The sequence below is a fragment of the Chiloscyllium plagiosum genome, unplaced genomic scaffold, assembly GCF_037043375.1.
Source record: "Chiloscyllium plagiosum isolate Xiang-an unplaced genomic scaffold, Cpla_swu_hap1 HiC_scaffold_2, whole genome shotgun sequence".
Lineage (NCBI taxonomy): Eukaryota > Metazoa > Chordata > Chondrichthyes > Orectolobiformes > Hemiscylliidae > Chiloscyllium > Chiloscyllium plagiosum.
In genome coordinates, this window is record NW_028270140.1 from 47,157,692 (window position 1) to 47,290,962 (window position 133,271).

The window sequence follows — 133,271 nt, forward strand, 5'->3', positions numbered from 1 at the left end:
TTCGCTTCAGAGTGGGTTCTCTGTATTTTTTCAGAGTATCATGCTGAATCCTCTTTGGACCAAACTTCTGTTTCAACTGCATCTTCTTCCTTTTGTCGCAGCTTTTCTCCATCACTGAGAATCATTATTATCTTGCATTAACTTTTGGTAATCATTTACCGGTTGTAGGGCCTCTTTCTGTGCTACTGTATCTCCATCAAGCACTTATCCACTTGACTCCCATCTCCCTGCACTTTGCGCACAGTCTTAGCCCCGTATGCCATGATGCTTCAAGTACTTACTGAAACACTTCTTCAAGATTGTGATGTTTCCTGCCTGTACTGTATTTGCACCCAATGAGTTCCACTGTCTCTTTTTCTAGTGGCTTTAGAAACTTCTCCAATATCTCAATTCCATAATATCGGAACTATACATAACTATAACCTTCTCTTGATGAATGTTATGCTTAACCCATTGCTGCTTGGATTTGATTGTTAACAGCTGTAACACCAGTAGGAGATGAACTCGCTCTTAAGAGGCATTGTTAGGGATTTCATAAATATTACTGCGTTATTGCTAGTTCAGATTTTCTTCATCATTAGAGTAAAATGTCAGCCTAACATTATGGGCTACAATTTACCAGAAATCGGCTAAGTGTCAGTTTTGGGAAGTTAAAACAATGCCTTCAGGCTGAACTGCTGTGCTCTTCCTGCAGCACTAATCCAGAATCTGGTTTCCAGCATCTGCAGTCATTGTTTTTACCTCGTTGATTTTAACCCTACTGCGAATCCTCTTGCAAGGATGCCTGCCTTGAAGAAGTTTTCCTCCTCTCTCTACAAGAATCTCAGGGAGTCCCTCTCCCACTGCAGCTCCCAGGTCCAAACTTCCAGCTCAGCACTGTCCCGATGACTTGTTCAACCTGTCTATCTTCTTTTCCACCTATCCACTCCACCCTCCCCGCCCCCCCTTGACCTATTGTACTCTATGCTACTTTCTCCCCACCCCACCCTCCTCTCACTTATCTCTCCATCCTTCGGGCTCTCTGCCTGTATTCCTGATGAAGGGCTGGAAATGTGTTGCTGGAAAAGCGCAGCAGGTCAGGCAGCATCCAGGGAACAGGAGAATCGACGTTTCGGGCATAAGCCCTTCTGCAGACCTCACTTTCTCCTCAAAGATTTCAACCTACTGCGAATCCTCTTACAAGGATGCCTTCCTTGAAGAAGCTCTCTTCCTCCCTCTACATATGCAGACCTCACTTCCTTCCTGATGAAGGGCTTTTGCCCGAAACTTCGATTTTACTGCTCCTCTGATGCTGCCTGAACTGCTGTGCTCTTCCAGCACAACTAATCCAGATAAGTATCAGTTTTGTCAAGTTTCCCACAGGGTGTCTCTCTGTGACCACTTGCAAGCTTTTTCATGCTGTTCTCTGAAATTTGCCTCTTTAGTTATGCACCATGTCTCTATTGGTGGAGCACTCATCCTATGTTCGCTTTTGGCAGAAGGGCAAGTACTCACCACTGAGAGGATCTGCGGGGATTCCTGGCATTAGCACTGTATTTACTTGGTCAAGTATTTACTTGGTCAAGCTTTTTCAATCTTGTGTAGCCCTTTCACTTTACACATAGTTGGGGTGTAACTGAAAAAAAAAACACTTCTGAGAGCACATAGATGACAGGGCCTACACTTCATTGTAAATATAAGTGCACATAATCTAAGAATCAAGTCACACAATTTGTTCGACCTTGGCCATCTTGGAAGTCTGTATAAGGGGGTGCTCCTCTCTCCCTAAAGCCCAGTTCATCCTAACATCTTCTCATTGCTCAGTATGGGACCATCAAATACTGGAAAGCCCTTAAACACTTTTATTCAGTAACAGCGGATGCTACTCTGTTTTCAATTGCTTCTTCTTTCTTTTGAAATTATATTCCCCAACCAGAGGAAACATCTTACTGGCATGTATCTTGCGATTGCTTTAAGTATTTTGTAGGTTTCATCGAGGTAACTTCTCAATATCTGGAACATCAGAGAATACACAGCCTATTTGCTCAATCTCTCCTCATTGGACTCTTCCACCATCCTCAGCAGGGATGTGGTGAATATTCGTCACTCTCACCCAGTGACAATAACATTGAGCTCAGGTAAAGGGATCAAAACTGCACAAAGTTCAACCATGGTTTTGTACAATTGAGCATGACTTTGCCGCTCTTCTACTCAATTCCTCTTGGAACAAAATTAAATACCATGAGCTTTCCTAATATCACTAGCCTTCCACACCTTCACATTAGCCTTCAGTGATTTATTGACAAGTTGATTCAGGCCCTTTTGTACATCTACATTTTCTAATCTCTGGCTATTTTTGAAATACTCTACACATCTTTACCTTTTGCCAAATTTGAAAAACTCAATTTGTGCTTATTATTTCTCATCTTCAATGTTCCCACTCCTAAGTCTGTGCAAATCTATTGAAGCTGCTTTGAATTTTCCTCACACCCAACATCTCACCAAGTTGTTTGTCTTCCTCAAACTTGGAAAAATTACATTTGGTGTCCATCGTGGAATCATTGATACATGTTGTCAACAACTGGGGCACATTGCTGACCCTTATGGTATCCCATTAATCACAGCTTGCCAATGTGACTCATTTATTCCAACACTTTATTTTCAGCCTGTTAGTCATTAATCTATGCCAGCATTTTAATTCTGCCCCATGTGCTTGGTTACTAACCGTAGACTTTTCCAAAGGTCTGATGGATATCCCAATCATACAGCATTCACTGATGTCCCTTTATCAGAAAAGAGTACTTTCCTTTCATCCTGGAACTCTCTATTGAGCACATCAATACTAAACTGCCACATGTTCCCACATATGTCCTTGAATTCTAACTTCATCTTCTGACATCAACCCCTGAGGCTCAACCTTCATCTCAGTCATAGAATGTCTTACTGGACTGTCCCTCCAATAAGGTCAGGGTGGCTGTGACCGTAGATGAACCTGTCCCACAATATCCCATGAACTCCATTGCGCTTCCATCTCACCCCTGTAAAATGTTGAGTTTCCACCCCTTCACAATTGTTATGCCTTATACATTCGAGCATCCTGCTCCCTATTCCGTGACTTTCCAGCACAGATGTGGCCCTGATAATCCCCTTGGCATTCAATGATCTAACCCCTGGGAGTAACCATGGTCACACTATCACCCTTTCCCTCTACGCCTTCCCAAAGTGCTGGATGGAGAAGTCTGACTGATGTGTGTCAGGGTCCCTTGCTTGATTTCTGTGCAGGTCCATGATCAATCCTCTGCAAATCCCCGGACTTGTTAGTCTACAACTGAAGGCCTATTCACTGGAATGGGCAAATTATACAGACCACGTGACTGCCCTAAGCACTAAATGATTGACCATGTTTTAGAAACATAGAAAACTAAAAACTGAGAGCCTGCTCTACCATTCAACATGATCATGGCTGATCCTTTATCTCAATGCCAGCCTCAAGTCCCTTCGCTGTGCTGCCACTGTCGCCATTCTTCGGAGTCATCTTGTCTCGACCGCCACTGACATGAAACTGTGCTGGGCCGGTCTTAGCAACGCAAGCTCCACTGTAGTTGCTAGGTCCTGCTGTGGGCAATGGGCCCAAACTTACCTCCCTCCACCACCGTCGAAAACACAACTTTGCCTCCTTCTGCTGCCAGGTACAAACCTTATCTCCATCGTGCTGGATGCCTTGATGCCATCTAAGCTGGGTGTTGATATACCGCTGCCGCAGTGCTGCATTTCGAGGGTGGAATCCTGAAAAGTGGGGGCTCGCCAGCAAAACCAAAACCACTTGAAAGCTGGCAGTGCATCAAGTGACTCAGAATGCTGAGAATGACCACAGATTCTTCAGTTTCTCCCAAGTACTGAAGAGATTGTTCCTCACATCAGTCTAAAATCCCAATGCTGTACTCTATCCATGCCCTTGACACAACTGCGAAAGTATAGCGTGGAAAACTCAGCACAATGTTTCAGTTCAGGACTAACCAATGATCTATAAAGTTTTCACAGTCCTTCCACATATTCCCACCCGCCCCAACCAGCGCCCCCTCCACACACTATTTGGATGACTAACATCTTCTTTGCTCATTTTTTGCACCTTTTATCATCAGCAAACTCTATAATACTGCCCTGTGAATTCAAGCTCAGTTTTCATGTAAGCCAAAAAGAGCAGAGTGGAATAAGGCAGGTTTTAATGGTAAGTGACAAGAAATTTCAAAAGTTGACTGTTCGCAGGCAAAAGGATGTCTGACAAGTGGGAGGCTTTCCAAAGTATGATGACAAGAGATCAGAGTGATTGTGTTCCTGCTGGAGTGAAGGGTGATACTGTCAAGATGATGGTACAATGGATGAACAGAAATATTGAACTTCTACTCAAGAAGAAAAAGAGAATCTTACGTTAGAGACAGACAACTTGGTTTAAATGAATATCTTAATTAATATAAAGAATGTAGAGTCATTTTTAAGAGAAAAATCAGGAAGGCAAAGAAGGGCTGTAAGATAGCATTGTCAGATAAGTTTGTTGAGAATCCAAAGAGATTCTACAAGTACATTAAGAGTAAGAGGATGTCGTGAGAGAGGGTAGGGCCCCTGAAAGATCAAGGTGGTTGTTTTTGTCTTGAACTTCAGGCAATGGGAGTGTTCCAAAATGCATATTTTGCATCAGTTTTTAGTGTGGAGAAAGAAATGGATACACATGAATGCAGAGAAATAGATTTTGATGTTTTAAAAACAGATCATTTTACGTTGGATGCGTTTCTGGAGGTCATGGAGCATATAAAAGTAGATAAATCTCTGCAACCTGATCTGATGTATTCCAGAATATTGTGGGAAGTAAGGGAGGAAATTGCAGAAATATCTGCACCATCTATAACTATGGGTGAGGTGCCTGATGACTGGAGGCTGGCTAATGTTGTACCTTTGTTTAAGAAAGGTTGTAAGGAGAAACTGGGTAACAAGAGACCTGCATGTCTCACTTCAGTTATGGGAAAATTTCTGGAGGTGATTTTTGATGGTCGGATTTGTGGACATTTAGGGATGCAAAAATTGGTTAAGTATAGTCAGCATGGTCTTGTGTGAGGAAAATTATATAATTGGCTGGACAGCAGCAGACAGAGAGTGGTGGTAGAAGGTTGTTTTTCAGACTGGAGGACTGTCACCAACGATGTTCCACAGGGATCGGTTCTGGGTTCTCTTTTGTTTGACATTTATGTTAATGATTTGGATGAGAGTATAGAAGGCATGGTTAGTAAGTTTGCAGGTGACCCCAAAATTGGTGGCCTAGTTGATAGTGAAGAAGCTTTTCTAAGTGAACAGAGGGATCTTGATCAAATAGGTCAATGGGCTGAATAATGGCAGATGGCGTTCAATCTGGATAAAAGCAAGGCATTGCATTTTGGTCGAACAAATAGGGGTCAGACTTATACAAGAAAGAAAGAGCCTTGGTTAGTGCTGTAGAACAGAGGGACCTAGGGATTCAGGTACATAATTCTCTGAAGTTTGCATTGCATTTGGACAGGGTGGTTAATAAGGCATTTGACATGCTTGCTTTCAGCGCTCAGTGCTTTGACTATCGGAGTTGGGAAATCATGTTGAAGTTGTAGAAGGCATTGCTGAGGCCTCTTCTGGAATACTGTGTCCACTTCTTGTCACCCAGTTATAGAAAGGGCATTATTAAACTGGAGAGGGTTCAGAAGAGATTTACCAGCATGTTGATGGGTATTGAAGGTTTGAGTTATAAAGAAAGACTGGATAGATTGGGAAGTTTTTAACTGGAGGATAGGACATTGAGAGGTGACCCTACAGAAGTTTATAAAATCATGAGGGGTATTGTTAGCCAGGCTGCTGCACAGAGAGAAACAGGAGGATCAGTTGGCGAATACTCCTGAAAATAAGATGTTAGCCAGGAGGCTGCAGGGACACAGAAGTACCATCCACTGACAGGGACTTGGAATGCTCAGTATACCAAAAACTGTTCACACACAAGGGAGAACACCTTGTGAACTGAGAATGTTCAGAGTCCAGATACTGCTTGGTACCAACCATATTCTTCAGAAAATAACTAAGAACGATGAGGTAATGCAGAAGCCTTATTTGGATGAGGGGCAATCACGTCATGCTACCTAGCTCCTTGTTCTGGAGCCAATAAGGTAATGACATGCAACTAACAGATGAATGTGAGCCAACAGGAAACTGACACCACAACTCGAGAAAGATAAGGAAAGAGAATAAAAGAAGACCCTTGTGGTATACAGGCAGTGATAACTCTGGAGACTCACCAATACAAATCAGACCCTATGTCAGGCACGTGGAGATATGGAGAGAGAGAGAGAGAGAGAGAGAGACAGCAGCATATGGCCAACATCAGCCCTCCTTGGCAAAGCAGAACAGTTATCCAGATCCTTCTGTGACTGCTCAGGGAGTGTCAGGGGACTCGAGTGGGTGAAAATAGGTTTGTAATTCAGTTTGTGGGAAAATATATAAGCTCTTGTTTGTAAGAGAATGTATAAGAGATAAGTATCTCATTTAATATATTAATAAAGTAACTTGTGAAGTTATAAGAACTGACTGTTCTCCTCTCTGCACACACCAGCAGCTGCAGTCGGCACCTCTCCACTTCAGCATGACATTTCTTTGGAAACAGGCTAAAATGACTCTTTGTCCCTGAGTCAAATTTGTATTAATGTCTCTTTTGTCTCTAACGTTTGTTAAAAGCAAGCTTATATATCATGACTGTTTTGGAAGGAGCCAGCCACATTGAAATTGCAGGTGCTGTCAGTTTTACAGCCACTGGGAGAGGGTAACCTCCCTCTCAAGCAGACCTCAGGTCCCATTCCTGCATCCAGCAGAGTTCCTTCTCAACATCACAAGACACTCAGAGCCTGTGACAGCACTGTATTTCACACATCCCCAAAAAAATGAAGCCAGGGCCAGTAAACACTGGGCTTTCTGTGCAACCTACTGCATCTGCCTGAGATGGGAACTTCTGGTCCTTTATATCGGCCTGCTGCTGCTCCTGGGCTTGCCAGCATCCCTGATCCTCTTGTATTCATTTTCACTTTTTTAGGAAGGCAATCACAGTGTCCAGTTTCCCACCAGCAGCTGGGCACAAAACTCCTGCTGGAAATGATCTCCGTTAGGAACATGAAGAGCAGAAAAGTTCCTTGGTCTCAGAAGAGTCAGTGATGGAATACACTGTGAGTGAGGGCTGCATACTCTCCTCCACAAAGTGATTCCCCTGACTGCTGGTTGTGGAGCTACAGCACTGAATGTTATCCATTCTCCGATTTTAGTTGGATATATCTCTTAACTATAGGAGATCCAAGTGGATAAGTAAGTATGGCCGAACCCCTCAACGGTGTGTTGCCATTTCTCCATAACTGCCAGTATTGGAACCCCCTAACAGATAAATGTTGAGGTCACAGTGTGCAATTCATTAAGAGACCTTGGAGTGCAGATTCATAGTTCCTTGAAAATGGAGTCACAGGTAGACAGGACAGTGAAAAAGTCATTTGATATGCTTGCCTTTATTGGTCAGTGCATTGAGTACAGGAGTTGAAAAGTCAAGTTGTAGCTGTACAGGACATTGGTTAGGCCACTTTTGCAATACTGCGTTCAATTCTGGTCTCCCTTCTATAGGAAAGATGATGTGAAACGTGAAAAGGTTCAGAAAAGATTTACAAGGATGTTGCCAGAGTTGGTGGTTTCAGCTGTAGCAAGAGTTTGAACAGGCTCGGGTCACTTTCCCAGGAGCATCAAAGGCTGTGATGTGATCTGCTTGATGTTTATAAAATCATGAGTAGGAATGGATAAGGTGAACAGCCAGGGTTCTTTCCCCAGGGTAGTGGTGTCCAAAACTAGAGGGTATAGGTTTAGGTTGAGAGGGGAAAGATTTAAATGGGACCTGAGGGACAACGTTTTCACACAGTGGGTGGAGTCCACGTATGGAACAAGTTGCCCGAGAATGTGTTGGAGGCTGATACAATTGCAGCATTTAAAAGGTGTCTGGATGGTTACATGAATAGGAAGTGTTTGGAAGAATTTGGGTAAATACTGGCAAATGGAACCGGATTAATTTAACATATCTCGTCAGCACTGATGTGTTAAACTGAAGGGTCTGTTTCCATGCTTTACAACACTATGACTCCATGACTTTATGTCACCTGCTCACCACCGCAACTCCTGGACAGATCTTTAATAATGAGATATCTCCAAAACATATCATATAGCAGTACTGATGGCTTCAGACCCTGACGGGAGTGCCAACATGCAAACAGACATGGCACAGCAAGGATGCTGTGAATATTGGGTAGATGCTCAGTGACCATGAAGAGAGCAAGTGAGTGGCACTGAGATGCAGCCTTGTCCAACCTGTGAGCTGGGTGCCTGTCTGTGAGCACAAAGTTTCCGCAATGCAAGTCTGGATTCCAGAGCACCCTGCCAGTGTATCAGAGAAGTGCCATGATGGTCATGTTTGATCATGTTGGGTTGGCAAATGTCAGATGCCAATATCTGCAGATGTGAGGTGTGTGCAGCTGGTGGCCATGGATTGTGCCAACATGGAAACTCCGCACAGTTTGCGAAGGTCACCAGGAATCCAATCTAATTTCCATGTTGAGATTTCTTGATGTCTTGCTTGTTTGGCACATTTGGTAATGTAGGAAGCTGAATGTTAACAAGGTGATTTGTACTGTTAGTAAGCTAGAATCCTGCTTCATTGACAACTCACCACTGCCTCGTAAGAAACTTTGCCACTGCCAAAAAGATTCTGTAAGTTGTTCCTGATTTCAAGATAGTCCTCACCAGACTTCTTGCCAGATTGTTACTGTGAATCCAAAACATAGCCCATTTTGCCTCGGCAAAATTGCTATTCCAGATGTTGTTTTTATTCATCTCACTGAAATTCTAACAGGTATTGTGGTAGAATTTGAACTTGCCCTCAGGACATTAGTCTGGAGCCTCTAAATTTCTCATCCATTGGCTTTAGCATGATACCACCAGAGAACAAAGAAAGGTACAGCACTGGAACAGGTCCTTCACCAAGATTGTGCAGACACATGATGCATTTCTGATCTAAAAGACCTTTCCTCTTTATGGTCCATATCCCTCAATTCCCACCCAGTGCATATGTATGATAAGATGTTGTGTCCAGCTCCTCCACCACCTCTGGCAGCACATCTGTGGCACTTGCCACTCCCTGTGCTAAAATCATTCCTATCACATCTCCTTTAAATTTGTTCCCTTTTAACTTTAACCTATGTACCCTAGTTATAGATATTTCTACTCTCGGAAAAAAGGCTCTTACCATCCATTCTATTCCTCGCCTCACCTCAGGGAAAAGGTCACTTACCCTATCCATGCTCCTCATGATTTTATAACCCTCTATAAAGTCATCCCTCAGTCTCCAATACTCCAGGTAAAGCCACCCCAACCTATTCAGCCTCTCCCTATAGCTCAGACCTTCTACCATTGCAACATCCTGGTAAAGCTTTTCTGAATCCTTTCATGTTTCACAACATCCTTCCCTGAGGGAAGGGAAGAGCTCATGGCCATTTTAGCAGAGGACATGCGCAGATGGGGAGACCAGGATCTGATTAGAGCAACGACAGCAAACCAATATGCTGCATGGAGGGAATGGGAGTGCGAGACATGGTACAAACTGAAGAGCCGATGGCAGGCATCTCATATTACAAAGGGGACAAGATCTCCAGTATTTGAATCAAGTCTACTAACCAGATCAAATCGTCACGAATAATTAGTAACCTGCTACTGAGATGCAGCATGTACCCGACCTGCTCAATCCTGACCCGGGGCAAGACAAACAGAATAACTCTTATGGCATCAGGTCAAACATAGGCAAAGAAAATTCCTGCTGATGACCACTACACAACATTGCCTTACCTTGCCCTACTAAGGTGATGAATCAGTACTCCTCCATGTTGAACATTGCTGGAGGTTGCATTGATGCTGAAAGGTTACACAAAGTAATAGAGTCATAGAGTCAGACAGCATGGAAACAGGCCCTGTGGTCCGACTTACCCATGCCGATAAAGTTGCCCTAACTCAACTAGGCCCACTTGCTTGCATTATCTTGAAGGGGAACTTCAATTCCCAATCACCACACATGATCTTGTGTCACCACTACTGTTTGAGCTGGCTGAGTCCTAAATGGCTTAGATACTGCATTGGGATTACAGCAGCTGGTGAAGGGACAAAGAAGGATAAACTTATTTGACTTTATCCTCACCAGTTGTTGAAATGTGTGGTCTCACTTTCTCCTAGTTTATCCTTACCAGACTACTTGCTGCTGATCCATCTGTCCATGGCAGTCTCAGTATGTGTGACCATCGGCCAGTAGTGTAGAGAAATTCCATCTTCACCCTGAGGATTCTTCCACCGTGTTGTGTGACACAAACATCATTCTGAATATTTTGGACAAATCTAGCAACTGAACAGAATTGGCTCAACCACAATCTGTAACATGAAAATAAAACAAATAACTATAGATGCTGGAAATCTGAAACCAAGGCAGAGATTGCTGGAGAAACTCAGCAGGTCTGGCAGCATCCATGGAAAGAAAGCAGAATTAATGTTCTGTTTCCAATGAGAGAATATCAGTTAGACAGAGAAAGGGAGGGATTCTGGTAAGCCAGGGAAAAAGAAAAGGTGATAATGGCATCCATGTGTAGGTAAAAATAGATGGGCTGCATGAAGAACTTTCCACACGTATCTCTCCTAAACCTTTCCCCGCTCACTTTGAACTCATGGCCCCGAGTAAATGAATCTCCCACTATGGGAAAAAGCTTCTTGTATTCTCTCTGTCTATGCCTCTCATGATTTTGTCGGCATCAATCAGGTCCCCTCTTATTCTCCATCGTTCTGATGAAAATAATCTTCATCTACTCAACCTCTCTTTGTAGCTTGTGGCCTCCAGACCACGCATCATCCTGGTGAACCTCCTCTGCACCCTCTCCAAAGTCTTATGCATCTGTAAAACGACCTGCTAACTCTTGTACTCAATACCCCGATGAAAGAAAGCAGACTCTATTCCTGACCACTCTGTTGACCTGCATTGTCACCTTCAGGGAACATTGCACCTGAACACCCAGATCTCTCTCCATCAATTTTCCACAGGACTTTTCCTTTTACTGTATAGTTCACTCTTGAATTGAATCTTCCAAAATGCATTGCCCCATATTTGCCCGGATTGAACTCCATCCACTATTTCTCTGCCCTATGTGCCATTCTATCTATATTCTTCTGTATTTTCTGACAGTCCCTTTCACTATGTGCTACTCCACCAATCTTAGTCTCATCTGCAAACTTGCTAATCAGACCAGTTATACCTTCCTCCTCATCATTTATGCATTTCACAAACAACAGTGGTCCCAGCATGGATCCCTGTGGGACACCACTGGTCACAGTTCTCCAATTTGAGAAACTCCCTTCCACTCCTACTCTCCGTCTCCTGCCCATCCGTTGCCCATCCAGTTCTTTATTCATCCAGCTAGTACACCCTGCACCCCATGCGATTTCACATTCTCCATCAGCCGACCATGGGGAACCTTATCGAATGCCTTACTCAAGTCCATGTATCTGACATCTACAGACCTTCCCTCATCAATCAGCTTTGTCACTTCATCAAAGAATTTTATTAATTTGATAAGGCATGTCCTTCCTGCACAAAACCATATTGCCGATCACAGATAAGCCCATTTTCTTCTAAATGGGAATAATCCTATCCCTCAGTAGCTATTTTCTCCAGCAGCTTCCCTATCACTGATGTCAGGCTCACCAGGCTCAATAATGATCTGGATTATCCCTGCTACCCTTATTTAAACAAGGGCACATTAGCCATTCTCCAATCCCCTCGTGTTCAAGGATGCTGCAAATATATCTCTTACGGTCTCAGGTACTTCTCCTCTCACTTCCCACACTAACCTGGGATAGATCCCATCCGGATCTGGGGATTTTTCCACCTTCATGCCTTTTAGAATACCCAACACTTCCTTGTTCGTTGTGCCGACTTGACAGAGAGTAAAATGGCATCTTGATTAACTGGGCCAAAGGGCTGAAGGATGGCAGATGGAGTATAATTCAGACGATACAAGTTGCTACATTTTGGTAAGACAAACCAGGGCAGGTTTTTGAAAATATTTGTAGCTTGGTGAATCTATATTTGAATCTATGTGATCTCACCTTGCTTGGTGTTTAAACGTCTGCAGAAAACCACTCGGCAAACAAATCTGTGACCTCAGTTAATGGTTGGACGCTGGGTAGTGCTCTTGAACAGAGACACCAATGGGTTTGACATGCTTTCCTTCATTTGTAAGAACATTTCATACAGGAGTTGGGCATCATGTTTCAGCTGGAAGGCCACATTTGCAGTATTACATACAATTCTGGTTGCCATGCTATATGAGGAATGTTATTAAACTGGCAAAGGGTGCAAAAAAGATTTACAAAGATACAACTCATCTCTGCATATCCTGCCCAACCGAACTCATCTCTGCATATCCTGTCCCACCGAACTCATCACTGCATACCTCGACACGGTCTTGTCCCCCTTCGTCCAAGAACTCCCCACCTACGTTCGGGACACCACCCACACCCTCCACCTCCTCCATGATTTTCGCTTCCCCGGTCCCCAACGCCTTATCTTCATCATGGACATCCAGTCCCTGTACACCTCCATCCCCCATCACGAAGGACGTAAAGCCCTCCGCTTCTTCCTTTCCCGCCGTACAAACCAGTTCCCTTCTACTGACACCCTCCTTCGACTGACTGAACTGGTCCTCACCCTGAACAACTTCTCTTTCCAATCCTCCCACTACCTCCAAACCAAAGAAGTAGCCATGGGCACCCGCATGGGCCCCAGCTATGCCTGCCTCTTCGTAGGATATGTGGAACAGTCCATCTTCCGCAGCTACACTGGCACCACCCCCCACCTTTTCCTCCGCTACATCGATGACTGTATCGGCACTGCCTCGTGCTCCCACGAGGAGGTTGAACAGTTCATCCACTTTACCAACACCTTCCACCCCAACCTCAAATTCACCTGGACCGTCTCAGACTCCTCCCTCCCCTTCCTAGACCTTTCCATTTCTATCTCGGGTGACCGAATCAACATGGACATTTACTATAAACCGACCGACTCCCACAGCTACCTAGACTACACCTCCTCCCACCCTGCCCCCTGTAAAAACGCCATCCCATATTCCCAATTCCTTCGTCTCCGCTGCATCTGCTCCCAGGAGGACCAGTTCCAATACCGTACAACCCAGATGGCCTCCTTCTTCAAGGACCGCAATTTCCCGCCAGACGTAGTCGACGATGCCCTCCACCGCATCTCTTCCATTTCCCGCTCCTCCGCCCTTGAGCCCCGCCCCTCCACCAGGACAGAACCCCACTGGTCCTCACGTACCACCCCACCAACCTCCATGTACAACGTACCATCCGCCGTCATTTCCGCCACCTCCAAACAGACCCCACCACCAGGGATATATTTCCCTCCCCTCCCCTATCAGCGTTCCGAAAAGACCACTCCCTCCGTGACTCCCTCGTCAGGTCCACACCCACCACCAACCCAACCTCGACTCCCGGCACCTTCCCCTGCAACCGCAAGAAATGCAAAACTTGCGCCCACACCTCCCCCCTTACTTCCCTCCAAGGCCCCAAGGGACACTTCCATATCCGCCACAAATTCAAGTGCACCTCCACACACATCATCTATTGCATCCGCTGTACCCGATGTGGCCTCTTCTATATTGGGGAGACAGACCGCCTACTTGCGGAACGTTTCAGAGAACACCTCAGGGACACCTGGACCAACCAGCCCAACCACCCCATAGCCCAACACTTTAACTCCCGCTCCCACACCACCAAGGACATGCAGGTCCTTGGACTCCTCCATCGCCAGACCATGGCAACACGACGGTTGGAGGAAGAGCGCCTCCACCTTCCTAACCTGCAATCTTCTTCCTGACCTCTCCGCCCCCACCCCACTCCGGCCTATCACCCTCAGCTTGACCTCCCTCCCCCTATTGCATTTCTAACGCCCCTCCCCCAAGTCCCTCCTCCCTACCTTTTATCTTAGCCTGCTGGACACACTTTCCTCATTCCTGAAGAAGGGCTTATGCCCGAAACGTCGATTCTCCTGTTCCTTGGATGCTGCCTGACCTGCTGCACTTTTCCAGCAACACATTTTCAGTTACAAAGATATTACCAAGACTAGAAGTTTTGAATTATCAGGAGAGGTTGGATAGACTAGGACTATTTTCCATGGAGGATAGGAGTCTGATGGATAACCCTCTTGAAGTTTATAACACCATGAGGGGCATGGATAAGGCATATTACCAAGGTGTTTTCTCCCAAGATAGGGAATCAAAAACTAAAGGGCATTGGTGAGATTAGAAAGATTTAGAAAGGACCTGCAGGCCAACGTTTTTACACAGTGGGTTGTGCACATATGGAATGAGCTACTAGAGGAAGTGGAAGAGTCGGATACAACTAAAACATTTAAATGCCATTTACACAAGTATATGGACAGGAAATATTTAGAGGGATATGGGCCAAATGCAGGGAAATAGTCCACTTCTGTTCAGGAAACTTGGTTGGCATAGACAAGTTTGTTTCCACGCTATAAAGCTCTAGAACTCTTCGACTCTCTGACTTTACTATATTGTCCTCACACATGTGATTAAAGTTCAAGCAATAGTGAAGGAAAACAGATTTGGCTGAAGGCCATTTACGTCTTAGTGGTCAGGTTTACAGCTGAAAAGGAAGATTGCAAATTCAAGTCCAACTCCAGAGAAGTTAAACAATAACGTTGGGTTGATAATGTACTGTAATACTGATGGGAGTCTGCAGCAGCAACAGTAATGTGTTTCCTCTGAAGACCCAGTCATGTAACATACCAGCAGGCTAACTGACTATCCATCTACATCAGACCATAGATCAACTGGGGAGATCAAACAGTCATCAATAGAGTTGTTCATCTGTTTGTTTTGGACATGATGGAATTAAGGAGTGGAATGAAAGTTTCAAAAATCATGAGAAATAGTGACAAGGAAGACAAAGATGAGTAAATGAGTAAATCTGAAAACAAACAAGAAAAGCAGGCCAGAGAAAATGCTAAAGATTGCATATGTCCAACAAGGTATGCTGAAGAGATATGAAAAACAGTTCAGTGGGAGTTTGAGACAGAAACAAAGATATTTACAACAGTTGATAAAGATAACTCCAATTTATATACTTGAATCATTAGAGTGTGAGTGGAGCAATTGACTCTAGGATCCTGTATAGAATCAGACAGGTTGAAGCTGATCACTTGTGAGCTGCAATGAAGTGTCTGGTGGTCTTCCTGGGAAATGCACTGATGGAACCTGAAAGCTACAAATGTGTTCACAGATGTCTGTGGCCACAAATTTATAATAGGTAGCATTTATTATCCTTCCTAATTGCCCAGACAGTACTTAAGATTAACCACAGCGGACAGCCTATTAGAAGCTCTTGATTATCAACTTTGTGGACTTCAAGAAGGCAAAATGGCAGAATCCCTCAGCAGCCACTCTGGTGCATCACAATACACTATGTTGTTCCTTAGCAGAATGTTAACATCTTCAAAGCTTTATACTGTGACTCCAGCTGCTCTGTCAAGACCAGCATAGGCGCCACAGACACTTTCAGCACCATTACAGGAGTACAACGTCGGGGGGGAAATCTCCCAGGAGGACCAGTTCCAAAAACGCACAACCCAGATGGCCTCCTTCTTCAAGGACCGCAATTTCCCCCCCGACGTGGTCGACGATGCCCTCCACCGCATCTCTTCCACTTCCCGCTCCTCCGCCCTTGAACCCCGCCCCTCCAACCGCCACCAGGACAGAACCCCACTGGTCCTCACCTACCACCCCACCAATCTCCATGTACAGCGCATCATCCGCCGTCATTTCCGCTACCTCCAAACGGACCCCACCACCAAGGATATATTTCCCTCCCCTCCCCTATCAGCATTCCGTAAAGACCACTCCCTCCGTGACTCCCTCGTCAGATCCACACCCCCCACCAACCCAACCTCCACTCCCGGCACCTTCCCCTGCAACCGCAGGAGGTGCAAGACTTGCGCCCACACCTCCCCCCTCACCTCCCTCCAAGGCCCCAAAGGAAACTTCCATATCCGCCACAGATTCACCTGCACCTCCACACATATCATCTATTGCATCCTCTGCACCCGATGTGGCCTCCTCTATATTGGGGAGACAAGCCGGCTACTTGCGGAGCGTTTCAGAGAACACCTCTGGGACACCCGGACCAACCAACCCAACCACCCTATAGCTCAACATTTCAATTCCCCCTCCCACTCCACCAAGGATATGCAGGTCTTTGGACTCCTCCATCGTCAGACCACAACAAAACGACGGTTGGAGGAAGAACGCCTCATCTTCCGGCTAGGAACCCTCCAACCACAAGGGATGAACTCGGATTTCACCAGTTTCCTCATTTCCCCTCCCCCCACCCTGTCTCAGTCAAATCCATCAAATTCAGTATCCATGGCCCAATTTGTTCCATGAAAAAAGTGCAACATATGCATGAGTTCCTTGTGTTTACAGTTATATCCTGTGTGTCACTGAATGTATTATCTACCAAGTGCAAATACATCCATGCAAGCTTGACTATCTTAAATTTGTGTAGATTAGAGTGGTGCTGAAAAAGCACAGCAGGTCAGGGAGCATCCGAGGAGCAGGAAAATCGACATTTTGGACCAAAGCCATTCATCAGGAACATAGGCAGGGAGCCTGCAGAGTGGAGGGATAAATGAGAGGGGGCTGGGGGTGTGGAGAAAGTAGCATCGAGTACAATAAGTAAATGGGGATGGGGATGTCGGTGATTGGTCAGAGAGGCAGGTGGGGTAAGGTAGGAAATAATACAATGGGTGAATGGGTTTAGGGATGATGGTGATAGGTCAGAGAGGAGGGTGGAGTGGATTGGTGGAAAGGAAGATAGGCAGGTCGGACAGCTCATGAGAGCGGTGCTGAGCTGGAAGGCTGGAGCTGGGGTGAGGTGGGGGAAGGGGAAATGAGGAAACTGGTGAAATCCACATTGATGCCATGAGGTTGAAGTGTTTCCAGGTAGAAGATGAGGCATTCTTCCTCCAGGCGTCGGGTGTTGAGGGAGCGGCGGTGGAGGAGGCCTAGGACCTGCATGTCCTCGGCAGAGTGGGAGGGGGAGTTGAAATGTTGGGCCACAGGTCGGTGGGGTTGATTGGTCTCATCTACATTGGGAAGACTGGACACCTCCTAGCAGAGCGCTTTAGGGAACATCTCCAGGACACCCGCACCAATCAACCCCATTACGTCAGGCATGTGGAAACGTGGAGAGAGATAGAGATAGAGAGACAGCAGCATGTGGCCAGCATCAGCCCTCCTTAGCAGAGCAGAACAGTTATCCAGATCCTTCTGTGACTGCTCAGGGAGTGTTAGGGGACTTGAGTGGGTGAAAATAGGTTTTTAATTCAGTTTGTGGGAAAATATAGAAGCTCTTGTTTGTAAGAGGACATATAAGAGATAAGTGCATCTTTTAATATATTAATAAAGTAACTTGTGAAGTTATAAGAACTGACTCTTCTCCTCTCTGCACACACCAGCAGCTGCAGCCAGCACCTGCTGGATTCAGACAGCAGTTGGCTGTGGCCAGACTCAAACAGGCATTAACCGTATCAATAGGGTTAATGGTGGGTGTCTTTTCTCTACGACGGGGGATTTCAAGATTAGGGAGGTACAATTTTAAGGTGAGAGGAGAGACCTTTAAAAATGAATTAAGGGACACATTTTCTACCATGATTGTAGTTCGTGTGTGGAATGAACATCCTGAGGAAGTGGTGGACATGGCGACAATTACAACATCTGAAAGACATTTGCATCGATCCATGAATAGGAAATGCTTGGAGGGATATGGGCCGGGGCAAGCAGTTGGGATGAGTTTAGCTTGGGGTTATGTTTGGCATGAACTGATTGGACTGAAGGGTCTGTTTCCTTGCTGTATGATTCTATGATTCTTTGAACTCCTTGTTGAATACAATAAAGTTTCATGATATTAAAAGCAAAATACTGCAGATGCTGGAAATCTGAAGCAAACACAGAAAATGTTGGAGATACTCTGCAGGTCATCTGTGGAGAGAGAAATAGAGTTAATGTTTGACTCCAGCATGACATTTCTTTGGAAACAGGCTAAAATGACTCTTTATCCCCGAGTCAAATATGTTCTCATGTCACTTTTTCTTCTAAATTTTGTTAAAAAGTAGCTTATGTATCATGATGGTTTTAGATTGCTCAAAGATTAATAGCGTCTGAAATAAAAGAAGGGGAGGGACACATGATCTCTTTTTATCTACTATTCTGCTCTGATTAGGTTCAGGAGGAAGTCTAGCAAGATGGCAGAATCTATACTTCCAATGTCACTGACTAAAGTATTCTATATACACGCCGTACTTTGTCCTGATGTTATTGTGGGGTGTTTGGGTAAATGTGGCACCCATCACAGGAAAACACACTTCGGGACCGTACCAGATTGACTTTCATACTTTCCTCGATTTGAAAAGTAACTGCTTTCCTTTTGTATATTTCAGTTAGTTCCACCTACACTAGCCTTGCCCTTCACTGTGGGTGGAAGTACACCGATTCGTTGCAGATGCCTATTGTAAATACCTGTGGCCACGTGGTAAAACAATATCGCCCAATACTCACGGATGCAACATCTGTTGGCTCTTTTGTTGCCACTTTGCTGCCATTATATAATTTGTGGGGCACTAAATCTGCATCTTGCTTCTTCTCTGACATATATCAGAAAATAGACATATGACTTCGATCTGATCTCCCTCCAAGGTGCTGCAAGCTAGAGTACCCTCTATCCCCACAGTGTACACTGTATATGATGATATTTTATATAATGATTTTCTCTAACTACTGCCATATTTTCTACTGATACGACAGGTACCAACAAGTCAATCCCTACTGTCATATAATTATCTACAACACATTCAGCAAGAATTTTATACACACTTGATACATCCCTAAGCTGGGAACCAGTTAAATCAGGGTTTTGTCATTAAAGTTTAAAGAGATGTGCATTTGTTATCCATAGAGGAACCATACCCTTATAAATTTGTCTCAAATTTTCCTGTATTTGTTTGAGTATCCATGATCCATAGGTATAGCAAACACTATCCCTCTTTGCTCTTCTGCAATGTGCTTACCCAACTTAGTCAATTTATTGATTGTACCCTTTGGAAAATAAAGAGCATGAAAGCAAGGGAAGGGTTAGAGCATGGAGACCACTGTCGATCTGTTGCAAGGGGACTGTGGTATGAAGATGGGATAAGAACAGTGGAATGCTCTTACACCAATTAGCAGAGTAAGATTGAGGCTGAAAGGTCACTATGACAAGATGAGCTAACACAGTTAGTAAAGTTAGCCTCACCTGCTAAGTATCATTATGGCAGGATTGGGACTATAAATACTTGGGGCATGACATTAAATATCTAATTAATAGTTGGTAGAGTCAGCCTGCTTGAGACTATTGACAACAAATATCTAATCATGACATTAGGAAAATATTAAGTAGGGTCTGGAATGAAAGACCATTGTTGCAAAAGCTGACACTAAATATCTAATCGTGACATTAGAATAACGTTAAGTAGAATGTCGGAAAAACTATAGTGGGATAACTAGAGAGATAATGAGAACTAACATCAGTGGTCTATTGTGCAGCTGGAGTGAGGTACTTTGATTAATATAGTTGGACATGATGATAAGCTAACAGAAACATGATAAAAAAAAAATTAAAAAATGGACCCTGAGGTTCAGGGGCATTCAAGAATCTGCTTTCTGAGTGTCAAGGTTTTTTGTTTGCAAATAAAAGACCTACTTCTTGAAGAACTCTCTGCGTCTCCTGTTGATTATCTACATTTTCTCCATGACAAATTTGGTGCTGCAAGCAGGATCGTGCAGAGACCTACCTGGAAAGAGGGCAGCAGTAACAGGGCGCTTCTTAGTCCACCGGGGGCATTCCCGAGACTGACAGAATAAAGGTACCCAACAAAAAGAAAGTTACATTTTTGCTGTGAATTTGGACTATATTCTATTGGCATGGGGTGGTATTTGGGGACTCGGAGCTGCGGGAACCTGTGGGAGGGTCTCTCTGATCCAAGATTCAAAGGCGTGGGCTAAATAGCGGCTGACGGAGACGTGGAGAATTGGTCAAGAAAACTGCACAGTGGGAAAGGGGTGAGTAAGAATAGAACGTAGCAATTGTCTGAGTAAAATGTCCGCATGGTAGTAGTGAAAATTCCATACGGTGTTAATAAAAGTCCACGTGGTTGTCGTGAAAATTCCATGTGGTACTAATAAAATTCAACGTGGTGAATATAAGACCCTATTAAATACTGCCTCGCAGGAACTGAGGGCTTGAATAGGTAGTGCAAAATAAATAAGGTGAAATTGTTTTATTGGAAGCGCTGATAGACTTGTTTAGAAAGTCAGCAGATTGGTAGGGGATGATTAAAAGTAAAATAGCAGAGAATAGTCAGAGTGTTATAGTGTTACTAGACTGTTGAATATTTTAGACAAGGCCTGTATGATAATTAGACTGCACTTTTGAAAATGAACAAAGGGTCTGTTTAAGTAAGGCTCTGGCTGAGAGAGAGAGAGAGAGAGCAAGAGAGATTGATTTACTGCTGCGATCTTGGCTGTTCGCAACAAGGCTCTGAATGAGAGAGAAAGACCAGCTATAGTTTGCAGTTCATTTCTGTGTGTGTGTGTGAGAAAGAGATTTTTCAAGAAAATGTTAGTCAATGGTGCATTTGCAGGTGCAGTGTTAGATTGGTTCAGGTTGAATGAATGAGAATAAGTTGTTTGTATTAAGTAGCTGCAATTAAGGACGTTTAGGAATTGATAGATTGGTAAGGGACAATTGCAAGTTATAAAGTTAGGGATTGCTGATACTGTTGACAAAGCCATACCAGATTTGAATGGTGTGAGGAAGTGATTTGTGAGAGCAGAGATAATACATCCGCTGGACTGAAATATATGCTAGGATGGATAAAGGGACTGCAGTTGTGATACTGAATAAGAAATTTCCAGTGGGAAGAAATGATATTGTAAAAAATTCTGAGAAATGGGAAAAAAGAACTCAGGATTTATTGACTAAATGACCAAAAGAAGGTACCTTTGATATACATATATGCAATGAGATTGAAGGACGAATTACGAACTATAAACCGAAAGATAAATCTAAAAATAGGAACCAAAAGAGGGAAGAGGGTGAGGAACTGAAGGTAGCTTGTCAGGCACCCTTGGTGACAAGAAAAGCTGCAAAAGAACAAGCTGAGCAGATACAGGAAACAGAAAAGCAGGAATCAGCACACCCCACTTTTATACCCAGATGTGGAGGAGTTGAATAGACCTCCTCCCAACTCGAACGAAGAGGCATTGAAGCAGTGTCCAGGAAGAAAGGGAACAGTAGAAATAGAGGGACAGTTGGAATGGGATAGAAGTACGGAAGACAAAAATGAACTGAGGGAAAGAAGAGAAAGAGAGTAAAGGGACAGGCAGGAGCAACTAGAAACTATACAACGAGAGCAAGAAAAGCTGAAACATGAGATTAGTGTGCTGCGTGGGCTAAGGGAATCCTCCAACCACAAGGGATGAACTCGGATTTCACCAGTTTCCTCATTTCCCCTCCCCCCACCTTGTCTCAGTCTAATCCATCGAATTCAGCACCGCCTTCCTAACCTGCAATCTTCTTCCCGACCTCTCCGCCCCCACCCCAGTCTGACCTATCACCCTCACCTTGACCTCTTTCCACCTATCACATTTCCGACGCCCCTCCCCAAGTCCCTCCTCCCTACCTTTTACCTTAGCCTGCTGGACAAACTATCCTCATTCCTGAAGAAGGGCTTATGCCCGAAACGTCGATTCTCCTGTTCCCTGGATGCTGCCTGACCTGCTGCGCTTTTCCAGCAACACATTTTCAGCTAAGGGAATAAAAAGCAATTGAGGAATATGCATTGTGATATGAAAGGGGGACTGAAGAGAAAAGAAGTGAAGGTGACATAGAGGAAGTGGAAAGGGATGATGAGAGACAAGGAAAGAAAAAGGCCCCTGTACCTAAAAAATGGGAGGAATTAGAAATAGCATCGGAAAGGGAACAATTGAGAAGTAGTGTCGGTAAAGGGAAAAAGGGCCAACAAGGAAGGATGCTACTGCTCCTTATAAAAGTGGGCGGCACGGTGGCACAGTGGTTAGCACTGCTGCCTCACAGCGCCTGAGACCCGGGTTCAATTCCCGCCTCAGGCGACTGACTGTGTGGAGTTTGCACGTTCTCCCCGTGTCTGCGTGGGTTTCCTCTGGGTGCTCCGGTTTCCTCCCACAGTCCAAAAGATGTGCAGGGTCAGGTGAATTGGCCATGCTAAATTGCCCGTAGTGTTAGGTAAGGGGTAAATGTAGGGGTATGGGTGGGTTTCGCTTCGGCGGGTCAGTGTGGACTTGTTGGGCCGAAGGGCCTGTTTCCACACTGTAATATAATCTAATCTAATGTAATGTAATCTAATCTAAAAGAGGGGAGAAACCCACAATACATTCCTTGAGGAATTCAGGATCTGGAAGGGTTGAAGAATGCACTGCCCAGTTTACATGAGGGAGCAGGAAAGTGGATCAGGGCTTTTGAAGATGAAAACACAGGGTGATTGCTGGCTATAGGAGACTTGAAGGCACTGCTGGTGAGGTTGGTAGGACTCCCGAAGTTAAAGGAAATTATGGTCTGAGTCTGTGTGAAAAATGCAGCAGACAATCCAATGATTGATGGGGTCAAGTTTGATCGAGTGAGACAGAGTGTATGGCAGGCCTTAAGAGACGGTTATCCACCCAAAATGGACACCCAGGCTTTGAGAGGGGATCCACTGGGAGAAAGTGAAAACCCAGCTGCCCACTTGGAAAAACAGTTAAAAAAAATGGAGGCTGGAAACAGAGCAAGACATAGAGACTAATCAGTTGCTGACCACAATGTTCCAAAATTCCATCATTGAGGCAATGCCCTCCCAAGTCATGTCAAGACTGGAGGATTTGGTGGGTCTGACATCATCAATAAGCCACCAGGAATTTAGAAATCATGTAGCTTATGCAATTGAAAAGTTTTGAAAAGACAAAGAGAAACTGTCTGATTAGCAGGAGAAGGTGCAAAGGAAGCTGGCACAAATCCAGCACGAAGAGCTTAAAAAGAAAGAAAAAGAGAAGGTTAAAAAGGTGTTGCCAGTAAGAACTGACACAGTAATCAACACTGTCGTGAACTAAGTGCCGGCACAAGGGATGTCCTATCAGGTAGCCAGACAGGGGCCAGGAAGTCCCACTCCAGCAATAGCGGTTTTCAGAGAAGCTTTCCTACAGATGACGTATCCAGGAGAGGGCAGATTTAAACAACAGGCTAAACAGAACTGGGATCCCCAAGGACAGGGATGTAGGAATGGGGGGGCTTAAGATCTCTAGGAAAAAGCTGCAGTTTTGCAAACAGCAGGTCGAGTATTTAGGTAAGCTGGTTGCTAAGGGCACGAAGGCAATTGCATAAAGTCAGATTGAAGCAATTGTTAAAATTCCAAAGCAAGAGACAGTAGGGCAAATGATGACATTCTTGGGCATGACAGGATTTAGCGCAGATTGGATTGAGGAGTATGCTGAGATTATGGCACCCTTAAGGAAGATGATGAAGGATCTCGGACATACATGTTTAAGGGGTGCTTTGCAGTGGAATGAAGAGGCTATGACAGCTTTCAATACCCTTAAACAAGCCTTGCTGTCAGCCTCAACATTGGCCTTTCCTGATTACGAGAAACCTTTTCACCTTTATGTGTCAAACAGGCAGACAGGATATGCAGCTGCAGTACTAAAGCAGGAGGCGAGTGTCGGGAGAACGATGCAGTCAATTGCTTACTATAGCACCTGACGAGATGAAGTAGCTCAGGGCTATCCACCGTGCTATCAGGGATTGGCGGCTGCCTAGTTTACATATGAAAAGTCATCCTCAGTAACAATAGGTTATCCCGTCATACTATTTACTCATTATAAGCTGGCAGAGTTATTGGAGAATGGGAAATTTGTATTGACGCCAGCTAGAATACTAGCATATCGGATGCTGCTGACATTTCCTGACATAACAATACAGAGGTGCACAACAAGGACATAGCGGACTATGTCCCACTTGAGGATGAGGGAGAACCCCATGATTGTATAAAGGAAATTACTGAATTTGCCAAACTGAGGGCTGATTTACAGTCCGAGCCATTGCCTGGTACAGATAAGGAGGTTCTATTTGTGGACGGTTTTTGCTATCGGGATTATATTGGGAATCATGCAGGGTACTCAGTTGTAAGGCAGGACCAGTCGCAGTATAGGACAATTAAATTGGAAATTTGCTCACAGCCATATTCAGCTCAGTTGGCTGAACTTAAGGCATAGACAGCAGCCTGTGAAATGATGAGGGTAAAAAAACTGACATTTATACTGATTTGGCTTATGCACATGTGGTATGCCACCTGTTTGGGGCTGTGTGGAAGCAAAGAGGCTTTAAGAGGGGTATTGGGGATCCCATGCAAAACTGCCAGCAGATTGTAGAGTTGACAATTGCAATGATGAAGCCAAAGGTAGTAGCTATCAGTAAGTGGCAAGCACACAGAAAATGCAGTGATATGGTGATAAGGGGTAATCCGGCAGCAGATGAAGTGGCTAAGATAGCTTTGGGTTGTTCTTTATCTGTTATTGTGCCTCCGGTGCAGATAGATCCAGAACCAACTATAGAGGACCTTGTTGAAATACAGGGGAGGGCTACCCTGGCTGAGCAAACACTATGGAAGCAGAGAGGTGCTAGGCAGAATCAAGAAGGTTTGTAGACTACAGAGGAAGGTCAATGGATAGCACCCACTCCATTGTTGACAATTCTTACTTCAAAAGTGCATGGATTGGATCACTGTGCACGAGGGGAAGTGCTGAAGAAGATAAAGCGGGGTGGTTTCTGGTCACCATACCTGCAGGCTTCAGTGGACTATTTATTGTCACAATGTGAGGTGTGTGCACAGTACAATATTAGGAAGGAGATAACTACCCCTATAGGATACATACCAGTGCCTGAAGGGTCATTTAAGCATTTACTAATTGACTATGTGGACAATATAAAAAAGGTGAGAGGGAAAAGGTACATGTTAGTGGTGATTGATAGGTTTAGCCGATGGGTAGAAGCTGTCCCTTCTAAAGATGCAGGAACTGGGACAGTAGTGGAATCTCTGACAAAAAAAGTTATCCCAAGGTTTGGTATACCATCGGAAATCAGTTCAGACAATGGGTCTGCCTTCATTCAGAAAGTAGTTGAGTTGGTGCTGCAGTCTTTGAGAATCAACCAGAGGTTTGGGTGCGTGTATCATCCCCAATCACAGGGTGTACTGGAACAAGTCAATGGGTCATTGAAAGCCAAATTAAACAAGATCTCCACAGGCACCAACCTTAATTGGGTTGATGCGCTGCCACTGGCACGTTTTGAGTTATTGCATGCAGACTAATTGCATGACCAATCTAACACCATTTGAGGTGCTTACAGGCAGACCTATGCCAGTACCCAAGTGGAGATGCCCATATGAAGGGCCTAGCTTGGAGCAGTTAAGCTTAGAGCTTAAGCAATATATGCAGCAGCTAACTATGATACATGTGACTATCCACCTGCAGGAAACACAAAGGGAACCGACATCTGTCAACGAGGAAGGACCTATTAAGCCCAGGGATTAGGTGTACCCCCATGCGGGTATTTTGAAGACGCTGGAATGAGCTAAGGAGAGAATGACTTTTCATGGTGACTAAGGTATTATCCACCACCATCCAAGTGGAGGGAACGACACATATTACCACCTTAATCATTATACTAAAGATCCCCCACCAGCACAAACTAACTCTTAACACTGAGGTAAATGGAGCTGAGGCTAATATACTTGGACACAGGCAGGGCACACAAGAGGCTAGTACCCCTCAGCAGGGCTCCGAACAAGGTACAGGTGAAGTTCTTGAAGATACTGATCATTCCAGAAATGATAGTGATGGAGATATGGAGCATAGTTCTTCTCCTGGCAGTGGGGATGGGGAAAACATGGGAGCCACCACTAACATCCCCCTCTCTGATGCCAGGCCTGCATACTCAGACTTGGAGACTCTTAATTTGGCAGATCTGGACTGGTAATGCCAGGGTCACTCAGACTGGGATGCAAAGACGTATTTGAAGTGCAGACCTCACTGCTGTAACATGGATACATGCCCATGACAAACACTGGTATCAATGGGCAAAATGCATGGCTGTAATGATGGCTAGACAGGACTGTTTCGTGTATACTGAGGAGACCCCCTCATACTATGTTGTCTCTATGCCTTAAAACTCGACCACCTGTACTCAATGGCAATTGCAGCACTCTAGCCGACCTCTTAACCTGGATGATTCATCAACTTATAGGCAATCCCATTACCCGTTTTGGTGCCTCTTACTTGACGTGGGCAGGCAGGCAGCAACTCCAATGGTGGTGTGGATAAAGTACCCCGTGGTCTACCAGTGAGACTAATTATACATTCCCCGTGGCTGCCTTCAGGATACAGGAAAGGTTGAGGTTTGAATGCTTTCAGCGAAATGGTTCCACACCAGTGGACTGTTTTAAGGGTCTTTGTGAGAATAAGATTGAAATCAAGGTGAACCCACATTCGGGGCTATCTTAAATTCTCAATGCGTCCCACTGGCACATACTTGGTGGCTGTGTGGTAAGAAATGAGGGTTGTGCCTGATGCTGCCCATTGACTGGAGTGGCAGCTGTGCCCGTGTAATGTTCCTACACGAGGTAGTTATATCACCACACACACAGCTTGAAGTGAAATCATAGTCAGCTTTGCACCGAACTAAGCGATGGAATGTCCCTGATCCAACGATTCGGATTGACAGCATAGGACAGCCAAGAGGTATTCCTATTGAGTTTAAGGCCTGCAATGAGATTGCCGCAGACTGGGAGGCTCTCATCCCAGTGATAGGGGTTAGCAAGAATGCTGAATGGATTACTAACATTTATTACAACCAGCAGAGATTGATCAATGATACTGACGATGCCCTTGTGGCCTTGAGAGAATAATTGGATGTTACTACCAAAATGAGATGGCAAAACAGACAGGCCTTAGATTGGATACTGGCAGAAAAATGTGGGGTTTGGTCATCAGGCTTTTGATTGGTTGAATAATATATTATGGCCTTGAGGAGCATGGTTTGTCATAATTAGTCTTATTATAGGTGTGGTTTTATTTCTTGTCGCCTTCATCTTTTGTTGTGCTTTATCTTTTATTAAGTCTTTTTTAGTTTGTGTCACAACACGGCAACATGTGGTCATTTCAGCTATTCCCAGAAGTGCTTCCTCCTCTGACAGAGCCCCACCGCTGTACTATTATGATCTGACAACTGCCACGGTGCAAGGAATATGGCCACATGAGGACACCGATGATACTTCTGAAGAACGTGCGGGTCCTAGATTGTGAAGGATCTTGAGTATTTTTTCCTGTTCCGGTTATTAGAAAACAAGTTTTTGGCTCAAGGGACACCAGGAATGGAGGAAGAACCCTTTAAGTCTCAGACTCTGAAAATTATTTAGTCTGTGTTGGGACCTACATTGTTTGTATTGGGCACAACAGGGGCGGAGCTTATTGTCTTCTTTCTCGAGTTGAGACCAGCAGGTCTCAAAGGGGGAAATATGGAAAATAAAGAGCATGAAAGCAAGGGAAGGGTTAAAGCACGGAGACCACTGCCGATCTGTTGCAAGGGGACTGTGGAATGAAGATGGGATAAGAACAGTGGAATGCTCTTACACCAATTAGCAGAGTAAGGTTGAGGCTGAAAGGTCACGATGTCAGCATGAGATAACACAGTAAAGTTAGCCTCACCTGCTAAGTATCATTATGGCAGGATTGGGACTATAAATATTTGGGGCATGACATTAAATATCTAATTAATAGTTAGTAGAGTCAGCCTGCTTGAGACTATTGACAATAAATATCTAATCATGACATTAGGAAAATATTAAGTAGGGTCTGGAATGAAAGACCATTGTTGCAAAGGCTGACACTAAATATCTAATCGTGACATTAGAATAACATTAAGTAGCATGTAGGAAAAACTATAGGGCCACAACTAAAGAAATAATGAGAACTAACATCAGTGTTTTATTGTGTAGCTGGAGTGAGGTACTTTGATTAATGTAATTGGACATGATGATAAGCTAACAGAAACAGGATAACAAAAGATATAAATAACCACGGACACTAAGGTTCAAGGGCATTTAAGAATCAGCTTTCTGAGTGTCAAAGTTTTTTATTTGCAAATAAAAGACCTACTTCTTGAAGAACTCTGCATCTCCTGGTGATTCTCTACATTTTCTCCATGACAACCCACATGACTCTATGATGCAATAGTCAGGCTCCAAATTATTCACGACAGTCCTCGATCTGTGATTAATTTGGGACCTTGAATCCCTTGCCCCTTTCTTAATATTTAGCTGTGAACCTCGGGTTCAGACCTTTGGGTACATATTAGCTAAATGGATGGAATTAACTATTGATATGTCCATATTGAAAAATTCTCATTACATCATTGTATCAGGCCATGCTTTGGACTGTCTCCTCTCTGAGTCAATGGCTGTGTTCTGTTATTCTGCTGAGCTGTTTCCACCACTAACTGACCCACTAAAGTTGTTCAGAGTGCAAGTGGGAGTCATACACCTTCAGCACAAGGGTAAATCAGGCAGGTTTATGACACAGGTATAAGCTCACAGTATACATTTTCACACAAATTCTTACCATCATTGATTAACCCAAGTCAATTTTCCAGTAATTTAAAATGGACACAATCTAGTTAAGTTTGGGAGCTAAACAGATCACTCAATTTCAGCAAAGGATCCTGATAAATCATCCGTATTTGTCAAATGTATGATTACTTGCTTTCATCCTGTTTTCTTCAGATTCAATGTTGAGTGTTGAACTCCACATTGCTGTTGGTTTTGTATAGTCCAAGACATGGTGTGGGTGTGTATTGGGTGGTCCTCCATGTCCCTCCTTCTGCGTACACCAATCCTATATGTATTGGCGTGAAAAATAATATTCTGTGAATTACACAAGTAACTATTCTGATTGTCACCAGTCAATTAGATTGGTTCAAAATGATAAATTAATTTGTAAAATGCTTCAACAGTGACCAGTGTTTCCAGTGCCCCTTTCCTTTATATCTATGTAAGCACATATATCACTGGTCATAATTACCACATACAATCCCAACCAACCAGCTGCAAACCTCTTCTCCCACACTGGGTATCTCAACCAGATCTGCTTCCACCTCTGCCTCAATATCACAGAGAGATGTCTGATCTCTAACTTCCTGTTACAGCTCTTCACACACATATCATTTCCTTCTTTCTCTCCCCCCTCTCTCTCTCTCTCTCACACACACACACACACACAAACACACACAGACACATACACAAAAACACACAAACACACGCACGCGCATTTGAGAGGTCCATTCAGAAGTCTAATAACAGTGGGAAATAAGGTGTTTTTGAACCTGTTCGTATATGTGTTTATGCTTTTGTATCTTGTGCCTGACTAAAGAGGTGGAAGAGATTATAAATGGGGTGGAGGGGTCTTTGATGTTGGCTGCCTTTCTGAGGAGGCAAGATGTGTTGATGAAGTCAATTAATGGAAGGTTGGCTTGAGTGATGGACTGGGCTGTGTTCACAACTTTCTGTAGTTTCTCATTGTCCTGAATACAGCATTTGCCACACCAAGCCATGATGTATCTATACAAATTACTGAGAGTCCTTATGAATATGCTGAATTTTCTCAACCTGCTGAGGAAGAAGAAGCATTGTTGTACACTCTTGACCGTTGGTGACAATTACTCCAAGGAACTTGATGCCCTTAACCCATCTCCACTTCAGCTGCAATGATACAGATCGGGGCATACCCGCTTCCTTGCTTCCTGAAGTCGATGATCAGCTCTTTAGTTTTGCTGACAAGGGAAAGATAGTTATCTTTACATCACACCATCAAGCACTTACCTGTGTGATGAATCTTCTCCTTTAACAAAGTTGTACTGTCCTTGGCTTTTTATTCAAAGAGGTCATAAACGATACAGACCCCAAAGAGTCTGGGGTTGAAGGGTTCTCAAGCCAATTTCATAATAGCTAACAGATGCTGCCTCAAGCAGAAGGCTTTCAAGTTTAAAAATAAAACACTAATACAATGAAAGGAGTGTGGCCAGTTCCCCCAGCTCAGTCAATCTCTGACTTGGTTTGGTTTTTAGCAGTAGTTTGGATAAAGCTGCTGGACCCAAAGAAGCAGGTCCAGGCTGCTACTCTCTCTCTGACTTGTATCCTGTAAGAAGCTGTGCTTAATTTTACTTTTTGTGCCAATGAGGATTGTGGCAAGTATTTCAAACAACATAATTAAGTGGGGATAGTCTGTTGTGTTTTAGAATAGGTTAGATTATTCTATATTCTATTCTCTTTTGCTTGTGCTTTATTCGGTAAATAAATTCAGCTTTGTTTAAAGCTAAGTGGTTTGACGTGTAGCATTTCTCCTGGAATATCTACTTTATATCTGCTGAAAACAAATAGCAAATTTAGGGTCTGGACTACCCTCTTGAAATGTTTTGAGGGGTCTGGTCTGGTCCATAACACCTATATGAATGACTTGGAGGAATGAAGTGAATGTACTTGAGTCAATCTGCAGACAATACAAAACTATGTGGAAGACAAGTTGCGAAGGGTTATAACTAGATTGCATTGAAATATTGATAGGTTACGTAAGTGAGCAAAACGTTGGCACAGTAAAATATGGGCAAGTGTGAAGTTGTTCACTTCCGAAGATAGACCAAAAGAATATGATTTAAATTGAGAAAAATTGCAGAAAGCTGCAACACAAAGGAAATTGGGAGTACTTGTGCATAAAATACAGAAAGCTAGCACACAGGTGCGGCTGGTAGTCAGGAAGCTAATGGAATAATGGCCATTAATTCAAGCAAGTTGAAGTATAAGAGTAGGGAAGTCTTATTGCAATTGTACAAGTTGTTGTTGAAACCATATGTGGAGTATTGTGAGCAGTTTTAATTCCATTATTAAAAGAAAGATATCATTTTGTTGGAGGTAATCCATAGAAGGTTCACTAGGATGAACCCCAGGTACAGAGGGATTGTCTTATGAACAAAGCCTAAGCAGGTTGGGACTCCACTTATTGAAGTTTAGAAGAATGAGAGGTGATCTCATTGAAACATAAAGAAGACTCTTAAAGAGCTTCCCAGGATAAATGCTGAGAGGATGTTTCCCCTCATAGGAGAGTCTGGGACGAGACGGCATAGTCTCAGAATAAAGGGGCGTCAAGTAAAGGTTGAGATAAGGAGGAATTTAGAGTCTGAGGGTTTAAAGTCTTTGGAACTCCTTGGCACATAAAGCTGTAAGGGCAGCGCCTTTAATATAGATTCTTGATCAGTAAGGGAATCAAGAGTTACAAGGAAAAGACAGGACAGTGGACATGAGGAATGCTGGATGAACCATGATCCTGTTGAATGGTGGGGCGGCTTGAAGGACTGAATGGCCTGCTCCTGTTCAGATTTCTTACAGGCTTAAATAAAATCCTGAATCAAAAATCTACATCAACGTAACCAATGACAATTGTGACCAATACACATTGGGTTCACTGATGTCCTTTAGAGAAGGAAATCTCTGGACCCATAGTAATGTGATTTATTCTCAAGTGCCCTCTGAAACTGCCGAACAAATCATCCAGTTCCAGATCAATTGAGATTGGGTTAGTGACACCAATGCTATATTAAACATGGTATTTAGTTTTTGAATGGCTCAGCCAATTCTAATAGGCATGAGGGTCTTGCTCCCAATAGGGATAAACATGTAAACTACAGGGAGGATGATTGACAAGGATTTACAAGAATGGCTGCATGTTTTAAAAATGAAGCAACCTGACACTCATGGCATGTATAATTTTAAAGCTGTTTGAGCAAGTAATAGTTGAAGCTGTTGCAGATGAACAGGAGCGAAGGAAATTCTAGAACATAGAACATTACAGCGCAGTACAGGCCCTTCAGACACTGATGTTGAACCAACCTGTGAAACCAATCTGAAGTGCATCTACCCCACACCATTCTCATCCATATGCCATATCCATGTGACTAGAACTGTACGCAACACTCCAAGTGTGGCTGCAGCATGACCTCATGTTTCCGAAACTCAATCCCTCTACCAATAAAGGCTAACACACCGTATGCCTTCTTAACAACCCCATCAGCCTGTGTGGCAACTTTCAAGGATCTATGTATCTGTACACCAAGATCTCTCTGCTCATCTACACTACCAAGAATCTTACCATTAGCCCAGTACTCTGCATTCCTGTTACTCCTTCCAAAGTGAATCACCTCAAACTTTCCCACATTAAACTCCATTTGCCACATCTCAGCCCAGCTCTGCAGTTTATCTATGTCCCTCCATAACCTGCAACATCCTTCGGCACTATCGACAATTCTACCAACCTTAGCGTCATCCGCAAATTTACTAACCCATCCTTCTATGCCCTAATCCTTTTCATTTATAAAAATGACAAACGGCAGTGGAACGAAAACAGATTCTTGTGGTACACCACTAGTCACTGAACTCCAGAATGAACATTTCCCATCAAGCATCTCCCTCTGTCCTCTTTCAGCTAGCCAATTTCTGACCCAAACGCTAAATCACCTTCAATCACATGCCTCCATATTTTGTGTAATACCCTACCCTGGGGAACATTATCAAACATCTTACTGAAATCCATATACACCACATCAACCATTTTACTCTCATCCACCTGTTTGGTCATATCCTCAAAGAACTCAGTAAAGAATGTGAGGCACGACCAACCCTTCACAAAACCGTGTTGACAAATGCTAATTAATCTATTCCTTCTAGATAATGATAAATCCTATCTCTTATAACCCTTTCCAATACTTTACCTACAACTGAAGTAAGGCTCACAGGTCTATAATTTCAAGGGTTGTCTCTACTCCCCTTCTGGAACAAGGGAACAACATTTGTATCCTCCAGTCTTCTGGCACTATTCCTGTAGACAATGATGACATAAAGATCAAAGCCAAAGGCTCGGCAAATCTCCTCCCAGGTTTCCTAGAGAATCCTAGGATAAATCCCATCTGCCCCAGGGGACTTATTAATTTTTACACTTTCCACAATTGCTAACAGTTCCTCCTTGTGAACCTCAATCCTATCGAGTCTAGTAGCCTGTATTTCAGTATTCTCCTCAACCGCATTCTTTTTTAATGTGAATATAGACAAAATGTATTCATCTAGTGCTTCCCTTATTTCCTCTGACTCCATGCACTTCCCACTACTATCCTTGATTGGTCCTAATCTTACTCTAGTTATTCTTTTATTCCTGATATATCTATTGGAAGCTTAAGGGTTTTCCTTGATCCTATCTGCCAACAACTTGTTATGTCCCCTCCTGGCTCTTCTTAGCTTTCTCTTTAGGTCTTTCCTAACTAATTTGTAACTCGCAAGCACCTTAAATGAGCCATCACATCTCATCCTAACACAAGCCTTCTTCTTCTTCTTCTTGACAAGATATTCAACTTCCTTAATAAACTCGGGCTCCCGCACTCAGCAACTTCCTCCCTGCCTGACAGGTACATACTTATCAAGAACCCTCAATAGCTGGTCCTTGAATAGACTCCACATTTCAATTGTGCCCATCCCCTGCAGTTTCCTTCCCCATCCTAGGCATAGTCAATCTTGCCTAATTGCATCATTCCCCCAGCTAAAACCTTTGCCCTTTGATATACAGGGGAAACTCGATTATCTGAACGTAATGGGCGGGCACTATTTCATTCGGATAATCAATTATTCGGTTAATCGATTAAATGCCTTTCCACTGAGGCTCGGAGTTTTTAAAGTCTGCTGCCCGTTCAAGAGACTGGAGCAGCACACAGCGTATGTGACTCCAACCCAATATGGCCCACCACCCGCCCACAGAACCCTGTCCAACACTGCCCTCTGCCTCCGACACTGCCCTTCCGACCCCAACTCTGCCCCTGGCCCCGACACTGGCCTCACCCCCAACCGCATCCAACACCGCCCCACCGCCCAAAACCTGTCCAATATCGCACCCCCACCCCCTACCCCGTCTCATACCGCCCCATGCCCCCAACCCCACCAACATCGCCCCCCGCCCCTAACACCGTCATCCCCCCAACCCAGTCTAGCATCGCTCCCTCCTCAACACCTCCTCTGCCCCAACACTACCCCACCCCCAAATCCGCCCAACACCACCGCACCCCCAACACCAACCCGCCCCCCACCCCTACCCAACATCGCCCCCCGCCCCTAACTCTGTCCCCCCGCCCCAACCCTGCCCAACATCACCCTTGTCCCCAACACCGTCCCCCGCCCCAACCCAGTCTAGCATCGCTCCCTCCCTAACACCTCCCCTGCCCCCAACACTGCCCCACCCCCAAATCCGCCCAACACCACCCCACCCCCAACACCAATCCGCCTCCCCAACCCCACCCAACATCCTCCCTGCCCCTAACTCCGGCCCCCACCCCAACCCTGCCCAACATCACCCTTGTCCCCAACACTGTCCCCGCCCCAACCCAGTCTAACTTCGCCCCCCTTCTCAACTCCTCCCCCCAACACCACCCCAGCCCCAAAGCCACTCAACACCGCCCTGCCCCAACACCGCCCCCCCACCCAACATTGCCACCCGCCCCTAACTCCATCCCCCGCCCCAACCCAGTCCAACATCGCACCCCCCAACCAGCACGTCCCCGCCACAACACAGCCCCCACCCCAACCAAGCCCAACACCGCCCAACCCCAACACTGCCCCACCCCAACACCGCCCAACTCTGCCCCGCTGCCCCGACACTGACACCATCCCCGCCCCAACACGTGATCTGATTAAAACCCACACACAACTTAAAAAGGTAGATGCAGGTATGATGTTTTCTCTGATTGGGGAGTCTAGAACCAGGGTACAGAATTCAAAATAAGGAAGAAGCAATTTTAGACTGAAGTTAGGTGAAATTATGTGGAGTTTAGGGATAGTATGAGTGAAAGGCATTAAATTAGCTATGATTGTACTGGATAGTAAAGCATATCCAATGGATTGGATGGCTAATTCCTGCACCAATTTTGCAGTGTTCCTTAATGTCATGATCTGTACATTTCTGGTGGATATTTCCTGTTTAATAACAGCCTCACCAAACAGCCTCACCCAGATCTTGAGCTGGGCATATCAGCCACACATGTCTTTTGGGAGGCAACGCAGCACATAAATCCCCAAAATATTTAAACAGTATATATCCAAATTCCTAAGGTGGTTTAATGAACAGTGATTACATATATGCATTTCAAAAAACTGAATGTGATGTGTCATAATGTTTGGGATGGATTGTTGCTAGAACAGTTTTCTTCAGAAAATAAAGCAACACAAAACTTGTTGAGCTACTTTTTTTTTAAATTACTTTTACCAAGCTCAAAGGTAAAGTCAATGTCGATTTATGATTGACATATTGCAAGCATTTCCACTGCAGTGCAGCTGCTGGAACAACATTTTTCAGCAAGTGCAGAACCTCTTCGAATCCTGTGGTGTAAACCTCTTTGAAGCGAGGACAGCATTGCGTCATCCTTCTTCGTCTTGAAGATGAAATCATTAAAGGCATCAGCTAACTGCAGGTTGTAGTCATTGTCAGTGGGTTCTTGTTTAGTATCCAACACAAACTCTTCAATCCTAGATCTATCCAACAACCTTTGAGACTTCTTCATCTCCATTTTGTCGAGGTAGCCATATACGTTGTCAGATCTCATAAACTCTGAAAGAGATAGAATTCCATCTGTGAACACTGAGAATTGTTCAGATTGACCATGTACTTTTCGGGATGGGACCATTCGCCACAGCAGATTTGCTGCCGCCGATGAGCCACTGCGCTTTAACCACCGAGGACGCTTAGTGACTGCCCATTGCCCACTGAAGATGATTCACCACCAAAAATAAGTCGTATATTTTGAAGCACTCGCAGATGTTTTTGCTTCAAAAAAAATTGTTCTTGAATACGGTGAAAGAGATTGTTTGGAATATCTTAAAGGAATAGCGCATAACTATGAAAAGAACTGAAATTTCATTGTTTAATATTAATGTGATATTTTACTGCCATTATAAAGATTTTTAAAATATATTTCCTTTTTTCTGGTTAAAGTTTGTAACTCGTTTTTATATGTAAACCAATAAAATGATACTTATTTTACCATTTTTTAAATCAATATGTTGTGTGTAGTTGTATAAATAAAGGGGACTGAGAAGTACGAAAGAACAGGCGGGAGGGAAAACAATCTGTACATTTATGTATTAATATAAGTAACAGATAAACTGTCACTTTGTGAGAGATCAATGATTATTATTTAACCCCAGAGGCAATGGAATGAAGTTCAGTACTCACCAAAGTCAGAGAATGAATGACTCGTAACGATATTGCAGACACTAAGGAATGTTCGGAGAAGATCCCGTCCACAGAGTTTTGTGAATGTTTCAGTAAGAGTCTGGTCAGCAGCCTTAACACAGGTCTGTATCAGACCGATTGTCAGGAAGATCACCAGATTCTTCATTACAGCTCACAAGTATGTCAGTTACAACCTCTGACTCTGTGAAGGATCCTGCAGACAATTGCTCCTCTCGCTCGTGAATAATTTCACTGTACAAATTATATGATCAGTTTTCATCTGATCTAAACTCCTTTTTTTCGTTTCAGAGTTCTCTGTATTTTTTCAGAGTATCATGCTGAATCCTCTTTGGCCCTAACTTCTGTTTCAACTGCATCTTCTTCCTTTTGTCGCAGCTTTTCTCCATCACTGAGAATCATTATTATCTTGCATTAACTTTTGGTAATCATTTACCGGTTGTAGGGCCTCTTTCTGTGCTACCGTATCTGCATCAAGCACTTATCCATTTTACTCCCATCTCCCTGCACTTTGCGCACAGTCTTAGCCCCGTATGCCATGATGCTTCAAGTACTTACTGAAACACTTCTTCAAGATTGTGATGTTTCCTGCCTGTACTGTATTTGCACCCAATGAGTTCCACTGTCTCTTTTTCTAGTGGCTTTAGAAACTTCTCCAATATCTCAATTCCATAATATCCGAACTATACATAACTATAACCTTCTCTTGATGAATGTTATGCTTAACCCATTGGTGCTTGGATTTGATTGTTAACAGCTCTAACACCAGTAGGAGATGAACTCGCTCTTAAGAGGCATTGTTAGGGATTTCATAAATATTACTGCGTTATTGCTAGTTCAGATTTTCTTCATCATTAGAGTAAAATGTCAGCCTAACATTATGGGCTATAATTTACCAGAAATCGGCTCAGTGTTAGTTTTGTCAAGTTTCCCACAGGGTGTCTCTCTGTGACCCCTTGCAAGCTTTTTCATGCTGTTCTCTGAAATTTGCCTCTTTAGTTATGCACCATGTCTCTATTGGTGGAGCACTCATCCTATGTTCGCTTTTGGCAGAAGGGCAAGTACTCACCACTGAGAGGATCTGTGGGGATTCCTGGCATTAGCAATGTTTGTAAAGCCCAACTATTTACTTGGTCTAGCTTTTTCAATCTTGTGTAGCCCTTTCACTTTACACATTGTTGGGTTGTAACTGAAAAAAAAAACACTTCTGAGAGCACATAGATGGCAGGGCCTACACTTCATTGCAAATATAAGTGCACATAATCTAAGAATCAAGTCACACAATTTGTTCGACCTTGGCATCATTCCATCTTGGAAGTCTGTATAAGGGGGTGCTACTCTCTCCCTAAAGCCCAGTTCATCCTAACATCTTCTCATTGCTCAGTACGGGACCATCAAATACTGGAAAGCCTGTAAACAGGTGGACATATTCTTTTTATTCAGATACAGAAGGTATTACTCTTTCCCTAATGCCCAGCTCATCCTAACATTTTTTCATTACTTAGTATGGTACCATCACATACCGAAAAGCCTTTAAGATTAGATTCCCTACAGTATGGAAACAGGCCCTTTGGCCCAATAAGTCCACACTGACCCTCCGAAGAGTAACCCACCCAGACCTATTTCCCTACTCTATATTTACCCCTGACTAATGCACCTAACACTATGGGCAAATTGCCATAGCCAATTCACCTAACCTGCACATCTTTGGATTGTGGGAGGAAACCAGAACACCCAGAGGAAATCCATACAGACATGGGGAGAATGTGCAAACTCCACACAGACAGTTACCTGAGGTGGGACTGAAACCCAGGTCCTTGGCGCTGTGAAGCAGCAGTGCTAACCACTGAACCACTGTGCCACATTTACTTTTATTCTGAACCATTGACATTGAATTAAAAAAAAACATAAATTTTAAAATAAGTCTCACCTGCTTTTGGATATAGACAGGGACTAGTTGCCATTCAAATAGCACCATGTTTATAGTCAGTGAGTGATCACTGCATCCAGCTCATATAGAGTCATAGAGATGTACAGCATGAAAACAGACCCTTCTGTCCAACTCGTCCATGTCGACCAGATATCCCAACCCAAACTAGTCCCACTTGCCAGCACCCAGCCCATATACCTCCAAACCCTTCCTATTCATATACCCATCCAAATGCCTCTTAAATGTTGCAATTGTACCAGCCTCCACCACATCCTCTGGCAGCTCATTCCATACACGTACCACCCTCTGTGTGAAAAAGTTGCCCCTTAGGTCTCTTTTATATCTTTCCCCTCTCACCCTAAACCTATGCCCTCTACTTTTGGACTCCCCGACCACAGGGAAAAGACTTTGTCTATTTATCTTATCTATGCCCCTCATAATTTTGTAAACCTCTATAAGGTCACCTCTCAGCCTCCGACGCTCCAGGGAAAACAGCCCCAGCCTATTCAGCCATGTTGACTATCCCGATTCAGTGCATTTTCAGCTCTGATCTCCAGCGTCCGCAGTCCTCACTTTCTCCTATCCTGATTCAGTCCTTGCCTTTCTAAATACATGTACATCCTGTCCCTCAGGATTCCCTCCAACAACTTGCCCACCACCAACATCAGGCTCACTGGTCTATAGTTTCCTGGCTTGCCTTTACCGCCCTTCTTAAACAGTGGCACCACGTTTGCCTACCTCCAGTCTTCTGGTACCTCACCTGTGACTATCGATGATACAAATATCTCAGCAAGAGGCCCAGCAATCACTTCTCTAGCTTCCCACAGAGTTCTCGGGTACACATGATCAGGTCCTAGGGATTTATCTAACTTTAACCGTTTCAAATCATCCAGCACTTCCTCCTCTGTAATGTGGACATTTTGCAAGATGTCACCATTTATTTCCCTACAGTCCATGTCTTCCATATCCTTTTCCACAGTAAATACTGATGCAAAATATTCATTTAGTATCTCCCCCATTTTCTGTGACTCCACACAAAGGCCGTCTTGCCGATCTTTGAGGGGGCCTATTCTCTCCCTAGATGCCCTTTTGTCCTTAATATATTTGTAAAAACCCTTTGGATTCTCCTTAATTCTATTTGCCAAAGCTATCTCATGTCCCCGTTTTGCCCTCCTGATTTCCCTCTTAAGTATACTCCTACTTCCTTTATACTCTTCCAAGGATTCACTCGATCTATCCTGTCTATACCTGACATATGCATCCTTCTTTTTCTTAACCAAACCCTCAATTTCTTTAGTCATCCAGCATTCCCTATACCTACCAGCCTTCCCTTTCAATCTGACAAGAATATACTTTCTCTGGATTCTTGTTATCTCATTTCGGAAGGCTTCCCATTTTCCAGCCGTCCCTTTACCTGCGAACATCTGCCTCCAATCAGCTTTCGAAAGTTCTTGCATAATACCGTCAAAATTGGCCTTTCCCCAATTTAGAACTTCAATTTTTAGATCTGGTCTATCCTTTTCCATCATTATTTTAAAATAAATAGAATTATGGTCGCTGGCCCCAAAGTGCTCCCTCACTGACACCTCAGTCACCTGCCCTGCCTTATTTCCCAAGAGTAGGTCAAGTTTTGCACCTTCTCTGGTAGGTACATCCACATACTGAATCAGAAAATTGTCTTGTACACACTTAAGAAATTCCTCTCTATCTAAACCTTTAACACCTCGGCAGTCCCAGTCGATGTTTGGAAAGTTAAAATCCTCTACCATAACTACCCTATTATTCTTACAGATAGCTGAGATCTCCTTACAAGTTTGTTTCTCAATTTCCCTCTGATTATTGGGGGGTCTATAATACAATCCCAATAACGTGATCATCCCTTTCTTATTTCTCAGTTCCACCCAAGTAACTTCCCTGGATGTATTTCTGGGAATATCCTCCCTCAGCACAGCTGTAATGCTATCCCTTATCAAAAATGCCACCCCCCCCCCCTCCTCTCTTGCCTCCCATTCTATCCTTCGTGTAGCATTTGTATCCTGGAACATTAAACTGCCAGTCCTGCCAATCCATGAGCCATGTTTCCGTAATTGCTATGATATCCCAGTCTCATGTTTCTAACCATGCCCTGAGTTCATCTGTCTTCCCTATTCGGCCCCTTGCATTGAAATAAATGCAGTTTAATTTATTAGTCCTACCTTGTCCCTGCCTGCCCTGACTCTTTGACTCACTTCTGTTCTTAGCTGTACCCATCTCAGATCAATCTCTTTCCTCACTATCTCCCTGAGTCCCAACTCCCCACCTTTTCAGTTTAAATCCTCCCAAGCAGTTCTAGCAAATTTCCCTGCCAGTATATTAGTCCCCTTCCAATTTAGGTGCAATCCGTCCCCTTCTTGTACAGATCACTTCTACCCCAAAAGAGATTCCAATGATCCAAAAATGTGAATCCTTCTCCCATACACCAGCTCCTCAGTCATGCATTCATCTGCTCTATCCTCCTATTCATGCCCTCACTAGCTTGTAGCACTGGGAGTAATCCAGATAGTACTATCCTTGAGGACCTCCTTTTAAAATTTCTGCCTAACTCTCTGTAATCTCCCTTCAGAATCTCAACATTTTCCCTTCCTATGTCTTTCATTCCAATGTGGACAATGACCTCCTGCTGGCCCCTCTCCCCCGTGAGGACATTCTGCACCCTCTCTGAGACATCCTTGATCCTGGCACCAGGGAAACAACACACCATTCTGCTTTTTCTCTGCTGGCCACAGAAATATCTGTCTGTACCTCTGACTACAGAATCCCCAAACACAATTGATCTCTTGGGAGCCGACATACCTCTCGTTGCATTAGAGCCAGTCTCAATACCAGAAACTTGGCGCTCATGCTACGTTCCCCTGAGAATCCATCACCCCCTACTTTTTCCAAAACAGCATACCTGTTTGAAATGGGTATATCCACAGAAGACTCCTGCACTAGCTGCCTACCTCTCTTCTCCTTCCTGGAGTTAACCCATCGATGTGACTGTATCTGAGACTTTCCCCTCCTTCCTATAATTGCCATCCATCACATGCTGTTGCAAATTCCTCATTGCTTCTATCTGTCTCTCCAACCGATCCACTTGATCTGATAAGATTCGCATCCAACAGCATTTATGGCAGATATAATCCGCAGTAACCCTTAAACTCTCTTTAAACCCCCACATCTGACAAGAAGTACATATCACTGCAAAGGCCATTTTTGCTCCTTCACAATCTACAGACCCAGAAAATAACACTGTCTCATTCCTCTACAAACACTGTCCCAGGTTAAATTAATAGCTGTGGCTTATATTTTAAGTTTAATCAAGAGACGTATCTCCAAAAACATATAATCAAGAAAGAATCCACTGTACTCACTACTGCAGCCTTTCTCTTGGACAGACTTAAAACAACAATTAACTTATCTGATTCTGTGAACTTCGCCCAACAGTTCCTCCAAGAGTGAATTGTTAATTTTCCCAGATGCACTCCAATGTCCAGTGATACACGAATTCAAACAGCAAAGGCCGTAACTGTGCAGGTTTTTTTTCTCTCTTTCTTTCTCTTTCTCTCTCTCTCTCTCTCTCCTGCACAAACCTCACCATGTACTTCCTTTGTCTGCTCTTCTCCCTTTTAAACTGCTGTTGTTTTGACTTTTTTTTTCCCAAAGTTCCAAAACAATGCAACAGCATATAAAACAGTAATTGCTGCTCCTGGAATTCAAGGAAATCACCTCCAACACCTAAAATATCTCAAAAAAAAGGAGCAGCTCTAACAGCCAGAAATTTTTCCCATCCTCCATCTTGCATTACCCAGAATCCTATCTATTGGAACAAGATCTCAATTACATACTATGGCTTGTTGGCCTAATGCTGCAGTGCTTTATTCTTCTGAAAGTGATATTCTTCTTGTTCAAAGTACTCTTCTTTCTCCTCAGAAAATTGTTGTTGTTTTCCCTGCTCTTCAGAGCACAACATGCTAGGATTATGCACCACACTCTGTCTGAATTTAACTGCCAGGTACCCCTCCCAGACTGATCCACGCATCAGAACCTCACCTTCAGGAGGTTTATCATCTGCTACAAGAGAACCCTAGTTGTATTGTGTCTAGATTGTTCCTCATTCAGGAGGTTGTGTAATGGAGTCATTTGCCTTAGTTGTTGCAAGTAACCCTTGTCTCTCAGCAACTATCTTTGTAAGAAATCCAATACTTAAAATGAAGCAGGAGCATGAGAGTTCTCAAAGATCCAGATGTCATGGCAGTTCTCTATGTAACTGCCACAAACCTCTAAGCTGTGATACTGATGATCACAGGTGACTTGATAATTGATGAGAAGAACTCCTTTCTTGTTCATGAAATCAGCTGTGTTATTACATGGCTGTCTCAGCACAACTTGGGTACTTATCTATAATGCTCGTCACTGGTCACATCTACAGGTAATGAGATAAAACGATATGATCTGGCACAAATTGCACTAGTAACAACCTCCTTCACCACTTCCTGCTCTTGCATATATACTTTCAGCAACTGGTGTGCAAGGAAACCCAGGTCTTGTTGCACCTCTCTCTTTCCCAATCTATCACCATTCAGATAATAATAATCTGCTTTCTTGTTTTGCTATCAAAGTAGAAAACCTCATATTAATTCACATTATATTTCATCTGTCATGCATTTGCACATTCATTCAACTTTTCCAAATCACACTGAAGCTTCTCTGAATTCTCCTTACTGCTTATCCTCCCACCCAGTTTTGTGTTGTCTGCAGACTTGGAGATATTATATTCAGTTCCTTCATCTAAATCATGAATATATATTTTGAATTGCTGGGAAGTGAACACTCATCTCCGTGATATCCCACCAGTCCCTGCCTGCCATTCTGACAAAGACCCATTTATTTATATTCTTTGTTTCCTGTCTGCCAAACAGTTTCTGTCCATGTCAGTACACTACCCCCAATTCACAAGCACTTTAATTTTACATGCTAATCTCTTATGTGAGACCTTATCAAAAGCCTTCTGAAATTCCAAATAAATCATATCCACTGACTTACCCTTATCAACTCTACTACTCGTTACATTCTCAATGTAAAAATTCCAGTAGATTTGTCAAACTTGTTTTGGACTGTAGCACTTTCTCCCCTAAAAATGTCTGGTGAACTGTTCTATAATTCCCTGTTTCCTCTCAACCTCCTTTTTAAGTAGTCAGCCTACATTAGCAACACTCCAATCCATAGGAACTCTTCCAGAGTCTGTAGAATCTTGAAAGATGACGACCAATGTCTCGGTTATGTCTATCGCCATTTACTTCAGTATACTGAGATGTAGATTCTCAGGCGCAGGGGAGTTATCAGCCTTTAAATGCATCAATTTCCTCAACACTATTTCCTTCAGTTTATCCATTCCAACTTTTTAGAATATTATTTGTGTCCTGCTTTGTGAAGACAGAATCAAAATATGTACTTAATTGGTCTGTCATCTCTTTGTTCTCCATTACTTTTGTTGTTTCTGACATTTGTCCTCACTAATCTTTTTCTCTTGACATGTCTTTAGAAGCTTTTCTAATCAGTTTGCATGTTTCCCACAAGCTTACTCTTGTTCTCTGTTTTCTCTCTCTTAATCAATGCCTTAGTTCTCCTTTGCTGAAATCTAAACTGCTCCCAGTCCTCAGATCTACTGTTGTTTTGTGCATAAATTGTAAGCCCCTTCCTTTGAATTATATCCCAAATTTCCTTGTTAACTTGGGTCTGGCCACCATTCTTACTTTATTTTGTGCCAGTCAGGAATGAACAATTGTTGCAATTCCACCATGTGCACCTCAAATGTTATCCATTATGTATTCCCCATCATCTGTTTAAGTAGTATTCTCCAATTTGTCACAGTCAGCTCATGCCTCATGGTATCATAGCCTCCTTTATTTAAATTCAGGACCCTCATGTTTGAGTCAACTACATCAATTGCCATCTTGGTCAAAGGCAAATGGGGATTGTTCAGAATAAGCATTGAGCTAAATATTCTGGGTTACCATCTCTGGTTTCTATATGGTGTTTTCCCAACCTCGAGCCAGTTTTGCAAGTTAAGATGCTAAATATTAGTAAGATGAGTAGGCTATTTACAAGAGATTAGATTAGATTACATGATTACATTACAGTGTGGAAACAGGCCCTTCAGCCCAACAAGTCCACACCGACCCGCCGAAGCGAAACCCACCCATACCCCTACATTACCCCTTACCTAACACTACGGGCAATTTAGCATGGCCAATTCACCTGATCCTGCACATCTTTTGGACTGTGGGAGGAAACCGGAGCACTCGGAGGAAACCCACGCAGACACGGGGAGAACGTGCAAACTCCACACAGTCAGTCGCCTGAGGCGAGAATTGAACCCGGGTCTCAGGCGCTGTGAGGCAGCAGTGCTAACCACTGGTTCAACAAGAGGTTCAACAAGCATTAATCCCTGTCATTTGGCAACTCACTGCTGCCTCATGAGAATCTTACCACACTATTTTTTGAAAAACATAAAAGAGGAAGAGTTCCTTCTAATGTCAAGATGGGCTTCACAGCACATGTCACTCAATTCTACTATACTTCTTGCCATATTATCACCTGTCCTTAGCCATGCCAAACATTCCAAGATTGACTATGACCCACTCTCTTCAATGTGCTGATACAGTACTGACTCCCCCAAGCAGCTGACTGACTCCATCCAAACCCTTCGACAGGTGTCAGATGATGCCCTTGACTTACAGTGCTGGCACTCCCTAACCGAAGGCTATTTCCCATGCCCTGACTAAGGTCTACTTCCCTTAGACTTTGAGATATGGCCATTTGGTTGAAGCAGATGCAATATTACATATTGCAGTGTGTTTTCTGTGAAAACCGATAGCACATTGTGCAGGTGTGAGATTGATATAGCACGGTTTCCTCCAGCAACATGTCCACCCAATTGACTGGTCACCGATACCATGTAGGATGAGCCGTCTGCCCATGAAGCATGCCCTGAGGTGTTGGGGATTTATGTCCTAGATGGAGGACTGGAAGTACAAATGGTGGGCTGGAGTCACCAGGTACCTGGTTCGACTCTCATGTCAGGAATCGTTGCCATCTAGTTTCATTTCATTTTTCCGATATCGCAATATTTTTCCATGACTTGTCAATGCTCATATTGTTCAGGATATGGAAAAAAGAGCAAGAAAATGATTTGGGATTGGAGAATGGAATATTAATGTATTTGGATATAGGAAACATAAGAGTGTAAACGCTTCTATAGATATGTCAGAAAGAAAACAGTTAGTTAAAATGAATGTGGTCCATTACAAGCAGAGTCAAAAGAATTCAAAATGGGTAATCTTAAAATGACAGAGAAACTAGATCATTAATTTGTGTCCATTTTCACTGAAGATGATACTAGAAATCTCCCAGAACTTGGGAGAGTAAGGAGTTGAAAGAAATTAGCATTGGTAAGAAGATTGCACTGCAGAAATGAATGAGGTTGCATGATGATAAATCCCTAGCTACTGAGTCCCAGATTGTTGCATGAGATGTTAATAGAAATAACTAATGACTCGGTGATTAACTTCTAAATTTCCACAGATTCTCTGACAATTCTTAAAGGTAACAAATGTCATGCCACTATTTAAGAATTGGCTGATAGAGAAAACAAGGAACTATCAATCTGTTAGCCTTACATGGTAATGTGAAAGATAGCAGAATCTATTATAAAGGATGGGGTAAATAGACTCCTGGTTGATAATGATCTGATTGGGCATTGTCAGCATTGATTGAAAATGGGAATTCAGTTTGACGAACTTGTTAAGAGTTTTTGAAGTTGTTACTAACAAAATTGATAAACAAGAGTGAATGGATATGATATATGTAGATTTTTCACAAGGCATTAGATAAAGTCCCCCACAAGAATAATTAAAGCACATGGGATAGCAAGCAATGTACTGGCATAGATTAATGATCGTCTAACAGATTGAAAACAAGGAATAGGAATAAATGCATCAGGCTGTGATTAGTGGGGTATACCAATGATCAAGACTTGGGCTCACTTGTTCACAATACACATCAAAGCTTAGGAGATTGTGACAAATGTAATATTTCCAAATTTGTGGATGATACAAAACTAAGTGGGAATGCGTGTTGTGAGGAAGGTGTAAAGCAGCTTCAGAAGTATTTGAGGAGACAGTGAGGACTGCAGATGTTGGAGATCAGAGCTGAAAATGTGTTGCTGGAAAAGCACAGCAGGTCAGGCAGCATCCAAGGAGCAGGAGAATCGACGTTTCGGGCATGAGCCCTTCCTGAAGAAGGGCTCATGCCCGAAACATCGATTCTCCTGCTCTTTGGATGCTGCCTGACCTGCTGTGCTTTTCCAGCAACACATTTTCAGCTCAGAAGTATTTGGACAGGTTTAGTGAATGAGCAAGAACATGGCAGATGGAAAGCATTATGGAAGGGAAACAGATGAGCTGAATATTTTCTAAATGGTCAGAATTTAGAACGTGCAGATGTACAAAGGAATCCAGGTTTCCTTCTCCACAAGTCTATGAAAGCTTGCACAGTGGTGCAACAAGCTATTTGGAAAGCCTTTACAGAAAGAGGATTGGAGAATAGGAATATTGAAGTCTGGCTTCAGTTGCATAACACTTTGGTTAGACTGCAGCTGGCAAATGGTGCGCAGTTCTGATCTCCTTTTCTGAGGAAAAGAAATATTGCCATAGAGAGAATGCAATGAAAGGACACCACACTTGTTTTCAGGTTGGTGGAGCTATCAAATGAAGAGGTAAGGCAAATTGGGCCTGTATATTTTCTTTACATTTTGAAGAATAAGAGGTGATTTTATTGAAACCTACAAAATACTTGAAAGAATAGACAGGCTAGAAACACTTACTATACTTCCCTGGTTGATGAATCTAGAACCAGGCAGCAAAGTTTTAAAACAAAGCATGCTACCTAAGTCTGAGAGAAGGAAAAATTGTTTTATTCAGCAGGTTGTGAAACTTTTGAAATTCTCTACCACAGAGTGCTGTCGAAGCTCAGTCTTTGACTTCATATATGGTAGGGATTGATAGGTTTCTAATTATTGGTGGCATAAAGGATTTTGAGGATGGAGTGAATAAAAGCCATTGAAGTCTTCAATTATCCATGATTGTATTCAATAGCAGCTCAATGGGCTGAATGGCCTACATCTGTTCCTATGTGAGAACAGCATTATGGGTAACTCCCAGCAGTCCTTTGAAATGGCCCAGTAAATCTTTCATTTGCATCACCATTGGTGGTTATTGCTGGCCTTCTCAATGATGCTCAAATCTCATGCACGGAAAGAAAACATGCTGGAGTGTTACACAAAGCACAATTATGGCCCTGGATGATGTGACACATACTGCTTTTCTGGTTCTGGTTCACTCTCTATGTTCCTGTTGTGAGAACAGAAGGAACAGTTGTACCAGGACACTATGTTACTTTTTAACTGGTGCTTAATGCAATCATGTGGGACTTTGAAGAACATCATGTGCATTTCTCAGCAGATCAAAACATTTGGACTTGGTTGAGATACCATGTGTCTCCCTCCATCCTCCAGTTGCAGACCTTATTGGCATTGATCATTCTACAAAATGATCAATACATAAAATTGACTTGTTCACAAAATTAAGGCGTAAAAGGGATATTTGTATAAAATTATCCAAGGGATAGAAAGCAGAGATGAATTTTGAAAGTTTGTTTCTCCAACTGGCTGGAATTTTATTGTGTTCGCCAAGGGCTATATTAGGACAGCAAGTCTTGTTGACATTTATTAAACCTTGGATATACAGGGTGTAACTATCATGTTTGCCGAGGATCCAAAATGCAGATGTAATGAGCAATGAGGGGATTAGTAGTATAATACTTCTCTGGAAAGCTGGGGAGGAGTAAGCAGCGCCTTTGGCTTTGACAGTAGAGTCATCATTGTCTACAGGTTTAGTACCAAAGGACTGGAGAATTGCAAATGTTGTCCCCTTGTACAAGAAGGGCAGTAGAGATGATCCAAGTAATTATAGACCAGTGAGCTTTACTCCTATTGTAGGAAAGGTTTTGGAAAGCATTAGAAGAGATATGATTTATAATCCATCTAGCAAGCAACAATATGATTTCAGATAGTCAACATAGTTTTTTCAAGGGCAGGTCATGTCTCACAAACCTCATTGAGTTTTTTTGAGAAGATGACCAAACATGTCGATGAGGATAGGACAGTTGACCTTGTATACATGGACTTCAGGAAAGCCTTTGATAAGGTTCCACATGGTAGGCTGTTGGAGAAAATGCAGGGGCATGGAATTGGGGGTGATTTAGCAGTTTGGATTAGAAACTGGCTCTCTGAAAGAAGGCAGCGAGTGATGGTTGATGGAAAATATTCAAGCCTGGAGTCCGGTTACTAGTGATGTCCCACAAGGATCTTTTTTGGAACCACTGCTATTTGTCATTTTTATAAATGACTTAGATGCAGACATAGGTGGATGGATTAGTAAATTTGCAGACGACACTAAAGTCAATGGAGTAGTGGTCAGTTTGGAAGAATGTTACAAGTTGCAAGGGGACTTGGATAAACTGCAGAATTGGGTGGGAAGTGGCAAATGGAGTTCAATGCAGCTAAATGTGAGGTGATGCACTTTGGGAAGAATAACAGGAAGGCAGAGTACTGGGTCAACGGAAAGATTCTTGGTAATGTGGATGTGCAAAGGGATCTTGGAGTCCATGTACATAGATCCCTGAAAGTTGCCACCCAGGTTGATCGTGCTGTTAAGATGGCATACAATGTGTTAGGTTTCATTTGTAGAGGGATTGAGTTCCGGAGCCGCAATATCATACTGCAACTATACAAAATGCTAGTGCGGCCACACTTGGAATATTGTGTACAGTTCTTGTCACCATATTTCGGGAAGGATGTGGAAGCATTGGAAAAGCTGCAGAGGAGATTTACCAGGATGTTGCCTAGTCTGGAGGGAAGGTCATATGAGGAAAGGATGAGAGACTTGTGTCAGTTCTCATTGGAAAGAAGAGACTAAGAGGGAATTTGATAGAAACATACAAGATGATCAGAGGAGTAGATGAGGTAGAGAGTGAAAGTCTTTTTCCGAGGTAATGACGTCAGCTTGTACAAGGGGGCATAATTGAGGGGTGATAGATTTAAGACAGATGTCAGAGGCAGGTTCTTTACACAGAGAGTGATAAGGGCGTGGATTGCCCTACTTGTTAATGTAGTCAACCCAGCCACTTTAGGGAGATTTAAACAATCCTTAGATAAGCACATGGATGATGATGGGATTGTGTAGAGGGACAAGCTGAGAATAGTTCACAGGTCGGCGCAACATCAAGGGCCAAAGAGCCTGTTCTGCACTGTATTGTTCTATGTTCTATAATCCCCAGGTCAGAGACTAATAAAATGTGCAGACACGTGCAAGGTTAGTTCAAATGTGTAGAAGTGTGAAATTATAATATTTGGTAGGATTAATAAGAAATGGCAATATGAACCATTTGTTACAATTTCAAAAGTTCCCCTTAATATTACAAAAGAGAATACAGTCACAGAGAGAGACCTGGAAATGAATGCACTTTATCTTTGAAGGTGACAGGAAACAATGAGAATAGTTTAAAAAAAGTGGGATGCTTAATTTACTTATAAGGAATAATAAACAAAAGCAGAGAGCTAAACTAAATATTCAAAGTTTGTGAGAAGATTTGTAGCTCGGGTGCTCGTTGTTGTGGTTCTGTTCGCCGAGCTGGAAGTTTTTGTTGCAAACGTTTCGTCCCCTGGCTAGGCGACATCATCAGTGCTTGGGAGCCTCCTGCGAGCGCTTCTATGGAAGATTTGTAGCTCGGGTGCTCGTTGCTGTGGTTCTGTTCGCCGAGCTGGAAGTTTTTGTAGCAAACGTTTCGTCCCCTGGCTAGGCGACATCATCAGTGCTTGGGAGCCTCCTGCGAAGCGCTTCTTTAAGCTAAATACTTATAACGTGTTGATTGGTCCTCAACTGAAATGTTGTGTTCAATTCTGTGCATTTTGGAATGATGGCAAAGCCTTAGAGAGATTGCAGCGTAGATGTGCTAGAATAATACAAATAATGAGATCTTCAATTATTTGGAGAAACTGAAGAGTCTGTGGTCATTCTCCTTCGAGCAGAGAAAATTATTCTCGAGTTCTGAAGATAAGTCATATTGTACTCAACATTAACACTGTTTCTCTCACCATAGATGTTGCCACACCTGCTGAATTTCTCCAGCATTTCTGTTTTTCTTTAAGATTATGATGGGGAACTTAGTAGATTTCCAGGATCATGAATAGTATTAATAGAGTAAATGAGCTGAAACTCTTCCCAGTGACAGAACACAAGGGTTCAAAGATGATTGGTAAAAGTGACATGGGACACTGGAAGTATTCTTGCTTCTCCTAGACCACAAGTAGTGCTGGAAAAACAATCCTCAACTTCTATTAGCTATTCCACACAGGTTTCCTGAGACTTATGAAAACTGGTCAGTCAATGTTAAAACTGGATTAGGGAGGAAAGTTGACATAATTTGCCTTGTTAAAGCATATCAGGAGGCTCTTGTGAGTAGCTTTGTTGCATTGTTGGATATGTTTTGTCAGAAAGGCTCAAAGCAACATTATTTATCATAGTGATTTATTGTAACCATAAAACCAAAAGGAAGGGAATTAGAGTTTAAAATTATAAACAGGGTATCTACATGGATCTGCATGACAGAGGTAAATTTCTTAATCCCAAATGCAAGTCCTCTACTTCATTTCACATTTATTAATCCATATTTATTTTCTGTGATAATGCACTTGCATTACATGTATGATATTAACAGCATTCAGTCACCAAGATACAACATGAGGACAATGCACGCATTAGTCACATAGTAGGTCAGACACTAAACATATCTATATTGTTCAACGGAAAGAACTAAAGCCAGCTGTGAAAGGAAAAGTTCTGACTGTTCATGTAGGTTAATCACTAAAATTAAAGGACGAATCTTGTGAATATGATTAAAGAGGAGGATTTTTGATTGCAATTAGAGGATTAAATCAATATAAGACAAAAAAACACTAGTTTATCTTTGTCCAGGACTCAGAACACAATGTGGTCTGTTTCAGTTTCCTCACACATATTAATATTGAGTGTGTGCCAAGGATGCAGAGAAGGTCACAAGATTACTTACCACGTTGCAACATGTTAGTGATCCAGACAGTCTCAAAGACCTGCAAGGACCAATACTTTAGAAGGACACAGACAGATGGTAAATTGATTGAGTTTTATAAAACAATGAAGGGGCAAGTTTGAGTTTGGGAAAAAAAATTGCTTCAACTTAATTAAGTTGAGGTACCAGAGTCACCATCACAAATTATGTAAGAGTAGAACTGTGTTAGGCATTAGGAGGGTCCCACTTTCCCTGAGAATGTTTAACCGCTGGACTAAATTTCTAACTTGTTTTGCAAGATTGATTCATTAATGTCCTAGAAAGGATAAAAATTGAATCTGTTTCTGGCTGGGGTAGAGATTACTTCATACCAGAGGCTGGTATCTTGTAATTTAATCAGGGCATTAGTAAATTCTTGCCTCGTTTAGGTCTCTTAAGAAGGTCATAGGTGACGTTTCCAGAATCCTGCATCCAAAAATAGCAGTGGTATCTTTATTGGTGGAGATTACTTTTGGTGACTTTTGACCCCACAAATTCTACTCTGACTTCAACGCCGATGCTATTGATCCCTCATTCACTGAAGTTTTCAGGGGAAGCGGACTGATTTCTGGTTTGGACATGTCAGTGAACATCCACAGCATTACATGTTTCTCTGACATCAACAAACTCCTTCAGCCTTACTGGAACTCTATGATACTCACCTCATATCACTTGGCATAATACAGTTGGTACAGGTAGTGAAGGAGTGCTCACAGTTTTCTTGTACACTGCTTTTATGTTGAGCTGATCACCAATACCTTTACTGTTACAGCTGGTAGACACAAGTGTACACAACAAGGTAAAAACAATGACTGCAGATGCTGGAAACCAGATTCTGGATCAATGGTGCTGGAAGAGCACAGCAGTTCAGGCAGCATCGAGGAGCTTCAGCAAAATCGACATTTCGGGCAAAAGCCCTTCATCAGGAATAAAGGCAGAGAGCCTGAAGCGTAGAGAGATAAGCTAGAGGAGGGTGGGGGTGGGGAGAGAGTAGCATAGAGTACAATGGGTGAGTGGGGGAGGAGATGAAGGTGATAGGTCAGGGAGGAGAGGGTGGTGTGGATAGGTGGAAAAGGAGCTAGGCAGGTCAGACAAGTCCGGACAAGTCAAGGGGACTGGAAGTTTGAAACTAGGATGAGGTGGGGGAAGGGGAAACGAGGAAGCTGTTGAAGTCCACATTGATGCCCTGGGGTTGAAGTGTTCCGAGGCGGAAGATGAGGCGTTCTTCCTCCAGGCATCTGGCGGTGAGGGAGCGGCGGTGAAGGAGGCCCAGGACCTCCATGTCCTCGGCAGAGTGCGAGGGGGAGTTGAAATGTTGGGCCACGGGGCGGTTTAGTTGATTGGTGCGGGTGTCTCGGAGATGTTCCCTAAAGCGCTCTGCTAGGAGGCGCCCAGTCTCCCCAATGTAGAGGAGACCGCATCGGGAGCAACGGATACAATAAATGATATTAGTGGATGTGCAGGTAAAATTTTGATGGATATGGAAGGCTCCTTTAGGGCCTTGGATAGAGGTGAGGGAGGAGGTGTGGGCACAGGTTTTACAGTTCCTGCGGTGGCAGGGGAAAGTGCCAGGATGTGAGGGTGGGTCGTAGGGGGGCGTGGACCTGACCAGGAAGTCACGGAGGGAACGGTCTTTGCGGAAGGCGGAAAGGGGTGGGAAGGAAAATATATCCCTGGTGCTGGGTCTTTTTGGAGGTGGCGGAAATGTCGACGGATGATTTGGTTTATGCAGAGGTTTGTAGGGTGGAAGGTGAGCACCAGGGGCGTTCTGTCCTTGTTACGGTTGGAGGGGTGGGGTCTGAGGGCGGAGGTGCGGGATGTGGATGAGATGCGTTGGAGGGCATCTTTAACCACGTGGGAAGGGAAATTGCGGTCTCTAAAGAAGGAGGCCATCTGATGTGTTCTGTGGTGGAACTGGTCCTCCTGGGAGCAGATACGGCGGAGGCGGAGGAATTGGGAATACTGGATGGCATTTTTGCAAGAGATAGGGTGGGAAGAGGTGTAATCCAGGTAGCTGTGGGAGTCGGTGGGTTAGTAAAAAATGTCAGTGTCAAGTCGGTCGTCACTAATGGAAATGGAGAGGTCCAGGAAGGGGAGGGAGGTGTCAGAGATGGTCCAGATAAATTTAAGGTCAGGGTGGAATGTGTTGGTGAAGTTGATGAATTGCTCAACCTCCTCGCGGGAGCACGAGGTGGCGCCAATGCAGTCATCAATGTAGCGGAGGAAGAGGTGGGGAGTGGTGCTGGTGTAATTACGGAAGATCAACTGTTCTACGTAGCCAACAAAGAGACAGGCATAGCTGGGGCCCATACGTGTGCCCATGGCTACCCCTTTGGTCTGGAGGAAGTGGGAGGATTCAAAGGAGATATTGTTAAGGGTGAGGACTAGTTCGGCCAAACGAATGAGAGTGTCGGTGGAAGGGTACTGTTGGGGACGTCTGGAGAGGAAAAAACGGAGGGCTTGGAGGCCCTGGTCATGGCGGATGGAGGTGTAGAGGGATTGGATATCCATGGTGAAGATGAGGCGTTGGGGGCCGGGGAAACGGAAGTCTTGGAGGAGGTGGAGGGCGTGGGTGGTGTCTCGAACATATGTGGGGAGTTCCTGGACTAGGGGGGATAGGACAGTGTCGAGGTAGGTAGAGATAAGTTCAGTGGGGCAGGAGCATGCTGAGACAATGGGTCGGCCAGGGTGGTCAGGCTTGTGGATCTTGGGAAGGAGGTAGAACTGGGCAGTGCGGGGTTCCCGGACTATGAGGTTGGAAGCTGTGGGTGGGAGATCTCCTGAGGTGATGAGGTTCTGTATGGTCTGGGAGATGATGGTTTGGTGATGGGGGTGGGCTCATGGTCGAGTGGGCAGTAGGAAGAGGTGTCCTCGAGTTGGCGTTTGGCTTCAGCGGTGTAGAGGTCAGTGCGTCAGACTACCACTGCGCCCCCTTTATCCGCTGGCTTGATGGTGAGGTTGGGATTAGAGCAGAGGGATTGGAGGGCTGCGCGTTGTGAGGGTAAGAGGTCGGAGTGGGGGAGGGAGGTAGACAGGTTGAGGTGGTTAATGTCCCGGCGGCAGTTGGAAATGAAGAGGTCGAGGGCAGGTAATAGGCCAGCGCGGGGTGTCCAGGTGGATGCAGTGTGTTGGAGGTGGGCGAAGGGGTCCTCGGAAGGTGGGCGGGGGTCCTGATTGTGAAAGTAAGCTCGGAGGCGGAGGCGACGGAAGAAGTGTTCGATGTCACGGCATGTATTAAATTCATTGATGCGTGGACGGACGGGGATGAATGTGAGTCCTTTGCTGAGGACTGATCGTTCGTCCTCAGTGAGTGGGAGATCCGGGGGGATGGTGAAAACTCGGCAGGGCTGGGAGCTGGGATCTGGTGTGGGTGTGGAGTTGGGAGTGGGGTCGGAGCCAGTACCTGGAGTGGGTGTGATGGTGGGGGGAATGGGGGTGGAGGCATGAGCAGGGGTGGTGCTCCCCTCAGGGTTCTGGGGGTGGGGATAGTGACAGTGGGGTCTGTGGGGGGCGTGTCAGCAGAATGCAGGTGAGTGGCGCTGGTGGGGGCGGAAGTGGTGGCAGACACGGCAGTAGGGGTGGCGGAGGTCAATGAGCATGTGGCATCGGCAATGATGTGAGGGCCGGAAGTAGCTGTGGGAGTGGCCATGATGGAGGCGGAAGTGACATCATCAATCAGCGTGGGGGTGATTTTAACCCTACTGCGAATCCTCTTGCAAGGATGCCTGCCTTGAAGAAGTTTTCCTCCTCTCTCTACAAGAATCTCAGGGAGTCCCTCTCCCACTGCAACTCCCAGGTCATTTCCTCTGCCCTGAAGCTCTTCAACAATGTCGTGAAACAAACGCGCTACCACAGCCACATTTGCTTCCTCAGTGCCTGCCTCCGTAACCAACTCATCCCACACGGACTCCGGACCACCTATATACCGGCAGCGTTCGGACCCGAACAGGACAAACAGTACAGCCTACAGATTCAAAAACACCAGCAACAGTTCTCCTTCAAGATCGTCTGCTCCACGCTCGCAGCAATGCGCCGGCACCTAACCTCTCTACAGTCAGCCCTGCCTCAGCTGAGGGCAACACTCTCTCAGAATTGCAAAGGACCCACTCTGTACTACATCCTCAGGAGAATTCATACTCTCAACAAACAGTATTTCAATTCCATCTCAAACATCAAAAACTGTCAGCACAACAAACATTTATCCACCCACCTCCATAACCAGTGCTCCTCAAACATTCCAGAATATTCCCCTGGCCTTGGAAATGCCATTAGCCACGTGGCTGATGCAGCTGCCACCCCCACGCTGATTGATGACGTCACTTCCGCCCCATCATGGCCACTCCCACAGCCACTTCCGGCCCTCACATCATTGCCGATGCCGCATGCTCATTGACCTCCGCCACCCCTACTGCCGTGTCTGCCACCACTTCCGACCCCACCAGCGCCACTCACCTGCATTCTGCTGACACGCCCCCCACAGACCCCACTGTCACTATCCCCACCCCCCAGAACCCTGAGGGGAGCACCACCCCTGCTCATGCCTCCACCCCATTCCCCCCACCATCACACCCACTCCAGGTAATGGCTCCGACCCCACTCCCAACTCCACACCCACACCAGATCCCAGCTCCCAGCCCTGCCGGGTTTTCACCATCCCCCCGGACCTCCCACTCACTGAGGACGAACGATCAGTCCTCAGCAAAGGACTCACATTCATCCCCGTCCATCCACGCATCAATGAATTTAATACACGCCGTGACATCGAACACTTCTTCCGTCGCCTCCGCCTCCAAGCTTACTTTCACAATCAGGACCCCTGCCCACCTTCCGAGGACCCCTTCGCCCACCTCCAACACACTGCATCCACCTGGACACCCCGCGCTGGCCTATTACCTGCCCTCGACCTCTTCATTTCCAACTGCCGCCGGGACATTAACCACCTCAACCTGTCTACCCCCCTCCCCCACTCCGACCTCTCACCCTCACAACGCGCAGCCCTCCAATCCCTCTGCTCTAATCCCAACCTCACCATCAAGCCAGCGGATAAAGGGGGCGCAGTGGTAGTCTGACGCACTGACCTCTACACCGCTGAAGCCAAACGCCAACTCGAGGACACCTCTTCCTACTGCCCACTTGACCATGAGCCCACCCCCATCACCAAACCATCATCTCCCAGACCATACAGAACCTCAGGAGATCTCCCACCCACAGCTTCCAACCTCACAGTCCGGGAACCCCGCACTGCCCAGTTCTACCTCCTTCCCAAGATCCACAAGCCTGACCACCCTGGCCGACCCATTGTCTCAGCATGCTCCTGCCCCACTGAACTTATCTCTACCTACCTCGACACTGTCCTATCCCCCCTAGTCCAGGAACTCCCCACATATGTTCGAGACACCACCCACGCCCTCCACCTCCTCCAAGACTTCCGTTTCCCCGGTCCCCAACGCCTCATCTTCACCATGGATATCCAATCCCTCTACACCTCCATCCGCCATGACCAGGGCCTCCAAGCCCTCCGTTTTTTCCTCTCCAGACGTCCCCAACAGTACCCTTCCACCGACATTCTCATTCATTTGGCCGAACTGGTCCTCACCCTTAACAATTTCTCCTTTGAATCCTCCCACTTCCTCCAGACCAAAGGGGTAGCCATGCCTGTCTCTTTGTTGGCTACGTAGAACAGTTGATCTTCCGTAATTACACCAGCACCACTCCCCACCTCTTCCTCCGCTACATTGATGACTGCATTGGCGCCACCTCGTGCTCCCGCGAGGAGGTTGAGCAATTCATCAACTTCACCAACACATTCCACCCTGACCTTAAATTTATCTGGACCATCTCTGACACCTCCCTCCCCTTCCTGGACTCTCCATCTCCATTAGTGACGACCGACTTGACACTGACATTTTTTACAAACCCACCGACTCCCACAGCTACCTGGATTACACCTCTTCCCACCCTATCTCTTGCAAAAATTGCCATCCCGTATTCCCAATTCCTCCACCTCCGCCATATCTGCTCCCAGGGGGACCAGTTCCAGCACAGAACACATCAGATGGCCTCCTTCTTTAGAGACCGCAATTTCCCTTCCCACGTGGTTAAAGATGCCCTCCAACGCATCTCGTCCACATCCCACACCTCCGCCCTCACACCCCACCCCTCCAACCGTAACAAGGACAGAACGCCCCTGGTGCTCACCTTCCACCCTACAAACCTCCGCATAAACCAAATCATCCGCCGACATTTCCGCCACCTCCAAAAAGACCCACCACCTGGGATATATTTCCCTCCCCACCCCTTTCCGCCTTCCGCAAAGACCGTTCCCTCCGTGACTACCTGGTCAGGTCCACGCCCCCCCCTACGACCCACCCTCACATCCTGGCACTTTCCCCTGCCACCGCAGGAACTGTAAAACCTGTGCCCACACCTCCTCCCTCACCTCTATCCAAGGCCCTAAAGGAGCCATCCATATCCATCAAAACTTTACCTGCACATCCACTAATATCATTTATTGTATCCGTTGCTCCCGATGCGGTCTCCTCTACATTGGGGAGACTGGGCGCCTCCTAGCAGAGCGCTTTAGGGAACATCTCCGAGACACCCGCACCAATCAACTAAACCGCCCCGTGGCCCAACATTTCAACTCCCCCTCGCACTCTGCCGAGGACATGGAGGTCCTGGGCCTCCTTCACCGCCGCTCCCTCACCGCCAGATGCCTGGAGGAAGAACGCCTCATCTTCCGCCTCGGAACGCTTCAACCCCAGGGCATCAATGTGGACTTCAATAGCTTCCTCATTTCCCCTTCCCCCACCTCATCCTAGTTTCAAACTTCCAGTCCCCTTGACTTGTCCGGACTTATCTGACCTGCCTAGCTCCTTTTCCACCTATCCACTCCACCCTCTCCTCCCTGACCTATCACCTTCATCTCCTCCCCCACTCACCCATTGTACTCTATGCTACTCTCTCCCCACCCCCACCCTCCTCTAGCTTATCTCTCTACGCTTCAGGCTCTCTGCCTTTATTCCTGATGAAGGGCTTTTGCCCGAAACGTCGATTTTGCTGAAGCTCCTCGATGCTGCCTGAACTGCTGTGCTCTTCCAGCACCATTGATCCAGAATCTGGTTTCCAGCATCTGCAGTCATTGTTTTTACCTTGTTGTGTACACTTGTGTCTACCAGCTGTAACAGTAAAGGTATTGGTGATCAGCTCAACATAAAAGCAGTGTACAAGAAAACTGTGAGCACTCCTTCACTACCTGTACCAACTGTATTATGCCAAGTGATATGAGGTGAGTATCATAGAGTTCCAGTAAGGCTGAAGGAGTTTGTTGATGTCAGAGAAACATGTAATGCTGTGGATGTTCACTGACATGTCCAAACCAGAAATCAGTCCGCTTCCCCAGAAAACTTCAGTGAATGAGGGATCAATAGCATCGGCGTTGAAGTCAGAGTAGAATTTGTGGGGTCAAAAGTCACCAAAAGTAATCTCCACCAATAAAGATACCACTGCTATTATTGGATGCAAGATTCTGGAAACTTCACCTATGACCTTCTTAAGAGACTTAAACGAGGCAAGAATTTACTAATGCCCTGATTAAATTACAAGATACCAGCCTCTGGTATGAAGTAATCTCTACCCCAGCCAGAAACAGATTCAATTTTTATCCTTTCTAGGACATTAATGAATCAATCTTGCAAAACAAGTTAGAAATTTAGTCCAGCGGTTAAACATTCTCAGGGAAAGTGGGACCCTCCTAATGCCTAACACAGTTCTACTCTTACATAATTTGTGATGGTGACTCTGGTACCTCAACTTAATTAAGCTGAAGCAATTTTTTTTCCCAAACTCAAACTTGCCCCTTCATTGTTTTATAAAACTCAATCAATTTACCATCTTGTCTGTGTCCTTCTAAAGTATTGGTCCTTGCAGGTCTTTGAGACTGTCTGGATCGCTAACATGTTGCAACGTGGTAAGTAATCTTGTGACCTTCTCTGCATCCTTGGCACACACTCAATATTAATATGTGTGAGGAAACTGAAACAGACCACATTGTGTTCTGAGTCCTGAACAAAGATAAACTAGTGTTTTTTTGTCTTATATTGATTTAATCCTCTAATTGCAATCAAATATCCTCCTCTTTAATCATATTCACAAGCTTCATCCTTTAATTTTAGTGATTAACCTACATGAACAGTCAAAACTTTTCTTTTCACAGCTGGCTTTAGTTCTTTCCATTGAACAATATAGATATGTTTAGTGTCTGATCTACTATGTGACTAATGCGTGCATTGTCCTCATGTTGTATCTTGGTGACTGAATGCTGTTAATATCATACATGTAAGCAAGTTCATTATCACAGAAAATAAATATGGATTAATAAATGTGAAATGAAGTAGAGGACTTGCATTTGGGATTAAGAAATTTACCTCTGTCATGCAGATCCATGTAGATACCCTGTTTATAATTTTAAACTCTAATTCCCTTCCTTTCGGTTTTATGGTTACAATAAATCACTATGATAAATAATGTTGCTTTGAGCCTTTCTGACAAAACATATCCAACAATGCAACAAAGCTACTCACAAGAGCCTCCTGATATGCTTTAACAAGGCAAATTATGTCAACTTTCCTCCCTAATCCAGTTTTAACATTGACTGACCAGTTTTCATAAGTCTCAGGAAACCTGTGTAGAATAGCTAATAGAAGTTGAGGGCTGTTTTTCCAGCACTACTTGTGGTCTAGGAGAAGCAAGAATACTTCCAGTGTCCCATGTCACTTTTACCAATCATCTTTGAACCCTTGTGTTCTGTCACTGGGAAGAGTTTCAGCTCATTTACTCTATTAATACTATTCATGATCCTGGAAATCTACTAAGTTCCCCATCATAATCTTAAAGAAAAACAGAAATGCTGGAGAAATTCAGCAGGTGTGGCAACATCTATGGTGAGAGAAACAGTGTTAATGTTGAGTACAATATGACTTATCTTCAGAACTCGAGAATAATTTTCTCTGCTCGAAGGAGAATGACCACAGACTCTTCAGTTTCTCCAAATAATTGAAGATCTCATTATTTGTATTATTCTAGCACATCTACGCTGCAATCTCTCTAAGGCTTTGCCATCACTCCAAAATGCACAGAATTGAACACAACATTTCATTTGAGGACCAATCAACACGTTATAAGTATTTAGCTTAAAGAAGCGCTTCGCAGGAGGCTCCCAAGCACTGATGATGTCGCCTAGCCAGGGGACGAAACGTTTGCTACAAAAACTTCCAGCTCGGCGAACAGAACCACAGCAACGAGCACCCGAGCTACAAATCTTCCAAAGAAGCGCTTCGCAGGAGGCTCCCAAGCACTGATGATGTCGCCTAGCCAGGGGACGAAACGTTTGCAACAAAAACTTCCAGCTCGGCGAACAGAACCACAACAACGAGCACCCGAGCTACAAATCTTCTCACAAACTTTGAATATTTAGTTTAGCTCTCTGCTTTTGTTTATTATTCCTTATAAGTAAATTAAGCATCCCACTTTTTTTAAACTATTCTCATTGTTTCCTGTCACCTTCAAAGATAAAGTGCATTCATTTCCAGGTCTCTCTCTGTGACTGTATTCTCTTTTGTAATATTAAGGGGAACTTTTGAAATTGTAACAAATGGTTCATATTGCCATTTCTTATTAATCCTACCAAATATTATAATTTCACACTTCTACACATTTGAACTAATCTTGCACGTGTCTGCACATTTTATTAGTCTCTGACCTGGGGATTATAGAACATAGAACAATACAGTGCAGAACAGGCTCTTTGGCCCTTGATGTTGCGCCGACCTGTGAACTATTCTCAGCTTGTCCCTCTACACAATCCCATCATCATCCATGTGCTTATCTAAGGATTGTTTAAATCTCCCTAAAGTGGCTGGGTTGACTACATTAACAAGTAGGGCAATCCACGCCCTTATCACTCTCTGTGTAAAGAACCTGCCTCTGACATCTGTCTTAAATCTATCACCCCTCAATTATGCCCCCTTGTACAAGCTGACGTCATTACCTCGGAAAAAGACTTTCACTCTCTACCTCATCTACTCCTCTGATCATCTTGTATGTTTCTATCAAATTACCTCTTAGTCTCTTCTTTCCAATGAGAACTGACACAAGTCTCTCATCCTTTCCTCATATGACCTTCCCTCCAGACTAGGCAACATCCTGGTAAATCTCCTCTGCAGCTTTTCCAATGCTTCCACATCCTTCCCGAAATATGGTGACAAGAACTGTACACAATATTCCAAGTGTGGCCGCACTAGCATTTTGTATAGTTGCAGTATGATATTGCGGCTCCGGAACTCAATCCCTCTACAAATGAAACCTAACACATTGTATGCCATCTTAACAGCACGATCAACCTGGGTGGCAACTTTCAGGGATCTATGTACATGGACTCCAAGATCCCTTTGTACATCCACATTACCAAGAATCTTTCCGTTGACCCAGTACTCTGCCTTCCTGTTATTCTTCCCAAAGTGCATCACCTCACATTTAGCTGCATTGAACTCCATTTGCCACTTCCCACCCAATTCTGCAGTTTATCCAAGTCCCCTTGCAACTTGTAACATTCTTCCAAACTGACCACTACTCCATTGACTTTAGTGTCGTCTGCAAATTTACTAATCCATCCACCTATGTCTGCATCTAAGTCATTTATAAAAATGACAAATAGCAGTGGTTCCAAAAAAGATCCTTGTGGGACATCACTAGTAACCGGACTCCAGGCTTGAATATTTTCCATCAACCATCACTCGCTGCCTTCTTTCAGAGAGCCAGTTTCTAATCCAAACTGCTAAATCACCCCCAATTCCATGCCCCTGCATTTTCTCCAACAGCCTACCATGTGGAACCTTATCAAAGGCTTTCCTGAAGTCCATGTATACAAGGTCAACTGTCCTATCCTCATCGACATGTTTGGTCATCTTCTCAAAAAAACTCAATGAGGTTTGTGAGACATGACCTGCCCTTGAAAAAACTATGTTGACTATCTGAAATCATATTGTTGCTTGCTAGATGGATTATAAATCATATCTCTTCTAATGCTTTCCAAAACCTTTCCTACAATAGGAGTAAAGCTCACTGGTCTATAATTACTTGGATCATCTCTACTGCCCTTCTTGTACAAGGGGACAACATTTGCAATTCTCCAGTCCTTTGGTACTAAACCTGTAGACAATGATGACTCTACTGTCAAAGCCAAAGGCGCTGCTTACTCCTCCCCAGCTTTCCAGAGAAGTATTATACTACTAATCCCCTCATTGCTCATTACATCTGCATTTTGGATCCTCGGCAAACATGATAGTTACACCCTGTATATCCAAGGTTTAATAAATGTCAACAAGACTTGCTGTCTTAATATAGCCCTTGGCGAACACAATAAAATTCCAGCCAGTTGGAGAAACAAACTTTCAAAATTCATCTCTGCTTTCTATCCCTTGGATAATTTTATACAAATATCCCTTTTACGCCTTTATTTTGTGAACAAGTCAATTTTATGTAATGATCATTTTGTAGAATGATCAATGCCAATAAGGTCTGCAACTGGAGGATGGAGGGAGACACATGGTATCTCAACCAAGTCCAAATGTTTTGATCTGCTGAGAAATGCACATGATGTTCTTCAAAGTCCCACATGATTGCATTAAGCACCAGTTAAAAAGTAACATAGTGTCCTGGTACAACTGTTCCTTCTGTTCTCACAACAGGAACATAGAGAGTGAACCAGAACCAGAAAAGCAGTATGTGTCACATCATCCAGGGCCATAATTGTGCTTTGTGTAACACTCCAGCATGTTTTCTTTCCGTGCATGAGATTTGAGCATCATTGAGAAGGCCAGCAATAACCACCAATGGTGATGCAAATGAAAGATTTACTGGGCCATTTCAAAGGACTGCTGGGAGTTACCCATAATGCTGTTCTCACATAGGAACAGATGTAGGCCATTCAGCCCATTGAGCTGCTATTGAATACAATCATGGATAATTGAAGACTTCAATGGCTTTTATTCACTCCATCCTCAAAATCCTTTATGCCACCAATAATTAGAAACCTATCAATCCCTACCATATATGAAGTCAAAGACTGAGCTTCGACAGCACTCTGTGGTAGAGAATTCCAAAAGTTTCACAACCTGCTGAATAAAACAATTTTTCCTTCTCTCAGACTGAGGTAGCATGCTTTGTTTTAAAACTTTGCTGCCTGGTTCTAGATTCATCAACCAGGGAAGTATAGTAAGTGTTTCTAGCCTGTCTATTCTTTCAAGTATTTTGTAGGTTTCAATAAAATCACCTCTTATTCTTCAAAATATAAAGAAAATATACAGGCCCAATTTGCCTTACCTCTTCATTTGATAGCTCCACCAACCTGAAAACAAGTGTGGTGTCCTTTCATTGCATTCTCTCTATGGCAATATTTCTTTTCCTCAGAAAAGGAGATCAGAACTGCACACCATTTGCCAGCTGCAGTCTACTTCAGCTTTTCTAGACACTATTTAAGTGCATTGTACATATCTGTGATGACAGCAAAATGGATTTCAAGAAAGAAGTCTCAACAGCACCCAGACATTTGGTGTTTGTATTTGGTTTACTATGGAACATGAGATGCTGGCCATGGATGTGAGCTGAAGGATTCGTATGGAGTTGCCTTTCACTTCGACACTGAAGAAAAGGCTTCATTATCTGCCCATTTCCCTATGGCAAATTGCTGAGTTTGAAATGTCCACCACGCCTAACAAATGTCTTAAGAGATGGCCAGACCATCATTGTTCTGCACACGTCCAGGCTCAGTCTGCACAATACTGTGGCAGGAATTAACTGAAAACAGCAGGCCAATCCATCATCTTGTTTTGTCATCACTTGTCACAAGAAGAAAATTAAGGACAAAGTTTTGCTCAAAATCCATTGACACAAACTCAGTGGCTGCCTAATTATGCTCAGAAGGAATTGAATCTGAACTTTGCCAGTTTAAATGAAGCATTGAACATGTGACCACAGAGGCACTGGTACATTCTCACAGACACTTGCTTTTACTTCTACCAGAGATAAAGTCACAGAGTTATACAGCACAGAAACAGACCCTTCAGTACAACCAACCCATACTGAACTTAATCCCAACTAATCCCACCTGTCTGCTCTTGGCCCATATTCCTCCAAACCTTTCCTATTCATGTAATGATCCAAATATCTTTTAAATGTTGTAATTGTACCCACATCCACCACTTCCTCAGGAATTTCATTCCACACGTGAACTATCCTCTATGTAAAAAAAAATTGACCCTCAAGTCTTTTTTAAAGCTTTCTGCTCTCACCTTGAAAATTTGTCCCTAACCTTGAAATCTCCCATCCTATGGAAAAGACAACTACTAATAACTCCATCTATTATTTTGGAAACTTCTATAATGTTGCCTCTCAACCCCTTGTGCTCCAGTGGAAATCATTCCAACCTATCCAGCTTTTCTTTGTAACTCAAAACTTCCATAATTAGCAACATCCTGGTAAATCTCTTCTGAACCCTCCCCAGCTTGATAATATCCTTCCTATAACTGGGCGACCGAAACTAGATATAATTTTGCATAAGAGGCCTCCTCAATGTCCTGTACAACCTCAACATGACTTCACAACTCCTATACTCAAAGGACTGAGCAACGAAGGCAAGCATGCCAACTGCCTTTTTAACCACCCTGTCTATATGTGATGCAAACTTGAAAGAATTATATACCTGAACCCTTAGGTCCCTCTGTTCTACAATGCCACTGAAGGCTCCACCCTTGTTTGTTGTACCAAAATGCAATACCTTGCATTTATTCAGATTGAATTCCACCTGCCATTTTTAGCCCATTGGCCCATTTGATCAAGATCCCTTTATAATCTTAGAAAACCTTCTTCATTGTCTACATTGCCACCAATTTTGATGTCGTCTGCAAACGTAATAACCATGTCTTCTATATTCCCATCCAAATCATTTATATAAATGACCAAGAAAAGAGGACTCAGAATTGATCCCTGTGGAGCACCACTAATGACTGGCCTCCAGTCCGAAAAGCAACCCTCCACACCACGTTTTTTCTCCTGTTGTTAGTTGTTTGAACTAACTTTACCGCTTAGTGTACCATGCAGAAGCTTGTCGGAGGCTTTACCAAAGTTCAAGTAACCAACATTTACCATTTGTCCTCTCACATAACCATGCTGATTATACCTAATCAATTTTTACCTCTCTAAATGTCCACAAATCCTATCTTTTATAGTCACCTACAACAATTTACCCACAACCAAAGTCAGACTCACAGGTCTATCGTACCCCAATTTCTCCTTACAACCTTTCTTAAACAAAGGTATAACATTAGCCAGCCTCCAGTCATCAGGCAACTCACCTGTCGTTATTTATGATGCAAATATTTCTGCAAGGGGTGTTGCAGTTTCTTCCCTTACCACCCACAATTTTTTTGAATACATTAGATCAGGTCCTGGAGTTTTATCCACCTTTATATTCTCTGAGACCACCAGAACTACATCTTATGTAATGTGAACTAATTTTAAAACATCAAAATTTATTTTTCTGCATACTCTAGTCTCCATTTCTTTCTCCACAGTAAAGACTAACACAAAGTATTCATTTAGTATCTCTTCCATCTCCTGAGATTCAACACAAAGACGGGCAAACTCTAGCCCTTTGACCAGCAAAGTGACTTCCTGATGCCTTTGTTCACTTTAGAAATTTCAACCACAGTGCAACAAGTCAGCTGATAAAGAGAGGCACAGCCAGTGTTGAGTACTGTCTAATTCAGATGTTCCCATTCTTCTTCTCACAATGAGAACCTGAACTCCACAAAGTGCAGCAAAATGGATTTTTGAATCACTAGCACTTTGAATTATTTAAAAATTAAAAAGCAAATGAAGAAATGATGTGATTCTTAATCAGTAATAGGAAATAATCATGTGAGGTGTTTGGAGTAGCCTTAACTCCTGTTTTCTCCCTTATCGCCTCATTTTTTTCAAAGATTTGGTCCCTTAGTCTGACTCACCATTGTCTTAGTTTAACTTTTGTCTCTTCTTCTAGGGACTTTGAAACTTGTCTACAATGTTTGAACCAAAAAGAAATACATTTCTTTATTTGATTAATACTTAATTCAACCTGTTGGTGGTTCTGTACTTGATCCCTGACAGCTCTTATGTAGATTAATAGTGGGTGAACATGCTATTATGTTAAACTACCAAGGCCTTCAGAAACAGTACTGTTGCTCATTCGAACTTTACTAAGTACTGCAGTAAATAATCAGTCTAACATTTGGATTTAAATCTCTGCCATTGAACATCATTCTGCTATCTTACCATTTTGATCTAAACCCAACCACAGAGTCATAACTGACCACGTCAGGAAATTCTGCTGACCTTCAGTGCTGCTAAAACATAATAGTGAAAGCATTTACACCACTGAAATACACCTTGTTCGAGAAGAGCATATTAGGTGCAGAGTAACTGTAGCCACATCCTAGAAATCTACTTTGATTTCTAAAACTGGATACAATAACTATTGCCCTCCATTCCAACAGGCAGTCCTATTGTTCTTTGAATAGAGCTGATGTTTTGCTGATAGTTTCTTGTTTCTAGTCTCAGATCCATGTGATCAAACATCATTATGACATAGCTTCTTAAGCACATGTTTTCATAGCTATTACAGTGTATTCGTATAGTTAGCACATTACACCATGACATCTCCCTCTATTCTTTGTCCCCATTTAAGTTTTGCACTATTTATACAATCTCCAATACCTATCCCCCAATGTCTCTTTTTGTCTTTGCACTTTTACCATTTTCCTGAAATAAACACAAAATTCTTTTTGGAGCTTGTGTGTGGTTTCTGCCATTCAGCCTTGACTCATTTGTTAATGGTTATGCTACCAAATTCTCTTCTTGAGTATCAGGATTAATAGTGCAGCTAACTAATGGCTTCTTTCTCAGTGAAATTAAACCATCCCTATTTCTTTGGATGATGTCATTTCCTGTTTAGATGAGTTACAATATTGGTTGTTGAAACCTCACCATCACAACATCCTCTCACTGCTGGTTCCTGAGCCACATCTTCTTCCCCATTTCCAACGTGGTCCGATTGTTAGCCCTGTGTCTTTTGATGAAGATGCGGGCTTGGCCTGCTCTGTAGCTTTCTTATTTATTCTGTGTTTGGTTGTGAACCTACACAGAGATGCTTGTCATTACTGTCAATGAGAGGGAATTTGAGTTCACAGCCTAAGATCTTATCCAGCTCACTTGGTGTGGACCTGTTTTGTCATGATGTAGAGCTGCTGTCTGGTTAAGTTAAACAAAAAAGTTTTATTCTTTCTTAGAAAGTGTTTTATTTATGGAACATGCTCAGCTGTTGTCCTGAGGGCCTCCCGGTGATTTGTGACATGGACAAAACCATATTAGATTGCAAGGGATTTCATTGGTGACTTGTGTCCCATTGCCAGAGACAATGCATCCATTTGTGGAAAATATTCCCTTCAGAGAGTTGAGTTATTTCAAGTTCTTCACCTCAAGCTAGCCTGGAATCAGCCAGGAAGAAAATAAGACTCGCTCCTGAATTCAAATCAATCAATCCCAAAATAGTCTGATGATCTGGCTGGGAAGGAGGAAGGGATTTATTTTTCCGTTCCTGTAACCAGGTGGAGACCACATCCTTGAAGTAACATGGGAGACCAGGCCATCATATAGATCACTAAATCTTAGTTTCTAGATCATATTTTTGCAATTTTATTTTTGCATTCAATGAAGTTGCCAATGGTTTGTGGTCAATTTCAATCTTACATGGAGGATAAAGACATAGAAAATTTCTTTCATGTCTAAGTTGCTTGCTCACAAATGTTAACGGCAGTGTTTCACTGGTCCCTCCTTCCTCCCAGGCCGCAGTCCCATGTGTTCATAGAAATATTGAGTCAAGAGTTTTCACAACATGGAGAAAGGCTCTCTGTCCCATTATGTCCCCACCAGTCATGAAGCAGCATTTATTCCATCCAGTTTTCCAACTTGGCTTGTAGCCTGGTATTTTACGGCATTTAAATATTTAAATATCTTTAGGGTTCTTGCTTCTACCACTCTAAGCAGTGGGTTACAAATACCCATCAAACTCTAGATGAAACATCATGGCCGAGCTCTTTGTGCACATGGTCAGTAATGGTGATGGTATTGATTATGGTGTTGAAAGTGTAGCTGTAGTTGATGAACAGGAGTCTGACAAATGTTCCAGGGCTGGGTGCAGGGCTAGGGAAATGGTGTCCACTGTGGATCTGTTCCTTCATTCGACAAATTGCAGGGGGTTGAGGCAGGTTGGGAAACTAAGAGTTGATGTGGGCCGTGACCAGCCTCTCAAAGCACTTCATTATTATGGAGGTCAGAGCCACTGGGTGGTAGTCATTAAGGCATATTGCATGTGCTTTCTTAGGTACTGGGATGATGATCTTCTTCATAAACCAGGTGGGGACGTCAGCTTGAAAGAGGGAGAGGTTGAAGATGTCAGTGAATATCTCTGCTAGCTGGCCTGCACAGATCTAAGTGCATTGTCAGAGACTCTGTCCAAGCCCATCGCTTTCTTTGTGTTGATTCCTGGGAAGACTGAACTGATGTCTACAGCAGTCACAGAGGAAACAGGTGTATCTGGTGTTGTTGGGCCAGGTGACACTGTGCTACTGGAATTCTGCTCAAACTGAGCATAGAAAGCACTGAGTGTAGCAGGGAAAGATGTGTCTTTGTCTGTTATCTTGCTGTGCTTCATTTTGTATCCCATTATGTTGTTTAAGCCTTGCCTCAAGCAGTGGGAATCGATAAGGTTGGTTTGAACCTCGACTCTTCACATCTCTGATGGCTTTGCAGAGGTCACATCTGAATTTTTTGAATAGGTCTGGGTCATCCAACTTGAATGCTGCACACATGGTTGAGTGTCAACGTCCGAGAAGTGATGATACAACAGCCCGTCCTGGACTTCCCAAGCAGATGTAACATTCAAGAAGGCACAAAACCACCTCTTCTTCTTTGGGCTGCTCAGGATGTTTGGCATGTCCATAAGAACCCTCACCAACATTTGCAGCTGCATCTTAGAAAACATACTGTCCAGGTGCATAATGGCCTGGTACGGCAACTGCTCTGCCCAGGATGGTAAGAAACTGCAGAAGGTTGTGTATACAACCCAGGCCATCACAAAAGCCAACCTCCCATCCATGGGTTCCATTTACTGTGCTGTGCAAAGGCTGCCAACATTGTCAAAGACCCATCCCACCGCAGTAATGCTCTCCTACAACCTCTTCCATCGGGCAGAAACAGGAGCTTGAACACACGCACCAGCAGGTTCAAGAACAGCTTCCTCCGTGCCATTATTAGACTGATGAATGGACTTCCTAACTTCAAATAATGCTGATCTTGTTAATCTTGAGCTTGTCTGGTGCACCTCCTGTGCAGTATAACCTGTATGCCTTACTCTGTCCAAGTTTTTTTTCATCCTATGATCTGTACATCCTTCCTTACTATAATCTGTCTGAACTGCTCACAAAAAAAGCTTTTCACTGTACCTAGATATACGTGACAACAAATCAAATCATCAATCAGATCAGTAGCTTTTCCTGGACTGTTGGTACAGTTAACCCTTTTACTTCAAAGATCGGTCATGTTAAAAAGAACTGGCTATTGGATATTGCTCTAACATGGTCTGATGCCAATGCTGCAGAATGGAAATTGGAATAAAGACATCAGACGACCATGTAATTCTGTTAAATTGAAAATTCAATTGAAATACAACAGGAGATAGACAAAATCATTTGACAATCCATTGCTTATCTTTCTTTTGGAGATGATGCGGATGACTCAAAGTTTGGAGTTGCTGTGGATAGTGAGGAGGACTGCCAGAGGATACAGCAGGATATGAGTCAGTTGGAGACTTGGATGGGGAAATGGCAGATGGAGTTTGATCCAAACAAATGTGAGGTGATGCGTTTAGGAAGAGCTAATGCAGGAGCATGCAGTAAATGAGAAAACTCTTAGAGGCATCGACATACAGAAGGATCTAGGTGCATAGGTCCACAGTTCCCTGAAAGTGGCAATACAAGTGGATAAAGTGGTCAAGGAGCAAATAGTATGCCTGCTGCACCGCATAGATTATAAAACTCAGCAAGTCATATTGCAGCTGTACAGAATGTTACTTTGGCCATGTTTGGAACATTATGTACAGTTTTAGTTGCCACACTACAAGAAGGATCAGGAGGCTTTGGACAGAGTACAGAAATAGTTTACCAGATGTTGCCTTGTTTGGTTGGTATTAGCTATGAGGAGAAACTTGATTTGTTTTAATTTGAACGTCAAATGATGAGGGGTGACTTGAGAGAAATTTAGAAAATTATGAGAGGCATGGATAGCATGGATAGTTGGAGTCTTTTTTTTCCCCCAGAGTGCAAATATCAATTACTGGAGTGTATGGAATGAGCTGCCAGAGGATGTGGTGGAAGCTATTATGATTTCAACATTTAAGAGGCATTTGGATGAGTATCTGAATAGGAAGGGTTTGGAGGGATATGGGCCGGGTGCTGGCAGGTGGGTCTAGATTGGGTTGGGATATCTGGTCAGCATGGACAGGTTGGACTGAAGGGTCTGTTTCCATGCTGTACATCTCTATGACTCTATGACTCTAAGTTAGAAGGGAACAAGTTTAAAGGAGATGTGAGAGACAAGTGTTTTAGACAGGGGGTGAAGAGTGCCTGGAATGCACTGCCAGAGGTGGTAGTGGAGCTGAATACAAATGCAATGTTTAAGAGGCATCTTGACATATATATGAATAAGCTGGGGATAGAGGAATATGGATTGCATGGAGGCTTTTAGTTTAGAAAGACATCGTATGTCTGCATAGTTTTGGTGGGCCAAAGGATTCTTCCTATCCTGTACATTTCTTTCCTTGGTGGCTTTGTGGTAAAGCCACTGGATGAGTAATTCTAATGTTGACATTCCAGATTAATGTTCTGAGGACATAAGTTCAAATTATACCACAATACTTGGTAGAATTTCAATTAAGTGAATAAAAAAGAACATCTGGGGCAGAATTTTACAGGTGCCTGTGCAAAATGAGTGATGTTGGGATTTGTTGTAAAAATCGGTCAAGCAGTCAAATCAAGGTAGGAGTTTCATGGTGAATTGTAGGGCCTTAAGGAGTGCAGTGGAATAGAGGGACCTTGGAGTTCAGATGCACAGTTCTCTGAAAGTGTGGTCGCAGGTAGACAAAACAGTGAAGAAAGCTTTTGGCACACTGGCCTTCATCAGCCAGGGCACTGAGTAGAGAAATTAGGAAGTTAATGTTGCAGTTGTACAAGATGTTGGTGAGTCCACACTTAGAGTACTATGTTCAGTTTTGGTCACCTTGCTTTGGGAAGGATGTTGTTAAACTGGAGTGCAGAAGAAATTTACAGGGATATTGGCAGGACTCAGTGGTCTGAGTTATAGAGAGAAGGTAGGACTTTTTTCTTCAGAGCGAAGGAGACTGAGGGGAGATTTTATAGAAGTGTGTAGGATCCTGAGAGGCATAAATAGAGTAAATGCACTCAGTCTTTGTCCCAGGGTTGGGGAATCAAGCACTAGAGGGCATCAGTTTAATGCAAGATAAGAAAGAATAAAAGAGAACCCTAGGGACAACTTTCTTACACAGAGGGTGGCATGCATAAGGAATGAGCTGCCAGTGGAAGTTGTTGAAGTGGGTACATTAACAACATTTAAAAGGTATTCGGACTAATACATGGATAGGAAAGGTTTAGAAATATATGGGCCAAGTGCAGGGAAATGGGGTTAGCGTTGATGGACATTTTGGTCGGCATGGACCGGTTTGCGCTGTCGGACTCTACGACCACATCTTGACATCAGGAGCAACTAAAAGCATCTTTTTGGGGGTGGTGAAGTTTCTAACGAGGCAGTGGTGAGTTGCCAATGAAGGGAGATTCTACCTTGCCAAATACCTTGTTAGAAGTGCAACTTGCCTCATTAACATTCGGCTTGCTATCTTAGCAAATGTGCCAAAAAAACTAGACATTGAGAATTCTCAACATGGAAATTAGATTGGGTACTTGGTGATTTCAACTGTGAGGAATTCTGTATTGGCCCAAACCATGGCCACTAGCTGCACACACTTCTCATCTACAGATATTAGCATCTGACTTTTGCCAACCTAACATGACCATCATGGCTTCCTTTTTGATACACTGGCAGGTTGCTCTGGAATCCAGACTTGCAGACCAGGGTGCACTGGCAACTAGCATTGAAAGGCTGCAGTAAGGGCATCTTATGCTCACAGACAGGCACCCAGTTCACAGAATGGACAAGACTACATCTCAGCACTGCTCAATTGCTCTCTTAATGCTCGCTTACTTAGGATCTACCTGGATGCTAAAGGCAAGCCAGCTATGCCTTGCTGTGCCAAGCCTGTTTGCATGTTGGCACTCCAATCAGAGCCCAAAGTCATCAGTACTGCCAGATGATATGCTGTTTTACGGGGATACATGGACACATGTCGACATTAAGGATCTGTCCGGAGGTGGTGGGAGAGGGCACAGTGGCATCTTTATGAAGTGCACACTGAGCCCTCAATCTGTTATCTGTCAGGTGGTTCCAAACTGGCAGTTATGGACAAAGGCCAGTTGAGGGAATTGGCCATAATCACTTATCCACTTGCTTCATTCACGGTAAAGGAATATAAAATCATAGAATCACTACAATGTGGAAGCAGGCCATTCAGGTTATTGAGTCCATACAAACCCTCTGAAGAGCATCCTATCCAAACACTCCTTCCTACCCTATCGCTCTAACCTTGCGTTTCCCAAAGTTAACCCACCTTGCCTGCACATACCTGGAAACTATGAGCAATTTAGAATGGCCAATCCACCTAACCTGCACATCTTTGGACTGTGGAAGGAAATCAGAGCATTCTGAGGAATCCCATGAAGACACAGGGAGAGCATGCAAACTCCACACAAATAGTCACCCAAGAGTGGAATCAAACACAGGTCCCTACTGCTGTGAGGCAACAGTGCTAACGACATTTATTCAACTAAAGATAGTGGACAAGAGTCAGTCCCATACGGCTAGAACTAGCAGTCGGGGAAACCATCTATTGTTAGTTGGGAGCTGCAGAGACAACAATCACGATCGGGTCAGTCATTTCTAAACGCTGCTCTGTGAATTTGTTCCGGGGACAGGGCAAACACAGTCCTGCTTCATTCAGGAAGGTGCAAAGGGAGTCTTGTGCCGATCTGCTGGTGAGATGCTGGTTACTGGAATTGGCTTCCTAAAACAGTGAAAATGGATGCATGAGGATCAGGGGTAATGGCAAGCCCAGGAGCAGCAGCAGGCCAATGTGAGGGACAAAAAGCACTCAACTTAATCAGATATTGAAGCTGCAGAGGACATGTGGTGTGCACAGGAGGCCAAGAGTTTTCTGTCCCTGACTTCATTTTCTGGGGATGAGTGAGATGTCATGTTAATGCAAGCTCCATATGACCTGATATATTGTGATGGAGCTGTGCTGGATGTTAGAATGGGACCTGAGGGCTGCAGGAGAGGGAAGTCATTCCATTCCAGTTGCTGCAAACCTGAAAGCACCTGGAATTTCTGTGTGACTAGCTGCAACAGGTGACTTGTGTGGGAGCTCTCAGTTGTGTACCCACAAATCCATAAGGATAGTGATCAACGTCATCTATGCAAGGTTACACCAATTCATTTTTTCTTCGTACAATCCCACAGTGTGGAAACTAGCCATTCAGCCCAACAAGTCCCCATCAACTCTCAGAAGAGCATCCTCTCCTAGACTCATCCCCCTCACCTATCCCTGTAGCCCAGCATTTCCAAAGGCCAATCCATCTAACCAACACATCCCTGGACACTATGGGCAATTCAGCACGGCCAATGTATCTAACCTGTACATCTTGGGACTGTGGGAGGAAACCAGAGAACCCAGTTCTGCCATGGCACAGTCCGTGTTGCAGAGGGCAGTAGGATTCTGAAGCATAGCTGTGACGCTCCAGGTGCAGGTACATTGACTGTACATACGTGACACTGAGCGTGCAGTATCACAACGCTGTGGATGGAATTTATCAACAAGAATTCAATTCATGTTTAGATAATGTATGATCAACATTCCTATTTCTTGAAATGTGTGCCCAGTATCCTTGCTGCTGCCATGACTCCTACATCATGGAGAAGGCCTGTATGTGATGGTCCCCTACTGAACAATGACAAGATGTGGCTCTAGAGCAGGTATTAGGGACAGAATACTGTGTAATTTAGAGGTGTTTTAACAAAATTTAGATAAGAATAGGCAAACTGTGTAACATGGTGATTGAACAGTGATTAAGTGAGATATTGGTATTGCTGTCTGAGGGAGTGTCAGCCATACTGGCTATGTGCTCTGAGCAGAGTGGCTTCATGGCTTCTGTGCCATGATTTCACCAATGACAGGCACCACTGGATTGCCAACATGTGAACAATTGGTCATGTGAACAGATGGCACAGGCTCAAAAGATACTCATTTCTGAGGGAAATCTACTGAATGGAGAGTTGTTCTGGGATTAGCATGAGGCAAGATAAGAATGGAATTGGGCATGGATGCCCGGTAGATATTGAGTTCAGTTTGGCAAGTAGTGTGCGAAATCAGGTTAAAACCCCTGTAAAACAACTCAACACAATTTGCCAATCAGCCAAAAAAAAACATAACAGCCAGTTGATGGAAATAAAAGCTGGTCTCAGTGACAGTACCATAATTCTGCCACTGATATTTTAAAAACACATGCCAGAGTAGGCAAACTCTGTTCATAACACAAGAATAATAATACATTTTTCTTTTGCTTGCAGTGTAAAACACACCATGGGATTCCATATTGAATGTTAAAATGCATTTTCAGGGTTTGAAGTGTTTTATCTGATCAACCACAAGAGGTCAGAGCATTCCATTATATGAGATAAACAGTGCAGTTGTTGCAAATGAACAGAACACAAGATCTACCTCTAGATTGGAACATGCGATAGATCATGGGTTTAGGTAAAAATTTCAAGCTTTAATGAAGTTAAAAAACGCACAACACCAGGTTATAGTTCACCAGGTTCATTTGGAAGTACAAGCTTTCAGAGCACTGCTCCTTTGTCAGGTAGTTGTGGGGCAGGATCATAGGACACAGAAGTTGTAGCAAAGTATCAAAGTATCATACAACTGATGTGATATATTGAACAAACCGAGATTGCTGTAAAGTATTTAATCACTTAGAACGGGATTGCAGGTTTCAATTCATTAATATGTAAATCCCAGAACAACTTTCAAGTCACATTCCCAAGATAACTTAAGGTATTACTGTAATACGCATTGACCCAACTGTCCCAAGGCAAAACCCATTGAGGTGGGAAATCGATGAGTACCCCAGCTGCTCCCACCAGATGCCTCCAAGGTGGCCACTGCATATAATTAAATACCAAACTTTATTGTGTTCAATGTTATCTGCCAGTAGCCCCTTTCAATTCTGTACTATGGTCGGTTCTGCTCTAACAAGTGTTTCTTCAACGCAACTTGGCTATAATGTAATTGAAGAATTTAGATCAATATTTGTAGGATCCAAACTTTCCTTACCTGTACTGGCTGTAATGCAGCTCCAGCCCCATTAGTTTAAATGGTGCTGCCATTACACAGTTTTCTTAAACTATCGCGTTACATTACAACGGACTCTATTCTCCTTGGCAGTTACTGAATGCCTGTGCTTTGTATTGTCTGGAAATTCTTTAATTATTCTTGGCATCGCGAAGTTCATGTCTTTAACATTTCTAATATGAGGCAGTAGTACAAACACTGATCTCTGGAGAATGGCACTAAAATATTTGAGAACTGCCACATTTCCCCAGTAGCCTTGCACCCAATTGCCAAGTTATCTCGAATGATATTTGGGTGATTAAAGATTCTAATATTGCCACTGTATACTTCCCTCTACTCTGAAGAATAAATCTTCACCACTAGTCTTTGTTTTCTGTCTCTTCCTCAATATTGTATCAATGTTGCCATTGACCATTTAATCCCCTGCATCTTAATTTTGATAATAAATGTTTGTACAAAAATTGTCACAGCAAGGTCAAAGCCAAGAGTTTCTGCCATAGGAAATTGAATGAAGACACACCACCCCTCATGTTTTATCCAAGCTTCTGGTCTGCTGGGAAGCATTTTGTATTTTTGCATCATTGCTTTCTCTGCTAGTTGAAACAGAGCGAACCAATGCAAATGTACCTTCTGTTCTTAGTGCAGAGTGTGACAAGAACACTCAGAAAACAGACTGAACCAGAACTGCAGGATGTGCCAAGTCTCCCAGGATCAGGATTATGTTTACCGTAAGCCTCCAATATGTTTTTATTCATTCACAAAGTATGGGTGTCATTAGCAGGGACAGCATTTATTGACAACTCCAAAATAACTGAATAGTTTGCTTATTCATTTCAGAGGGAAGTTAAGTGTCAATCACATTACAACAGATTTGAAGTCACATGTAGGTCAGACCATCAGCTCAGCAGAATTCCTTCCTGAAGTAACATTAATGCACCAAGTAGATGTTTACACTAAACCAGCAATTTTGTGATCACCATAATCAATCCTAGCTCTTATTACAAATTTATTTATTAATGTTCAATTTAACCTTAAATTCTGCAGTGGGATTTGAGCTCATGTCTCCAGATTATTAGTTCAAGAATCTGGATTATAATCTTTCCATTAATAAAGCCACTATTATTGTTTCATTATTTCATGGGATGTGATGATCACTGGCAATGCCAACAAAGGTTACTTTTCTATAATTGCCATTGAGAAGGTGGTGGTGAGCAGCCATCTTGAAACATTGCAGTCATAGAGTCATAGTCATAGAGAACAGACCCTTTGGTCGAACTCATCCAAACCAACCAGATATCCGAGACTGATAGTGTCTCATTTTCCAGCATTTGGCCCATAGCCCTCTAACCCTTCCTATTGATTCAGATGCCTTTTAGATGTTATAATTGTATGCACTTCCACTACTTCCTCTTTCCATACACGCACCACTCACTGCATGAAAAAGTTGCCTTTCCGGTCCCTGTTAAATCTTACCCATCTCATCTTAAGCATATGTGCTAGTTTTGGACTCCCCTACCCTGGGAAAATGACCTTAGCTATTTATCCTTCTTGATTTTATAGAGCTCTATATGGTCAGTCCTCAGTCTCCGACTCTCCAGAGAAAAAACCGCAACCTATTCAGCCTCTACCTATAGCGCAACCTCTCCAATCCCAGCAACATCCTTGTAAATCTCTTCTAAACCTTTTCAAGTTTAACAGCATCTTTCTGATAGCACAGGGATCAGAATTGAATCTAGTATTCTAAAAGTGGTCTCACCAATGTAGAGCCACGCCATTATATCCCAACTGCTGTACTCAATGCACTGACCAATGAAAGCAAGCATGCCAAACGCTTTCTTTATCACCCTGCCTTGCTATGATTCACTTTCAAGGAACTATGCACCTGCATCCCTCGGTCTTTGTTCAACAACAATCCCCAGCGCCCTACCATTAACTATATATGTTCCTGCGCTGGTTTGTCTCACCAAAACGCACCACCTCATATTTATCTAAATTAAACTTTATCTTAAACTCCACGGCCCATTGGCCCAACTCATCAAGGCCCCATTGTACGCTGAGATAACCTACTTCACTGACCACTGCACCACCAATTTTGGTGTCATCTGCAAACTCGCTAACCATGCCAAATAAAAACCGAAAGAGTTGCAGATGCTGTAAATTGGAAACAAAAACAAAAATTACTGGAAAAGCTCAGCAGATCTGGCAGCATCTTTGGAGAGAAATCTGAGTTAACGTTTTCGGTCAAGTGACCATCCTTCAGAATTTGTACTAGCCATGTCTCCTCTATGGTGGAATTTTCACACCCACAATACTGTTAGGGAAAGAGTTCCATGACTGTGCCCTAGAAACAGTAAAGACTTCTTCATAAATTAATCCCTGGGCTATGGATTTTGTTGAAAATGTGTTGCTGGAAAAGCGCAGCAGGTCAGGGAGCATCAAAGGGGCAGGAGAATCGACGTTTCGGGCATGAGCCCTTCTTCAGGAATGAGAAAAATGTGCCAAGCAGGCTAAGATAAAAGGTAGGGAGGAGGGACTTGGGGGAGGGGCGTTGGAAATGCGATAGGTGGAAGGAGGTTAAGGTGAGGGTGATAGGCCGGAGTGGGGGTGGGGGCGGAGAGGTCGGGAAGAAGATTGCAGGTTAAGAAGGTGGTGCTGAGTTCGAGGGTTGGGACTGAGACAAGGTGGGGGAGGGGAACTGAGGAAACTGGAGAACTCAGATTTGAACTCAGATTTCTCCAGTTTCCTCATTTCCCCTCCCCCCATCTTGTCTCAGTCCCAACCCTCGAACTCAGCACCACCTTCCTAACCTGCAATCTTCTTCCTGACCTCTCTGCCCCCACCCCCACTTCTGCATATCACCCCCACCTTAACCTTCTTCCACCTATCGCATTTCCAACGCCCCTCCCCCAAGTCCCTCCTCCCTACCTTTTATCTTAGCCTGCTTGACACACTTTCCGCATTCCTGAAGAAGGGCTCAAGCCCGAAACATCGATTCTCCTGCCCCTTGGATGCTGCCTGACCTGCTGCACTTTTCCAACAACACATTTTCAGCTCTGATCTCCAGCATCTGCAGTCCTCACTTTCTCCTATGGATTTTGTTGGCTGGGCCAGCATTTATTTTGCCTATCCCTAGTTGTCCTTGATGTGGGAGAGAACTACCTTCTTTAACCACTGCAATCCATTTTGTGTAGGTAGACTCACAATGCCATTAGCAAGGGAATTCCAGGATTTTGACCCAGCAACATTGTCGGAACAGCTACATATAGCGAACTTTGTTTAACTGACACCTTATCAACCAACACTCTCGAAAAACTGGCAAAAATTATGTACATCAAATACTGCAACCTACCACGATGTCCAAGCACTTTTGCTGTAAGTAAAGTATAACAATGCTGTGTATACTCACTGCATTACGTTTCTATTACTTACTGTGTGTTTTGACATAGATTTAGGAGGTGTTTTGATTTTTTACACACATGTTTTGAGGGACTTTGATGTCTAGGAGCTTTACTTGGTCATGGTTTACTGCAGTTACATCTTGATTATCCAGAATATTTGATCAATTGGCACGCTCCTGGTCACATAGGTACCGGTTGATAAAATGTTTGTTGTATTTCCAATGCAGGATGATGACTGGGACAAATGAGAACTTGGGTAATAGTGTTCCTATGTTGTTCCCATCTGCTGCCCTTGTCCTTTGGATGAAAGTGGTATTGGTTATGAAAAATGCTATCCGAGAAACTTTGGTGAACTTCTGCAGTACATCTTGCAGATGGTGCGCAGTGCTACTACTGTGCACTGTTGGCGAAAAGAATGAAGGTTGAAGGTGGTAGATGTGATACCAATCAAGTGAATTGTCTTGCCCTGGATGGTGTCAAGCTTCTTCAGTTTTATTGGAACCATACTCATCTAGGTAAATGGGAAATTTTTCGTCACGGTCCTAACATGTGCTCTGTAGATGGTGAACAAGCACTGGGCAGACAGGAATAAACACATAGAATGTTGGAGAAACTCAACAGATCTGGCAGAATCTGTGGAGAGAGAAACAGAGTTATCATTCTGAGTCCAGTATGACACTTTGTCAGAACGCCATAAATGCTTTAAATCAAACTGGACACGAGAAATTAACTCTGTGCTTGCTCCACCTCGACCTTCCTGAATTTCTCCAGCATTCGCTATGTTTGCTTCAGATTACCAGTGTCTGCAATACTTTGTCTTTACTGCAAAGAAAGCAGGTGAGATACGCCCTACAGAATTCCTAGTCTCTGATCTGATGTTGTAGCCACAATAATTATATGGCTAGTCCAGTTCAGTTTCTGATCAATGATATCCCCCATCATGTTGACTGGGGAATTCAGCGATGGTAATAGAATTGAATATCAATATGAAGTAGTACGGTTCTCTTTTGTTAGTGTTTGTCTGGCAGGCAGTTCATTCAGCACTGCTTTATTTGGCAAGTATTACTGAGTCTCTCTATAATGAAAATTGAAATCGCTCACCAAGAATGCATTATGCCTTTGCTACTTTCACTGGTTTCTCTGGATGAGGTCCAGTGTGTAGGAATGTTGATATATTGGCCAAGGAGAGCCATGGAGGACAGAAAGTGGCAATTAGTAATATGTTTCTGTATCCCTGTTTGACCAAAGGGAGACATCATGGAGTTCAGTATCAAAGTGGAGGTTTCCTTTCAAACTGTATTACACCTCCGCTGTATCTGTCCAAACCGACAGATAGTGATGGACGTGTCTGAGACATTGTCTGCAAGGTGTTACAACATGGAGACAGACAGCCAAGCCAAACCAGCTTTTCTACTTTTGTATTTTCAACACAGTAAAACTAAACTATTAAAGACCCCCAAATAGTCACTCCAATGCTTCCTAACCAAATGTTTGAAAAATCAATCCCAGGCTTTGCAAGTAATTAATTTCCTGACACTAGTTTACACCTTAAACTAAAATCTTAACTAGTTATTAAATACGCAATAACTATAGCAGACAGAACATCAAACAATGATAAGCTAACTAAATTCTGTGCTTTAAATCTGAAACATACGTTTTCACCCCCAATTCACATAAAAGTCAGGCAAACAATCACAGTTAAGGATAAATAAAAGAAAACAGTAAGTTACTTAAATCAGTATCACAATGTGTTGTTTCACAGATAAAAATTTGGACTCCTTAGCTGTTTCTGAAACATTGATCAGGATCACCATCTCAGTTCAAACAGGCAAAGACAACAATACTTCCTACTCAGCTTTCTACTCTTTGAGCTTCCACAAGCTGATGAGGCAAATTATGCAGGGAGTTTTCAAATCTTCATGCTGTCTTAGTAGTAGCCTAGAACCATCTCCCAGAAAACAGTTCAAAACAAATCTTTAATTCTGGTTCTGCTCTGACAGACTGATTGACTCTTCCTGTGACCTCAGTTATCATTCTACAGCAGCCATATGTTTGAACATGGGGTGCCTTCCAGACTTGAGGGAAACAGTTCCCAGGTACTAATAACCCACTTTTGCAATCTATTTAAACAGAATGCTTTTCCTGGGCTCACAGTGTCTGTAAGAACCTTTTCAATCAAGTCTCAGCCTACAAAATTACCCTCCATTCCTGGCCTCACAAAGAAATAAAGCTTTGGCTTGTTATTTTCCTTTTACCATAAGCTGTCCCAAAATCCACACATTCTGCCCTGTACCTTCCTATCCCTTGTTGCATTTTCTTATTGTTATACAGAGTGCATCATAACAATGGCTTCTCTTCTTTGATTACACTGGAACCTCTGGTGTTCCCTCAAACTCCTTTCCCATGCCTATTTCTCAGCAGTGACTTCAACCAGACATATACTGTCAGATTCTGCTTTATATGAACACCACTGCTAGTATTGTATAATATTATCTCTGTGTCTTGTCAGACATTGTATGCAGACACTCTGATAGGCTGCAGCCTTTTCTCTGGGTCAATATATTGCCAGCTGTGCCAATATGTATTGCCCATCCCTAATTGTCCTTGAGAGGGTGGTCAGGAGTAGCAATTTTGAACCATTGCAGTAAATTTGATGTAGAAGCACCCTGACAGTGATGATAGGGAGAGAGCTCCAGGAGTTTGAGCAGTGAGACTGAAGGAACAGTGATATATTTTCAAGTCAGGCCAGTGGGTGGCTTGGAGAGGAATTTGAAGGTGCATCGCTGTCCATCTTTCTGCTAGTGTTGTGGGTTTTGAAGTTTGAGGCAGAATCAAAAGATATTTAAGTCACTTGATAAAAATGGCTCTAATTTGTATGCTTGAATCATTACATAGTGAGTGGAGCAATTAGCTCTTGTATCTTCTACAGAGCCCGAGAGGCTGAAGCTGATCAATTGTGAGGTACAATGGAGTGTCTGGTAGTCATCATGGTAGATATACTGTTGCTATCTTGTTTGGCACCTAGAAGCTACAAAGCTACTGATGTTTTATAAGTCTCTGTGACCATGCATTTATAAGAATCTTAGCTAAGTATCGGCTCAAACACACATTTTCAGTCTTTCTTTCTCTCATACTGTTAGCACCGAAACCTGTTTCTCCCAGCTGAGGTTGAGTAATAATTGTTTATAATTATTTATAATTGAGTAATAATAAAGTCGAGTGTTTATCTGTCTCTTATAGACATATGCACGCTGCTATTGACCACTGGACCAGCAATACAGGGATTGAGTACAGCTCTTGTGGTACAGTTGGTGTTCATGCCCACATGCTTTGGAGATGTGTAATAACATCATTGAACAGATTGATTAGAAAATATCTACAGGAATTGATTTAAGAACTCTTGTGAAAGGGTTCTTCCTCTGGGACAAAAGCCATAGATTGATGTCTTTCTTACACAAGGTGTATATCCTAATATTGTCTGAACTTGTTGCCTGGAACTTTGATAGCTCAGGAGGTATAGTATCAGGTGTTTGCTCTGCAGTGGTTGGAGGGGGGAGGAGGCAGTGAAGGGTTGAATCCCTATTTGGGCAAGTGTGCTAATCTCTGACACAAACACAGAAATTGCAGGTAAAGCTCAGCGGGTCTGTCAGCATCTGTGGTGAGAAATCAAAGTTAACTTTTCAGGTCCAGACCTGCTGAGCTTTTCCAGCAATTTCTGTTTTTGTTCTGATTTCCAGTATTCTTTTGCTTTTTTTAAAATTTAGTATTTAACTCACTGTCACATCTATTTCAGGCATGCCCACCTTAAAGAGATTCTGCTGTCTCCAATAGGATTTCCATTCAAATCTTCGCTGTCCGTCATAGTGTTTGATAAGGTATTTGCTAAAAGGGCTGCTGAGCTTTTCAGTAATTTCTGTTTTTGCTGCAATTTCCAGCATCCGCTGTTCTTTCAGTTTCTATCTACTAACCTCAAGTAGAATACCAATTCAATAGAAAATTTGCCACTCTGAAGAGGGTTGTTTCTTCACCCAACTAAACATGATTAGTGAACTTGCAGTAAACATGAACAGTTTCAATCTGTTGTGGTGCAGTGCAGTGTTCCTACTTCTGGGCTAGAAGACGGGTTCAAGTCCAACCTGCTATATGTATGCATCGTAACAAGCTTGAGCAAGATGGCTAAAGGAAAAATACATCTACAGGGAATGTCCAGGGCATTTTTTTGCTGCTACTGGTAGTCTCCCCACCTCTGAGTCATAACATATCTGAACTAGTTGCTTACCTGTCAGCCTTCTGGTTAATTAAAATAAGATGTCATAAAATTTGTTTCCTGATCACAAATGAAGATTTTGCACATTTATTGTCCAAAAATGTCATTTGGATTTGAAAAAAAAGAAAAATTAGACCTAAAACTGTCCTAAGAAAAGGCTGGCGAAGAAAGTAAACAAAGAAAGTAAACATATTCTACAGTCCAGAGGCTTCTAAGTTCAATATTCAGTTGGTACTGAGTTAGGTGAACTCAGCAATCCAGTTAATGGTAGGATCCTGGGTAATGTTGTGGAACAGAGAGACCTAGGTTTTCATAATTCTTTGATATTTGTGTCACATGGTGACAGGGTAGTTAAGAAGGCATTTAGTACGATTGCCTCGATTGCTCAGACCTTTGAGTCGAAATGTCATGTTGAGGTTGTACAGGACATTGGTGAGGCTCCTTCTGAAGCATTATGTACCGTTCTGGTTGCCTTGCTATAGGAAGGATATTATTAAATTGGAATGGGTCCAGAAAATATTTACCAGGATGTTGCCAGGAATGGAAGCTAGGCTGGGATGTTTTTCACTGATGCATAGCAAGTTGAGAGGTGACCTTATTGAGATTTAGAAAATCATAGATAAGGTGAATAGCAGGATTTTTTCCCTCGTGTGTGGGAGTTCAAACCTAGACAGCATATTCTAAGGTGAGAAGAGAAAGGTTTACAACATACATGAGGCAATTATTTTACATAGAGAGTGGTTTTTATGTTGAATGAACTGTCAGACAAAGTGGTGGATGTAGATGCAGTTACAACATTTAAAAGACATTTGGATAGGTACATAAATAGGAAAGATTTGAAAGAATATGACTGTATGAGTTGGTTACTGAGGCATCACTAACCTTGGAAATGGGAGAGGAATTAATCAATAATTTCTGATGCTCACCATTGTTCAGTGATTCCTGTTGATAATAAGTCTCTGCAAGTTTCAAAACAAAAAAACTTACATTTTATGAGTTCAGGCTCCAGACAAGAACCATCATCTTGCAATGGCTGGGACTCAGAGCGTGGAGGTCAGCAGACCCTGCAGAGTTTCCGATCCATGGTGACTGCACAGTTTGATGTTCTCAGTCTCAAATTCCCACAATGGGTACTGACTAGAATAGCAATTTCTTAAAATGTCGTCTGCAGCTTGTAGTAAAATGGTTTCAGTAAAATCCATTTCCAGGATTGTAGTCACAGCAGTGGTAAAACAATTTTAAAAACAAACTCAAATTCTTCTGTATTATTTCATTTGTTACTGAACATGACACATAATTCTATAGGACTCATTAAGAATTCCGAAAGGCCTCATAATGGTGGGAGCACATGGTGTTTATTAGCCAACTGAAGACAGAGGGTTGGGATGAAAGAAGCATTTTCAGGATAGGTAACACTCGCTAATACCAAAGGCCTGTGGCAATACTATGGCTTTAAGAGGTGTATTTTGTCCTTATTTTTTATGGAGAGGTTGGGACAGAAATCATAGTGTCATAGAGATGTACAGCACAGAAACAGACCCTTCGGTCCAACTCGTCCATGCCGACCAGACATCCAAAACCAATCTAGTCCCACTTGCCAGCAACCAGGCCCATATCCCTCCAAACCCTTCCTATTCATATACCCATCCAAATACCTTTTAAATTTTGTAATTGTACCAGCCTCCACCACTTCCTCTGGCAGCTCATTCCATACATGTACCACCTTCTATGTGAAAAAGTTGCCCCTTAGGTCTCTTTTATATCTTTTCCTTCTCACCCTAAAACTATGCCCTCTAGTTCTGGACTCCCGGCCCCAAGGAAAAGACTTTTTCTACTTACCCTATCCATACCCTTCATAATTTTGTAAACCTCTCTAAGGTCACCCCTCAGCCACCGACGCTCCAGGGAAAACAGCCCCAGCCTGTTCAGCCTCCCCCTATAGCTCAAATCCTCCAACCCTGGCAACAACCTTGTAAATCTTGACATCTTTCCGATAGGAAGGAGACCAGAATTGCATGCAATATTCCAACAGTGCCCTGACCAATATCTTGTACAGCCGCAACATGACCTCCCAACTCCTGTACTCAATACTCTGACCAATAAAGTAAAGCATACCAAACGCCTTATTCACTATCCTATCTACCTGCGACTCCACTTTCAAGGAGCTATGAACCTGCACTCCAAGGTCCCTTTGTTTATGACGAATTGCAACGTGTGCAGTTGATAAAGGAGGAGCAATACATGCATTGTACTTATATACAGCAATCATCGAAACATCCAAAAATAGTAACCAGGAATAGGCTATAAACATGACTGAGCTTGTCCCGTGATTCAATACAATCATGACTGGTGAAAGTCTGGTGAACGTTTGCAGTGTTCCCTCTATAGTACTACCAGACTTTCTTAAGATAAGAAGACCTGAACTGCACAGAGTGCACCAGCTGTGGTCTAATCAAACTCCATGCATGCAAGGCTTCACTGCTCCTGTATTCCAATTATCTTGTAATAATGGCTAATGTTCCATCAGTCTTCCCTTGAATAAAGGGTGATACCTGATTTTTTGTTGTGGGACATAAAAGCTTGTGGTGAAGTGGTAATACATTGGAACTGATAGAATATTGGCAACTTACATGGTCCAAAGAGCAAACATGATTTAGCACTCATCTGATTCCAAAGGTTCCATGAGCCATGTGGCAAGCGATCACTATTGTGGCATCAACATTTTACAGTTTCTTTCAATGACCTGGTGAAGTTGACAAATAGCATGGTTGATATTTGACTGATAATATATTGATACGTAGGAATGTTGCTTGTGAAGATGGCATGAGGAAGCTACAAATAGATAGATATTCGTTAAGTGAATGGAAAGAAAATCTAACAAATGGAGCATCATGGCTAAAATATAAATGTGTCTATTTCTTTCAGGAGGAATAAAGTAGAAATCAGTGAAGCAGAGGCTCAGAATGCCTGTGTGCAACAATCACAAAAGGTGAGGAAGAGGAACTGTAGTTCCCTAATAAAATTTTTATATCCATCTAATTTTTATATCTCTGTCTATGTAGCAGAAACATAGGCTTTTTAATATGCACTTCACAGAAATTCATTCTCTTGTTTCGTTAATATCAAACTAACCATTTGGGTTTCTGGCCATTTGGCTCTGTCTTGTTTCGATCGATCTTAAGCTTTAGAGATGCTTAAGATGAGGTTTCTTGCTTTTAAATGTATTTATTTACATTAATAATCAGTTATATATCCCATGCTCTCCTTGTCTATCTCTGTCTATCTCTTGTACTGCATACTTTACTTACCTGAGGCAGTTATTGTCTTAATTAGTGAAAGTGAGTTGTGATACGAAATCAAAAAACAGGTAAATTCACTCATGAAGTCAAATTTGATATTAAGAGAGAGCTTCTGCAGCAAACCAGAAACTCAGAAATTTCCACGTCTCCAATTAACTGTGGGATAGCTTCTATTCAGAAGAAATTAAACTTTATCTTAAAAAACATTAGTTAATGAAATATTGTTATTGCTGACATGGCTCACACTTGTAAAACATCCACAACTATAAGACCATAAGACCATAAGACATAGGAGTGGAAGTAAGCCATTCGGCCCATCAAGTCCACTCCGCCATTTAATCATGGCTGATGGGCATTTCAACTCCACTTACCCGCATTCTCCCCGTAGCCCTTAATTCCTTGTGACATTAAGAATTTATCAATCTCTGCCTTGAAGACATTTAGCATCCCGGCCTCCACTGCACTCTGTGGCAATGAATTCCACAGGCCAACCACTCTCTGGCTGAAGAAATGTCTCCGCATTTCTGTTCTGAATTTACCCCCTCTAATTCTAAGGTTGTGTCCTCAGGTCCTACTCTTCTCGCCTAACGGAAACAATTTCCTAGTGTCCACCCTTTCCAAGCCATGTATTATCTTGTAAGTTTCTATTAGATCTCCCCTTAATCTTCTAAACTCCAATGAATACAATCCCAGGATCCTCAGCCGTTCCTCGTATGTTAGACCTACCATTCCAGGGATCATCCGTGTGAATCTCCGCTGGACATGCTCCAGTGCCAGTATGTCCTACTTGAGGTGTGGGGACCAAAACTGGACACAGTACTCCAAATGGGGCCTAACCAGAGCTTTATAAAGTCTCAGTAGCACAACTGTGCTTTTATATTCCAACCCTCTTGAGATAAATGACAACATTGCATTCGCTTTCTTAGTCACGGACTCAACCTGCATGTTTACCTTTAGAGAATCCTCGACTAGCACTCCCAGATCCCTTTGTACGTTGGGTTTATGAATTTTCTCACTGTTTAGAAAGTAGTCTATGCTTGTATTCTTTTTTCCAAAGTGCAAGACCTCGCATTTGCTCCTTGAGTTGAGTGGCTTGCTGTGCCATTCCAGAAAGCAGAGTTCTCTAAAGTCCTGTGATATTGGCCTGGATTTTGGCCTGTGATATTAGCGTTCTTGCCTAATTGGTCCTAGCAAAGCTAGGCATGTGGTAAAAGTGTCACTTGGAGGAAATTTTGCTGATTGTGAGTGAGCCTCTGTAAAAAATTATATGTCCATGAAAAATGACAAAGTTCAATGAGAAATAACGGTTTTGAATTGGGGCAAAACTGATTTTATTCTGATAAGACCAGATTGAGCCAAAGTGATGTGGAGCAACGACCTGCAGGAAACTTCCACCAGAGTACTGAAAATATTTCCAATGAGAAATAGTGAATTGGTAGGGCCATAATATTCCTCAAATTTGAAGACTGGTAGCAAGAATTCCAAAGGTGACTACATATGAAGGGAGGGAGAGAATTATGAAAGGCAAAAATATAAGTCTACAGCAGTATACCAGAAGCTCAAAAACATATAGAAAGTCCAGGTGGTTGCTTTAGAAAAAAATTAGGGGAGTAAGGCGGGGGAGAGGGGGTTGCATGTTAAAAATGTTGAGTATAATAGAGGCATTTTCTGAGTATATAAGGAGCAAGAACGTACTGAGGGAAAGATTCAGACCCAGGCTGAAACTAAATAGCCAGTTGTGATAAAGCTGGAAGATTTTGGTTATGTTGTGGTATAGTACTTTCTCTCTGTATTCATGGTAAAGAATGATAAATAGATATAAATCAGAGAAGAGAGCTATGATTCTTTAAGAAATTTCAATTGAGATGAAAAAAAAAAGTTTTTGCCATTTTAGTGGACATTAAATTGCATAAGGTACAAGTCCCAGTATAGTCAGCAAGGTGAGAGATTGCATGGGCCCCAATATTACCTTTCAAATTATCCTTGTACAAAGAGTAAAGACCACAGTTGGAGGTCGGCTAGTGTGATTATTCAACAATTATTCAAGTATTACTGGCAAGAACAATGAAGGAACTACACTATAGGCTGTTGGCTCTACTATCGGTGCCAGGGAAATTATGGGAAAAAATCAATCTAAGATTCAGCATTCATTGAAAGTTGGAATTGTCAGGTTTAAACAATAAAATCCAGCATGGCTTTGGTGGGAGTGATATCATATCTGACATGGTTGATAATGCCTTTGGAGGAGGCAATGAGATGTGTTGTTGAGTGTAAAAAAAAGATGTAATCCACATTGACTTCAATCAAGTTATTAACAAGATCTTGCATCTTCAATAAGATCATGGGATCTGGTGCAATTTTGAAAATGCATCTAAGGCCTATTTGGTGCTAGAAGGCAGATGTAATTGGTGAAGGTAGTCTTTGTGAAGAAACTTTGTGTCTAGTGGTGTATTGCAAGACTTTGGTACTGGATCCTTTGCTGTTGCTGTGTAGCAAGTTTGATCAGTAAGTTCAAAGATGAAGTGAAAAACATATGGTTTTGCAATTGACCAGGCCTTAGAATACAGTATGATATTGATGGCCTTGCATGTCAGATAGAAGAATTGAAAACAGATTATTATCCTGAAGCCTGTGAAGTGAAACATTTTCCAGGACAATCAATTTAAGGGCATACATGAAGCATGGTTGGAAACTGCAGGATACAAAGATAACCAATCTCCTGATGTGTATATCCACATCATGGGGGGCGGCGATGGTCTCCAGGTATTGTTGCTTGACTATTAATTCAGGAAACTCAGGTCTAAGCCTGAATTCCTGCCAAATCAAGTCATGAATTGTAGTGAATACGCAAACAACTCATCGGAGGAGTAGGCTCCACAAACATTTCCATCCTGCAAGATGGAGAGCGCACCACATCAGCGCATAAGTTAAGGCTGAATGCATTCACAGCAATCTTCAACCAGAAGTGCCAAGTGTATGATCCAACTCGGCCTGTTCCAATGATCACCAATATTACAGATACCCATCTTCAGGGAATTTTTTCTCTCCACATGATATTTAGACAATATTGGGAATACTGGTTACTGCAAATTTTATGGAGCCTGACAAAATTATGGCAATAATACTGATGATTTGTGATTGCCCAGTACTTCCAGCTACAACACTGACAACGGCTCGAGAATGTGGGAAAATAGGCCAGGCATGTCCTGTGCACAGAAAATAAGACGATTCAACTTGTCGAATTACTGCCCTATCAGTCCATGCTCATTCATGAATTAGGTGTTGGAAGGTGCCATCAACAGTGCGCTCAAGCAGCACTGGGCAGCACTAACCTGCTCAGTGGCGCACAATGTGGGTTATGCAAAGCCCACTCAGCTCCTCACCGAATTACAGACTTGATTTAAACAAGGACAAATAAATGAGTTCCACAGTGAGGGGAGAGTGACAGCCCTTGACATTAAGGTCACATTTGACCAAGTGTGATATTATGGAGCCCTAGCAAAACTGGAATGAATGGGTATCAGGTGACAAACTCTCCGCTGCCTGGAGTCATACCTCACACATTGGACGATGGTTCTGGTTGTTGGAGGTCAGTCGTCTCAGCCAAAGCAAATCTCTATTGGAGTTGTTAAAGAAAGTGTACTAAGCTCAATCATCTTCATCTGGTTCATCAATGACCTTTCTCCCACCATAAGATGAGAAGTGAAATCTGAATCGATGATAACATCTTTTGTGATGCCTCACACACAAAAGTAGCACAAATTCAAATGCAACAAGATCTGGAGAATATCCAAACTGGACTGACAAGTGGCATGTAGCATTCACACCACACAAATACTGGACAATAACCATCGACAGTAAGAGACAATTTAACCAAAACCTCTTGATGTTCAATGGTGTTATTATTACTGAATCCCTCACCATCAACATCCTGGGTCTTATCATCAAATAGAAACTGAACTGGACACTCTATATAAATACAATGGTTATATGAGCGGGCCACAGGCTAGGAATACTGCGGCGAGTAACTCACCCTCCTGTCTCCTCCTGTCTCCCAAAGCTAATTAACTCTCTAAAAGGTATAAATCATGACTGAAATGGCATATCTCTCCACTTGACTGGATGAGTGCAGCTTCAGCTACACTCAGTAGCTTGACATCTTCCAGGACAAAGCATCCCACTTCATTAGCAGCACATTCAGAAACATCCATTGCCTGCAAATCTGATGCTCAGTACCTGCACCATCTAAAACATATACTGCAATAATTCATCAACATCCTTAGGCAGTATCTTTACATTGCCACTTATATCTTGAAGGACAAGAGCAGCAGATACAAGGAACAGCACCACCTACAAGCTCCTCTCCAAACCACTCAGCAACCTAATGTGGAAATGTATAATCGATCCTTCACTGTAACTAGGTCAACAACCTGGAATTCCATTCATAAGGGCGTTTTGGGCCATGGCAGTTCAGAAAGGCAGCTTATTGCAATCTTCTGATGGATGCATATAGATGGGTAATATTGATCATCATAAGTCCATGACAAAAAAGGTTCTTGATGCTAACATGACAGTTCGATAAAATAGTTAAGCAGGCATTACGAGTTTTTGATAAACAACCAAAAGGTTTGCAGTAAAGTTCCAGAATCGGAATTTCAATTGGATGAAATGAAAATGCTCATGTAATTAACGTTGATCATGGACATACTAAAGTTCTGAAGCACATCCCATGGTTCAGCATTGCTGTTCATCGGTAGATGTCTGCCCTTCCTACCTGTTCAACAATAATATGCTTGCTTCTTTCCTGCGCTGAACCTGACTAAGAAGCCAATCAGTTGTATTGAAGTTTCTTCAGAAAGATTAACCATAATTAGCCTAGCAAGGTGGCAGGGTTTCGAAAAGGTAGCTGATGACCACATTTTCTGGTTTCGTACCTAACTTTTTCATATTTCAACAAAGAATTCAAAAGGTGCGAAGTACAGTGGTGTATGGAAATCTGATCTCCAGTTTGATGTGGTGAGCAGTCCATTCCAAGTGAATAAGATAAACAGCTTGTGAGGCCTTGGGCTTTTTAAAAAAGTTGTTACAATAGAAGCAGCATTAAGGGTGGGGTCAGCCTCCCACAAGACCAGAATTTTACTTCAACTTTCAGTAGTTGTTGGGGTTTGGAAGCTGCTATACATCTCCCCTGCTACAGAAAATGTTTGAGTTTTTATTCTCTCTCTCTCTCTCTCTGAGTTTTCTCATGATGTTCCTTTCTCTTGGATTGGAGAATTGTATGAGAGACAATCGATTTTACTGAATTTCCCTTTGTCAAACATGAGTTTATGGGACATTACTATATTGGAACAGTTGCTGTTTAATAGTTCAGCAATTTATTACTCTGTTACTTTTTCCAGCTGAGTTAAGTTATCCCAATTCTTCTTTCTTTTGTTTATATTTTAACTATAATGGAGGAATAGTGTGTTTTGCTTCAAGTCTGGTAGTTTGGCCAATCAAATTTTATCTGAAACACAACACCTTACACTTTCCTTAATATAATAAAACATTAACAAAATTAACATTTACTCTGAAATCTGAAAGAGAATGCTTCACTAAATGTAATACTTTTCTGACACTTTACAACTTTGCTGAAGTCTGCAATCAAGGGACAGCTTGTCTCTGCAGAACTTTGTAAACATTCAAACTGGCCTTGTCAGATTTGAGCTAAGGAAAACATAAAGACAGTTATGTCCACAGCAAGGGAATGGAAAAAACAAGGATTCAAATGTTCCCAGCCCTTGTCCTTGAGCGGGTAATAAGAATGGTATAAAAAGAATATGTGAATCTGGTTTGAAGCCCTGACACGAGGCATTTCTACCAAGTGCATTGGCCCTGCATGCAGTTCTTAATAAAGCTTTTTCTTTGGTCTTGCTAGCATCTGAGTCGAGTCAGTTTAATTTCCACAACAGTCAACTTGGGGGCTCGGCTGGGATCCCGCGACTGGGTGAGATTCTGAGGATTCCCAAGAGGCTCAGGTGCCAGCGCCTTGAAAGTCTTTCACTTCATCTTGAGCATTGAATTGGCCCCTTTGTGTGAGAGGACTGGGAATCTGTGGATCGCCCCAGCACTAGGGTTCGAATCGAATCAGGTCGGGATTAGAGTCTTGGCTTAAGTATTCCTACATAGAGACTCATTCTAAGAGAATAAATGAATCAGGAAAAGGGTTCAGTAAACTCTCGCGTGGGACTTGAGCAAAACTCAAGGGAAAGGATTGCTGTCTCTAGAGTGTTTGAGAGACAGCGAGTTTAAGGGTGGTTTTAGCCACCACTGGCTGAGTTGAACTTGCCATAGACGTACCGGGTATGTGGTTTCTTGGTTTACCAAAACTAAGGCATTGAGGTGGATGTGCCCAATACGAGAGGGGACCTCCAGAGGTAAAAGCAAGTCAAAGGGAAAAGATAATGGTACCGTGCGAGAAAGAGCGAGCTGAACACTTTTCTAGTAACACTGAAAATGGGCTCCGGCAAGAGCAAACAAAAATAGGGCCCACCGAGGAATTGGAATGGTCAACTAAAAATACAGTACATGTTAAATAATTATGGTCCAGAGTCTGTAAAGCAGTTAGAGTCGTGGATCAAGGAATGTGGTTTTCCGGAGGGAGGAAGTTTTAGTAAAAGGCAGTTGGAAATATTGAGGTCAAGGTTGGAGGAGATAGAGAAAGAAAAACGGAAGAGGAAAATAGAACCTCTGAATTGCAGTGCTTATAATATGTGGAAAGCTGAGGCTGATATCAGGGAAAGGAAATCTCACCTAAAAGATAGATCAAATACATGTATAAACACAGCGCATGTGCAGATGCGCGCAGAAAACAACCTAACGAAGCTGTACAGTGTCTTAAGTCTGTTCCAGATCCTGACCTTGATTATTGCCTTCTGAAACCTGCAGAGCCCCCTACAAGATCCGCCTGGCGAAGGTTCCAAATAGGCGGCTGCCGCCTCAGGGTCTGCTGGATCACTGGTAGCAAATCATACCCACAACCAATTGAAGCAAGAAGCCCAAAATGACAACGGCCACTCCAAGACAGAAAGGCATCCAGGGTCTGTACGGGATCACCCTATGATGCATGATGAATCAGACGGTGAGGGTTTTGGCATATGATCATCTGACCAGGTAGTTCTGCAAGCACCAACGATTGAAGTTGCAGGTCCAGACAGGCGCCCAGTGCTGGTCCACCAACCATGGACCATGAAGGATTTCGAAAGTGCTATGGGCAGTTGCCTGACCCACACGAGGTTGGAGGTAATAAGTTCGCCGACGAAGTGACAAAGTTCTGTACCGAGTTCCATCCCACGTCACATGAGATGAGACGTCTCCTGGGACGAAAACTAGGTGCCAATGTCACCAAAATCAAGTATAGATGGCCAGCTGTAAACATCCATATCAGATCAACCGACCCGCAAGCGGAAAAGAACAGAGACTTTAATGCTTTTGTTGCAGCGCTGGCAACTGCCTGTAGGGAGGCATTCCCAGTGCAAATGGACTTGATCAAAATTGCAATGTGTAAACAACAAGAAGGTGAGACAGTGTTCCAGTACCTTACATGCCTCACTGAAGTCTATAACGCCCATAGTGGAGTGAGACCACCTGAGGACATAACGATGACAGAAATCACGCCGTATGAAGCACACCTGAGGAACAGCTTCTTCAATGGAATGAAGGACGAAATAGCGAAAAAGGTAAATGGCACATGTATTACCTGGGACACGGGAAAGCTGAATTTGATAGAAGAACATACGATACATGCTGAGACATTGCTGGCCAAAGAGAAGGATAAGCGGAAACCAAAGATGGAACAGCAGCCACATAAAGCTCAGCTTACTCTGATGCAAATGGTCGCCCAGCCGTTGGAGGAAGGTGCTGTGGAAAAAGAGAGAGGAAGCGGGGCTGGCAGAGGTAGATCTGGCGGGTGATTTGTTTGTGGAGCAATGGACCACTGGGCAAGACAGTTTCCACACAGACAGCCCTGGAGGCTGGACAGCAGGATGACTGACGGGGAAGGCTGAGGTAGAGGTGGGCAGCCCACAAGGTACAGGTAAGCCTCTTTCCTTTATGCTTGGCAATGAAGACTCACTTATGCTAATCTCTTCTACTAACCTTACGGGCACTGAGATATGTCCCACCTCTACATCGAGCACTGAGATTGCGAAGTGTGGACAATACGTTCAATATAACAATGATGCTTTTAAGTCGATACCTACCTCTATGGAAGGTCCACCAGTTACCTATTCGGTAGATACGGGGCAATATATTCAGTCCTTAAATTAAGCCAGTTTAGACAATCGACGCAAATGAAGATGAGTGGAAGGTTCCTGAGCATAATGGGTGCATCAGGAGTCGTGGTACTAGAGAGATTTTCCGCACCCGTATTGTGCGAAACTAGCAATGGGGAAACATTCCAATTCGCATTCTTGTTATCGGACTTCTGTCCTTTAAATATAATGGGTCGGGATCTCATCGGGAGACTGGGATTGGGTTTGCTCAGTACCCCAACAGGCTTGCAGGTAATTCACAAGGAAGATTTACCTTGTAGGCTGTAAAATACGACCCATGACCTCTGATTTATGTCTATGAGTGGCGATTAAGCCAGAGAGCGATAAGTTCAGTGAGTGATTCACTCATCCTGGAAGTAAGCAACCATGTTAATCCTATTAACACCGATTTTCTTGCTGGAGATATGCTGTACTGCACGGCACACATACACCGCGATGGCCCTGATGAACCATATGAGAAGGATTGGTTCAGCAGATTAGTTAAACCAGATCAGTTGTTATTCTGCAAATTTTATTGGAGTGATCACAGGTGTGCAGTCAGTGTGAACTTATCTAAGGTATCTGTAACAGCAAGCAGACGTGTCACTGGCAAAGGCATCCGGTGACAGGTGGCAGGATTTGGGACCATGGGTGCTAAAGGCACAAAGAACGAAAGATTGGGTCTTCAGGGACAATGTGGGTATCTGGTTCAATGCAGATATGCGGACATGTAAGAAGAAACTAAATTGGCTAACTCAGGCAGATAGGGCAGTCCAGGTAAACCCCGCTAGCCCTGAAAGCCTAGGAGGATAGTCTGGCATTTCCCTAAGATAGAATTCTCGGACCCAAGATTAAAAACGGTCTCTACTGAGTTGTGGGCAAAAGGCAAACATGATGTGGGGCTCATACGGGGCAGTGAACCCATAAGGATAACCCCAAAGTCTGAGTATCGTCCTTGTAGAGCGCAATACCCGTTAAAACCCAAAGCCATAGAAGGAATTACTCCAGTCTTTGAATCCCTCCTAAAGGCTGGAGTGATAATCCCCTGTGAAAACCCACCGGTGAGAACCCCCATTTTTCTGGTCAAAAAGGCAAACATTCCCGGTGATCCGGAGGAATGGAGGTTTGTTCAAGACCTGCAGGCAGTCGATACCGCTGTTGACCAACGCAACCCAAATGTTCCCAACCCCTATACTATATTAGCTCTCAAATTCCACTGGACAGTAAATGGCTCTCTGTTGTGGATTTAGCAAATGCCTTCTTTAGTGTACTAGTGTACCCAGATAGTCAATTCTGGTTCATTTTTTCATTCAAAAGGAAATCATATATCTTCACGTAACTTTGTCAAGGTTACTGTGAATCCCACACCATATATAATGAAGCTCTACACAGGAGTCTGGAGACTCATGTTCTAACCCCAGGGTCAGCGCTTCTGCAGTATGTGGATGATGGCTTGGTAGTGGAGCAAACAAAAGAACAATGTGAGAAGGATACCCTTGCGTTGCTCTGCCAACTAGCGAAGAAAGGGCACAAAGCCAATCTTACAAAGCTACAATTTGTCCAACAACAGGTGAAGTTCTTGGGTCGCCTAATATCTGAACAAGGGAAGGTCATTGATCAAGACAGAGTTCAAGCAATCCAGCAAATTCCAAAGCCTCACACGAAGAAACAATTACTATCCTTTTTGGGCATGTGCTCCTACTGTGGAATGTTTATCCCACATTACGCAACCCTTGAAGCGCCCCTAAGTGACATAGCCCATGGTAAGCGGTTGCAGGACCAGAGCCTGTTGCAGTGGACCCCAGAGGCCAAAAATTCCTTTGTTGAAATGAAAAAGGCGCTCCAAACTACACCTGGACTGGGGATTCCGAATCCAAACAAGCCTTTTGTATAAACGGTAGATGAGAAGCGTGGCTGCATGACAAATGTGCTGTTGTAGGATCATGGGGGATAACTGAGGCCAGTAGCATATTTTTCGGCTAAACTAGACCCCGTAGCAGCAGGATTGCCTAAATGCCTGCGAGCCGTGGCTGCAGCTGAAAAGGCTGCTGTAGCTTCCAGGGATATTGTTGGCTATGGTGAATTAACCCTACTGGTCCCACATGCAGTATCCTTACTGCTTTCCGAGCAAAGGACCCCACACATGTCAGCAGCACATTGGCTTAGATACAATACAGATACAATACAATAAAGCAATGTAACGTCCTTAACCCTGCTAGCCTTCTCTCCACAGAAGGAGACAGAGACCCACACGATTGTGTCACTGTTAAGTAATGAAATTTGCAGCCCCAGAACAGATTTGCAGGATTCACCACTTCAGAATCCAGATATGGAGTTTTTTGCGGATGGGCCAGCATTCAGGAGCAAGGAGACAGGCCAGAATTGTGTTGGGTATGCTGCAGTGACTACCCACGAGATAGTCAAAGCAGGATCACTCTCTTCTCATCTGTCAGCGCAAGCAGCAGAGCTGATTGCCTTGACTGAGGCCTAAAAATTGGCTGAGGGAAGGACAGTGAATATTTACACCAACAGCAGATACGCGTTCAGGGTTGTACATGATTTTGGAACCCTGTGGAAACACAGGGGCTTCTTGACCTCCACCGGAAAGACCATCACACACCAAGGCCTGATTTCTGATCTCCTAGAAGCGGTCCTGTTGCCTAAATCAATCACGTATGTAAATGTGAAGCCCCCACGAAAAATAATGATTCTATTTCTCAAGGCAATGTGAGGGCAGACTCAGCAGCAAGAACGACAGCCCAGCAGCTGCCAAGTGATCAGATTGACATGTGTATGACAAAAATTTGTACCCCAACAGCAGGCAGACAGGAGTTATAGTCACAGGCCACGCCAGAAGAAAACCGTGAGTGGATGAAAGCAGGATGCAGTGTGAGGGAAGGCGTATGGTGTGGCCCCAATGGTAAACCCCATCTACCGCCATAATTTTTCCATTCTATGCCAAACTGACACAATAAGGATCATGTGTCAAAAGGGGGATGTATGACAGTATTTTGGTGCACAGGTACACTAAGGGATTTAGTCATTACTCCCAGAAATATTGTGAACGTTGTGCTATCTGTGCCACTAATAATGTGAGGAGGGGAATACAGATGAGTCAGGCAGCACACACCTAACCCCAAAAATCCTTTGAAGATTTACACATGAATTTTATTGAACTAACACCCAGCAAAGGAAAAAGGTATTGTCTGGTAATTGTTGATAAGTTTTCCAAGTGGGTGGAAGCGTTCCCCACTCTAAACAGGATGCCAGTGCAGTGGCCAAGGCTCTGCTAACTGAAATAATTCCTAGATGGGGCATCCCTGAAAGGCTTAGTAGTGACAATGGGACACCATTTGTCAATAATGCCTTACAGCAGATCAGTGATTATTGGGAATAAACATGAGACAATACTGTGCCTACCACCCAGCGAGCAGTGGGGCAGTGGAAAGAGAAAAGGCTACCCTAAAAAATAAATTGACAAAATGTTGTGAGGAACTAGGGGTGACATGGACAAAGGCACTTCCAGTTGTGCTAATGTATATGAGATCTAGGAGGAAAGGAAGAGCTCATCTTAACCCATTTGAGATTTGGTTCGGTAGGCCGTCCAACACAGGAATTGCCCCAAGACCTAAGGTAAGACAGATAACAGGCCACTGTGAGGATGAGATGTTGTGTTACTGTATAAAACTCTCTACACTTTTGTCTCAAGTATCGAATCAAGTGAAAGAAGCACTACCCCAACCAGCAGAAGGAAAGCTGCACGATCTAGAATCTAGAGACTGGATAGTGGTGAAAGACTTCAAAAGGAAAAGCTGGAAGGCGAGGAGGTGGCTGGGACCGTTTCAAGTGCTCCTTAAACACAGACAGCTGTTAAGATCACTGATTCTTAGCTATGTGGCTCTGTATTTTTTAAAAATCTGGCTCTGTTTTCTTTGTTGTCCTTATTGTCATAAAATGACAAAAAGGGCAAAAATGTAATGGAAAATTAACAAAATTAACATTTACTCTGAAATCCATTTATGCTGAAATTTGAAAGAGAATGCTTTACTAAATTTAAAACTTTTCTGACACTTTGCAAATTTGCTGAAGTCTGCAATCGGGGGACAGCTTGTCTCTGGGGAACTTTGTAAACATTCAATCTGGCCCTGGGAGCAGTCAATTTCAGATTTGAGCTAAGAAAAACATAAAGACAGTTATGTCCACAGCAAGGGAATGGAAAAAACAAGGACTTGAATGTTTCTAGCCCTTGTCCTTGAGCGGGTGATAAGAATGGTATAAGAAGAATATGTGAATCTGGTTCGAAGCCCTTACACGAGGTATTTCTGACAAGTGCATTGGCCCAGCAATTTTTAATAAAGCTTTTTCTTTGCTCTTGCTAGCATCTGAGTTGAGTCAGTTTAATTTCCACAACACTTTAAAAATAAGAAAAGGTTGGGGTCTAGGCTATCTTTTTAATATATTTTGAAGAGGTTTGGACTGGTCATAATAATTTACAATGTACATTAATGATTAAGTTAAGGGAAGTGAATGTACCATCATCAAATTTGCAAATGACACAAAAATGGGTGGGAGGTCAAGTGGTGGGATGACACAAAGTTTCCATGGAGAGACATAGACGGGTCAGTGAATGGGTAAAAATTTGGCAGATGGAATATATTGGCAGAAAAATGATGAATGGAAGAGTTAATAATATTATTTAAATGGAGAAAGACTGCCAAACGCTGCAGCAAAGAGGAATTTGGGGACTTAAACATGATTTTCAAAAACCTAGCATCCAAGTTCAGCAGGTAACGGGGATGACAAATAGTATGGTTGGCCTTCATTTCAAAGAGAATGGAGTGTAAAAATAAAAACTAGACAAAGCATTAGTCAGACCTCATCTGGAATCTGTTTTGGTCCCCTTATCTAAGGAATAATATACTTCCATTGGAGTCAGTACGGAAGATGTTGATTCAGCTGATAGCAGGTATCTTATTAGCTTAGCATGTGTCGGTTGGGCCTATCATTTCAAAGATTTAGAGAAAACCAATTGAAACATAAGAGATTCTTCAGGAAATTGACAGGGTAAGTACAGAAAAGTGGAAGTGTCTGGCACTAGACAGAGTAATCTCAGAATAAGGGTTACACATTTAAGTGCATAAGACAATAAAATATAGGAGTAAATTTGGCCCGTTCAGCCCATTGAGTCTGTTCTGCCATTCTATTAAGACTGATATATTTTTCAACCCCATTTTCTTGCCTCCTTCTCATAACTCTTCATCCCCTTACTAATCAAGATTCTACCTATCTCAGTCTTGAATGCAATTAATGACTTGGCCTCCACAGTCTTCGATAGAAATGAGTTCCACAGATTCACCACCCTTTAGCTGAAGAAATTCCTCCTCACCTCAGTTCTGAGGGATCATCCCTCCATCCTGAGACTGTGAGGTTGGATCCGAATCTCTTCTACTAATGGAAACATTTCCATGTCCATTCTATCCTGGCTTCTCAGTATTCTGAGTTTAAATCAGATCCCCCGCTCCCCCATCTTTCTAATCTCCATTGAGAAATGACCCAGAGGTCTCTACTGTTCCTCATATGACAAGCCTGAGATCATTTTTGTGAACATCCTCTGGACCCCTTCTAAAACCAACACATTTTTCCTTAGATACAGGGCCCAAAACTACTTGCAATATTTCAAATGTGATCTGACCTAAGCCTAATACAGCCTCAATAGTACATCTCTTCTCCTGTATTCTAGCCCTCTTGAAATGAATGCTAACATTGCATTTGCCTTCATATGACAGACCCACAAGTTAACCTTAAGAGAATCCTGAACTAGGATTCATAAGTCACTTTGTGCTTCAGATTCCCTCCACTGTTCAGAAAACAGTCTATACCTTAATTCTTCTGACCAAAGTGTATGACCTCATACTTTCCCACATTGTATTCCAACTACCATTTTTTTGCCCAACCTCTTAGTCTGTGGAAGTCTTTCTGCAGTCTTCTAATTTCCACAATTCTACTTGTCCCGCCATCTAACTTTGTCTCATCTGCAAACGTAACAACAATGTCTCTGTTCCTTTGTCCACATCGTTAATGCATAATGTGAATAAATATGGTCCAACACTGACTCCTGCTAACAAATGCTTGTACAACAATTGTTACAGAAAGGCCAAAACTGAGAATCTTTTCAATAAGAGATGGAATAAAGACTCACCAGTCGCCATGTTTTATCCTAGCTTCTAGTCTGCTGGGAAGCATTCTGTGTGTTAGTGTCATTGCTTTCATTGCAAGTTGAAACAGGGTGAACCAATGTAAATGTACCTTCTGTTCTTAGTGCAAGTCAAATACAATAGTTGGATGACAACTGACAGCTAATGTATTTTTTTTGTTTAAAATAAGATTATTTCTCATTGTATAGTGCATAAACACATGCAGAGATCAAAGGCTGTCACTTTTGATCTTGAAAAGTGCTCAGTCTATCTCAAATTATCTGGGAGGAAAAGGTATCTCAAATGTTTAATCAATATGTGAAACTAGCTGTTTGATGAATTGGGCTACAACCAAGGACTAATCTGTATATTCCATAAGCATATATACATGAACAGAAGATCTATTGTGGCTCTGTGGTGGTTTCTCTACCTCTGGGCCAGAAGGTTTATATTCAAAACTGAAATCCAGAACTCTAAGCTAATACTAAGGAGACATTGTTTAAATCCCACTATGGCAATGGTGAAATATGAATTTAATAAAAATCTTGAATTTTAGACTTGCTTAATGTAAAACTATCATATAATGATTGTAATTAAAAATGGTCTGGTTCACTCATGTCCTTTAGGGAAAGAAATGTGTTGTCTTTACCAGGTTTGGGCTCCAGACACCCAGCAAAATGGTTGACTTTAAAAGACCTGGCCAGCCATTCAGATCAAAGGGCACCTCAGGATGGGCAATAAATTCTGATCTGGTTGATATAAACAAATTAACAAAACAGATCAGTCGTGATCTTATTGAATGGTGGAACAGACTCCCAAAGAGCCAATGGCCAACTACTGATCAGAGAAGCAAGTAATCTCTATTAACCACTATCTTGAAAATGTTTTGTTAGGTAAGGCGTCGCAGGAATTTGGCTCAACACCAATGAGCAAGCTGAAAAATCGGATTAGAACAATAAAGGGTATAATAAATTCAAAGAAGACAAACTTTAGTAGAATTAACATGGAGACCGAGTAGGCTGGAGAATTCATCAGTTACTGGAAAATAGAAATGTCAAAGTTTAATTTGTGTATAGTTTTTTGTATCATGGATGACAAACTCAGATGTGCTTTTCAGATATTTTGCTACACTGAACAGACAGTCGCAGATTAAATACAATATTTGTTTTGCCTATCAATGTGAAATGAATCTGCTGAGAATGATATTGGGCAAACGTTCTTCAAGAAATATCCATCATTAGAACCTGTAGTCAATGCATTGGCAATGTAGCTAACATAAATTTTCTTTGACTGGCAATCCCTTAAAAATCCAAATCACTTTCCATATCAGCATTTCCTCAAATATGTTGGAGTCTTTTAGGAAGAACATTGCCCTTACACATTGCAATTTCAGTGAAAACATCTTCTTATTAAGCATGCATTTAAGAGTCAACTGCTTGTTTTTACTGTATCATGGGAATGTTAGTGAACAGAACAGGCAGAGGAAGGCTGGAGATTTGTTTGGGGGGAGATCACTTGATGGGGTATGGTGGGGAGGATAATGTTTAATATGGGATGAGCATGGTAGGGATTAGCTGGTGGATCGTGGCTTGGAAATGAGTATGTTGGACAGAGGTGGTGGGAGATGCTGGAATTTGGGAGGCAGGAGTGCAGGAGGTATCTAAAGATCATGCCTGGGGAACAGAGGTTCAGGATTGTGACTGAGCTAGAAGCAAATGGCTCTGGACACTGAATTCCATTGATCTATTTGTCACAAATGTGCCTGACCATTGACAGGATTGATAGGAGTGATCACTGCAATGTGGCGGCAAAGTCCCATCTTCATAATAAGAATATCCTCTGTCATTTGTGTTGCATTACCATCATGCTGAAAGGGATAGATTTCAAACAAATTTAGCAACTCAAGACTGTGCTTCCATTATCATATCAAGCTGGCAGATCAACCCTGGTTCAAGGGTTGAAGAGTGCCAGAGAGAAGGTCAGGAGCAGCACCAGGCCTACCTAAAAGATGTCAACCTGATGAAGCTACAACTCAGGATTATTTACATGCCAATCAGCATAAACAGCAAGTAATTGACAGGCCTAAGTGATCCCAGTACCAACAGGCTAGGTCTAAGCTTCATAGATCTGTCACATCCAGTAGTGAATAATGGTGCTGAAAATGTGTTGCTGGAACAGCGCAGCAGGTCAGGCAGCATCCAGGGAACAGGAGAATCGACGTTTCGGGCTGATTCCTGAAGAAGGGCTTATGCCCGAAACGTCAATTCTCCTGTTCCCTGGATGCTGCCTGACCTGCTGCGCTGTTCCAGCAACACATTTTCAGCTCTGATCTCCAGCATCTGCAGACCTCACTTTCTCCTCAGTGAATAATGGTGCTGAAAATGTGTTGCTGGAACAGCGCAGCAGGTCAGGCAGCATCCAGGGAACAGGAGAATCGACGTTTCGGGCTGATTCCTGAAGAAGGGCCTGTGCCCGAAACGTCGAATCTCCTGTTCCCTGGATGCTGCCTGACCTGCTGTGCTGTTCCAGCAATAAAGTTTCAACATGCAATCTTGCATTACAAGAAAATTGCAGAATAGTCACGCCATTTAAACCAGGGATCTGGAATAGCATTACAGCCAAGATAAGTAAGGAAATTGCACTCTACAAATAATGGTTTAAATCCTTCAATTGTGTTCAAGCCAAATTGTGTTGAAGAAACACGCGTTATAGCAGAGCCAACAGTATTACAGAAAAAGCAAGAAAATGGCTTTGATCTGAAAGACCAGCATGATCAGTTGAATGAATCAGCAGACTAAGTTTGAGAGGTTGAATGGCTTACTCCTGCTCCTATTCCTTTGTCCTTATGTTTGGCCTAACAGGACAGTAAATATTGTTTATCTGCATAGCAGACCTTTGGTTGGCATTGAACATGGGATTTGATGGCTTCAACAGGCACACAAACAAACACAGAACAACTTTATTCTTCAAGCCTGTATTGTCATTCAATAGGATCATGGCTGATTTGATTTTAACTGCAGCACAACACTTCTGCACATCTCCAATAGTCTTTCACCCCTTGGCAATCAAACATCTCTCCATCTTTGTTTTTAAAATATTTTAAGATTCTGCATCCGGTGCCTGTTAAGGAAAGGCATTCCAAAGATTCACTATCCTCTGAGAACCAATCTATTCATTTGACACAAGATTCCACCTTCAGAAGAATGTTTCTGTGAATGGAATGCAGTTTCTAGTGGTGTTTCTCTGGGCTTAGTGTTGGATCTTTTTTTGTAGTATGTAATAATGGCTTATACTTTACAATGGGTGGAATGAATGGGAAGCTTGCAGATGATGCAAAGCTTTGTGGTATTGTTCAGAATGAAGAGGATAACTGTAGAGTCCAGAATAAGGCCAATAATTTGGTTGAATGGGCAGAAAAGTGATCAATGAACTTCAATCCAAAGAAATCTGAGGTAATATATTCAAAAAGGGGATTACATCATGAACAGGGAGGGTGCTGAGAGGGATAGAAGAAGTAAGAAATCTTGGAATGCATGTCTATAAGTCCTTGACATGGCAGAATGGGTAGATAAATTGGTAGAGAAAGCATTGGGAATATTTTCCTTTATTGCACGAGATGTAGAATACAAAAACGGGAACGTAATGCTGGAGCCATATAAAACTCTGGTTAGGCCTCTGCTGGAGTTGTATTTTTGTGTCTGGTCACCCATAATAGGAAGGACTTAATTATTTTTCAGAGAAAGCACAGGGAGGATTTCAAAGAGTGTGTGCAGGGCTTGAAAATTGCATCTATGAGGAATGATAAATCAACTAGTGTTGCTTTCAAATGAATAAAGGAAGCTGCAAGGTGATTTAAACTGAGGTGTCAACGTAATGAGAGCTTTGTAGTTAATGGATATGAGTGGGTGATTAGAGGAACCAATATTTTCAAGGGTTATCAGGGTTTTGCCTCCATTACTGTATATCAGTGCAACTCAAAATGGACAAGCAGCTAATTGCTGCCAACATCATCGAAGACCCATCCCACCCTGGTCATGCTCTCATACAACCTCTTCCACCAGGCAGAAGATACAGAAGCTAGACCAGCTTCAGCCTTGCCATTATTAGACTGATGAATGGACTTTCTAACTTCAAATAGTGATGATCTTGTTGACATTGATCTTGCCTCGCACACGTCCTGTACAACGTAGCCTGTATGCTTCACTCTGTCCAAGCTTTTCTCACCATACGATCTGTATGTCCTTGCTTACCATGATCTGCCTGTACTGCTCGCAAACAAAGCTCTTCACTGTACTTGCATACACAAGACAATAAAGCAAATCAAATCAAATTGACAAATCATGGTTCCATACAAACAGGTAAATTAAGAGCAGGATTAGGCCAATCAGCCCTTGAGCCTGCTTCACCATTCAGTAAGATCATGTCTGACCTAGTTTTGACCTCAACTTCACAGTCCCACTTACCATGTTAGTCAAGAATCAATTTACCTCTGCCTTAAAAATATATTAAGTTGGCAGACAACTAGATCTTCAGCTGTTGTTTTCAGCTAATAAATATGAGATAGCGTCTTTTCATAATTAATGACGTGAACAGTGTACAAAAAATGATTTTGTGAGAAAATAAAGTTTATAAAACAATCAAAACTGCTTTCTCATGTTATGAACCATAAGAACACAAGTCATTGACAGGGATCATACTAGAAGGTATCTGGAGGAACTATCAAATATATTTAATGATATTTCTTTCCCAGCACAAAGCTTGTCTTCCAGCACCCATTGTGGGAAGTTAGAGGAAGTGATCATCAAATTGTGCAGGGTTTTGCAGTCATCATGGGTAGAATATTCTGCAGTATCTGAGCCAAGATGCCCAGGTTCAAGTCCTACCTGCTCCAGTGTTGTGTAATATCATCTCTGAACAGGTTAATTAGAAAATGCATTTGCTGCAATATGTGCTAACGTGGTGCCCTATTTCCCAAAATTGCTGTGGACAGAACAAAGTCTTTGTCAGGAGTTTGAATTCTGAAATTTGACTTTCTGACCTCAAGTCTGACTATATATGAGTCAGCATATACAGTCATTCTGGTTTCATCGACCACAGTGTAGAAAAGCAAAGTCCTGAATGCTGAAGCTAACTTTACAGCATGCTTTAAAGATTTCAAATTTTAATCCCCTAAATTGACCATTGGTGGGACTTTCACATGTCCAATGCTTGTAAATGGTAGTTCATGCCAGTTAGGAAGAAATGATTTTCAAAACACCAAACTTCTGAGAAAAATGTCTGAAGTTGTTGTGAATGTACAGGATCTGATTCAAATTGTGGAATTTCATTATTGTGAGGCATCATCTGAACCTTCTTCATGTTCATCTTCTTGAAGTTTCCATTGTCAACTGATGCTCTGCACCAGGAACAAAACTCCATTTGTGAATGCTGAAGGATTGAGACTGATGTTATATTCTTTGCTTCTGTCACATGCTGCTGTTCTTTTCCTCATGTATATTGATCCGTGATTGTTTCTCTCCTTTTGTCAAACAGGTTCTCAGCATGAGGGCACAGGGTTTAGGCCCTATATCTGAACAGACGCTCCCAGTGTTAAGTCTCTGTTCTCACTGTAGTAGAACTGATGGAACACAATCTTCCAAAGCACCAATGGAGAATAAGCTTGAAGTGCTGCCAGAGCCACAGTCATTTAGGGATACGGGAAGGTGAAGAAAGAATTGAAGTATGTCAGCAGTACTGGAGACCAAGACAGGACACTGGGGAAGGGATGGTAATTGAAGGATATGCTGTGCTCACGAGCAGCAACAATGATGAGTGAGTGACCTGAATGGAAGCCTGTGATTGATAGCCATGCAGTGATGAGTGGAGGGGCAATGATCAAGGAATTGGCTCTGATTGTAGGAATGGTGGTGATTGTAAAGTCAGTCATCAAGAAAGAAAGTTGATTTCACCAAAGATTACTAATCAAGGTGATGGTAGCTGGACTGAGGATTGATAATCAAGGGAGAGGTTGTGTGTGTGGATATGGTGTTGATCAGGTATGTTGTGATCAGAAAGTAATCTAGTTGATAATCTAGTAAGAATTGTGGGGTGGGATGTCGATTAGGAGAGTAGCAATCCCTGGTGCAGCAATCTCTGGGTGAGTTGTTTGATCAGAGGGTGGGGCACTGACTATGAGAAATTAGGTGTATGGGGAAACAAAGTTAATCAGCAAGGGATCTGACCATATGGGAGAAGTGGTGGCCATGTGGGAGGGGTGGTCACCATGTGGGAGGGGTGGTGACCATGTGGGAGGGATAGTGGCCATATGGGAGAGGTGGTGACCATATGGAGGGATGGTGACCATGTGGGAGGGGTGGTGATCATATGGAGGAGTGGTGACCATGTGGGAGGGATGGTGGCCAAGTGGGAGGGATGGTGGCCATGTGGGAGGGGTGGTGGCCATGTGGGAGGGGTGGTGACCATGTGGGAGGCATAGTGGCCATGTGGGAGGGGTGGTGACCATATGGAGGAGTGGTGGCCATGTGGGAGGGATAGTGGCCAGGTGGGAAGGTTAGTGATCATAGGTGAAAGATGACTATCAAGGGGAGATGTGGTAATCAAGGATGAGGCATGGTTATTGTGAAGGAGCAGGGATCCAGGCGAACAGGCATTGGTCAGAGTTGAATTCATGTTGTAAGCTAGGCTCACTGTATTTCTGATCAACAGATGAATGAAATCACATCTCATTTCCATGGGATGCCAGTTGCCTTGTTCAAAATCACTGACACTTTCTCAAAAGATGTCATCAGATTTCAATACTCACCATGTTGATGGAGATGGCATGTTAGAAAATCTGATAGATTAGATCCACATACCGTAAGCCATATTTTCTTCATTTCTTGATAGTCGGACAAGGTCCCTTTCTGATTGGTCTCTATACAGCCTGGAAATGAAGACAAGATCAGAATAATTTCGAGGCTGACCACTGAACACTTCATTGTAGCTCACAGGTGATCAGCTTCAGCCGCTCTGACTCTGTCGAGGATCCTAGAGCCAATTGTTTCACTCAGACTCTACTCATTCTCCTGTTCAAATCATGCCCGTCTTTAGCAACGGATCTAAATTTATTTTCCTGTCAAATGCTCTACCTGACTGGATTTCCCTATTGATTTGGAGTATTTTACAAATTCTCCTTTGTCTGACTTCTATGTTCATCGGCTCTTTGTCCCTTTAACCACAGTTTTGATCCCTTACAATATTACATTATCATTGTTTTTTATTAACTTTTGTCCTTTCTTTTAGTGACTTGGGAATGTCTTTGATATCAAAAATCTGAAACTTAACTTTGATTAATGTTTCACTTAACCAGTTGTGATCTGTAACTGATACAGCAACTTTCATGTAAAGCACTACTTTACATAACTTTTAATCAAGCTGTTTGAACATTTTTTTTTGACACACCTCCATGGCAAGCAAAACTTGAAAACAAATTGTCTGACACAGAGGAGGGACACTAAAATTGTACCACAAGAGCCCTGACTGCTTTTGCCTTATGATGAAAAAAGATTAAATTAACCAAGGAAAAGGACAAGTAAAATCATTGGTGAAAACATTTAAGTGAATAAGAGGAAGTTTCAGTGATTATAGAAAAGATTAAGTACAGTTGCAGTTCCAAAAACACTAAAGAAATTCAACTTCATCCAAAACAAAACAGTTTGCTTCATAATGTCCCCTCAACTAGAAATATTCACTCCCTCCTCTACTGGTACATCGTGACTTTGCTCTGTCTGCTCCACACAATACACTGCAGCCACTCTTCAAGGTCATCCCATTTGGCCTTGCATTATCAGTTTTCACTGGCTGAGAGGGGTGGATGTGTTGTGTTGAGCAAACTAAGATGCTGATGTTCTCATAGGTAGGTGATGCCTTGGGATGATGCATTCACTGATATGGACTGCATTGTAAGGCAATTAGTGCCATCTCTTGTGACACTGCAGTCAGGTCCCTCAGGTCAGCCTACTCTGGGAATTGACTGTCCTGGACAAATGCACCCACTTTGTGAGTCATTGAGTTTGTTCAAGGTTGAGTTATATAAATTTTTGAAAGAGATGCGAGTCAAGGATAATGGGTGGCAAACAGGAAAGTGGATTTATGGCCACAACCAAATCAACCTCAATCTTATTTAATGATGGAGCACAGTCTAAGGGCTGAATGGTCTATTCCTGTCCTTATGTTCCTCTGCTCCATTTAACATTAGGCAATGATGCTCATTTAATGAGCTGGTGTAGGCATGATGGGCTAAATGGCCTCTTTTTGCACCATAATTCTTCAGTGACTTTGTGATTCTGTGATGGTGACCCTGAGGGTTTCCTAACCCTGGAAATCAACAGATTCTCCAATCCTAACAAGTAGGAAACAGTCCCTTTGCCTGAATTGACAAAAAAAAATTGCAGCAAATGTTTCTGGATTTAACTTAAATCAGGGACACATGGACAGATTTTATTTCAAGCATTTTCCAAAATTTCATTGCCAGATGTTTTAACTGAACTGTTGAGAGAAAAATAACCAAGACAACAAATGGTCGGCTTCATCAAAAATATTGAACTGCAAAAGATTTCTTTACTAGAATATTGATGTCATAAGCAATGCCAGTGTTTGTAGCCCATCCCTATTTGCTCTTGAATTGATTTGATAGGACATTCAGAGGATAGTTGAAAGTTAAAAACATTGCTGTGGATTTGCAGTTACATGTAGCTCAGGCCTGGTCAGTAGATTTTCTTCACTAAAACAACACAAATGAACCATATAAGTTTTTACAACAATCTATGATAGTTTCATGAACCCCATTAATGAGAGGAGCTTTTTCAATTCCACAGCTGCTGTAGTAAGATTTGAGCACGTGACCCTTGCACATTAGCCAAGGCCGAAGTTGAAACTTTATTGCTGGAACAGCACAGCAGGTCAGGCAGCATCCAGGGAACAGGAGATTCGACGTTTCGGGCACAGGCCCTTCTTCATTAGCCAAGGCCTCCATTTTACTGTCCTTTCACTTTAGCTGCATTGACAAAATCAATAGCCACAGACTCAAATTGTGATATAGTGATATTAAACGTGTTATGGGGGAGATTTTGAGCATGATGTGAGTTAGCTTGGATTAATCCCATATCTTTCTCCAAAGGGAATCAAATGAATAGAGAGTTTTAGTTAGCTTAGAAAGCAACAGTCATTTAAATCATTTAAAATTCATTTTCCATTTATTCTTATTCAAGAAGAAGTAGTCAAGTTTAAAATAAAGTTAAACTGGAAAAGCATGCTTTGGTGCTGATATTGCAGATAGATAATTTTTTTGTCGAACATGGCCAAACCAGCACTGACCCTGAGGCCTTATTTGGAAATGGAATGTGAGGAATTCCTCCTAACACACTAATGGAAACACTCTTAGACAAAGCAATGGAGTTTAGTTGAGGATTGGAAAAAGCACAGGCTTCAGAGAGAAGATAAGGTGGCACCTGAGAAAGTCAAGTGTGGTGAGACAAGGGGTATTTGCCCCAGTCAGTATCTAGAATGCCTGAAAAAAACAGGTTTGTTGCTTAAAACAGATTATTTTGGAATTCAAGTAATCTACTGTTTACTTACAATGTATAGATATCTGATGAATCTTCAACAAATCAAGTACCACCTTGGAATCCTCTCTGTTTTGATTTATTATTAGTGAACGATACAGGTTTTTCTGACAAACATCAATGGATTCATCGTCATCATGAAATTCTTAATTCCAAAGTTAAAAATCACACAACACCAGGTTATAGTCCAACAGGTTTAATTGTAAGCACACTTCCAATCAAACCTGTTGGATTATAACCTGGTGTTGTGTGATTTTTAACTTTGTACACCCCAGTCCAACACCGGCATCTCCGAATCATTCTTGATTCCAGATTGTTATGCAAATTTAAATTCCACATCTGCCATGGTAGAATTTGAATCCAGGTCTTCAGAGTATAACCTGGGTCTCTGGATTGACAATCCGGTGATAATACCACCAGGCCATTGCGTCCTCCACTAGATGTAGGATTCGGATGAAAGAGATGGAAGATCTGAATGGTGCAGAAACTTACAGGTGAGGAACATTAAACATTGAAAGGCTGGAACTTGGGACAAAGATGAGGCATCAAATTGAGATCCCAGGATTGCTGAAGATCAGCACCTGGAGGATGTGGGGAACAGAGGGTCTGGATAGTGATTGAGTTGGGGATTAGTGGCTTGGGGCAGAATGAAGGAAGAAAGTTGCTTTGCACTATTGGTGAGGAGAAAGTAACCTAAAGGATAAAATTCTGACCCCATCCAATGGGTTTCTTATTGTTCAAAATGCAACCCAGCTCAACAAAATAGAAAGGATCCTTCCTCTGATTGGGTGAGTCTAGAATCAGGGGTATAGCCTCAGAGTAAGGGGTAGACTGTTTAGGACAGAGATGGGGAGGAAATTATTTCACATTTTTCTTTTCATTCAGAAGGTGATGAATCTTTGGGATTCTCTGCTTCAGAGGACTGTGGTGTTGCAAAGATTGAGCAAGTTCAAAACAGAGATTTCATGATATCAAGTGTTGCAAAATGGTGTTGCAGTAGATGATCAACCATGATCTAGCTGAATAGTAGAGTTGACTCAAGGGGCCAAATGGCCTACTTATACTCTTTCCTACGTTCCTGTGTTTATCCTGCTCAGCAGATCTTTGGTTGGCTTGGGGAAATTGGGTACTGACAACCCAATCTATCTGTAAGATAGGATTCCACTTCAATGGGCATCCTATGCAGATGCTCTAAAGAACAGATTAATGTTGGTGCACATAAGATGGAACAGTATCAATGAGGGTAACTGTTATTTTAACAGACACACTCACCAGGCAAGGAAGATAAATTGGGACTATTACATCAGCTGCACCCTGACAGGAGATGATGGAGTCAGTGACATCAGTATAAGTGCACTGACTGAATGTTAGATGGCGAACAAGCCCTACGTCAAATTATTTCCCATTTTCCTTTTCAGGTAGGGAACAGAAGCACATTATTTACAGTTTAGCAATGGACAGTCTGAGTTACAGGTCGTACCTTCCTGTCTCCACCTATCACCACCTCACCACCCATCTGCCCCCCACCCCTTTATCTGCAACTCCCCTTACACCCACCCCCAGTCTAGAATAAGGGTTACACCTGAAACATTGACTTCTCTACCTCCTGATACTGCCTGGTTTGCTGTGTTCTCCCAGCCTCCTGCTTGTCTACCTGAGGGAAATTTTGAGACATGCAAATTAAAATACAGACTGGATGAATTTCAATTAAAAGCATAAAATGAAGAAAATCTCAAATAGGTTAAGAGACCTTGGTGGAGAGGCAGATAGTAGAGTTTAATTTTCCGATCTGTGATGGTCATCAGTTCTCATCTACAAAGTATTTTTTTTTTGACAACGTGTCAGATTTCTGAGCATGGGACTCTCCCTCAGCAAATCCTGCAGTGACATCCCAGGCCTGAGAAGACCTGAGAATGAGTTGGCAGTTGGAGACAGAGGGCAAAAGTGAGGACTGCAGATGTTCAGAGACAAAGCCCAGAGAGAGACAGAGAGGAACAAAGGGATTGTTAATAAGGGAAGAAGAAACACTAGGTAAGTAATAACTGGGACTGTGAATGGGTGGAAATGAGTTGGTTGTGCCCGAAACGTCAATTTCGAAGCTCCTTAGATGCTGCCTGAACTGCTATGCTCTTCCAGCACCACTAATCCAGAATCTGGTTTCCAGCATCTGCAGTCATTGTTTTTACCCTGTGCTGTTAGTATACCATGTCATGACAGGACCTGGGGTATGGGAATTGGTAAAAGACATGGAAAAAGATATTCAGGCTTGAAAATGATTAAATTCAATATTGAGTCCTGAAGGCTGCAGAATCCCCAAGTGGAAGATGACGACCGTTTATCCTCCAGCTTACAGTGAATCTCACTAGAACACTGCAGCATGTTCAAAACAGTATTAAATGACTGGTCCAGTTCAGTTTCTGGTCAACGATGACACCAGAATGTTGATTGTGAGCAATTCAGTGATCATGATACCATTGAATCTCAATGGGATATCATCTCAGCTACAGTCTTTCTGAGAATCAGAGAATCCCTACAGTGCAGAAAGAAGCAATTTGATCCACTGAGTCTGCACCAACGCTCCAAACAGCATCAGACCCAGACCACTACTCGAATCCTTTATTTACCTTGGCTAATCCACCTAACCTATACATCCCTGGACACAATGGACAATTTAGCATAGCCGTTCCACTTACCATTTTTGGATTGTGAGACAAAATCAGAGCACCTGGTGGAAACACATGGAAAAATGTGAAAATTCCACACAGGCAGACACACAGGCAGCTGGAATCGACCTGGTGGTGTAAAGCAGCTATTTGAACCACTTTGCCATCATGCTATTCCCTGTTGGGCATGTTAATTTTCTGACATTTGTGTCACATGAATGTTACTTGCCATTTATCTGTTCAATCTTAGATGTAGTCCAGGCCTGCTGCATATGACACTGACTGCCTCATAATCTGAAGAGTTGTGAATGTTGCTAAACACTGTCAATCTTCAGTAAACATCCATTCTTAAAAGCTTATATGAAGAGAATGTCATTAGTGAAGCTGCTGATGATGGTTAAGCCTAGGATGCTTCCTCAGCAAATTCTGCAGCAATATCCCAGGCCTGAGATGGCTGATCTGAAACAACAAAACATCCAACTTCTTTTGTGCTAGGTATGATCCCAAAGAGTGTTTGGTTCCCCCCAATTCCCACTGACTCCAGTTTTGAGAGAACTTCTTGATGCCACACTCATTCAAATACAATTTCAATGTCTAGCGCAGCTATTCTCACCTACATCTGCAAAACAGCTAGTTAATCCATGTTTAAGCGAAGGCTATTATGAGGTTGAGTTGAATGGCCCTGGTGAAATGCAAATTACGTGAGCAGGGTATTGTTGAGCACATGCTGTTGGATAACACCATCAATTATCCTTCCATCACTTTGCTGATGTCTGAGAGAGCCTGACGGGGCAGTAAATTGGCTGAATTGGATTTGTCCTGTATTATGTACATAGGATAAACTTGTGGAATTTTCCTTGTAGTTTGGATAAATGCTAATGTTGTGGCTGTACTGGAACAACCTGGCTAGGGTTTTGGTTAGTTCAGAAGCATAAGTCTACCAACTGGAGTGAATCAAATTAGCTAAAGCCTTGGAATCTTTAATGTTTCTGAACATAGGAGGAGACCAAGATGGATCATGCACTCGAAACTTCTGGCTAAAAACTACTGCAGGTGTTTCAACCTTGTCTTTTGCATTGATGTGTTGGGCTACCCCATCATTGAGGGTGGGGACATTTGTGAAACCTCCTCCTCCAAGTGATTGTTTAGTTGTCAAGCATGATCACATCCGGAATTGACACAATCACCGAGCTTAAATCTGATTCCTTCTTTATAGAATCTGCTAGTACTATCCATTGCATACTGCTTCCCCTCCCTGGCAATGCAAGTTATCTCTTGTTGTGGCTTTACTGGGTTGACACCACATACTTTGGCTCCACTTTACGAGACCTGATTTAAATGTATCCCATTTAACAGAGTTGTAATGCTGTACAACACAATGGAAGGTGACCTCAGTGTGAATACAGGACTTCATCTCCACGAGGATTGTGCAGTTGTTACTCCTATCACTATTACCATGGACAGATGCATCTGGATAGATCAATGAGAACAATGTCACCTCTTGGTAGTTGTCTCACTACCTGTCGCAGACCCAGACTAGCAGTTATGTCCATCAGGACTTGGACTTAACATTCATAATACATATTATATGGTGATCCTACTACCAGTTCTGAGATGGATATTGGTGACATTTCAGGATATCAACAGACCTTCAATCTCTGCTGTAGCTTTCCCCTTGGGCACGGGTCATTTATGCCTTTATGAATGCTTCCAAATTCTATCCCGTTTCCTTGAGTCTTACATCTCAACAAAATCCCAGCAATCTGAATCTGTCCATGCCTCTTTCCAAATTATATTATTCTGTTCAGATCATATTTCAAACATCTGTTTACAGCTTGTTTGGCTGGCTCTAATATTCCAAGTTGTCCACCACAAAAGTCCAAATATCATGAGTTGCTTTGCGACATTGCTCTCTTATGTTGGCCTGTTGGGGTAAATCAAGGCAAAGTCAAGATCAATCAATGTCAGTTCTTCTCAGTTAAAAACACTCAAAATCCTCCTCATCTGAAGGAGCCATCAAAAAACTCTGATATCTCCTTGTTCCAGAGAAAGTGAGGATTGCAGATGCTGAAGGTCAGAGTCAAAAACTGTGGCACTGGAAAAACACAGCAAGTTAGGCAGCATCCGAGGACCAGAAGGTAAAGGGCTTGTGCCCTAAACGTCAACTCTCCTGCTCCTCCGATACTGCCTCACCTGCTGTGCTTTTCCAATGCCACACTTTTCAACCCTTCTTCCCTCTGGCTGTTTGGCCTGCTATGGCTTTCTATTGCTCCTCTGACATCCCTACTGCTTCCTCACCATCCTCCTCAACTTCACTGCTTTTCACATAGAGTCATTAAGACACAGAGATATACAGCACAGAAACAGACCCTTTAGTCCAAATCATCCATACCAACCAGATATCCAAAATTAGACTAGTCCCATTTGCTAGTACTTGCCCATGTCCATCTAAACATTTCCAATTTATATGCACATCCAGATGCCCTTTAAATGCTGTAATTTTACCAGCCTCCACCACTTCCTTTGGCAGCTCATTCCATACATGCTCCATCCTCTGCATGAAAGATTGTCTTTTAGGTCCCTTTTAAATCTTTCCCCTCTCACCTTAAAACTGTGATCTCCAGTTTTGGACTCTCCCACCCCAGGGAAATGACTTTTCTATTTACTCTATCCATTTATAAAATCAGCCTCGGACACTTCAGGGAAAAATGCCCCAACCAATACAGCCTCTCCCTATGGCTCAAACCCTGCAACCTTGGCGACATCCTTATAAATCTTTTCTGAACTCTTTCAAGTTTGATGACATCCTTCCTGTAGCAGAGAGACCAGAATTGCATGAAGTATTCCAAAGTTGTCTAACCAATGTTCTGTACAGCCGCAATATGACCTCCCAACTCCTAGACTCAATGCACTGATGAATAAAGGCAAGCATACCAAATACCTTCTCCACTATCCTATCTACCTGCAACTCCACTTTCAAGGAAATGTGAACCGACACTCCAAAGTCTCTTTGTTCAGCAACACTTCTGGGACCTTACCAGTAAGTGTATAAGTCCTGCCCTGATTACCTTTCCACAATGCAGCACTTCACATTTATCTAAATTAAACTCCTCGACCCATTGGCTCATCTGATGAAGATCCTGGTGTACTCTGAGGTATCCTACTTCACTGTCCGCTACCTCTCCAATTTTGGTGTCATCTGCAAACTTACTAACCACATGTCCCATGTTCAGATCCAAATTATTTATGTAAATGATGAAAAGCAGCAGATCTTTGTGGTACACTATTGTTCACAGGCCCGCAGTCTGAAAAACAACCCTACACCACCACCTTCTACCTTCGAATCATAAATCCATCTGCACTTCCAATCAGGTTTTGCCAATTCCATGCATCATCTGAAGCATTCAACTGAACTGTTCTTGAGTGACATTCTTCACATCACCCTGCTTGTTTCCTTTCTGATCCCTTGTATGGTTTTAACTGATTGACATGATACCATTTACTTCTTCCAGTGTGGAGCGGGACTTTGTAGACTGTCAGACTAATTTTATCCATAATGCTGAATGGTCTTGCAAATTTTGGGACCAGAAAATTCTGTTTGCTGTATTGTTATCATCACTTGTTCTCTTATCCTTTATTCCAGAGGACTTATTCTTCCACCAAAATAAGCACAACTTTCCTCCTGAAACTTCAGGTGGCTTTTCTCAGCCCTGTCCCCACATGTATCTGAACAGAATATTCATTAGTAATAATGAAATTAATGTTGTCAGTTCATTCGTTCTACACTGATCCATGAAATCACATTGCATTTCAAAATAAATTACATCTAAACATTCACTTAATCAAAGTCCAGTGTACTTCTCAAGCCTAAACCCAAGAGAATGGATGTCTGAAATTTGGTCAATTTGTAAGTAATATGATAGTTCCCTCATCGTTTACTTCTAAATCCATTGCCATAAAGATGTGCACACGTCTTACCAGGATCTTCTCCATCCATACTCACATAATGAACAAAGGAGGACAGCAACAGCATGAAAAATGGACACTTCATAAGTAATCACTCTGACTCTGTATAAGAGCTCGGTTTTAATTGTTCGACTCTCTGTATTGCTGAATTGGTTCAAAGCATTTATCTTCCTTCTTTATCTCTAACTTTTTTGCTTATTTGCTCCTTCTCTCTTGCTGTTTTTCATTGATTATTGTATTGCTCATAACTGACCAGTTTTTCATTCCAATTTCTCAATCACTTCTCAGTTCTAAGCTGAATGTAACTGCAACTCTTTCTTTACTCATTGATTTGTTAAACAAGTTGGTGTTTGTAACTGATTCCTATCTCTGTGTATTCACCTATATGTAGACCACAAGTGGTTAAAATCTGTCGCTACCTTTCATAATTTGGGATTCCTGAAATGACACTGTAATATTACTAACAGTTCTTCACATTTAAGATCAGCACTTCCTTAATGTTTGGAATATGTTTATTTTACCCTTAATCTTTAAGAATGTTCTGTCCCATGTAGAGTTTCCCCAAACGTTTTGGTAGATTTTATAATCTGGTGCATTTAGTTCCCAGTCTTATGTGTTTGTAGCCATGCCTCAGTCATAGTGAACCTGGCATTTGAATTTCTGGTATTCAAGTTCAGGAGGATGAATACATTCTTCTGTTTTCCTGAAATTGACTACGCCAGAGTTTGAACTTTTGTAAAAAATGCTATTTTTCAATCTGCTTTGCATCTGGGTAATCCAAGGTTGAGGGCAGGAAAAAATTGTGGCTGGAAGAACTGCTCCTTTTTTTGAGGTATTTTCACTGCTGGAGCTGGTTTTCTCAAACTCTAAAAGTTTTGTAAGCTGTTACATTGTTTTGGAACTTTGGGGAAGAAAAGATCAAAACACAAGTACAGCATTTAAAATGCATCTGCATAGGTATATGAATAGGAAGGGGTTAGAGAGATATGGGCCAAATATTGGCAAATGGGAATAGATTTATTTAGGATATCTGGCAAGTTGCACAGAAGAGTCTGTTTCCATGCTGTATATCTCTGACTCTGTTCAACCACCTAAAGCAATGTGAGGAAATAAACCCGGTTGGTCTTGAGTTAACAAAAATAAGGAGTTTAATTTTTAACAAAAACTCACTTGAGTCAAGTATAAAACCTCTTGAAAAGGTAAAATCCATGTTGAATCCCATAACATACACACATACGTACACGTATACACATTTACGCGATGTACACACAAACATGCAGAATACAATCAAAGCAATTTGTTAAATGGGCCACGTGGAAATGGACAAAACTCGTAATTCAAAAGATTTATACATTCTGATGTTTCTTAGAGGTCCTGAAGTTAAAGTGATGTTGAGGCCAGTGCAAGCTGGTTGGTCTTCTGAAGACTGTCCGTTTTAAACTGAGTTAAAAGTCACACAATACCAGGTTATAGTCCAACCGGTTTATTTGGAAGCACTAGTTGTTAAAGCACTGCTCCTTCATCAGGTAGCTGTGGAACAGGATCATAAGACACAGAATTTCTAGCAAAAGATCACAGTGTCGTGCAACTGAAAGGAAATATTGAACAAACCTAGATTGCTGTTAACTCTCATCTTTTCGAATGGGTTGCAGATTTCAGTTCATTAAGATGTAAATCACAAAACTTCTTTTAAGTCACCTTCTCGAGATAATTTAAAGTTTTATTTTTTAAAAGTGATATCTTAGTTCAGACTATGCATCAAAGGTTAGAGTCTGTCTGTATCCCAATCTTGAGTCAGACTGGTTCTATTTCCAAAGTAGAATTTACAAAATTTTACATGGATTGACTGCCTGCATTGACTGGTTGCAGATTGTGCATTTTTTGAGCAGAATAGAATGTATCTGCAAATATAATTCTGAAAATGCAAACTCACCCCATAGACTTATATGTGTATGTGTGTGCATGAGTGAGAGAGAGAGTGGGAGTGTGTGCATGTGAGTGTGAGTGCGCGTGAGAGAGTGTGTGTTTGTATGTGTGCATGCTTAGTAGAGTGCTTGTGTGTGTGTGTGTGATGGAGTATATGCCTGTGAGAGGGTGTGTGCGTGGGTGTGAGTGTGGGAGTGTATATGTGTGTGTGTATGAGAGAGCGTATGTATGAAAAAGGGTCCGTGTGAATGTGTGAGTATGTAAGTATGTGTGTACGTGTGCTTGTGTGTATGGGTACGTGTGTGTGTGTGTGTGAGAGAAAGTGTGTAGTGTAGTGGGGTCACCTGTAATGTGACATGAACCCAAGGTCATCCTCACTCTACCTCAAACCCACATATCATCAAGATGTTGCACTTCTCTAGCTTCCACTCTAAACATATTAAAACAGCCATCCACTATGGACAAGCCCTACGCATACACAGGATCTGTTCAGACGAGAAGGAATGTGATGGACACTTGAAAGTGCTCAAAGATGCTCTCATAAGAACGGGGTAAAATGCTCAACTCATCAATCACCATTTCCAACATGCCACAGCATGAAACCGCAATGACCTCCTCAGGAGACAGACACCTTGCCAAGACCTTCCAAAGCACTTCTCACCTTTAAACAACTGCCACACCTTAAACAGCCCATCGTTCACAGCAAACTGTCCAGTCTTTAGGACAACATGGACCACAACAGCATACAACTCTGTCATGGCAACCACTGCAAGATTTGTCAGAGTGTCAACATTCCACGTGGGGACACCACCCACCATGTATGTAGCAGGTATACTCTGTGACTCAGCCAACCATATCTATCTCATACGCTGAAAGGAGGGATGCCCAGAGGCATGTTACACTAGCGAGACCAAGCAAAGACTACGACAATGGATTAATGGACACCATGCATCAATCATCAGACAGGGGTGTTCCCTCCCAGTCAGGGAACATTTCAGCAGTCAGGGACATTCGACCTCGGATCTTTGGGTGACCATACGCCAACATTATGAGAGGCATGGATAAGAGTAGTTAGGCTTTTTTTCCCAGGTTAACTACGTTTACTATAAACTCACAGACTCCCATATCTTCCTAGACTACACCTCACTCCCACCCAGTATTCTGCAAGAACTACATCCCATTTTCCCAATTCCTCCACCTCTACTGCATCTGCTCGGACGAGGAGACATTCCACTGCCAAGCATCCCAAACAACATGCTTTTCCTCCCTCGAACATCCAAAAAGCTCTCCACTGCACTACCTCCATTCCCTGCTCTAAACATCCCCCCCAACACAAAAAAGACAGAGTTCCCCTTGTCTTCGCCTACCACCCCACCAGCATCCGCATCCAACACATCATCCTTAAACACTTCCGTCAACTCCAACTAGACTGCACCACCAACAGTTCTTGGTTTGCACCACTCTCCCCAACAACCTCCCCGAACCCCCAGGTACCTTCCCCATCAACCATAAAAGATGCAGAACTTGCCAGTACACCACCCCCTCACCTCCATCCAGGGCCCCAAACAATTCTTCCGAGGTAAGACAGAGGTTCTCTTCCAACTTAGTTTACTGCATCAGGTGCTCCCAATATGGTCTTCTCTACATCGGGGAGACCAAACGTAAAATTAGGGAACGGTTCACTGGGCATGTCAGCCAGTCCCGCAGGGGCCGACCCATCCTCCCAGTCACTGCTCATTTTAATTCCCCATCCCACTCCCTATCTGACATGACTATCCTTGGCTGCCTCCATTGCTACAATGAACCAAACCACAAATTGGAGGAGCAACATGTGGACTTCAACAGGTTCCTCATTTCCCCCTCCCCCACCTCACCCTAGTTCCAAACTTCCAGCTCAGCACTGTCCCCATGACTTGTCCTACCTGCCTATCTTCTTTTCCACCTATCCACTCCACCCTCCTCCCTGACCTATCACCTTCATCCCCTCCCCCACTCACCTATTGTACTCTATGCTACTTTCTCCCCAGACCCACCCTCCTCTAGATTATCTCTCCACCCTTCAGGCCCTCTGCCTTTATTCCTGATGAAGGGCTTTAGCCCGAAACGTCGATTTTACTGTTCCTCGGATGCTGCCTGAACTGCTGTGCTCTTCCAGCACCACTAATCCAGTATCTCATCTTCTGCCTGGGCAGCCTATAGCCCAGAGGACTCAACATTGAGTTCTCCAATTTCAAATAACCTCCTTTCCCATCCCCCACCTCCCTTACCAGTCCCTCCCCCTCCTTACCACTCCTCCCTGCCACCAACTGGATTCATTCCTCCCGGCAAACAACCAGGTAGTACCCTGTGTCTGTCTTTACCTAATCCCCACTTCACCACCCTGCCTCTGCCATCCCCTGTACCTTCAGCTCCCCTTATACTCACCCCCAGTCTTGAAGAAGGGTTACACCCGAAACATCGATTTCTCTGCCTCCTGATGCTGCCTGACTTGTGTTCTTCTGGCCTCCTGTTTGTCTACATGGGCTATTGTAGTTGATCTAAACAAGGATTAGGAATCAGTGCAGGCTTGGTGGGCTGAACGGCCTGTTCCTTTGCTGTATTGTCTTGTTTCGATCGTAAACCACCTTCAATATATGTCTCCTAGTTACTGACCCTTCCACCAATGGATGCCATTCTTTATCATTTATTCTGTCAAAATGATTCATGTTTTTCATTCACATTGAAATAGTTCCCCCCTGGACCTATTTTGCTCTAAGAAGTAAATCCCCAGCTTCTTTTAGTTCTTCACAAACCTGATGTCTCTCATCCCCCGGCATTCTTGTAATAAATAAATCTATTCTATATCATATTTTAATACTCTAGTTCATAGCTAACCAGTCTTTTATAAAGGTTTAACATGATTCCATTCTTTTGTATGCCATGCCTTTATTAAGAACCCTCACATTCGCTATTCTGTTTTCTTAAACAGCCTTTGCAACCTGCTCTGCCTGCTGAAGAGATCTGTGTACATACCTAACTAGATCTTGCTGTTTCTGTTTCCTATTTAAAATCATTCAGTTTATGTTCTTCTCTTCATTCAACCTACCAAAGACTTTCCTTTTTCCCAATTCATCAGTCTGTGACTCCTACCAGCTCCACACCCCCAAACTCTGCAACTACACACTTCGTTGTTTTGCAGAAGAATTTTTTGTCATCTGCAAACTTTGAAATTATACGCTGTACACTCAGGTTCATGTCAGTAATATATATCTATATTTAAAACATATAGCAACTTTTTGGGAAGCAGCACTGTCGATTTTGTGAATCTAAAGCAACTATTGCTGATGGTATCACAATCTTCAGTCTGTGTTAAAATTTCATAAAAGAACATTGAGTTTGTTAATGTTTGTTGCATTCATGATGCAAAACAGGATACAGATAAATTTCAAGTTAAATTTTCACAGTTGGATTTTCCAGTGAGTGATGATTCTGAACACTGACTGTCCAGGATATTTTCCTTGAAAATCATATTTAACTCTGACAATGACACTTTGGAGAATGCTCAAATAAACTTGACAGATGATTCATAATTCATTCGGTCCAGAAACAATATATTAAATGCACAATCATCAATTCAGACATGGAATGGTTTTCTTAAACCCAGTTCACACTCCAAGATGAAACGAATGAGTCACCCTTATCCCTTACTGAAGCCTCTCCAGCTGGTAATTTGAGAGGGTGACCTCACATTTCAGACACACTACATTGCAAACAGCACCTTCCCTGTAAAACAATCATTAATGGAGGTAAGCGAGAGATACCAAAATAAATTTTCTCTTCTTTGGAGAATTCATGCCCACCATGCACAAGGAAGAGGATAAATGAATGTAGACTGTAATGCTCAGTTCTCTTCTTCTATGATTTAATTTCTTTTTAAAAATTCACTCCTTGAACATGGGACATGAATGTCGCTGGCTAGCCAACATTTATTGCCCATCTGTAGTTGCCCTGGAGAAGGTGGTGGTGAGCTGCCTTTCTAAACCACTTCAGTCTATTTACTCACAATGCCCTCTGGGAGGGAATTCTAGAATTTTGACCCAGTGACACTGAAGGAACAATGATATATTTCCAAGCCAGAGTGGTACAGTAGCTCAGTGTTTAGCACCACTGCCTCACAACACCAAGGAGCTAGGTTTTGTTCAACCTTTGGCAACTGCCTGTGTGAAGTTTGCACATTTTCCCCCTGTCTGCATGGGTTTCCTCTGAGTGCTCTGGTCTCGAACCATAGTCCAAAATTAGGTGGATGAGCCATGCTAAATTCCCCATAGAGTTTAAGGATTGGCGGGCTAAGTGAATTAGCCATTGGAAATGCAGAGTTATAGGGTATAGGGTAGGGGGAGTGGATTTGGGTGGGATGCTGTTCCGAAGGTTGGTGTGGACTCAATGGGCAGAATGTTCTGCTTCCACACTGCAGGGTTTCTATAATTTTATGAATGGCTTGGAGAGGAACCTGAAGATGATGGCATCCTCATGTGTCTACTGTCCTTTTCCTTCTACGTGGAAGCTTTCATGGGTGTGGAAAGTGTTGTCTAAGGATCATTAGTGAATTTCTGCAGTGCATTTTGTAGATAGTACACATTGTTGCTATTGAGCAACTGTGGTGACATCAAGCTTCTTAATTATTATTGGAGCTGTACTCATCCAGTCAACCAAGGAATATTCCATCACACTCCTGACTCATGCCTTGTAGCTGGTGGACAGGTTCTGGGGAGTCAGGAGGTGAGTTGCAGTATTCATAACCTCTGAGCTCCTCTTGTAGCCATTGTGTTGATGTGGAGAATCCAGTTGAGTATTGGGTTAATGGAAACCCCCAAGACATTGATAGTGGGGAATCCTTGAGAAAGGATATACTGGCACTAGAGGGGGTGCAGTGGAGGTTCACTAGATTGATTCTGGGGGTGGGTGGGGAGGTTTGGCTCATGAAAAGAGACTGAGTAGACTGGGATTATATTCATTGGAATTTAGAAGAATGGGGTGGGATCTTATAGAAACATATAAAATTATGAAGGGAATGGATAAGATAGAAGTAGAGAGGATGTTTCCACTGGCAGGTGAAACTAGAACTAGAGGGCATAGCCTCAAAATTAGGGGGAGCAAATTTAGGACTGAATTGAGAAGGAACTTCTTCACCCAGTGGGTTGTGAATCTGTGGAATTCCCTGCCCAGTGAAGTAGTTGAGGCTTCCTCAGTAAATGTTTTTAAAATTAAAATAGATAATTTTTTGAACAGTAAGGGAATTGATGATTATAGTGAGAGGGTGGGTAAGTGGAGCTGAGGCCACGAAAAGATCAGCCATGATATTATTGAATGGCAACACAGGCTCAAAGCGCCAGATGGCCTACTCCTGCTCCTAGTTCTTGTGTTCTTATATTCTATTCAGTGATAGTAACACTATTGAATATCAAAGGCCAGTGGTTAGATTGTCTTCTTGGAGATGGTCATTGCCTGGCATTTGTGTGGCCTAATTGTTAATTGTCAGTTGTTAGCCCAAGCCTGGATATTGTCCAGATCTTGCTGCATTTGGATGGGGACTGCTTCATTTCTGAGGAGTCACAAATAGTGCTGAACATTGTCCAGTCATTGACGAGCATCCCTACTTCTGACTTGATGATGGAGAGAAGGTCACTAATGAAGCAGTTGAAGATGTTTGGGCCTAAGACACGACCCTGAGGAAGTCCTGCAGGGAATGTTGCAGAGCTAAGAAGACTGACCTCCAGCAACCATGATCATCTTCCTATGTGCCAGGCATGACTCCAACCCACACTGGGAGTTTGCTCCCAATTCCCATTGATGTCAGTTTTGCCAGGGCTCCTTGATAACAACTCAGTGGAATGCGGCCCTGACGTCAAGAGCTGTCACCCTCAACAATCTATTAAAACAGTCAATGTCCCATTGAAGTACTTGTTGTTTAACATAACTACTGATCAGCTACTTGAAGTAATCTGGTTTCTCTTCCAACCTGAAGAAGTAGGCAATAGTGGTGAAGCAATTGTGAGAAAACAAGCAACTGTAGTTGAAGGTAGGGAAATGAATCTGAAGGCAGGAGTACAATGTTTCTAGTTATTACCTTGAAGGTGACTTTATTGTTTCAGGAATGTTAAGGTATTTTATTAGGATTAGAATCACAGGAACAAATCAATTAAACAAGGTGTACACAGGGACAAGCTCCCATTTCATCAATTGGACCAGGCTGCCTCTCAGGGATCCTCTCTTGCTTTCTTGTGTTCACTCATCTGTGTGCCTATTCAGTTGCTCACAATGTCTCTACCTTGAATTGCCTTTCTGCACTTTTCCTCCTCTGCCAGACCTGAAACACTTATTGTTCTCTGTCTCATCTTGCCTTTTTATGCAGACACAACAGTGATCCATCAAGGCGTTGGACATGTTGCTGTACAGCTCCATGGGCCATATCAATCTCCCATTTGCACCATGTGTCAGCAGCGTATATGAGAAAAACACAGCATGTGCTGCAAACAAATAGCCATAGGCCAAAGGAAACAGCCTTCATTCAGAGGGTCCAAGCATAGTAAGTCAGGGCATCATGCAACTTAAGTCCTGCAGCTTGGACACAATCAATCAGTTTGTGTGAACAGCGTCAGGGAGCCTGAATCACTACAATCTGAGAGAGTACGCCACAAGCAGTCCTGTTGATCTACTGTAGCCACCCCAATAATTGACAATAAATCGGTTAGGTAGTTGCACAGAAATCTGTCAGAGGTCTGGTCAATCAACAGTTTGGCTGTCCATTAATTCATTCAGGGAAATCAACTCAATAAATTCAAGTGGGATTATCAGGGGCTGCTGCTTCTTGGGTAGGAAATTTGGGATGTCACTTTTGGGGATTGGAGGCAGGATGGAGAAAGTGAGGACCACAAATGCTGGAGATCAGAGTCGAAAGGTGTGGTGCTGGAAAAGCACAGCTGGTCAGGCAGCATCTGAGGAGCAGAAGAGTCAACATTTTGAGCATGAGGTCTTCATCTGGTTGAATTCGCCTGTATTTGTAGCATTCTGTTGATGAAATGTGTTCAAATATGTGTTTTACACATTCTGGTGACAAGTACACAGTACTGTAGCTGTTGCCTAAACAAAGTTTTGGACAGCTCCAAAATAACCTTCTTGCTCCTTTCGACACAGTAGCATTCCAAAATAACTAAATATTCAAGCGGCAAAAGATCAGGAAATAAATGCAATAACTATCGCTGGAGAAAAGTGCTAGGAAAACTAATAGGGTTAAACAGCAATAAGTTCCCTGAACCTGATGGGATGCATCCTAGGATATTAAAGGACGTGAGGAATTAGCTGCAGAGTTAATCAATGCACCGGTAGTAACATGTCAAGAATCCTTAGATTCTGCAAAAGTCCAAGGATTGGAAAACTGTCAATGTAATACTTCTATCTAAAAAGAGGAGACATTAAAAAGCAGGTAACTATAGATCAATATGCTCAATGTCTATCATTGGGTAAATGTCAGAGTTTATTATAAAGGGTACAAGAGCTGAGCATTGAGAAGTGCATAATATGATCAAGCAGAGTTAGCATGGCTTCATGAAGGGGAAGGAGAAAGTGAGGTCTGCAGATGCTGGAGATCAAAGTTGAAACTTTATTGCTGGAACAGCACAGCAGGTCAGGCAGCATCTAGGGAACAGGAGATTCGACGTTTCGGGCACAGGCCCTTCTTCAGGAATGAGCAGAGAGTGTTCAGCAGGAGAAGATAAAAGGTAGGGAGGAGGGACTTGGAGGAGGGGCGTTGGAAATGTGATAGGTGGAAAGAGGTCAAGGTGAGGGTGATAGGTCGGAGTAGGGTGGAGGCGGAGAGGTCAAGAAGAAGACTGCAGGAACCCTCCAACCACAGGGGATGAACTTGGACTTCACCAGTTTCTTCATCCCCCCTCCCCCCACCTTGTCTCAGCCGAATCCCTCCAGCCCGGCACCGCCTTCCTGACCTGCAGTCTTCTTCTTGACCTCTCCGCCTCCATCCTACTCCGACCTATCACCCTCACCTTGACCTCTTTCCACCTATCACATTTCCAATGACCCTCCTCCAAGTCCCTCCTCCCTACCTTTTATCTTCTCCTGCTGAACACTCTCTGCTCATTCCTGAAGAAGGGCCTGTGCCCGAAACGTCGAATCTCCTGTTCCCTGGATGCTGCCTGACCTGCTGTGCTGTTCCAGCAATAAAGTTTCAACCTTCATGAAGGGGAAACCATGACTGACAAATGTACTAGATTTATTTGAGGAAATAACAATTAGGATAGATGTAGAGAAAGGGGAAACTAATCCAATTTACCTACAATATTGGTCCATAACCTACTATGCCTTGACATTTTAAGTGCTCATCCAGATGTTTCTTAAATCTGGCAAGATTAGCTGTACCTACTACTCTCTCAGGCAGCATATTCCATATCTCTACCACCATCCTGCGAGTAAATAAAATCTTCCTCAGATCCACTCTAAACCACTTACTCCTCACCTTAACTTATGCTCTCTAGTGTCAGACATTTCTGCCATGGGAAAAGAGATTCTCCTGATCTACGCTATCTATGTCTCTCATACTTTTGTATACCTGAATCAGATACCCCTCAGCCTCCTCTACTTAAGGAAAAACAAACCCAGCCTATCCAGTCCCTCCTCATAACTGAGACTTGCCATCCCAATCAATGTCCTGATGACTCTCCTCTGCACTCTCTCGATCACATCCTCCCAGTTCTGTAGTGATCAGAACTGCATACACTATTCCTTCTATGGGCTAACCAAAATTGTACAAAGATGTAACAAGACTTTCTTGCTCTTATATTCTATGCTCTCCCCAAAGAAAGCAAGCATCCCCATATGCCTTCTTCACAACCTATCTACCTTTCCTGATACCTTCAGGGGACTATGGATCTATAAACCAAGCTCCTTCGGGTATCTCAGAACTCCTTGGTATTATTGTTCATTCTGTACATTCTTCCCATGTGAGGCCTCCGAAAATGTATTATCTTGCACTTATCCGAATTAAACTCCATCAGCAAATAATCTGCCCAATTTACTAGCTGATCAATATCCTACTGTAGCCTGAGATCATTCTCCTCACTATCAACAACACCAATTTTCGTGTCATATGCAAACTTACTAATTATACCTTCTACATTCACATCCAAGCTGTTAATGCACATAACAAACAACAAGAGTCCCAGCATTGATCCCTTTGGTACACCTCTGGTCACAGGCTTCCAATCGCAAAAACAACCCTCATCATCACCCTCTGCCTTGTACTTGCAAGTTAATTTTGGATCCAGTTTGTCAACGTAAGTTAGATTCCATGGGCTCTTACCTTTTGAAGTTGAAAAGTGTGGTGCCGGAAAAGCACAGCAGTTTAGGCAGCATCCGAGGAGCAGGAAAATCGACATTTCAGACATAAACCCTTCATCAGGAATGTAGGGGGAGAGTGAAAGGGGGAGGCGGGGGAGATAAATAGGAGGGGCTGGAGGGAAGTTAGCTGGGAAGGTGATAGGTAGATGGAGGTAGAGGGTGATGGTGATAGGTAGGAGCAGAGGGTAGAGCGGATAAGTGAGAAAGAAAATGAACAGGTAGGACAGGTCAAGAAGGAGGTGTTAAATTGGAGATTTGGATCTGGGATGAGGTGGGAGGAGAGGATCAAAGTTTGGGAGAAGATTTGTAGCTCGGATGCTCGTTGTTGTGGTTCTGTTCGCCGAGCTGGGAATTTGTGTTGCAGACGTTTCGTCCCCTGTCTAGGTGACATCCTCAGTGCTTGGGAACCTCCTGTGAAGTGCTTCTGTGATGTTTTCTCTGGCATTTATAGTGATTTGTATCTGCCGCTTCCGGTTGTCAGTTCCAGCTGTCTGCTGCAGTGGTCGGTATATTGGGTCCAGGTCGATGTACTTATTGATTGAATCTGTGGATGAGTGCCATGCCTCTAGGAATTCCCTGGCTGTTCTCTGTTTAGTTTGTCCGATAATAGTAGTGTTGTCCGAATCGAACTCATGTTGCTTGTCATCTGAGTGTGTGGCTACTAAGGATAGCTGGTCATGTCGTTTCATGGCTAGTTGGTGTTCATGGATGCAGATCATTAGCTGTCTTCCTGTTTGTCCTATGTAGTGTTTTGTGTAGTCCTTGCATGGTTTTGCTCATGCTGGGTATCGGGTCCTTCGTCCTGGTGAGTTGTTGTCTGACAGTGGCTGTTGGTTTGTGTGCTGTTATGAGTCCTAGTGGTCACAGTAGTCTGGCTGTCAGTTCAGAAATGTTTTTGATGTATGGTAGTTTAGCTAGTCCTTTAGATTGTGGCATGCCCTCATTCTGTTGTCGTTCCCTTAGGCATCTGTTGATGAAATTGTGGGGGTATCCGTTTTTGGTGAATACATTGTATAGGTGTTCTTCTTCCTCTTTTTGCAGTTCTGGTGTACTGTAGTGTGTTGTGGCCCTTTTGAACAGTGTCTTGATGCAACTTCTTTTGTGTGTGTTGGGGTGGTTGCTTTCATAGTTCAGAACTTGGTCTGTGTGTGTGGCTTTCCTGTGTACCTTTGTGGTGAATTCTCCGTTCGGTGTTCTCTGTACCATCACGTCTAGGAATGGGAGTTGGTTGTCCTTTTCTTCCTCTCTAGTGAATCAGATTCCTGTGAGTGTGGCGTTGATGATCCGGTGTGTTTTTAATGATTACAAAGGTGTCATCAACATATCTGACCCAGAGTTTGGGTTGAATTTGCGGTAAGACTGTTTGTTCTAACCTTTGCATTACCGGTTCTGCTATGAGTCCAGAGTGGGTGAGCCCATGGGTGTGCTGTTGATTTGTTCATATATTTGGTTGTTGAATGTGAAGTGTGTTGTGAGGCACAGGTCCAGTAGTTTGAGTATGCAGTCTTTGTTGATAGGTTCCCCGTCTTGTTGTCTGTTCTGTATGTCCAGCAGGTTGGCTATTGTTTCTCTGGCTAGGGTTTTGTCGATAGAGGTGAACAGTGCCGTTACATCGAATGAGACCATACTTTCTTCCTTGTCTATGTGTATATTTCTGATGATGTCCAAGAATTCCTGTGTTGATTGTATAGAGTGTCTGGATCTGCTGATCAGGTGTTTCAGTTTCTGCTGTAGTTCTTTGGCCAGTTTGTGTGATGGTGTCCCTGGTAGTGATACTATGGGTCTGAGTGGGATGTCTGGTTTGTGCACTTTAGGTAGTCCATAGAATATGGGGGTGTTGTTGCTTTCAGGTTTCATTCTCTGTAGGTCAAACCTGGTTATCTGTCCGTTTTTTTGTAGGTTCATCGGTGTGTTGTTTATCCTATTGGTGAGCTGTGGGGTGGGGTCAAACTCCCTCTTTTGGTAGGTGTTGGTATCTGCAAGTAGTTGTTGCGTTTTTTGGATGTACTCTGCTTTGTCCAGGATGACCGTCATTCTGCCTTTGTCTGCTGATAGTATGATTATGTTCTTATCGTTCCTTTGTGCTTTTAGTGCTTCCCTCTCCTTGGTGTTGAGGTTATGTGTTTGTCTTTTCCTTGTTATCAGGGGTACAATACTTTTTCTCACTGTTTGTTGTGTCTCTTCTGTCAGTCCATTGTTTCTGAGTGTGCATTCTAGTGCTGCTAGGAAATCTGCTGTCTTGGCGTCCCTGTGGTTGTAGTTGAGTCCCTTGGCCAGTATTGTTCTTTCCGTGTCTGTGAGCTGTCTGTGGGAGAGGTTTCTAACCCAGGAGTGTGTTGTGATGTCCTCTCTGTTGTGTATTAGTGTGGCCAGTTTTTCTTTTAATGCCGTTTTTTTGCCGTGTGTGGTCCTGTTCTGTACTATGGTGATGGCCTGTTCTATGGTCCGGGTCCATTCCTGATTGGTGGTTTTTGAAATTAACGATTTTTAGCACGCAATTTCTTGTCTGTATTTGTGTAGTCTGTTGTGCGTGTCTGTAATCATTACCTGGATCATCCTGAATCCGTTCTCTCTGGCTGTGTCCCTGGCTTGTGGGTTGTTGACTGGTGGTCTGTATCTGACACATGGTGGAAGGATTCGATTCTTTTGGCATTCGTGCAGAAACCGGAGTTGTTCATATGTGGCGCTTAGGCGATTGGCACAGGATTCCCATTTCCTGGCTTGTCTTAGCGTCTCTCGCCCGTAAGTGTTCAAAGTTTGGGAGAAGATTTGTAGCTCGGGTGCTTGTTGTTGTGGTTCTGTTTGCCAAGCTGGGAATTTGTGTTGCAGACGTTTCATCCCCTGTCTAGGTGACATCCTCAGTGCTTGGGAGCCTCCTGTGAAGTGCTTCTGTGATGTTTCCTCTGGCATTTATAGTGATTTGTATCTGCCGCTTCCGGTTGTCAGTTCCAGCTGTCCGCTGCAGTGGCTGGTATATTGGGTCCAGGTCGATGTGCTTATTGATTGAACCCGTGGATGAGTGCCATGCCTCTAGGAATTCCCTGGCTGTTCTCTGTTTGGCTTGTCCTATAATAGTAGTGGGAGGAGAGGAGATGAGGAAACTGGCGAAATTGACGTTGATGCTGTGTGGTGGAGGGTCCCAAGGTGGAAGATGAGGCGTTCCTCTTCCATGTGTCGTTTGGCTAGGATTTAGCGAAGGAGGAGGCCCAGGACTTTCATTTCCTTGGCAGAGTGGGAGGGGAAGTTGAAGTGGTCGGCCACAGGAAGGTGGGGTTGTTTGGTGTGTGTGCCCGAGAGATATTCTCTGAAACGTTCCATGAGTTGGTGTCCTGTTTCCCCAGTGTAGATGAGGCCACATCAAGAGCAACGTACACAGTTTGGATGTGTAGGAAAATCTTTGCCGGATGTGTAAGAATCCTTTCGGGCCCTGGATGGAGGTGAGGGGGGAGTTGTGGGTGCAGGTTTTACACCTCTTGCGGTGGCAAGGGAATGTGCTGGAAGTGGAGGGTGGGTTTGTCTGGGGTGTGGACCTAACGAGGGACCCACTAACTCCCACAGCTACCTGGACTACACCTCCTCTCACCTCCCTTCCTTTGAAAATGCAATCTCTTACTCCCAGTTCCTCCGTCTCCATTATATTTGCTCCTAGAAGGAGCAATTCTATTTCATAGCATCCCAAATGGCCTCCTATTTCAAGGATCGCAATTTCCCCTCCCATGTGATCAACAATGCGCTCCAATGCATCTCCAACCTTGATCCCTATCCCTCCAACCACAACAAGAATAGAATCCCCCTAGTCCTCACCTTCCA

The 133,271-nt window shown here is 43.0% G+C and overlaps 1 pseudogene; it reads left to right on the top strand.

Annotated features, from left to right (window-relative positions):
- Positions 1-36,618: 36,618 nt before the first annotated feature.
- LOC148151892 (uncharacterized) lies at positions 36,619-99,784 on the top strand (annotated as a pseudogene).
- The last annotated feature ends 33,487 nt before the right edge of the window (positions 99,785-133,271 follow it).